At 46.6% G+C, this 142,531-nt stretch overlaps 1 protein-coding gene and 2 pseudogenes across 1 annotated transcript; all 3 read right to left on the minus strand.

Annotated features, from left to right (window-relative positions):
• Positions 1-37,865: 37,865 nt before the first annotated feature.
• Positions 37,866-39,958, minus strand: LOC120840923 (annotated as a pseudogene).
• A 2,844-nt stretch (positions 39,959-42,802) lies between these two features.
• On the minus strand, positions 42,803-44,623 carry LOC121834874 (annotated as a pseudogene).
• Positions 44,624-44,784: 161 nt separating this feature from the next.
• On the minus strand, positions 44,785-101,258 carry LOC121046796. The gene is made up of 2 exons (XM_042288775.1): positions 100,156-101,258; positions 44,785-44,851 (listed from the first exon to the last, which is right to left on the minus strand). The coding sequence occupies exons 1-2, from the start codon at positions 101,220-101,222 to the stop codon at positions 44,785-44,787; spliced, it is 1,134 nt and encodes a 377-aa protein (XP_042144709.1). The 5' UTR covers positions 101,223-101,258.
• Positions 101,259-142,531: the final 41,273 nt, after the last annotated feature.

Below are 142,531 nucleotides of genomic sequence, written 5' to 3' on the forward strand. Positions count from 1 at the left end.
CCGCGAACGACAGTTCTGAAATAGAGGTCCCACGCCCGTCGTCCGCTGCCATCGCCGTCCCTGCGAGTCCCACGAAACGCGAAACGACGCACGCACAGAATGCTTCCGGTTGTCTGTGGAACTTTTTTTTCAATCAACGTATTTGCAGCTTTTTAGAAGCCACAAAAAATGGGTTTCATATTTTTTTCTATTTTTAATATTGTGTGTGTGCCTTCAGTGACCCACGACTTTGATTAAATTTGGTGGTCGCATCGATACCTTAGAAAACGGCCCGTGACCGCGGAAAAGAGAGTGAGCGAGACTCGAACCGGCCAGTTCTTGATCGGCGGTCTTCGGGCGGAAAGAAACCGAATTTCGAGCCGCAAATTCTGTTCTGGGTAGTTGAGCTCTCATATGTCACGTACAACTAAAAACCTCGGCGAGCATAAATACCCTGTCAGTGTCCCTTTAAGTGTACGGAACTACGCCGTGGCGAGCCCGAAAACTTCTAGCGCTCATCCCAGCGCGCCACGGAGGGCAGTTTCTCCAGCAATAATTAAACAGCAAAATAAAGGGTAGCTTCTTTTTCGATTTTACCTACTATTGTTTTTAGTGCCGAAATTCCATACTAAATATACGTACTTTACGTCACGATTTCGTACTGTTCAGTCCTTGCCCCAGAGCGCGATCGCTGTCGGGGATGAGACCATTCCGACAGTCACATTGGCCACTGTACGATAGGAGCTTCTACTGTTCAGACCAGCGTTCCAACATGACTATCCGCACGTTGATCGATTGCACGTAATCCCTCAAGTGGTATTAAACTTTTTAATGTAAAGCGGAATGTCAACCTGCGACACCCCGCCCCCTCCGATCACAACCCGACCAGCGGCATCAATGCCCAACAGCTTACGATCTCATCTTCTTGTTACACCACTGATACGCGAACACACGGTCACATCGGCGATAATTCCAGTCTTCTGTTCACAACCCAACACTGTCATCACGATGTTGCAGCTATGTTGCTGACACGCACTAACACAAAACCACGTTGAACGCCGGTTGCACTCGGCATCGGAAAACAGAACCGAACTCAGGGGGGAAGGCACCCAGGCAGCCGGCAGCAAAACCTGCCTGTCTTGGACGCAGTTCCTGCGGTTTCCATAACGTCGAAAACGTCGACACAGTTCCGCGTGCTTTCACTACTGTAGTCTGTAGTGCTGCAGCCTGCAGTGGCTGTAGTTCCGTGCCGCGCGAGTCACGCAATCCGGAGACGGCCATCCCCCAGTGTACGTGGCGCTGCTGACACTGCTCCGGAACTTCGCTGTTTCTAGCGGCTTCGTTTGCTCGTTTGATAAAATTAGTGATAAAAATGTCAATGCAACCGAAATGTTCTGGACGTTTAAACTGGAAGACGGAATTACAGGGGGCCTTCGCTGCTGCTGAAGCTCAATCAACTCAACAGCTATTTATTAAACAACGTGCGCGACCTGGTCGAAAAACGAAACCGAAAGACGATGAGTCGGGAGGGCGAAAGCTTTCTCCCGTCTGCCTGGAGAAGGAGAAAAACATTTCGTTCCTCCCCTTTTCTCGTGTCCGCTTGGGGGCGCGTCGGTAGAAGGGAGGAAGGCGCGCCGTTGCTACTTTTTTCCTCCATTTTTTCTTAGAGTGTGGGTCCTATTGTTCAAGAAGGCGTGTGGCAATCGTTGCGCAGCGTGGGAGAAGTCCAGATCAGAGCTGGCCACCCTTCGATGGGTGAGCTGGCTGGGATAGCTGGCCTTGCTGTGACAACTGGGCAACGCTGGCACCACATGACGCGGGCGAGAGCACGCATTGAACCTGCAACGTGCACCCAGGCGCGAGAAAAACGGAGGAAATTAAGAACGCAGGAGGAACATAAGTTCCACGTATCATAGCAGAATTTTAGGCCACAAGGATCGCTGCCGCCATCTAGTGGTGTAACTAATGGCGTGCTCAAGATGACCGCCGCAACCGAAGCCTTAATTGGAATGCATCGCGTACATTCAAACAAAATAAAAATGTAAAGAAGAACAGATACTTTTCTTGTCCCGTGCTTTTTTTCTTTTTCTACGAGTAACACTAATTTATTTATAAAGCGGTGAAAGCTACACCTTTGCGGTTTGTGCAGGTGTGTTATGCGTCCAGGGGGATATAGTATATGGGGCTTATCATAAGGGTCAGTCGGATAATTCAGTAAAATTCGTTAACTTTTTTAATTAGTCAAAATAGACATAGGGTTACAATTAGAAACTTGCTGAGCGACATGCCAAACCACAAAATCAATCATTTTTAGATATACTTTCAGCCCATGGGAAGCGTAGCGGTACACCTTGGGAAGAAAGGCTGCTGTGCGCTCCCATTTTGAGCGATGCTGGCGCCGCGTAACGTTTCCGCCATGCTGGGGTGCGCTAGGGGCAGGTCGTTTGGGTGCGCGATGACAAGATGGCGGAGTCTGCTGTATCGCCAACGGCCAGCGTTAACGACACACTTACTGCTTCGGAACGCAGGAGGAGGTATCCACACAGAATTGTAGCATCAAACATTGACACCCCCCCCCCCCCCCCCCCAAAAAAAAAAGTTTTAATTTTTGCCAAGCGATTCATTATGGTGTCAGAAGACTAGCGAATCAATATTTTGCTATGGCGCACGTATATTTTTAATAAAGTACAAAAACGCAACTGCTCGAAACCGAAACCAGAACTTAACTGGGGGGAATAAGAAATAAACAGGAGGAGAAAGTTACCAAAATTACGTGGCTGCGCAACTTTTTTTTTTTTTTTTTTTTAGTCAACGTATTCCCAGCTTTTTGCGAGCCACAAAAATGGGTATCATATTTCTATCCATTTTTATCATTGAGTGTCTGCCTTCAATGACATATGACTTTGATTATCTTTCGTTGCTGTGCCTAAACCCTAGAAAACGGCGCGTGACCACAAAGAAGAGGGTGAGCGCGACTCAAACCGGCCGGTTCTCGATCGGCGCTTTTCGGGCGGAAAGAAAACGACCTTCGAGACTCAAATTGTATTCCGGGTAGCTGGGTTGTTTATACGTCATGTACAAATAAAAACCATGGCGAGCATAAATAACCTGACAGTGTCCCTTTAAGGGTTGGAGCTGAGGTTATGAAGATCGCAGCCTCTGTTCCAGCACGTCGGGGAAGCCAGAGCTGCCGCGAGCGCAGCCATCGTCGATGGCCATGCGGCTTCTGGCGCATTCTGATGAGCGCTTTGAGACGTTAGATATTTTTCAAATTTTTCGATTTGTTACTTGTTTAGATATTTTATTTAATTGTTTCTGCTCTTTCACGGTCGACGACAACACTGGTATGTTTTTTTTTTGTTGTTTTTTTTTTTCTGCGCTCAGTGGTGTATGCTTGAGCAAGAGACGCTTGGCAACATTGTACGACAAGCAGCGAACGTCCTGGCTGGAGAGTAGGTCCACCTCTCCTCGGCGTGCGGTTCGGGGTTAAGCCGGGATCCCACTTGCAAAGGTGTATAGGAACCACTCGTGCAGCAGGTACAAGGCTGGGGTTAGGATGGGAGACAGAACGAAGGAACGCCTTAGTGCGCCGGTGGAGTTTTCTGCACAAGTGGTGACTTTAGAGCACTGCTGTGCTTCTCACGCGCTTAAGGCCAAGCGGGGGCTTCTCTTTCCAGAACACCTCTGATTGGATATATATCGCTCCCTGTACACTATTAAGACAATTAGAAAACGCCCGACTGTTAAGGCGGTGTAGTAGTTAGCACACGCGCCCGGACAATGGGAGGCCCAGAGTTCAAATCCACTCCCCGCCGTTTATTTTGACTCTCGGTGGTTTCGTAAAACTTTGATTCATTCGATCAAATACAGTTCATTCTTCCGCATACTTTTGATTTGATATATACCGCTACATTTTATTTCACAAAGGGCAGGTCGTGCTGACTGAAGTAGAGAATTCGATTGTACAACTGATGATTTCCCACACCTATTTCTACGCACAGTTCAAGATGAGAAACGGCTACTCTCTCATATACTTTGAAGGTTTTCAAATTACTTCTTTTAATGATTGTTAAAAGAATGCAATTACTGTTTTTTTTCCTCATTTTAAGGGAGTGTTTTAAGGCCTGTAGATGCTTGTATATTTCTGCGTATATCTGCGCGCATATGTGCCATTATATGTGTTTGTAAATCTGTGCATATTTGTATATATTGTTAGGAAGGCGACGGCGGGGCAGTGGCGCGCATGACCACCACGCGCCCGGCCCCACGGGCCGGCTCGGCCTTCATAAAGCATTCTCTGTCATCAGCTGTAATGTCATCTATGCTGCCGACAGCATCATCCTTAAAATACGTACTCGTCATTTCCTCGCAATATTGTCCTCGTGGCACTGCCGGTAAAATAAAATAATATAAATAAAATAAATTTCACACCTCTACGCAGCTGGACGCCCTGGACTATGTACAAAGGCGCAAACCTCAATTTTCGGGAGTGTCGCTGGCGTTGTCGTTTTCATTGGCCACCTTTTGGATTGAACCATTGCAACCGTTTGGCCCAACGCGCTTCGATATTGGAAAGCAGTGCAAAAGACTTTACTCGCATGGGCTGCCATCGGTAAGTAACCAAAGAACGAAGACGAACAGGCAATCCACGTTTTACCAAATGTTTGAATTTCGTGAAAAACAGTTAGCCTGTTCAATGCACAGTCGGCACTAAGAAATAAAAAGAGAAAGGACGAGACAGATTCCTGCAGTCGCGTAAACTAGAGTGCAAACATAGCGGGGTTGGTGGATGCGGTCTTCGTAACGCGGCGCAGGTCGGTAGACAGCAGCTAATCATGTCGTATTACACCTGTTGCAAGGTCACGTGACCCCTCCAAAAGTCACCTCAAGGTCACGTGACCCCCAAGGTGACCCCCACGTGACACCCCAAGGTCACGTGACACCCCAAGGTCACGTGACCCCCAAGGTCACGTGACCCCCAGGTCACGCCTCCCCGAGGTCACGTGATCCCCCCCTCCCCGAGGTCACGTGACCCCCCGGAGCTTATTAAAGAATGAGGGGAGGAGGAGAAGAAGGAGGAGGGGATTACCCTCCCCTCAGTACCCTTCACTCCTCCTCCTCAAGAGCTGCGCTCCAGTTCGGCGTTACAGGGAGTTGTAAACGGCTCTTTTCATCTTCAACATACAAGGTATCGAAGTGTGACCAAAGCACTAGGCCTTTGGGAGTGCTTAATATTTTTTGGCATGAAGCCGATTTCTGACAAACTTGATTAAATGTGGAGCATTAGAGAAAACATAGACGCTTCTCTTTTCATCTAATGGGTGCGTGAACGAGTTTCTTGTGCTCGTCAGAGAACCACTAACTCCAAAATGCTTCCACATCGACCTGTTTGTGGTTGCTCCATCAGAAACAATGGCATCAACAGATGAACCCGCCTCTTCTAGCAAAATGACAGCTTTCATGACTAGTTGAGCCAGCACTGTGCCTTTTGTGGGTCTTTTACTCGCAAAGACGGCAACTGGTTGCGAATACTTATCCCCAAAAGAACGAAAATACAATCCCGTGGTCGGCTAGTTCGTCACTGGCTGGTTAGATGTCGCCAAAGTCTGTGAACCCGGTATAAGTCATTGTCTTCGAGTTAACGCGCATCTCTTTCCGCACCAGCATCTCCTCAAAGACTAACACACCATGTCGTCTGAATGTGTCTTTCGACAACATCTCCTTTTTGAAGGCCGCAAAAAACCTAGCATCAAACCCACATTTCACACGGACAGTTGATAAGTATTTTCGCACAGTGGTGACGTAAGGCAATGGCAGAATTTCGTTGTCCCTTAAAAATGCATAGGTGGAGGCGCTCCGAATGTTCAACAGCAGGCACAACAGTAGCCAGTTCTCGGTGTACCGCCGATTTTTCTTGCTCGAGGCCTTTGCTGCAGACACACACTCTTGCAATACGGTCAGCTGTGCAGCCGGAAGGTTCAGTTGGTTTAACTTCTCCTGTAGGGATTCATCTGAGATAGAACAAAACTTGTTCTGGGCTGTTTTCAGTGCTTGTTCCAGCCTTTTAACTCTCTTCACCAAGCGATTCTTGGCCCGTTTCGGCGCATATTGTGCTCGTCTGAAAGCGACTCTGACCTTCTGATCATTTGCAAGAGACGAAAGCCAGAAAGTGGTACGAGCTCCATTGGAGCTGTGCCCTCCTCTGGTGGATCCGCAAGGTATCCGCCAAGCCAGCACACTTCTGGCAAGAACCAGCGGCAGGAAGAACCTGCACGCACCTTTTGTGCCGCCACCGTCCGCAAGCATCAACAAAAGCACATTCTGGTTGTACTTGGGGATACATCTCTTTTTGTTGGCCCACCACCGAAAAGGTGGATCCCCTCCAACTTCCCAAGTAGGCTTTCGACATCCTCAATAGTTGAAACCTCACAGGTGAAACCCAACGCTTCACAAGAGACACGCTTCCTCATCAGAAAAATATTTGCTTTCATGTCCTCGTCAGTGTCAACGAGCTTCACTGTCACCATGTGGCTCATGTGAGTAGTGTCCACTGCGCGTTGGGGATCCTGAACACGACGCAATTCACTAAACACAACATTGCTTAGGTCATCGACTTGCAATCGGTGAAACCGCCACGCTGTGGCCGGAAGCAGAACACACTCCGGACTCTCGAACAGTTTGTTCAAGGTTGACAGCGCTGACACGGGTGCTAAGGCAGAGACATCCGGGGGAAAGTCAGATGTAGTTGCAGTACCGTCAGTTTCACCTGTGATCTCCATCACTGTAGATCGGTCGCTGCACACCTGACACGGGCGGTCCGGACTTTCGTCTTCTGTACATGGCTTCTTTGCCGGTGCGCTCCTGTTGTGCCTCTCAGCAGGCCTTTTTCGTCGCTTCGTTTCCTTGGTGAGGTAAGTTGCGCAGTCCGGAAACTTGGTGGGCACGGCGTCGTTCGACAACGACGCTTTCCGAGGCGTGCTGACCGAAACATTGCTGTTGTACACCGCCTCTCCTGTCTTACTCACGAAATGTGTCTCGAAGTGCCGTTCGCACAGGTAGTCCGAAGACTGGAGGACTCGATCTTTTCGTGGTATAGCGCTCCTCCACACTTTAAGTCGCTCTTCATCTTTTGGCGCACAAAACAACGAAAGTTTTTGGGAGCACCACAAAACACTTTCTTCCCATACTCTAGCTGACCGATGGCCAGAGATGCATTGCACAAAGCCACACGAAATAAGACAAGGCGTCAGCGAACAAACACAAAGTTGCGACAGCGAATGCAGAAACTGTGCCAGACACCAAAACGAAGCGAAGACACATGCATTCCGACCCCAGACGGACTTCCCGCGTATCACCGGTATGGCACGCGCAGAGCCGTATATTGGGAGAGTTTGGCCAGTGGGTGTGGCGACGAAGGCGCCGGAGAGGAGAAAAGGAAATGAAAGGGAGGAGAGCGCCGAAGGAGCGAGAGAGAAAGAAGGGAGCGGAGAGGAGACGACCGCCATATTTGAGCAACGCTGTCGGAGACTGGTCGGAGAAGAGCGCTGCTGAGACCACGCTTCGTCTGCTACGGGCCGACTTCTTTTTCGCCTGAATAAACATTTGCGGTCATACGCCGAAAAAAACTTCACTTATTAACTTTTTAACCTACCGAAGAATAACAAAATGTCATTTTCTTGCCAGAGCCAGCGATATAACAGGCAATATTCGAGATTTAGATGCCGATCCCACGCATTCTGCCGGGAGAATGATCGAAGATGGCGGCCCTCCCCGCTCAGCTGGGAGCAGCCGGGAGTTCACGCGCATGTGCTCATGCCTCTCGCTCTGCGCCGCGTGCTGACTGGCTCACTCGGGAGGAGGGCATTACGGCGGCGAGATCATAGACTGACCAAACTCTCCTCATATACGGCTCTGGGCACGCGCTACGTATGGCGCCCTCTTGTAGAAAAGGAGAGAACGTGAACAACTGTTTGATGCGGCCGATGCGCTACGCTTCGAGTCGTTCACACACCTCTCCCTCTTACACCGTGGTTTGGAGTTCAACAAAATCAATGATATATTCTTAAGTTCTCAGTGTTTCTACATACAACTAAAAGTCTCGCTGTTGCGCACTGCACTTTATTTATTTTTTTCAAGCTACGAACGTGGATCTTGACAAGCTGAGTCAGGGCGGCCGAAACGCACCCTTCGACGCAGAAATGTCCTAAATCCACCCGAAGCCGGACCTCCTTGGCCTTCGAGCCAAGGCGACGGCGGTACGCGAGGGCGTTGGCGAGGCGAGCCAGACGCAGGTGGCGTGTGACGTCAAATCTGACGTGCACCCACGTCAGAGAAAAGTGGAGGAGGCGAGGAGAGAAGTCGTGATCGTGAAAATTTTCACGACTCCTGCAAAAATTTTCACGACTCCGACAAATTGTAAAAATAGAAACGTCCGCTTCAATTTCCACGATTTGTCGGAGTCGTGCGTTTTGTAGTGTCCTCTTTGAACACCCCTTAAACCAGACGCGTGCGTCCCGCCAAACCACATGCAGCGCTAGCGGGCAGCGCTTCGCGTGTGCGTTTCCGAAGTGTCTGCTCAACGTAGCCAGACGCGCCTAAGAAACAAAAGCAAATTTTAAATAGAAACGCGCGTTAAATGATGGCTACATACAGTAATATTTAATTTTATTAATAGTAAGCAGGCATTTTTACTACAGCAATTGCCGTGAAGCTCAATTTCACTCATTTTCATTCTTTTTAGTGCTACGCCTCATGCACCTTTCGGTATGCCATCGGCATCACCATCTTCCGCGCCACTCGCTCCTACAAAGGTTGCATTGTTGCGGTTGTTGCTAACAGTAATAATTTTGTACCTTTGTCTTTCGGTGTCCTTGTATTCTTTACATTTCACCTGCCAGAGTGCAGGACGCTTTTGTGCTTCGCCAACTCCTCTCTGTTCCGCTGAGGGAGCGTCAGCCTATCACGCGGAGCAGGGAGGGGTCCCTGGACTTGTGCAAAAGGTACGGTAAGCTGATGGCCGAAGGGGAAAGGACGTAACTACCCATATTCGCCCTGCTCTCGAGCGTTGGCGGGGCCTAGGCCGCGGGCGTGCAAATTCCGTAAACTCCGCGCGCGCGGGTATGCCTGCGTGTATGTGTGTGTGTGTGTTTGTGTGTGTGTGTGCGTGCGTGCGCGCGTGTGTGCGTGCGCGCTCTCTGTTTTGTAATGTCACAGGTTTGTTACCCGTTTTTGTGTGTGCGTATCTTTCTGTTTTGAGTGTTTGTATTTATTTTCCTCTCTCGTATCCCTTTTCCAACTTGGCGGCGGGCTAGCAGGCGCACCTGGTAATAGTCTCCATCTTTCTGCCTAGCCTTGCACGCTGCCAAGTGGAATGAATGAATGAATGAATTTGGGGTTTTCTGGCGCAGTAGCAACTCTGGCCATAGTGCGCCAAACACATGGTGAGTAAATGTCACAAGACTCGGCGGCTAAATTATACATTGCTAAATTTCACTTTACTAAAATCTGCTAAAGGCGGTTTAAAATACCAATATTCTTTAAGAAGTTGAACACTTGTGTATGTGGGACAAGAGGCTCGTCTCCGAGCAAAAGTGCCAGGTGGAACGGAATATGCTCTCTAAAAAAGATTGGGAAGTAGGTGCAGCGTTCGTTATGAAATTGCGGACATACTAGAAGGATGTGGAGTACACTTAAAGTTTCAAAGCAGTAATCGCACACTGGAGGGTCTTCGCTTTTTAAGAGGTACCCGTGAGTTAGGCGTGTGTGTCCTATTCGCAGCCGGCACAGAATAACTTCGTAAAACCTTTCCCGATGTCTGGCACTGCGCCATTCGCTCAAAGTAGGCTTAATACTATGGAGCTTATTGCAACAGTCAGAGCTCCACTCCACTTGCCAGGAACGTTTTATTTTCTTTCGCAGAGTAGTTCTATAGTCAGTCGCTGGAATGGCATGGGTTTCAATGGACCTGTTTATACATGTACTTGCAGCTCGGTCAGCCTCCTCATTGCCGTGTATTCCTATATGACTGGGTACCCAGCAGAACTGAATATCAATATTTTGCTTGCGGGCCTTTATTATTTTACCACGGAGTAGAGAAATGAGGGGGTGGTTCCAGGATGTTGCTGAGTCAAGTGCAAGGAGGCAACTAAGCGAGTCTGAAAATACTATGGATTTTCTAAACTTTTGTTTAATTATTTGTTCGACAGCTAATATCAGCCCTAGAAGCTCAGCAGTGAAAACAGATGCCTCGGGGTTAATTCGTCTAACACGCTGGAATGAATGCCCCACCACAGCACATCCAACATAATCAATGCCCTTCGTCCCATCGGTGAAGAAACTCTTGCCGGTCTCGTAACGGCTTGCTATCTCGAAGAATTCCTGTTTTATAACACTGGAGTCGACAACTCTCTTGTTGTACTTTGTTAATGAGAGGTTGCATGTTACGGCTATATCATCCCAAGGAGCAAATCTCTGTGGAGCTTCCATAACAGGAGAGGATATATCAAAGCTGTACTTCTCTGCGGCATCCCTCACGCGGAGCGCAAAGGGACGTGTTACAGACGGCTTGTTTTGAAAGGTCTGTTCATAATTTACGCCGTTAGTCAAAGAAAAATTTGGATGTTGAGGGAGAGTCCGCAGTCTTAGATAGTACTGTGCGCTAAGGTAAAACCTCCGTTTATCAAGCGACCACTCATTTGACTCAGCATACAAGCTAAGCACTGGCGATGTTCGAAAGGCCCCGATTGCTAGTCGAATGCCCTGATTGTGAACCGGGTCCAACATCTTAAGCGTAGAGGGCTTAGCAGAACCGTAGACAATGCTGCCATAATCCAGCACAGAACGAACACATGCCCTATAAAGTCGTAAAAGGCAGAGACGGTCTGAACCCCAAGAACGGTGTGCCAGGACTTTAAGAATGTTTAATTTCCGCTGACATTTAATTCTTAGAGCCTTCACATGTGAGCCAAAGGTTAGCTTGCTGTCAAGTACTAAACCGAGGAACTTATGTTCTGACCTAACAGGAATGGGCGCACCTTTGATGGACAGCGATGGAACAGAAAATACTACCCGCCTTCGAGAAAAACAGACTGCCACGGTTTTCTCGGCGGAAAACCGAAAACCGTTCTGATCAGCCCACCTACTCATCTTGTTCACCGTCAGTTGAACTTGGCGCTCACAGATAGCTAAATTACACGAAGAAAAGCAAACTTGGATATCATCAACGTAAAGAGAATGGGAGACCATGGGCGGAATCACCTGAGACAGAGAATTCATTTTTATAATAAACAAAGTGACGCTCAAGACACAGCCCTGCGGTACGCCATTCTCCTGGGGGAAAGGGTCAGAGACCGTAGCCCCCAGGCGTACCTGAAAGCCACGATCCTGCAGAAAGTCGGAAATGCAGTTAAACATTCTCCATTTTATGCCCATCGAGATGAGGTCCTGAAGTATGCCGTAGCGCCAGGCGGTGTCGTAGGCCTTTTCAAGGTCAAAAAACACCGAAAGACAAAACTGCCTATTTACAAAAGCCTCCCGGACGGTCGTTTCGAGGCGCACCAGATGGTCAACAGTAGACCTGGAAGTGCGGAAACCACATTGGAAATTACTTATAAGTTTCTTACGTTCTAGCACGTAGACGAGTCTACTGTTGACCAGCCGTTCAAACGTCTTTCCCAGACAGCTAGTGAGGGCAATTGGCCTGTAGCTCGTGGCTTTGCTTCTGTCCTTTCCTTGTTTTAAAATGGGAACGACCACAGCCTGTTTCCAGGAGCTGGGAAATTTCCCTTTCGCCCAGATTATGTTAAAAAACTGAAGGAGAGTGACAAGAAATGTATCAGGTAGGTGGGAAAGCATAGTGGGGTGAATTGAATCAGGTCCAGGGGATGTGGGTTTTGCAGCAGCAAGGGCTCGACGAAGCTCGACAAGAGAAAAGGGACGGTTATATTCTTCAGTACAATCATTTGACATACGAATTGGAGTTCTCTCACATTTCGACTTAAACCGTAGAAACTCTGCAGTGTAATTTTCGGAACTGGAGACTTGTGCAAAGTGCTTACCCAGTGCATTGGCTTGTTCATATAACGATGAATAAGCTTCTCCATTCTCAGCTAAAAGCAAGGGGATTGAGAAAGAACGGTAGTCGCCCTCCATTCTTCCCACTCTGTCCCAGACAATCTTGGCTGGTGTGTAACTATTGATGGAGGATGCATACGAGCAAAAGGATCTCTTTTTGGCCTGTTTTCTGATATAGCGGGCTTTTGCCCGCAACTGTTTAAATGCCAGGAGGTTTCTGGAGGTCGGATACCTTCTAAACTTTCCCCAAGAACAGTTTTGTCGCTTTCGGGATTCTCTGCACTCATCATCCCACCATGGCTTCGGGCGTCTCGGCAGGTTGCCGGATGTCTGTGGGATGGACAAACGGGCTGCTTCAAGGATTGCTGTTGTTATTACTGCATTTCCATCGTCCACAGAGACCACTTGTGAAAGATCCAAGGAGGAAGGAAAGCTTGACTTAAAAAGCTCCCAATCTGCTAAAGAGATCTTCCAACGAGGAGGACAACAAGGAAGCCTAGGTAGAACTTCTAGCGGAGTAAGGTACACTGGGAAGTTGTCGCTCCCATAAGGGTTATCTAATACGTTCCAGGTAAAGTCGGTAAAAATCGCAGATGAACAAATAGTGAGGTCAAGACAAGAGAAAGAGCAGTTTTGAGAACTGAAATATGTTGGTGCTCCACTATTTAAAACACACACTTCTCTAAGAGACAAAAACCGTGCCACAACAGAACCCCGGGTATCAGTCCGATCACCACCCCAGAGCGGGTTATGTGCATTAAAATCACCCATTAAAATAAAAGGTTCAGGCAGTTGGTCAGCTAAGGCTTCAAGCTGGGAAAGTTCCAAGGATGATGAAGGAGGGATGTAAATGGAGCAGATGGTAATGAGGCGATCTCGTAGCAACCTTACTGCGACGGCCTCCAGAGAAGTGTTAAGGGAGACTTCGCAGGCAGGTAAACTACTGTCTACAATAATTGCAACTCCCCCAGAAGCGCCAGAGGTCGTCACGCGATCCCTCCTATATATCTGATACGATTTAAGAAAATTTATATTAGATGGCTTCAGATATGTTTCCTGCAGACAGAATACGGAAGGTTCATGTTTGTGTAACAAGAACCTCACATCGTCCAAATTACTAAAAAGACCTCTGCAGTTCCACTGCATAAAACTCATTATTTAAAAAAACAGTAGAGCAAATATTAAAAAGTTAAAAAACGCGAAAAGAGAAAAAAAAGACAAGAACATGCTGATCAAAAGGGATCATCAGGTCTTAAAATCGATCTTTATATGCGGGGCATTTTTCTTTTTCGTAGCTTCCTTCTGTTTCCCAGTGGGACCACTGGGAGCGCAAGAGGAAGACTCAGATCCCGAGAGGAGGGAGTCCTCGTCAGATCTGGGTCCACTCTCATCCATTGGCTCCTCTGTTGGGGAGGCAATGGCCTCAGGTTGACCTGCAGAGGTCGACTGCTTGGGGGGCTCCCCAGGCTTCCTCTGAGGAGTAGAGGTCCGGGATTGGAGGCCCCGGCCCCGAGGGACCGAAGTAGCAGGTGGGGCAGGGGAGGTCATACCCTGCCCCGAGGTGGATGCTGACGCAGCAGCATCCACCTTGCGGTTCGGAGGCGGTGCCATGGGCACCGCTCCCGAGGTGGACGCTGATGAGGAAGCATCCACCTTGCGGTTTGGAGGCAGTGCAACTGGCACTGCTCCCGAGGAAGGGGGACCTAACAGGAGACGCGAGTCGTCCGAAGACGTCTGCGTTCCCGTTGACACCATTGACCGTGCCGGACCCCTGTGCACGGCCTGGGCATAAGACCCTTTAGAGACAAACGCAAAGCGTTTCTTTGCATCAATGTAGCTTATTTTTTCTTTAATTTTTAGTGCAAGAATTTCTTTTTCTTGTTTCCAGACAGGGCAGGATCTGGAATAGGCAGGGTGGTGGCCTTCACAGTTTGAACACAGAGGTTCGCTCTCACATGCTTCAGCAATGTGCTCTTTACTAGAGCACTTGGCACACTTGTTGGTCCCCCGGCAGCTCCGCGACCCATGCCCGAACCGCTGACACTTAAAGCAGCGCAGCGGATTCGGCACATATGGGCGGACGCGGCACTGGAGGTAGCCGGCTCTAACAACTTCGGGAAGAGACGTCGATTCGAAAGTTAAAACAATCTGTTTTGTTTTCAATTCTACGCCGTCCCGACGCAGGGTGATCCGCCGTGCAGCCGTCACCCCCTGCGTGGCCAGCCCCTCAACAACTTCATTCTCCGGTGTATCAAGGAGGTCATCCTCAGAGATGACACCTTGAACAGTGTTAAGGGTGCGGTGTGCTGTGACAGTGACCCTATAGTCTGAGATGGAGTTTAGCGCTAAGAGGGCGTCACTTTGTCGCTTAGTATTAATCTGGATGAGGAGGTCACCAGATGACATTTTCTTGGCATGAAAGTCTTTTCCGACCACTCCCTCTATCACCTTCGCGACGAGGAATGGGGATAGTTTGGCAAGAGGTTTTTCGGTCTCTGAATGCATCACGAGGAATTTTGGAAATTTTTCAGGCGTAGATAGTGTTTTTTCAAGGAGTAGAGCTTCGGTGCGGCCTCTTTTCAGAGGCCGATCTAGAAAGTTTCGCTTGGAACCCATAATAATGGGAGGATCTTCGGTGCCCCGGGTGCGCCACCCACCACGGAGCCCAACACGGGGATAGGTAATGCGCCATAGCAAGAATGGCTTGGCTGACGACATTACACTATCAGCGCTGCCCAGGCACTATAACCCAGTGTGGTGCTAGACAGGGGGTCTGTCGCCACCCAAGGTTAGCCCTTGCCGCCAAAGAAGTTGAAATGGAAAAAAGGCGAGAGAAGAGGGAAGAGAAAGAAGAGAGGGGATAGTAGAAGAAATGGCGACTGACTGCATCATCCTGGTCGGGCCAAGCCAGGACACCCGTCTACGAGAAGCGGGGGCCAAAGTGGTGTGTTGCCTCACCCGGGGGGCCCCGAAGGGTCCAAACCTACCCCGGGTTCAGCTCAACCACCAGGATGCCCTTTTCCCCGGACACGGGCTCGCCACGCACAGCCAGACGTGGGTGGGTCTTAGCCACTTTTTACTCAAGGTCTGTGATGTTGCCAATGTGGCTAGGGTCCGTGGTGACGCTACTCACCAAGCACCTAGCACCTAAGGTGCAGGCGCCCCCTGCGGGGCTCGGGGTCCGTGGAGACGCCACTCTCCAAACACCTGCTTTCACAGGTGCCCCCTGCGGGGGCTGCCAAGTGGGTATCGCACTCTGTGCAAATAAAAATTATTATTATTATTATTATTATTATTATCGCCATTGTCGCGAGGTCCGTGGCGAAAACTACAGTCCTACAGCGGCAAAAACAGTGGAGAAAATTCCAACGCTCCTTGCAACTAAACACGGCCGTTCATTGGTTGTTTTCTACTGGACGCAGCGGGGGACGCGACGCCTGGACGCAAAATATCTGGCTCCTCCAGATACGTCGGAATGCGGCAAAAAACGCTGCGTTTCTTCCCGGCGCCGGAAGTTACGTCAAAGCGCAGGCGCAGACGCGGAGAAAAGCACGCCATGTGGGATAGCCTTTATGCGTTTGAGTTCTCTTTTTTTTTTCCCTTTCTCTTTTCGATTTGTCTGAAAAGCTATTTATTTGTGTAAATTTGAGTTGCGTTTGAGGTTTCGTTGTGGTCGTCCGTTTTTGTATCGTTTCCCATCTCTGCGTCTACAAGATGTCGATTGTCTTAAGCTTTCGCCGGCCATGCATGACTTTGCGCAAGGGACATTTAATTTCCTTGCTCGTAGAGACAAGCGATATACTTGTTGTGTTATTATTCAATGTCTGAACGCCATTAGTGGTTTAGGTGTATTCATCCTTTATGTAATTAAAACTGACTTGCGTTTGCTTTGATTTGAAGACACCGGACTGCCAATGAGAACAAAATAACAATTACTACATTTTTTTGGCAATGGCAACTTCGTGCTGAGCACCTACGAGACTTAAAGGGCAACTCCACTTCATTTTTGATTTTTAGAAAACTACGCAGCCCTCTTCAGTATCATATAGAAAACCACATGGTCAAATATTGCAATCTAATTCAGTCTATAGACCTCTTCTTTAACGGCGCCGCCATCTTGAGAATTGCGGCGCCGACGACGCCGTCTAGCGGCTTAAAAAAAGAAATACCGACTAGTTCTGGCAGCACAGCTATCTGGGTAGGCAACGGTGTGGGTATGGGGGGAACTTGGCTAGACGTGGCTATGGTGGGCTGCAATATTTTGGTTGGAGCTTGTCCGGTTTGTCCGGTTGAATCCAGCTGGCTACTCCCAGGCCATCACCTTGCCTCCTCGAGAGAACGAGGACGAAGACGGTGGGGTGCTTTGATTGAGTTTCCACAGCGAAGTATATATGAGCAGTTTAATGTATTCTATGCAGGTAAGCTCTCGACATTTGATAGCTCCATCTTGAGTGGTGGCATGTAAACGTTTTCATACCTTTCACATACCACGGGGCTTCCAGTGATAACCTAATTGGACCACCTGCACCGGGAATTAAAATCGGTCCTCTTGTCGTGCACGAAGTGGTCGTGAGCTTAAACGTGACGTTGATTCTGATACGAATCTCTCGCGATTCAAGCTCGCAATCGACTGACTTCATAAATAAGGATTTTTGGAGAAAATGCGAAGCATGATAACATTGCAGCCAAACTCGCGCTGCAGCTTCTTGTGCTCATGGCACACTTGCTGCTATTGTGCTTATGCTTTTTAATATTATTTATCCATCGACCACGCAGTGGTAGCCAGACAACCGTAGACTTTCGGAAATTGCAGCACGGTAAAAAGGAGCACTCGGAACTAACTCATGCACGACGTCTGTTTTTAAGCCTTTTCGCCCATACCCTTGGCGGTTGCATACTCTGTGTCAGCGGGCAATCCAAAAGTGCACCAGTTCGAGGGTACGTCAGTTACTGGCTGGTTTGATGTTATGCGAAAAAGGTCTATATATTGCCGCGCGCAGGGTCACGGACTTGTAGAAAGTTCTCGTTTATTCTTGCTGCGGACATAACTTCTATCGTTTGTCCCTGCTTTTGTTGTTCTAGAAAGTGCTTGTTCATTCTCGCCCCGAGCACGCTACGCTCGAACCTTCTCCGCCGAATCTTCGAGATAGTGACTCACTCTAGATAAGAGGCCGCCCGCGACCTTGTCGAGTCTGTCTCGCCCCAGCGCTCGATCCTGCGGTTTCGCCAACTTCGACGACCGCGACGCTCTGTTATTATCTTTTGTACTCTTTTATTTTTGGCACAAGTTCGCCACATTAAACGTTTATTTCTTCCTGTTTATCTATTGTTTTTTTTGGTCACCACCCTTGACAATATTCAATAAACTGGCCAGCAAACCTTCAAGTGAGCGAAGTAGCCAAAATCTGCCAAATCTAGCATGCGACGTGAAGCGCAATCATCAGCGCAGTCAATGCCACTGAGTTGGAGCAGCCATCATTGAGCAACTACGTCAGAGGCATGTCTACGTCATTCTCACGTTTTGTTCGTTTTTACTTCTCAGAGCGAAATTGAACAGTGACGTCATGAGTTTCCTCCCGGTGTTGGTTGAACGGCGTGCAGGCGATCACCGTAACGCGGATGCGCTAGTTTGCGCTGCCCTGCGCGCTTCTCGGAGCTCAAAGCTGGAAGCAGTCTGTTTCGCCTCGCCTCTGCTCTAGCTTGAGAAGGACGTTTTGCTTACGATACGAGCGGGGGCCGCATCACCGATGCCTAGCTGCGAGGAATGTCGAAAGATGCACAGGCTCACGATGTTGTGTCGCTGGCTGCTCGAATTACCAGTTGGCCAGCCCGGGAAGTGTCTTTCATAAGTTTCCACACGATGTTGTAGCGAACTACATTGGCGAAAATTGCGGAGCAGACGACACTTGCGCTTTGCTCCAGGTTCGCCCGCCGTCGCATAAAGAATCACGTGGCCTTTGACACTGTGACGACCCCCGTAAGGGAGGCACAGACGCGCTGTGGTGCGCTCACGCCGAGAAGAAGACGAGGCCAAAACGATATTGACAGTTTAATAATAATAGGAGTTGGTGCCGCCCGCAGATCACCGACCGTCGTGGTGTTCTGTAGGGGTGGTGTCCCGGCACGCAGTCCGTCACTGTGCTGGCGCCTGGGCCAGTTGGCTCCGGGGCTAACAGCATTCAGGAGCTTGGAGCGCTGACGCTAGCGAGGAAGCGCGAAATATATGTACGACGAAACCGTCCGATCCGACGTGCGAACTGCCGGAATGACCTTCAGGGGCGAGGGTTCTCGTAGCATCGGAGAGCGTCGAACACCCTCGCCTCCGACCGTCGTATTGCCAGATCGGACGTAGGATCGGAGGGTTTCGTCGTTCGTGTATTTCGCGCAGTAGCCTCGCGATTGAGGCGATCCGGGCTTCAGAGGGCTCGGAGGGTTCGGGGGCCTGGGGCGCTGACGCCAGCGGGTGGCCGTTGTGTTTCTCGGGTCCGGCTCACAGGGTTCTGGGACTTGGAGCGCTGGTGCTAGCGAATGGCCTTGCGGTTGAGGCGATCGGCCTTCTCAGGTTTCAGGGGCCTGGGGAGCTGACGCCAGCGGGTGGCCGTTGTGTTTCTCTGGTCCGGCTCACAGGGTTCTGGGACTTGGAGCGCTGGCGCTAGCGAATGGCCTTGCGGTTGAGGCGATCGGCCTTCTCAGGTTTCAGGGGCTTGGGGAGCTGACGCCAGCGGGTGGCCTTTGTGTTTCTCTGGTCCGGCTCACAGGGTTCTGGGACTTGGAGCGCTGGCGCTAGCGAATGGCCTTGCTGTTGAGGCGATCGGCCTTCTCAGGGTTCAGGGGCCTGGGGAGCTGACGCCAGCGGGTGGCCGTTGTACTCCTCTGGTGCGTTGTTTCCCGCGCTCCTTCCAGCGCGCTCAGTCCCTGGCACTTTGCTCGACGCGTCTTCCCGCTCGGACTCGGTTCCCTCGGGTCCATATTACATGAGCGAATGACGTTTTAGCGAACAGCGACATTTGAGCGAATCTACGTTTTAGCGAATAACGGCGGCGCGCGTTAACCCATCCGCCGCGCTGCGCTTATGCCGCTTTGCGGCGACAGTCTGCGGCGGCTCCTTACAAAAATGTGAACCCATTTGGCCCACCCGAAAACGCCGCTTAGCGGCGTCCGACCATTCGCTAAAGCATAGCCTTCTATATTGTTCGTGCCCGCGCAATCGCTCCGCCGGGGCCGTCCGCCTCCTCCCCTCGGCTCTCCGCGAGGGGCGCTCGCATCCTGGAATCGATAGAGTTCCTGTATAGCTAGTATATCGAGGAACTCTAGGAATCGGTTCTGTGGCGGCGGCGCATCTCCAGAAATCTTTTTGTTCAAGTGCACTTTCGCCAACGTTCGCCACAGCCCTTATTTTCAACAAAAACGGTACGCAGTATTTTTAGCGAGGATAATATGTATTTGTTGCTTCAATTTGTTGCATGAACGAATGACGGGCGGCAGTAATTGGGGCAGTGCATGTAAACAAACAACACTTTGATAAAAATTATAATAGAAAGGCCATAAATTTTGATTATCTTTTTTACTCTAATCATATCAAATCTGCCATAATTTAAAAAAAAAATTACCGATATTATTAGAGTGACATTTCTACTCGATTTTATTAAAACAGTAATTATACCCGAGTTGTACGAATTAGTACTTTGATAAAAATTTACGAAACAATAAGACACTACACCCAAACCATCCTACCTTAAAATAATTATAACTATATTAGGAGAAACAATTATTAACAACACAGAAAACACAAATAAAACTATATAACAAAAAATTATCTTTCCTCCTCTATATACCTATATCTATAAATAGTTACTATAGAAGAAATAAATATTGCTACAAACATAAAACTTATCCTGACTCAATCTGACAAAAAATACAATTTAATATTTAAAGATAATAAAGTTATTAATAAAAATTTAACTAAAAGAACCTTATATATATATATAATAAAGTTATTAATAAAAATTTAACTAAAAGAACCTTATATATATATATATATATATATATATATATAAGGTTCTTTTAGTTAAATTTTTATTAATAACTTTATTATCTTTAAATATTAAATTGTATTTTTTGTCAGATTGAGTCAGGATAAGTTTTATGTTTGTAGCAATATTTATATATATATATATATATAGGGTGATTCCACGTCAATTCATGCAATGATGGTCCGGGTCATATTTTAGATATTTTTGTTAAAAATATATGTGAAAGCCATGTTTTTGGGAGGAACATTCAGCTAGATATGAACGCCGTAACAATTTTTTTCGCTGAGATATAAAATAGAGAAGCTTAAGGCGTGGAAATTGAGAAGATTTCACAATGCTACTTTGCACAGTCGTCATTTCCTTATCGAACCTTTCACGGCACCAAAGGTTATACAACACATACATAAAAAATTAAAAATATCCATAAAATATTTCAATGCAAACAAAAATATCAAACATGGCACAAAAACGCGTTTTAGAGACATATTCACAATTTTTTTGCAAAAAAACCATCGTTCATAATACTTCACAAAACATATCAAAATGCGCGTATTTAAATATTCTTTACGAATATATAAATATAATATGCCCATCCTTAAACATATTTTTGTTATCAACGCGGAAATTCGGCTGATTTCTCAAAGTGTGGCAAGATTGGGCGTCGATATTTAAAAAACTCCATCTTTTATTTTCTTTAAACTCCCCTTGGCACTTTGCAGTGACTTGAACTAACCTGTGATGGCAAAAGATTGAGTAACATATGACCTCCAAGCGGGAAAAGCTACGACAAACCTTCACTCGGAGCGAGCCGACGTCTTCGTCATAGCGGCTTTGCCGCACAGCACCAAACGTTTTGAGCGTTAGTTATGGCATGTATTTTATATTATTAAAATTTTTTTTTCATAAGGGCTGAGTATTAGTGACGCGAAAATGGACTTTGAGGTGGAATACCATTAATTAGCTTACAATTCACAGGAACAAAACGGCCCCACTGTGCGAATTCGCTAACTATGCATAGATAAGCTTAAAACTCTCAGTTATGCGAGTAGCCATGTATACATCCGGCCTCTCGGCATATGATGACTTCCACAGATGAGAAGCCTGGATTCCTCTCACAGGTTTTATGGTGGTCCACTCTGCTTGCTTTACCGCACGAAACTCTCGAACCCGTTCCACAGACAGGTGGAACATGCAGACATTTGTTATTTTTTTACGTAGCACTTCCACAAAGTCTTTAGCGGTGGCAATCGTTGAGTTGAGCGAAGATCTCGCTCAACTCAACGCAAGCGAGGAACTTGGTGAGCGTTGGTTCTTCCACCTACTTCATCACAAGTGCTTTCTCCGTGTCCAGTGGCTGAAAAGATCCATCTTGCCGAAGAGTGCGGCTTCCGAGACAATTCGTGGAATTGGAAGCGATTCTTGAAATGCGCCGCCGCTCCGTCTGATACAAAAATTATTTCAAAAAAGACTGGGAAATGAACATTAACATACTCTTTTATGGCCTATGTGGCTAGAAGAGCGTGAGCTGTGTCATGTTTCGTGTACCATCGGTGACAACGGCAAAGCTTTGCGTGCCTTGCGTGGACGTAGCCACACTTGTGGAGAGAGACACTTGAGTTTTTTTTCAATGAAAACTCTGCACTTCCGTTGGAAAGAGTACTGTCCATTTTTCCGCAAAATCGAAGTGGAACATCACTGCCTTGGGTGGTAAGGCGGTTCTTGTGTCATGTATCAGGCTTCGTTCAAGGTCAAGGATGTAAGAATGCCTCATATACTTTTCGCTCTCCTATTGCCGCAGGAAGGCAGAAGTGTCCATAACCTTTTTGACGAGTTCGCCAGCGTCCCATAACGCGAAACAGATCTCTTGGTCTTCGTCGAGATGAAGCGACTGCAGCGGGATGCTCTGCGTTTTTGGGCACTTTTCGCAACGGCGCAGAAAGCAATCGTTCTGTGGAGCGCAGAAGAGGTAGATGCGCTTGAGGTCGTCTTCAGTAAATGTCTTCTTTGGGGCATTTGTTATTGCCGTTAAAAGCAACTGAAAATTGACGCAATATATGCATGCGCACACCTCGTGCTCGGGACTTTTTTTTTTTACCCATTTTGGTCGTAGGGAATAAAATTTGGAGATGCCTAGTTCGGGTTGGGGATGGTCCTTCCTAAACAGCTGGTAAGCTTCCTTAATAGAGCGGGTCATAAACCTTTTTACGACTTTGAACATGTCGTTGATCATGGCTTTGACGACGTCCTTTTTGTCGGGGCTTTGAACAGAGCATGCGAGGTCGTCGCGTGTGTAGTACTCAATTGCAACCCCCCCGTCTTCGGCATTCGCCTTTTTCCCCATGTAGGGATCAGGGGTTGCCCAAACACCACCTTTGCGCTTCAGTTTTCATGTTTGATCAATCATGTAGGCAGTCGCACCCGACACCAGACGCAATATTGTTTTCTTCAGGATGATTGATGGCAGAAGCACGTACAATCGCTTGCGTTCCTGGTGAGAACTACATGCCTTCAGCACTTCGCAAAACGCGTCAAACCACTCTGCGCAGTGCTCACAACTGTCTTCGAGTTCGAGAGTTTCGTGCGGTGAAGCAAGCAAAGTGGACCACCGTAAAACCTGTCAAAAGAATCCAGGAAACTCTCCAGGAAACTCATCTGTGAAAGTCAGCATATGCCGAGAGGCAAGATGTATACATGGCCATTCGCGCAACTGAGAGTTTTAAGCTTATGTATGATGCATAGGTAGCGAATTTGCAGAGTGGGGCCGTTTTATTCCTGTGAATTGTAAGCTAATTAATGGCATTCCAGCTCAAAGCTCCTTTTCACGTCACTAATACTCACCGCGTATAAAAAAAGAATTTTAATAATATAAAATACATGCCATAACTAACGCCCAAACGTTTGGTGCTGTGCGGCAAAGCCGCTATGACGAAGACGTCGGCTCGCTCCGAGTGAAGGTTTGTCGTAGCTTTTCCCGCTTGGAGGTCATATGTTACTCAATCTTTTGCCATCACAGGTTAGTTCAAGTCACTGCAAAGTGCCAAGGGGAGTTTAAAAAAAATAAAAGATGGAGTTTTTTAAATATCGACGCCCAATCTTGCCACATTTCGAGAAATCAGCCGAATTTCCGCGTTGATAACAAAAATATGTTTAAGGGTGGGCATATTATCTTTATATATTCGTAAAGAATATTTAAATACGCGCATTTTGATATGTTTTGTGAAGTATTATGAAAGATGGTTTATTTGCAAAAAAATTGTGAATATGTCTCTAAAACGCGTTTTTGTGCCATGTTTGATATTTTTGTTTGCATTGAAATATTTTATGGATATTTTTAATTTTTTATGTATGTGTTGTATAACCTTTGTAAAACCTATTAAAAAAGTTATGGTGCCGTGAAAGGTTCGATAAGGAAATGACGACTGTGCAAAGTAGCATTGTGAAATCTTCTCAATTTCCACGCCTCAAGCTTCTCCATTTTATTTCTCAGCGAAAAAAATTGTTACGGCGTTCATATCTAGCTGAATGTTCCTCCCAATAACATGGCTTTCATATATATTTTTAACAAAAATATCTAAATTATGACCCGGACCATCATTGCATGAACTGACGTGGAATCACCCTATATATATATATATATATATATATGTGTGTGTGTGTGTGTGTGTTATTTTAGTTGAATTTTTCATTACATACACATAAAATACAAAAATATAATGCTATTAAACAATAAATAATAACCTCATTAAAAATACTTAGTAAATTTTGTCTATAAATCTATAACGTATAATTTTAATTTACTCTGATTAAGTTATTTTAAATTCATTCCATCAAGCATTCTATTTTAAGAATCCAAATAATTAAAGGAATAATTAAAGGGAAAAATGCAAAAGGATTAAAAAGTGTTCCCGAGCTGAAATTAGCTTTGAAACTCATAAACTCAACCTTCCCCATGAATAACATAATTAAAAAATATAAAATATAAAAAGCTCTTAAATATAACAACACCAATTAAGGAAATAAAAATATTCTAAATTTTAATAATCTCTCTATTCAAAGAATTTCTCCAAAAATATTTATTGAAAGAGGTGCTACCATATTAATAATTCTAAACAAAAATCATCACAAAGAAAGAGGGGGAAAATCTTTATTCATTATTTTCAAAAGTAATATAACATAGTATTATTACATTATATTTTATTAATATTATTATAACTATAACAAATAATTATAACTATATTAGGAAAAACAATAAAACATAGAAAAAACAAACAATAAAACTATAAATTGTATTCCTTAACTTAATTATCAGTTTAACACTAAAGAAATCAATCAAGCTTATTCCTCATAGACAAAATTATAAGTTTATCCAAAAACTTCAAGCTATAATTCTGATCTAAAATCATAAAATTATAACCACATATAATTAAATATGAATAAAATTTCATTTCTATTAATATATATTTTCTTATATTTCTCCATACAAAAAAAATTGTTCTCATAACTCATTTTAATTTAGGACACTTAAAATGATTTAATTTCTTTAAAAAAACCTGATGCAAAAGTACCAAGGTACCATAAGTGAACAATTAAAATTTTTAACTTTTCAATTATTTTAATTTTTTTCTTACAGTTTAAAAACAGTATTTTGAAATACAATAATTAAATATAATTTTATACTTATTTTTCTTAACCATGCTAATTTTTATAAAAATTAAAATGGTAAAGAAAATTGTTTACTGCGTTTAAATTCATTCGCAGGTTGCGAATGAATTCAAACTCAATAAACAAGATTATTTGCCATGGCCTAGAAGGTACGGTTTTCCGTTCAATGTACAGTCTCTCTTGCATACATATTTTTGTAGCATCACTCTTTTGCTTACTTAAGCTCGGCGCGTTTATATACGCACAACGAAGAGCCCGTCAGTGCCGTAGGTAGCATACGGGTGCCAGTGAACAAGCTCTGCCTGGATGGATGGATGGATGAATACGGCTGAGCCCTTTGGATCGGGCGGTAGCTTACGCCACCTAGCCATTTTGTTTTACCATTTAAGCTTAGAATATTTAAATGTGAAATCTATATTCACTCCGCAGTGCAAAGAAAGTGAGGCTATGAAACCCCCTTGCCATCAGTGGATAAGAAAATACCTAGTTTTCTCTCGATTTCTGCCACCATTCACTTAATCTTTGCTTGGTAATCTCTACAGTCTTGAAATCCACTCTCCCTTCGCTGTCTCTAAAACCCAATGACTTTATTAAATCTATGTTGTCTTCGGTAGGCATAGGGTGAAGCCCTTTATAGTAGAGTATCAAGTGCTCAGCCGTCTCGTCCTCCTCTCCACAAGCAGTGCACACTGTATCAATTTCCTGGTACTTCACTCTGTATGTTCTGGTTCGCAGAACACCCGTTCTTGCCTCAAACAGCAATGAGCTTCCCCTAGAATTGTCATAAATGCTTTCTTTGGCAATAACTCTTTTGTTTAATCTATAGCTTTCCAGAGCCGTCTTTGTCTGCATTCCCTCTAGCCACCAATCTCTTTCTGTGGCCTTAACTTTCTTCTTAACTGAGACTTGCTCTTCCGTATCTTCGCTATAGCCCAAAAACTTTCCTCTTAATTTCCTAGTGCGCTGTCTCCACTTTGTGTCTACACTCCTCATGTATAAATAGCTGAAAACCTTTCGTGCCCATTGCTCCCCGTCCATTTGCCTCAACCTATCCTCAAATTCTACCTTGCTCACAGCTTCCCTGCTCTCAAATGATGCCCATCCCATGTCTCCTTGTACTCCCTGGTTTGGCGTTTTGCAATGTGCCCCCAAAGCCAGTCTACCTACTCCGCGCTGTTTTATTTCTAGTCTCGCATGCACTTCGGATTTCATGCATAGTACTGCGTTTCCAAAAGTCAAGCCAGGCACCATGACCCCTTTCCAAATCTCTCTCACCACCTCATACCTGTTGTAATTCCAAAGTGCTCTATTTTTCATTACAGCTGCGTTTCTGTTGCCCTTACCTATTATATACTTTTCATGGTCTCTGAGATATTCTGCACCATCGCATATCCATACTCCTAAATACTTGTATTTACTAGCTCTCTCAACTGTAATATTCTGTATCTTCAGCCTCTCAACTTCATCCTCGTTAAAAATCATGACTGCAGATTTTTCGCTACTGAATTCTAAACCTAATTCCTCTCCTTCCCTACCACAGATGCTCATTAATTCCTGCAACTCTGTCCTGTTGTTAGCTATTAGTACAATATCATCCGCATACATCAATCCCGGTAAGGATTGCTGAATTTTTTGGCCTAGCTTACTGTAAGAAAGGTTGAACCCAAGCCCACTCTTCTCTAGTCTATCCTCCAATCCTCTCAGATACAACATAAACAGCAAAGGCGATAACGGGCACCCCTGCCTAAGGCCTCGTCTTATTTCTATTTTCCCTGTCGCCTTTCCTTCCCATGTTATAATCACCTTGTTATCTTTGTAAATGTTCCTTAATAGTGCTGTTAGTCCTTCATCTAGGTTTAAGTGCCTGTTCTGGGAAGGCAGCGCCGCCTGGTGGCGACTGTGCGAACTGGGCGCGACGGTTTCGATTCAATTCGATTCAATTCATTTATTTACTCCCATTTTTACATATGGGTGACGGAGACAGGGAAAAAAGCTGCAAAATGTGCAGCTTGACAAAGCCCCTGCCCCCTATCGGCAGATCGGCAGACAGGAAACGTTAACAGAAACATTTTAAAGGCGAAAAAACAAAACAGGCAGTTCTATGCAGGAGAAAAAAGTTTAAAAGTTAGAAGTGAATATTGTGCGTATTGTTTTCTTATTTAGTGCATCAAGACAGACATGGTGGTCTCTTAAAAAGTTCAGTAATATTGGCAATGTATGCTGTAACATTTGAAGCCCATAATTTGTTCTAGGACGAGGTACTCTCAGGGACCCGGCGCTACGTACTCCGTATACCGTATTTTTAACACTTAGTCTAGAAAACCGCAGCAATGGGTGGTTAAAATACTTAAAGGATGCCGCGTATACTGTCACAAGCTTATATTTGTAATATTCTTGTATTTTTATTACTTTATGCTTACAGAAAAGTGGATCGGTGTGTGCGTAATACGACGCATTGGCTACGACTCGAATTGCTCTCTTCTGCAATAAAAAAAGTTGATTAAGGTTTGTACTGGTCGTGGTTGCCCACACCAGGTTACAGTAGGATATACGAGAATGGAACAATGCATTATAAATTAAGAGTTTAATACTAGATGGTAATGTATGGCGATGCTTATATAGAATTCCTACGATATTTGAAAGCTTAAGTGTAAGATTTTGAATATAGGAGTCCCATAACATATGTTCATGAAAAATTATGCCTAAAGTTTTAACAGTGCTTGCAAATTCAATTTCCGAAGAATTCAACATTAACTTTACATTAGGATTGCACACTCTACCTTTTGATTTAAAGATGACGGCTTTTGTTTTGGTTTCATTTATTTTTAGGGAGTTTGAGACAGTCCATGAACTAAGCTTTTGCAGACATGTGTTTGCATCGGCTATCATTATATCAATATTGTTCCCTGAAAAAAATGTACTAGTATCGTCGGCATACATGACAAATGAGGCGTTACTTGCAATAGCGACTACATCATTTATAAATAAATTAAAAAGCAGTGGCCCCAAGACACTACCTTGAGGTACCCCTGTTCGGACTGCTTTGAGCATAGAAGAAAAACCATTAGTTTCAACTGTTTGCATCCGACCGCTTAAGTAACTTTCAATTAAAACAAGAGAATGCTTTCGAATGCCATATAAATTTAATTTTTTAAATATAATTTTATGATTTATCCGGTCGAAAGCTTTTGAAAAATCGATAAATATCCCCAACGTTAAGAGTTTGTTTTCTATATTATTTAGAATAATTTTTTTTGCTGTAGAAGAGCTAGTTCAGTAGAGCGGCCTTTTCGAAAGCCATATTGAAAATCAGTAAATATAAAATTTTTTTCACAAAAATTGTTAAGTCTAGCGTGTATAATCTTCTCTAAGCCCTTAGAAAAAACGGGTAAGACTGAAATTGGTCTGTAATTGGACATGTCATTTCTATCTCCAGACTTATATAAAACATACACCTTCGCAATCTGCATACCCCTTGGAAAAACGCCAGTCGAGAGCGACAAATTAAAAATATGTGTGAGGTACGGCGTAATGATGTCAATCACATATTTTACCGGCTGTACCTGTATACCATTAAAATCAACACATTTACTGTTTTTGAGGTTTAAAAACACCGAACGTACTTCACACTCATCAGTAGGAAATAAGAAGCAGTTTTCTGCTATGCGTTAAGTTAAACAACGATCACCACTTTGTAACTGAACAGGGGAAAATAGATTCGTAAGATGGTCATTAAATTTATTTGCTAACTCTACTCCACTGAAAGTTCTACCATTTATTACAAGTTCTTTGATAGCGTTTGCTTTACCGTTACGATCTAGGATATTATTAACTTTTTTCCAGATAACGTCACTTCTATTTCCATTATAAAACATTTTATAGTAATATGCACTTTTCGCTTTTCTTAACATACTAGTTACTTCATTCCGACACTTTTAAACATTTTAAGCATATCCAGGTCTTTCGTCCGCACGAAACGCTCATAAAGCTTGTTTTTATTTGTTATCATTTTTAGTATATCTCTGGTAATCCACGGTTTTCTAGACTTTTTGTGTGGCGTTATTTTTCGAAGTTTAAAACATTCTTTATATAATAGACAAAATGTATTAATAAACCAATCATACGCTTCATCGGCCGAATCCATTGAGAGTATTCCGTCCCAGTTTTGAGATTCCACACGGTGTCTAAACATACCTAGCGTTTCCGCGTTAACAACCGGAGAAAAAAATGCACTATTATGACACGGTTTTTCTAAGTTTTCGAAATCAGAAAAAATATAAATTGGAAAATGATCACTGACATCAGAGCACACAACACCCGCGGTAATCCGGGTCAGAGGTATATTTGTAATAAATAAGTCAAGAACCGTTTCACTACGTGACGTCAATCGAGTAGGATGCGTGATCACGTTAGAAAAACCGTAAGATTGAAACAAAGAAGAAAACTCAACTTGACAAGCGGTAGCACAACTCATATCTATATTAAAATCACCACCCAAAATTAAACTGTAACCGTTTTCACCAACTAACTGAAATACTCTTTCGAGAAATCTCCAAAAATCAGATAAATCACCATTTGGAGGTCTATTCAATACTGCAAGTAGAGTGTTTCCGAGTTTCACACATAGGGATTCGTAATTTTTAGTCATAGAAGTAATGTCCGTCATGAGACTGCACTGAGTATCTTTTCTTACATACATGGCTATTCTGCCACCGCGCCTTGAGCAGCGATTTAAATAAAATGTCGAATAATTATCAAAGTTCAAAACATCTGATTCTTGCATAAACCACGTCTCGGTCAGCATTAGCACGTCAAAAGAAAATCCGAAGTCATTAAGAAGAATGCCAAGCTCATCGCCTTTATTACGTGCCGAACGTACGTTTAAATGAAAAACAGAAAATGGTTTTACTTTCTTGTTATCAAAAACCCTTCCCAAATCGGAAGGAAAGCAGACGTCTAAGTTGGTCATCTTCACAGAAACAAAACAAGAACACATAAACGCCTCAGCCTACCTTATCTACAGTCTGTCAAGGTCATCTCTGTCCTTTATCGGAATGGCACGCATGCCTGCAGACTTTCGAACAAAAACCTTTCCATTCCCGTACCACGCGAAAGCGTAGCTTTTTTCTTTAGCCATGTCTTTTGTGGCCCGAAGAAGTTCTCTGTTGAAACGAGTGAGGTTTTCTTGAATAAATATACGTGGGGTAACGTCCTTTAGAGTGCTTCTTTTCTTCAGCCATATGTCTTTGGTGTCTTGTCTAACAAAGTGAATTATAATTCCGGGAACGTGGTCTTTCCTTGCCGGCAACCTGTGTACAGTTACAACGTCGGAAACCTCTAGGTGAGGAACCTCTATTTTGTCAGCAACTTTATTTAGCTCGGTAATCAAGTCCTCATTTTCCGTCACCGGGATGCCGTGAATCTCTATATTCAAACGCCTGCTTCGGAATTCTAGGTCATTTACTTCTTTCTGGAGTTCACCGTTTACTACTCTGCTCATTTTTTCTCTTTCCTCCAAGTCTGTTACCCTTTTTCTCAGTTCTTTGATTTCAGCTTCTTGGTGTTTGATTTTCTTTTCGAACTCATCGAATTGCTTCGACAGAAACTGGACAGACAATTCCATACTGTCTACTTTTTCTCTAAGCAGAGGGAGACTGTCCAGCTTCTGGTTGATGGATGCAAGTAAAGATTTCACATCAAGTCCAGGTTCCTCATCCTCACTGTTATTAGCACGCTGTCCGGCGCCTCTACAAGGAGGACACCGCCATGTCGACTTTGCCGCTTCACTTTTCCCATTAAAGGATTTCTTTTTTATGCCGGCGCATTTCCCGAAATGGTACCTGCACGCGCACATGCTACATTCCACAGGCCCGCCATCCTCAAGGAACGGTACCTGACAGGATGAACAGGCGTCAGACATCGTTCACACAACACGAGGAAACACAACACAAGACGTTACTGCAGTCTCAGCGGCAGCGGCAGCAGTGACAGCATGGATTCGGTCAAGATGAAAGAATAAAGAAGTTTACCAACCTGCAATAGGCGTGTTGTTCGGTTAGCAGTGTTGACAAGACGCTGCCGCCGCTGCCAAATGACTAGCACGGAGAAAACCGCCGCTTATCTTGCCTCGACGCCCAAAAACTGCGCTTGCGCAGACAAAGTTCGCCACGGTTTCCAAAATGGCTGGCACTGTAGCGCAGGGTCAATGATGACGGGGCAGGAGATGGTCCTCGAAATCAGCAGCGTCGAAGAATGTAGACGACGGCGAAAAGCTGGCACAGGCCTCCGAATCGGCAACTGCAATAGGCGTGTTGTTCGGTTAGCAGTGTTGACAAGACGCTGCCGCCGCAGGCACAGAAAGTATATAGGAGGCTATGGCTAAAGTGTCTTTCGGTGAAACGTGGGCGTTCGCTAAAACGTCATTCGATCAAGTAAGTGCCTCCCCGGTTTTCTCGACCTGTCCCAACTTGTTCCCCATGACCGGTTTCTCCGCGCCCTCTCTACTCTTTCGTCTTGTCCCCCTCATCCTCTCCCCGGGCAGTGACTGTTTACGCGGTTTACGACCTCCGAAGCGGCCTCCCCGCGTCACGTGTCGTGTACCTCGCCCCCGCGAACGTCACAAAACCATGTGGTTCAATATGACGTGACATGACTCTGACGACGCGAGACCAATGTTGCCTAGCACAACCAAAATTTCGGTTTCGGTATCTGCTGGTGTTTAAATTAACGTTTTACGAATCCGGAAACGCAGAGCGTTTTAGTAGTGCTTTGGGAAGTGGAATCACACGGAAGCCTAATTTTTTTTGGAATTGAACGGAGTTGCCCTTCAAAGGAGGGAACAGCTCGGGCGTTTTCGCTCTCATTCTACTCGTGACAACGCAATGCCTTGCGGTGATGATTTTACCGGTTTTTACATCTATCACTTGTGCTCATCTCTTTTAGTGATGACTGTACCTTCCCAATCAGTTAGCGAGAACACGGAACCCCGTTGCACTGGGTGATATTAGAGCGCTCTGTCTGTCTATGCTGGAAAAAGCGATGGAGAAACTTCATCGTGACGTCGCCGGTGGGAGGAGCCTAATCTCAATCGGCGGCGAACTCAACTGGCAGGGAACTTCACCACGGCGCGTTGATGACGTCGACGGAGAGTGGCGATTGAGTTGAAACTTCATCGGGATTTGTCCCCAAAATATGTCCCTAGAGGGAAATGCGCAACGCCGCATCGAAGGGTCTTGTAAAAGCAACATTTTTAACTTATGAAAATGTAGAATGCGGTACCATTCAAATAAAATTACCGGTGTCAAGTCTAGCTCGCATCAATTATTTCTTTTTATATAATTGAAACAATTTAGATGATCGCAATGCGTGAGCTGCATCACGATCGTGATGAATCGTCATGGCCGACGGTGGGTGTCGCGCGTAAAGTGCTCGTGTGTCTGTACGAAGATTTGCCTCACTTTTGAAATTTTTGCTGTCAAGTCCGGCTTTTTCAAAGGTGGTCACGTCGTGATTGCCACTCGGCAGTCTGTTGGAGGACGTTGACCAAGTGTTCTCGCTGAACTCGAGGAGTAGGACAGAATCTTGGCCGATATGAGAAAGGTTCCTCGCAAAGACACGGAAGAAGGCCCATGATTTCGAGGGCGGACGCGCCTCGTCCGTCGCCACACGGCATCTCGGCTGCAGTGTCAGTAAGTGCATGGCATCTCAATGCGCGGTTTTAGCGTACCGTTGCCGTGCGCAGCAAAACTGCTACTGGGAGCTCGCGCTGTAACTTTAAAGCATGCTTTTCAGCGCGCTTAAAGCCTTACCAGCCGTACCGTGGCCACCGCAGAACACGGTAACGGTCTCCTAAAACTGGCTACTTGTAGTAAACAGACACCGTGTTGTTTCTGGTCTTATTGACTTTGCACGACTATGCTGCCTCGTGATGTTTCTTTGAAAGCTCAGATCGTAGCGCTCAAACTGACGAGTTAATTTCTCTAGAGCTGTGCATGAGGCACTCCGATACCTGAATTCTAAACTGTAGGCAATGGGCAATACATTAATGCACCACCAGAAAGGCTGCCAATTTGTTGTGCGTTAACTTGTGTTTGATTGGATGATGCAGGACTCATCTGCTGTGGCCAAAGGTGCTAGTGAGGACCCAGCACAGATGGCAGCTCCACCACCACCAAATGGTAGGTATAAAAACAAGTCTGGATTCATCTCCATAATACGTGGTTTGCGCCTGTGTCAGGACATGTATTATGCATGAGTGCCGTCGGTAGCCTCATGCTGGTCGCCATTGATGTTGTGGGGTTGCAGCTTTGCTACACTGTGATCATGGTGAACTGCACTGGCTCCAGTGGCCCAAAGTGACAGCTTTTGTGCCCATCTCAGCAATTGCACAAAAGTGTGAACATGACCTGCACTGTGCATAACTATGAGGAAGGTAGAAGATGCTGTCATTAACATATTGTGCCTGCTCGGTAGCTCCCAAGGTGGCTGTAGGTCCAACCGTGTTGATGTTTCTAGCAAGGTGACACCTCAGCAAGACTCACAAAAACTTAAGTGTACACATGGTGCAGAGATAATCCACGCATGGTTACTCGGGTTTTGTGTCGGACAAGACACAGATTTAATTAATGAGACTGTCAGTTAGTAAAAAGACTGTTCCTCCGGTCCTGTTTCCCAACAGCAACCTGCTTCCACCAAACATTCCCGGCAGCACCACATCTAGCCACCGCCCTGAAATTGAAAAGGGAATGACACTAAGACAAAACTGGCCCACCAATTCCAAAACCGGTGTCTGCTATTTATATAAAAAGTCCACTTCCAAAAATATTTGCTGCAAAGGGTTGTGGAAGCAGGACGCACCTGACTGGGCATTGCCTGTCGAATTCGGCAAAATTATTGGCATGCAGTTTTGTATACTTCTCTTAATTTTTTGCACTCAGCTATTCACATCCTCCACTTTTGGCTAGATATCACAATCTGTCACAGTTGAGAGTAAGTAGCAGATGGTTCTCGCCACCACACAGAGCAATATTTTCTGCGTACTGAACTGGACAAACACGGACAAACTTTGTCATCATCACTTGACGGTTTAAGCTTCTGCCTAGGCTTAGCCCAAATGCCTGCACTAGCACATATTTCCCCGCACGTCTCCGAGCAAGCGCGCCTATGTCCGAATGGTTCTCATGCTTGGTTCTCACACAAAGGGCCAAGGTTCGATTTCTGGCCGCGCATGCACCTTTTTGTTAATGTCCCGCACCTCCACCAAAATATCACGAATGACAGATGATCAGGTGATGAATGAACAGAAACTAAACGTTTAATTTGGCAAACTTATGCCGAAAACAAAAATACAAAGAGTAGCATCACACGCATCGAAGGTCGGCGGAGTAGCGAGATCGAGCGCAAGAGCGAGAGACTCTCTGTATCGCCACGCAGTGCCTCTCATGTACATGCGTGGACTTCTAGAACAATCGGCATAGAACGTTCGGTGCGTAGACCATTTTGACTTTGAAGAAGCAACGGAATTCTTGAATTAAACCAGAATCCAATATTTACAGAAATAACAAAAAGGTGCATAGGCGGCCAGGCATCATACCTCAGTCCTTTGTGTGCAAGCTAAGCACGATAACAATTCGGCCACGGGCAAGCTTGCTCGGAGACGTGCATGGCAATATGAGCACCCTCTGCCATTAACCACATCTGACATTTACCAAGTAGTGGTCACGAACACGGTGCCCTTGGAAGTACTCAAAATTCTATTCTTTTATACTGACATGACATTACCTGCAAACCATGCATGCGTGCTACTGAAACTGTGTCATGTCAGCTGTGCACCAGTCATCAGGTAGAGCTGCAGTGAAAAAAGATAAGCACAAGCGGCCAACGACCGGAGCTGCAAAATCGCGACACACGGTGGTGGCCGGCACAAAGCAGCCCATCCTAAAGCTTGCCTTTCGAGAGCTGTCTGATCCCTCAATCTTCTGGCAGCCACCCACACGTTCAGACATGGAACATGACTGGCACCTGCTTTCGGCGCGCTCGGGAACAATGGCACTGCCTGTCGCGATTTTGCTACTCCGGTCATCGGTCACTTGTGCTAATCTTTTTGAGCTGCAGCTGTACACTGCCACCCTGGATGATGAGGGCCTGAACTGCCCCCAGCTGCACTGTTTAGGACCTCTCGCCCACTCAGCAGGAGCAGCTGGTGGCATTGCACATGCTGCTGGGCACCCAACATTGCAGTATGAGTGCCCGAGTTGCAGAGAAGTGCAGTCAAGGTTTCAAAATTGGCTGGCAAGCATTGTTTAGAGAACCGTGGAAAGAAAACCTGTGTCATATGGCACTAATGAATTATTCCAGGCCGAGTTTATTCGTCCTTGCTTTATTCAGTTACATCCAGAGCAGCTTCTGCTCACAGTCTTTGTTGTTTGCTCAACGCAATGCGGAAGAGCTGGACTTCCACAGCACCAAAACATTGACGGGAACAACAGTGAACTTGTCATTGGAAATCAGTTATGACAGACAGTTATAGCACAAAGGAAAGTGAATGCAGGACTCTTCTGTTTTCGCTCCTTTTCATTTTCGGACCTTGTATTGTGTTTCGAAGTGAATGATTTCGAACTTCTCGCTTCCATTTTTTATGTGATTGACAGAGCAGGCCTGTCTGCTGCAAAGTAATTAGATCATGCTAGGTGCACTTTACTCAAGGCTGCTTGCTTCATAGGTTGTGTGTTGTACTGGAAGACCCACAGAGCGAGTGTGCTGGTCTGAGCAGTTCCTTGGTTAGGGAGGTGCCCGCATAAAGAAAATGTCTTTCAGGAGTCTCGCATTCTCGGTATTTCCAGCACTTCATGAGAGTTCTAAAAGAAGGTTAAAGCAGTGGTATGCCATAAACTACTGCTCGCCACAGACCTGGGATTCTCTTGTTCTGTGTAATTTCTGTAACATAGTCTTTAAAAATGCTTGTTTTTATAAACACTCACCCTTTTCGTGTACTTTGTTTGCAGACTGTGGAGGGACAAGCAGCTGCACATACCCAGCAGTCATCTTCACTGACCACACTCGTGCTGCCCCTCATGGGAGTGCAGAATTTCTATCCACAATAAAACATGCTCCCTAGGCACCATTTTGCGTCTATCTTGATTTCAGTATAGCATGGAAAAAAGATTTGCAGCACTACCTTGGTCATACCCGACAAAATTGTCATACATCGAATACAAATTTTGGGTCAGGAAATCTCGGTGCAATTGTTTATGTGCCGGGACTCGTATCTTGACTTCAGATGTCGATGTATATTTCATATACAGGCAACCAGAAATTTCGCAATGAACGGTGACACGGCGGTGCAAGTTCAATCGTCCACATACCAGCAACCACAGTTAATTCTCCTTTTCTTCCTCCATGCTTTGAACAATATACTGTTAGAGCCAGAATGCTTATGCAGTCAATGGGAAACAAGATGCCACCCATGAGGAGGCCCTCTTTTATTCTCTGTTGTAATGCCTCGAGGTTTCGCTTATGCGGTTCGCATTTTTGTCAGGTTACCCTGCCAAAAACATTGTGTTAAAAAGCTTTTTCAGAAACATCAACTTATACCAAAACACCAACAGCACACGCTTGGTGCGGTGTTTCTTCAGCCCAGGCACCACAGCAATAAAAAAAAAAGGTACTTGTCATGTCTATCTATTTCTGTCTGATATGAAACACCATTTTCTGAAATACCAAACTTGTCTGCCATAGGCTAGGGGTAAGTTGTTTTGATGCGTAAGCAATTGCTTCAGACCAAAATAAGTGCCTTTGCATCAAACTACTCTCGGGGTCTATAAAAGACCCTGAGAGAATTGAATGCCGCTTGAACTGCCTGTTAGGTAGACCACTCTGCAGCCAAAGGGACTTACCGTGTCTACTTGATTTGGCAAGTTACAAAGTATGACAAAACATTGCAAGCAGATACACACAAGTATATTTCGCAGATGTGACAAGGAACAAAGCTCGTAGCTTCAAGCTCAACAGCTGCCAGGCTTCAAGTTTGAGCAGGGAGACCCTGGTAGGCAGCTCATACTTGCAGAGGCGGCCACCTCTCAAATCTTCAGCACTGCGCAGCGTGTCCTCTGCTGCCAAGGCTTACACCGTCCTCGGGGTCGGACTCTTGGGGCTCAAGGGGGAGGCCCCAAAATAGAGCTATACAAACACGCATTGTGCAGAAAGTCAAATGATGTTGCTGTGCCTAGCACCTTTGCAACCACCGGAACCTGCTTTTCAGCATCCTATTCACTGCTCTACGACAGAATCTTAAGCAAATCTTTTTGTTAAGCTTGGCCTCAGGACAGCACAGCATCCATTGGGGTTGCGAGGAATTGGTGTGCAAAAATGGCTTCAGAGTTTTGTCGCTGTCACCTGCACACAACAGTGAGGCGGTATCTGACATGAATGTTTCATAACCTTTTAGTTGTCCAAAAGCACATCAAAACTAGATAGAAATTCTATATGCTAATGCAGCCTCTACTTGGAGCTAGTAGTTGCATAGTATCCCAAAAAGGCTGAAAATGTAATAATAAAAATGTAAAAAAAAGTGGAGGTATTCCACTTGTCTTGCACAATACCCAAAATTATGCCTTCAGAGCAAAGAGGTGTCAATTGAGTTTATAATCTCTTTATTTTCCTTTCTATACAAAGGTGGGAGATGGGGCATATATATCAAACGTCAAGCTGCGTGGCTTGCAGCTTGACGAGGCGCCCTATCCAGTGTGACAGAAAAGCAGCAGAAACGTTTCAGACAACATAAGCAAAGAAAAAAATACTGTACCAGTTTGAACCATCAATCGTAAAATGAAAACGTACACAACCTGCTGCAGCAGAATAATTTCCGGATGTTGAGGCTTGAGACATTTGGATGATACACATGCAATCACGAGTAAGCTTGAATCCGTGCGACTATCTCGCACGACATTCATCACGGTGAATGAGGCACCCGTTTTCTACCGAGAGCTCCCGTGCAAGCGCATTGAGAAAATGTTCTATTCAGAGAGAGAGAGAGAAGAACTTTACTGAAAATGCCTGCAGAATCGGTTAGGCTCCCTCCACGCAGGGAGGACGAACTTTCACCGCGACGCGGCTACTACGTCAGTCTCGTGCGTTCTGCTCCTCGAGGTCTTGCTTCCTCGCTACTTCCGCGGGTCCGAGAGGGCCGCCGCCCCCTTCCTGGGGATGCTGCTCCCCTTCTCCCCGGTTTCGCTCGGTCGCTGCCTTTCTAGAGCTGCCGAGACCTGCTGGACGGCCTTGAGTTGTGTCTCTTGATCGTAGCTCCTTGTTGCAGCCGCTAGCTGCGGCGGGATCGTCGTCTTCTCGCTGGCTTCTCGCGGATTTACTTTACAGTCCCAAAGAATGTGAGCCGCGGTAGCTCTCTCCTTCGCGCACAGTCTACACACGTCACTCGCGTACACACTCGGACAGACGTGCTTTGCTAGAACCGGGGTGAGCAGGGACCCAGTCTGTAATTGTCTGTATAACACTGCCTCCTTCCTGGTAAGCCCTGAATGAGGTGGCGGCATAGCCTGTCTGTTTAGTCTATACCACTTCACTATTTCGTTGAAGGAGGTCATCTTGTCCTTGGCACTGTACCGCGACCAACACTCCGAGTCGGCCGTGTTTGCAGCTGCGCGGTTGGTTAGTCCTCGCGCGGCCGCGTTGGCCGTCTCGTTGTGGTTCGCGTTCCCGCGTTCCGACACGTCACTGCCCATGTGGGCCGGAAACCACTTGATCGCCACAGCACTTTTGCGTCCGATGTCTGCGGCCTTGCGTAGTATGCGCGCGGCCTCACTACATACCCTACCCTTGGCGTAGTTCTTCACTGCCGTTCTAGAGTCGCACAACACTGTAGTGCACCCGGGGTCGGAGACGGCCAAGGCGATGGCCACCTCTTCCGCCCGGTGCGCTTCTCGAGTCCGGACGCTCGCCGCGGTCTTCGTTGCTCCCGTCGATGCCCCGACGACCACCGCCGCGTATGCGTCGCTGCTCCCTCGATACTCCGCCGCGTCCACGTAGACGGCCCCTTCTTCTCTGGCGTGGAGGTCCACGAGAGCCCTGGCCCTCGCCAACCTTCGCTCCTTGTTGTGCTCGGGGTTCACGTTCCTCGGGATCGGGCATACCCTGAGCTTTCTGTTGATGCTATCCGGTATAGGTACGCTGGTCTGCTGCTCGTCTTCCCTCGGTTCGAGGCCAAGGTCCCGCAAAATCTGTCTTCCGGTTCTCGTTTCAGTGAGACGCTCGAGTTGCGCCGTTCTCTGTGCCTCGGCTATTTCGTCCAGCGTGTTGTGGACTCCCAACGCCATGAAGTTTTCGGTGCTCGTGCTCCCGAGAAGACCGAGTGCCGCCTTATACGTCTTGCGTATGGTGGCGTCTATCTTGTTACGTTCACTTGGCCTCCAGTTGTGGAAGGCGGCCACGTACGTTATGTGGCTGACTGCGAAGGATTGAACGAGCCTGGTCAGGCTCTCCTCCTTCATCCCCGCTCTTCTGTTGGACACCCTCTTGATGAGTCTCATTGACGCGGCCGCTTTGCCCGCGAGCTTGTTCACCGTTTCACCGTTGACTCGGTTTCGCTCGATGAGCAGCCCGAGCACTCGAATCTTCTCGACCTCCGGTATTTCTTGTCGTCCCATGATCTCGGGACGCTCGTACTTGACTTCCACATTCTTTCTTTTCCTGCCCGCTCCTTTCGGTGGAATCACCAGCAGCTCTGACTTGGCCGGAGAACAAACGAGTCCAGACCCGTCCAGCTGCTCCTCGACGGCGTTGACCGCTTCTTGCAGCGTTGTCTCGATGTGTCCGTCGCTTCCTCCCGGTACCCATAGCGTAACGTCGTCGGCGTAGATGGTGTGTCGGACTCCTGCTACTCTTTCTAGCCGGTTGGCCACCCCGATCATCACGAGATTGAAGAGTAACGGGGAGATCACCGAGCCCTGTGGGGTTCCGACGCTGCCCAGCTTCTTCTCTTCGAGCTGCAGGTCTCCCACGCAGATTTTGGTGGTCCGTTCCGTCAGGAAGTCTTTGATGTACCCGTATGTCCTCCTGCCCATGTTTAACCTGGATACTTGGGCCAGGATAGCCGAGTGCCTCACTTTATCGAAGGCGCTCTGCAAGTCCAGCCCGAGTATGGCTCTGTTGTCCTTGGTGCCCGTCATATCGTCGATGATCTCGTTCTTTAGTAAGATCATGGCGTCTTGCGTCCCGAGCTTGTTCCAAAACCCGATGATGGAATTTGGGTAGAGCTCCGATTCTTCCAGATAACGCTGCCACCTGTTCATGAGAACGTGCTCGAGGACCTTTCCCACGCACGAAGTCAGCGAGATCGGCCTGAGGTTCTCTATGTTGGGCGGCCTGCCAGGCTTGGGGATGAGAATCGTCTTGGCTGCTTTCCATTGCTTGGGCAGCCTTCCTTCTTGCCAGCACTGGTTGTAGAAGTTCGTGAGCGTTTCGATGGCCGCTTCGTTGAGGTTTTTGAGCGCTCTGTTGGTCACTCGGTCAGAACCCGCGGCGGACCTGCCATTGAGATCCTGCAGGGCAACTCTGACTTCCCACGTCTCGATGGCTCGATCTACCGTCTCGTTCTCGCTGCCTTGGTAATCCGAGTGTCTCTCCGTGGGCGTGGTCGGTAGGTACTTGGCGTCCAAGCGCCACTTGACCTCGTCCTCCCCGCGTTCGCAGATTGCCCTGTGTAGGATCCTGGCCAGGTTGTTGTGTTGGTGGCCCTTGGTCTTGGTGTCGTCGAGGAGGTGCCGCAGCATGTTCCACGTCTTGCCCTTGTGTAACTGTCCGTCGGCTTCGTTGCAGGCCTCGTTCCATTGTTGGGTGCATAGCACCTTGCAGTGGGCCTCAATCTGCCTGTTGAGCTCGGCGATCTTCTTCCTTAGACGTCGGTTGGTTCGTTGCTTCTGCCACCTCGCCTTTATGGACTGCTTGGCTTCTATCAAGTGGGACAGCCAACTGTCCATCTTGTCTATCCGTTCGTCCGTCTCCAGCTCTTTGGTGGCTTCTTCTGTCGTCTCAACGACGTTAGCCGCCCATTGCTCGATGTCCGTAATGTCCCTATTGAAAATTCCATCAAGCTACGTAATTTGGGACACTGACTGCCAGTCAGCAGCCTTGGTGGAACGTGATAGACCATCAGACGTCATCTGATGGTCCATCGGATGACGTCTGACTGCCACTGCCAAGGGAATTTCATCAACAAGGGCAGCATTTATATAAGAGTAAAGCTATACGCACTCATAAATATCGCCAAATGCCTCAATAAAACAAAAAGTTCGAGAAAAAAAAAAGCAGCACCGCGCATCGAACCCGCGACCGCATGCGTACAAATCGGACACCCTAACCACCATGCTACGCCCCACCGTTAGAGAAACTCGATTTGACTAATCGTTTTATACAAAATGCTTTGGCTGCAAATGCAGTTAAGCCGTCAGCATGTTATGCAAAGCACTCGTACATCACTCGCCGTACTTCAGTTCTACTCACCTGCCATGTAGAGTACTTTCGCGTCGTAGAACGATCCTTTTGTTCGCGCATCACCGGCCCAGTAGACCTGGTACACCCTGTCGTCTTCAACTACACCGCTTAAGTCCCTTACATCGTCGGAACTCACAACAGGCTGGGTCTTGTCGAGTAGAAATTCTACTAAAACATAAGACATTGTAAAGCCCGGGCAGGATCGACAGGTTAAACCAAGCGGGCAAACAAACCGAGTCGAGAGCGATCGTTCATGAAAGCTCGGCGAAGCCTCTATGGGCGAAGCGAAGTCGGCGAAGTGCGAAGTGTCGTGTTCGGCGCTTCCGCGGCCTTCTGATCAAGGTTGTCGGTCGGTTGCGTGTCATATCTCTAACGTCAGCGATTTTATGGGCTCACGTCCCAAAATCGTTTTCTCGTGCATAGATTACTTTTCGTATTCATAGATTTGACGAAATAGTGGTATCCGAACGAACTTTACGTCCTTTGACCGTACGTCTGTCTGCACGTCAAAGCTTTCTGACGTACAGTCAGAGACAATCGATGTACAGTCAGAATCACCACCAAGACATCCTGATGGCATTTCGCGGCGGCCGACTGCCACCAGGAAACCACCAGAAAGCCGACAAGCGGGGTCTGACTGGAGTTTGACTGTCGGTCAGAGTAACTTGTTGGCCAATCAGACATGCTCGACGTACAGTCAGGCACAGTCAGCGGTCCACTAGAAAACATTGACTGCCAAGCAGGGTTACATTGATGGATTTTTCCTTCGGGGTCCAGTTGCACCGCGGGTTGTGCCGTTCGAAAGGCATCCCAGTCCGTAATGCGATGCTTCCTTATGCGGGTATTGCCTTGTCCTTTGAGCGGTACGACGACCTCCACGATGTAGTGATCACTGCCCAGCTCTTGGCCCGTGTTTCTCCATTCCGCTTCTCTCGATCCTCCGTCGGTTTTGACGAAGGTAAGATCCGGAGTGGTGTCTCTCGTAACCGATGTGCCGATCCTGGTGGGAAAGGCCGGATCCGTGATTAGGCTCAGTCCCACGTCGGTGGCATCTTGCATCAGCTCCCTCCCCTTGACCGTCGTTCTTTGGTAGCCCCAGTTTTGGTTTGGAGCGTTAAAGTCTCCGCACACTACGAGCGTATTGCTCCCCGCGACTCTGCTCGCCTTGTGGAATAGTGCCTTGAACTTCTGTTGTCCGTGAGACGGATTGCTGTAGACGTTCACCAGGAAAGTGATCTCCTTCCTCTTTCGGCCCGTGATTACTTCCACCGTGCAGTGTTCGATGGCGCTTCTGCCGATCAGTTCATGTTCCATGAAGGTGATCCCTTTCCTAACGAAGGTGCAGACCCCTCTGCCCTTGCCCTTGGACGTGTCCCTTGCGCTCGGCGGGCTATCGTGCGACCGGTAGCCCGGGAGTCTCGGCGTCTCTTCGCTGAGTGTTTCTTGAATCATTATGACGTCTGGTTTCCTCATCAGTTGCTGCAAGTGTTGCTCTAGCACCGCTCTCTTGCCGGTAAAGCCATTACAGTTCCAGTGCCAGACCAAAAGGTCTCTCACTGGCTGTGTGGTTGCTGCTGTACGTGCTCACTGGCTGTGTGGTTGCTGCTGTACGTCCATGATTGCTGCAGTTTGGCAATGATCTGTGCTTCCATACTTTGCATTTGTGCCTGTATGTGCGCCTGCAGCTGTGCTTGCATCTGCGTTATCATGTTCTGGATCGTGCTCTGTACGTTCGTTGCCATCTGCTGAACCGTTTACTCGAGCGCGGTGAGGCGTTCGTTGGTTACCTTGCTGGTCGCCTCAAGATGGTCGAGTCTGTCGTCCTGTTTTTCGATTCTCTCCGTTATCTTTCGCTCCTTGGCGCCCCCTATGGCTCTCCTCTTGGGAGCCGGTCCCGCCGCTTTCGTGGTTCTCGGGTCCACCTCGACCTCTGGTTCGTCCGCGGTCATGCCTTCTTGCTTCCTCTCTTGTGCGGGCTTCGACAGCTGCTGCTGCTGTTGCTGCTGTTTTGCGAATAATGTCGTTAGCTTCTCGTTGATTTCCTTGATGGTTGCGGCCTGTTCGGCGATTTTCCGCTTTAGCTTCTCGTTCTCGTCTCAGGGCTTTCACCACCCCGTTCTTTTCTTGGATCTTCTTCTCGGCGTTTTGCGCTGGTGTTTGTCTCTTCTCTGCCATGTTTACCTTGACTGCGTCGGCCCAGGCGGCTCTCTCCCTCGACTGCGACGGTCTGCGGCGGCTGGCGCTCCTGCCTCTCTTGCTGTGGTCCCTTTTGCGGCCGCTGTCGCGCTGCCTCAATTCCCCGCGGGGTCTCTCGACAGACGGCGCTCGCAGCGCAGGAAAGCTTTCCGGATACGGTTGTTGCTGCATGGCTTCCATCTTCCGTTCCCACTGCAGTTTCTTGACCACGTACGGTATCTTGTACTTGTTTCTGCATTCCCTCTCGCCCGTTGGATGCTGTCCCCCGCAGAGCCTGCACTTGGGCTTGCATTCGCGTTCGAGCCTCGCTGGGGTTCGCGACTCCGCAGCCGAAGCACACTCTGGTGTTGGGATCCGGGCATACGTCTCTTCTATGGCCGACCTTGCCGCATTGCTTGCACGCGTCAAAGTGCTTGCGGTAAAGCCCGCACCTGACTAATATCGAGGCATACTTAACGTAGTTCGGTACTTTCTGTCCTGCGAACAGTACTATCACCGTGGTTGTATTGCCGATTCTGTGCTCCTCCACCGCTAGGGGGTTGTACGGGTTCACGATGTTTTCGGCTATCTCCTCCGAGGTGTCATCTACGGCTATGCCTCGGATGACTCCCTTGACCGTGCCTTCCGGTGCCGTTCGGTAGGCGCTGACTTCGTATGTCCTGCCTCCTATGTTAAGGGCTTTGACCTTAGAGTACAGCGTGGCGCGCCTCTCGTCCGGGGTGCTGACCACGATGATGTTTTGCTGCGCGTTCGTGCAGATGATGTCTGCTTTGGCTTCTTCCTTCGTTACTCGAGCCGCCGTCATGACGACCGACATGATAACTGAAACCTCCGTTCTCCCTACGTTGAGACCGCCACGTGGTCTCATGACTATCTTGGTGTGTTCTTTCGGCATGTCTATCGGCATCCTCGCCGCTTTCGTTACCGAAGCTGCAACTCTCTTGGCAAAGCTAGCCCTCGTCTTGGGTCTAGACTGGCGATTAATGGCGGCGGACTCACCGTTTTCCTTGCCGGCCATAATCTGCTTGATGCGCTTGCCGCCGGTGGACCAGCCTTCGGCTTCTTCCTTCCGGTGTAATGTCCTCTCCGTGAACTTCGATGCACGTACGCCCACCGAAACTGCCGATGCTCAGCGTTGACGCCATGTTATCACCCATCGACGTGGCCACTTCCATTTCGGACGCCATCTTGGTCGTACTCGTCGCCGGGTTGGGCCCAACGGCCGGGCCCGTCGCTACCGGTGGCCGTACTTGTGGTAGGCCTACGTTAGGCTTACTGAAAAGTCCGCACCGCACCAGAGAAAGGTCCTCGTAAATCAAGAAAATCACGTACCGTTTGGTCAAAACTGGTACCGATCGATGCCCCGCACCTTCGCGCACACTTTGGTACCAGTTGTACCGGGGTAACTGTGAATTAACACGGCGCTAATTGGCATAAGAGCAGGATTCGATGAGAAGCCCGTCCACTTACTCGCACATCGTGGTCGTCCTCCTCTATTCAGGCTGTATTAGAACACAGCGTATTGAGCACCTATCGACAACACCGCTGAGTTCGCATCGCTGAACTTCTTGGTCGTCGTCTTTCCGTCTTCACTTGGCGCGCGAAGCCCACCCACCTTCAGCCCCGGGTTATCGATTATCGCCTCTATAGCATCCAAAGAATGCGACTCGCAGCACACTGACGCACGGTGACGACTTCGTCGCAGCAAAATGTGCCGCCAGCAACGCACAAGGAGAGCACTTGCTGTTCGGCGGTCACCATATGGGGCCCCTCGCGACGCCGCCAAAGCTTCCACGGCAAATGTCAGCACCAACGAGTGTCAGGCAGTATTCCCCGATTACGTCCCTGACGAACCTTGAACGGCGAACACATAAAAAAACGTAGCGATAGTCCGTGAAAGCTCGCTTTGGCCCGCCCCGTCCGCAAGCTTGAACGTCGGCATATTTATTGACTTTGGCAACTTTGGCTGCCCGACTACTACAAAGTTATCTCCATCGCCAAACTCAATCGTGACGACATTTTGACGTCACCCCGAACTTTATTATTTCACCAGCATAGCTCGAACTCCATCGGAATCCGTAGGGAAAAATTCAATCGCAACGTCACATCACGTGACCAAAAGGGCAGCCAATCAGCGACCGATTGAGTTAACTTCATCGTTGAGTTTGCGATCTAGCAGAGACAGACTGGTGTCCCGGCGCGCATCTGGGGTGATGTGGATGCGCTGCACTTGCGCAACGGGCAGTTAGGCCACTCCAATGCCGAGTGTTCGTCTGCTTCTTTTGAAGGGGTTGTGGTGACGTTAGAACGACGAGCTATGATTGGCTCTGATTGGAGGTACGTGGATAGACCTCAAAGCAAGCATGCCTCGCGGTCTACCCACTACCTTTCGATCCGAGTCAATCAGAGCTCTGCGTACTGACCTCACCCAAGCCCAGCAAAAGCAGCAGACGAACTGGCGTTCCGCATAGTGTGAAGGCCGTAACGCGTCTCCCACTGGTGTGCTTCGCGTCCTACTCCGCCCATGCATCAGAAGCAACAAATAGTGCCGCATTAAGCGGCGTTTCATGCTGTTGGATGTCGCGATCCTGGCAGTTGGTGCTCGAAGATCCCGAAAACATATTGGTGAACACCAAACTCGCAGTCGTCGCGGCGTCTCAACTCCTGGCTGCCCAAGTGTCCGTAAACTGCCGACCTAGAGGACGATCGGCAGCAGAACAGGCCCGTGCCGCGTCTACCTTCGCTGGTATGACACCTCCAGGACCCCGCCCGGTGAAAACGTGACACTACTGTGATGTCATCGGGCGGTGATTGAGAGTCCACTTTTTTTAACGCGCCAAATACACCAGTCGGAGATGCGTCCCTAATGCAGTAGAAAATCGAGTGAGGCGGCGTTCTTTACCCGACACTGTGAGCGCGAACATAAAATCGGCCCTTTTTTGCACTTTACTTCCAGACGGTCTTGCAGGGTACCCAAGTTTGCCTAATAGGTTAGCTCCCCACTTGAGCACTTCTGACATCATCAAAAACCGTAGTGCTCAATTTTTAACGTCCCCTAAGGAGAAGAACGTCTACACGTATGACGTTAGAATTATGATCAGCGAGTTTCTAATTAAAAGCACGCGTTAATATTTTAATAATTAAAAAGCTACAATTTTAAGGTAAATGTTTTACCTATTGCCACATTAGCCACCTATATTATGTCCTCCTGGACGTATAACTAACCTGACAAGATCATGTTAACGTTGCTTTCGTGGCTTTAAACAAAAATATTACAGTAAATCCTAAACAAAACATCCCGTGGAGGATGCTCAGTTCCACCAAAGAATGTACTCGACGTAAACTAGTTTGTGCAACACTGTTAAATGGGCACTTAAGTCATTTTTGAAAGTTCTTATAATGTTTAAAATGGCTTAGTCCCCAGAAATACCGAGTCCTATATTACAAAACAGCCTATTCATCTCAGGGCAATAGAAAAACATCTGGACTCTTTCTTTTCGCGGACTACATTGTGTGGACCAATGAAAGCCTTTCACTACGCGCGGATTCCGAATGAGTTTATAATAACTCGTTTCGAAGAGAGTCTGATAGGTACACATTCGGATAAGACTCCTCCTTTCTTCCGCGGGCGAAGTCATCACTCGCAACTCGCTGGCAAGCGTTCTTCGTCGACCACTTCACTCAGAAAAAAATTCTTCCCAAAAAGGGCTTGTCGCCATCTTTGAACACGCTCTTTAACGGGGAAATAAGCTACACACGGCTGTGGTTTTGGATTTGCTGGGATGCTTAGAGCGTCTAGATTGAGTTGTCACCACAAAAGGACGATCTCAGAATCGACTTCAGTGCCCTTTTAAGGTGCAACCCCACCCTTGGTTAGTGTGATTCTGAACCAATAGATGGCGGTGGGATCGCCTTCCAGGCCTGTACATCAATGCGAGAAATCGTGCATCGTGGCGCTTCGATACAGTAGGGCATATTTCTATGTTCTGAATTTGACATCCCTGGTCCCTGGCTTGTTCTTCTCTGCAAAAGCTTTCTTTGGAACGCGCACGGCTGCGCCAGTTCTCGTGCAAGGGGGCCAATTACCTACGCTCCGAGCTCACGTCTCAAGCAAATGTGGGCAGAACAAAACGCGAAAATCCTGAGCCAAATGGCGAGACACATGCATAACAAAACCACCGACGCCTTGAAAAATATAAAATTGCCCGTGCGCCGCTATTGGATATTTCAGAGGCCAATTACACATATTTCAATGTGATCTGATTTATATTGTCACGAATGAAAGGTGACGAGAGGACGAACTTTGAACTGAAAAATAAAGTTTTTATCGGCGAACTTGTGCCAAACAAAGTAAAGAAAGAGCGTCGAGGCCGGCAGCAGAAACCAGGCGGCGATTCGGCAGCGTAACAGAGAGCGAGAGCGAGACTGACTCGACAATGTCGCGGGCAGCTGCTTATCTACAGTGCGTCGCTATCTCGAAAGTTCGGCAAAGAAAGTTTGAGCGTCACGTGCACGGGGTGAGGATGAACTGGCTCTTTCGAGAACAAGAAATCAGGGCGAAAGTTAAGTCTGGTGCAAGAATGAACGCAAATCTTCTAGAAGTCCGTGACCGAGCGTTGCTTTCTCGGCTCTGTGGGCGGCAACAAGACGGGCCGGCCCTTTTGTCGTGCATGTATTTGGCTCTTCGTGGATCTCCAGGAAAACGTGATGACGTGATAGACATGGGTTTCCAAAATTCTAGCGTGAGAAATTAACTACCTAAAGTATCAAAACAAATTAACTATATTTTGGGCGGTCAGGTGTCTCATTTAGGTAGCTGGGCGTTTAGTTTGACCAAAACCACGAGGCTGGAAAACACAAAAAATGACACTCAGGTTTAGATGTTGAGTTTGGTAAACCCAAAGCAGGACTGGTGCGGGAGTCATAATAAAAAAAATGCCGAGGTTAATAATTCACTCACGGCAATAAATTATAATAATTAATTTTAATACGAATCCAGTGATAAATGCATGACTGGCCAGGCAAAGATTATGGGTCTGTGGATAGCGTTTGCACATAGATTAAGCAATGGACAGTCTGTCACAAAAAATTACAGGATTTTTTTTTATTGAAAGATTAAACTAGGCATCGCCAAACGCTCATTCTCCGCCCAAAGGTAGTGCTAGAGGTCACAACCAGATGTCAAAGTTTTAGCCCGATCCGATACCTTATTCAAAAGTTATAAGTGATTTTTTGAAAAGTTCAATGGGAAAATAACGGCCGACGTAGTTTTCGAATACATGGGGCTCTATGTCACCAGAAACCGAAAACGGGCAAAAACGGGCTTCATTTTCCCATTGAAATTTTCAGAAAATCACTTTAACTATTGAATAAGGTGTCCGTTCGGTATGAAACTTTTGAATCTGTTTGTGACCTGGCGCTACCCTTGGGCGGAGAATGAGCGTTAGGCGATGCGTAGTTTATTTTTGCTCTAAAAAAAAAAGAAAAAAAGCTCTGTAAATTTTTTTGTGGCATCCTGTACCAGTCTTAATTTGGTGATTTATGCGCGCAAGTAGTGGTGTGCATAAATAAAAAAGATGCAAACGGGTAGAGTATGATGTTGCATAAAGTGCAGTGTAAGCACGCACATGGTTCGCTGATTAAGGCTGAAACAGCGCTACATTTACGCTAGCGTTGAGCGTATCGAAAGTTAAGCGTGCATCAAAAGCTAAAGTTTGCACGCATATACTGCTCAGGTAGTAATGTTTGAATGTTCATAGTACTTTATTACCCTAAGATTTGGTGTAAGTTGTCTCCTGTTTGCTTGCAACAGAAAGAAGGAAACATTCTAACTCTGTGTTGATAGAAAAACCCCACCCGCTGACAAATACCAATCATCTCGGCGCCGATTATGAGTATTCACTGCATGCTAACGGTCGTGTGCTTAGAACGAGTTTTTCCCACGTGATTTTATACAATCGCAATTGTTTTTGACAAACAACGTTTACTCAGGCCAGCGGTCACATCTGAAGCTTATAAAATATTTTGTATTGATTGTGGCACCCGTGTCAAGTTGCATAGTTTTTTTTTTTCTTACAATCCGCGAAATAGATTGCTTCTGGGTTACCTTGGTCTCTAATGCATGTAGCACACAAAAAAGTACGAAATGAATAGTGGGAAACGAAAACAATAATGATAAACAAGCGTCCGTGTAATCACGCGAGAACTGAGGGCCTTGCACATATGCAGAAGGTAACTTTGTTTTACTAAATACATTACCAGTAGAGTATTTGATTTTATCGTGTGAGCGAAGCGGAACATAAAAGTGCGAGCATACTGCCCTGAACTACACTTCCAGTGAAAAAGCACACCATCCAAAGCATCGAGCTCGCTTTTATAGCTTTTGGTACGCTCAAACCTTTCCAGACAAAATTATAATCAATTCTATTATTTCAATTATTTTTATTAGGTGCGCCTATGTGTATGTTTTGTTGTTGTTGTCGTTGTTATTTTTTTTTGTCTCTTGCGTTCACGTGCCATTTTCTTAGTTATATAATATTTTCCAGTGGTCCGACAACTATAGTCTGTTTCATAAGTAAGAGCCGCATAATCAAAGATGTAGAAAAAAAAAGAACGCGAACACGCGAACACACATTAAAGTGCAATGTAACGGGGCATTCAGAATTATTCGTTAGTTTTTTAGAGAGCAGGAGTTTCGTAGGGCGACATTGTTACCCGTTGAAGATTATAAAAAGTGCTGTACAACTGTTAGCTCGGGGTCTTTAACGTGCATTACGCAGTATATGTGGTACACGATCGCACGACGGTAGGATGCAGATGGGCGACTGAACCTAGGGTCCCGGCTAAAGCCCCTTGGTAAAAGCGTTTTTTACAAGTACCGCCAACCTTTGTTGTGGAAACGCGCAAGACACGTGCCACGAGTGGGTGCTCCACGGCCATTCTCTTTCAAGGCCCAGTCATTTTAGTGCTGCGCCGCCATTTGCCTCCAAGGGCCGCTCGAGAGACGGGCCTCGTGCACTGGCACGTTTGAGGTTACATGAAAGACCTGCGCAAACGGCATCGAGGGGATTTAGTCCCTACAGGTTTTGCAGCGTGACCTCCGTGCCCTGAAAGGAGTTCGCGCTCGAGCATTTCTCCACGTGCTCTGCTCTGCGGTGCCACAACACACTCGGTCAACGATCCCCCACTGCACTTGGTTTAGCTAAAGCCCCTTCATGTTTCAAAAGTAGCGCAAGCTTCGTCGATGCACGAGGCACGTGCAACTTGCAGCTCTTGGGAAGATCACGGCGGCACAGCGCAGCACTGAGCTAGATTTCGGACGCCATGAATTTCCCAGAAGTGGCGCGCGGCACGTGCCTCTAGCATTTCCACAACAATGAATGGCGCCACTTTTCCCAGGATGGAGGGGCTTTAGGTTTAGCCTGTGAGGTAAACCAATTGAGCTACGCTTAGAATATAGGCGCTTGTCCTCCCGATATTGTTGTGGGCGCCGCCATCTTGTTGGTTAGTAACAAATCAAACGCAATGGCTGATCGTCATGATTCAAAAGTGCGACTTCCTCAGCATTCGGTGTCAGGTAGTTCACGTAATATTGCTTTGCTTTTTCTCGAACTGTTTAAATATTTGTGGAGGACGGAAAAGTGTTTCCTGTGATTTCAGATAAAGTTTCAGATAACTGACAACCGTCATTTTAAGCACCGAGATGTGCATGAAGCGTAGCTTATTTAGTGGCTCTAGTTTAGCCCTATAGCGGCGAGATGTTTTGGTGGCGCCCTTCTACGGTTCCCCCTTGTGACGTCATAACCTTGCAAACAAGTTCGATGCATGGTGTTTGTAAATAGCATGGTGGAAGCTTGAAATCATTGCGCTCTCAAAGGAACACTGCCAACACCGTCAAAATTAAAGTTCTTTCATTCCTTTTATTTCCGTCGATGATAGGTGGTCTATTAAAAGCTTTTCTGACGTCATAGTCACCTTTCGGCCAATCGTGGAAGGCCGACCACAGCGACGCTTTCGGTCGCTCACGTCGCCAATAGGCACAGAAAGAGAACGAACAGCTTAACTTCGCGCTCTTGGCGATGCTTCAGTGGCTTCATCAGCCCGTAGCGTTTGCTGCGCTCTGAACTAAGTATCTCACAAGCCAAACCAACAAAAATTACTTCACACGCCCTAATAAAAAAAAAATGCGGGTTTATTTTGACTAACTGGATATCTTTTTACGTGCAACCGAAATCTCAGATTGGCCTCCGTCGGATTGTGGGCACCTCGGCTGATATTTAAATACGACAAATATAGATTCATGGGCCAGTGCGTTAGCTCAGAGACACCGAGACGATTTAATGATTTGTGTTTTGTTTTATTATTATTGCTACTTAAGAGCCACTGAGGTGGTTTTTGAAACAAAATATAGTCGAACCATTCCGACAAGCATAGTTTGATTGCGAAAATGATTTTTGCAAGTGATAAAAACATTAAAATGTTTTCGCATACGTGGCGGAATCTAAAATGGCAGAATGCATTTCATGGCGCCCATTTCATTTGGATCGCGACCGGCATGTGAACCGACGCACAGTAGAACGCGCGAAAAGGAGCTGTGGTGCACCCGCAGTCTCGCGCTTGTAGTTCTTACATCTCTGGCTCTCTCACTGCGAGCATCCAGGCATCTGACACGCTGACATCTGGCGCTTTTTCTGTCTTTCCCGTGGCGTTCCAAGCGGCACACGACGGAAAATGCACATCAAGCTCTTCTTGAACACGTGTCGCCATCTGTATTTTATAATAAGAAAATACAATTTGCCGTAACTGAATGGGAAAAGTTTCAGGTCTTATAACATTATTGACGTGTAATATATCAATATGAAAGTTCTGGAAATTGTAATATCGAAGGATGCTTTATAATTTAATGTCTCGTTATTTCGATTAGTTGACGTGATTCCGTTTTTACAGCGCCATAAAAAAGTACAATTTTAAAATTTATTTTTGATTTTAAAATATAAATTATCTGTACAATTCGTTGCTTACTTTTTTACTTTATTACATTCAACCGAACGCTCACATAAAATATCGTGGACAATGGGACGTTATAACTCGAGAAATAAATTTTTCATTATTGGAGACTGTGGTCTATTAAAAGCTAAATAAATGACTAACCACTTAAAATAATCGTAATATCGAGACATTTAAGAATCGTTGAAAAACAGCTCTTTAATTTGACATTAACTTTATAAATGTAAGATACATAGAAAGAAAGTCATAAGCCGTCAAAAAAGCATGAAAACGTTATGCACGGTGGGGTTGCACCTTAAGGCTAGCGTAGCTTTTGCAGTGCTCAGTCCCTGTCAGGCTTTGAATGATATTGCTTCTGGCTTAGCTGACGAGCATATATTATTTGCTGGAGATTTAAATCTTCCTGAACTAAAATAGTGTGGTGATGGCACCATTGTACCAACCGGGGCTGTTTATGATGAATTCAATGATATTCAGACAGCTTATGGTTTCGAGCAATTTATTCAGATTCCAACTAGAGGCAAAATTGTATCGGACCTATTGTTGTGTAACAAAGATATTGTTCATGATGTAGCCGTCCTCCAAGGAATTAGCGATTACAAGATAGTCACTGCCAGTTTGACGTTCCCTCAGCTTTTCTGTGCCCAGGATACTGTCAGGAAAGGCTACATGTATGATAGAGGGAATTTTGAAGCTATAAAGAAAGGGCTGTCTGAATCTTCGGGGATTTCGAGCGTTTTGCTTTAGAAATGGTGTAGACGCTATAAGAAAATCTTTCAAAAATTGTTTGTTGAAATAAATAGAAAAATATGTTCCCGTTAAAATAATACGTGCAAAAGAAATGAATGAAAAGTCTTCGATGACAGTTGTGAAAAAGGTGATAAAAAAAAACGCTGATGTGGTTATCAAATTTATGAACTGGACCCATGCATATCGGCAGCCGCAGAACTCGAGAAACTCGACGTAACCTATAAGGAAGTTATTACCGCTGCAAAACCCGAGCATTAGGATCAACTGTCTGATGGCATGCGACTTCGTATCAAAGAATTCTGGAAATGCCTCAAAAAGGCGCCAATGGAGAATATGGTAATTCCAAAAATATTATATCTCGGGGAGTTAATTAAAGAATGTTCCAAGACGTCAAGTTGTTTTAATACAAAATTTCTGTCTAATCCTGCCTCTAACATAAAAAAAAAAATCAATGTCGCCCCATTTCGATGAAAAATGTTTGAATCGAATCGCTCTTTTCTCGTCAGTAAGGAGGGGATAAAGTGCGTAGATGAGTTTGATATAACAAAACTGTAGGCCTCATGATTTGTCGTCCAGAGTTTTAAAATTGTGCTAATTTCTTGCGTCTCGCAAGGTAGAAATTATTGTTTAGTAAATCCCTAGAACAAAGCGTGCTCCTGGGTCAGTGGAAGGTGGCGTGCGTAGCGCCAATCCATAAGCACGGATCAAAACACAAAGTGAAATATCATCGCCCCATCTCATTGAGCTGAATATGTTGCAAGATTTTAGAGCATATTATTTACACAAATGTTACGAGGCATTTTAATACAAATAGTTATTTCTCTTTTACCCAGCATGGTTTTAGAAAGGGCCTCTCATGTGCCACACAGCTCATAGATCTTTATTATGACTTGGTTTCAGCGGCTGAGGGCGGAGAAAAAACGCACGCCATCTTTCTTGATTTGAGCAAGGCTTTCGGTAAAGGGTTTCTCCCTTTGCTGCTACACAAACTGAGCTTCCTTAGCCTTGTTGGAAATGTATACTGTTGGATAGAAATTAACCTCTCTGGGAGAAATCAGTGTTCCGTCATAACTGGTGCCAGCTTAGAATTTTTTTAAGTGACTCCTGGATTGCCACAGGGGTCAGTGCTTGGGGCCTCCTTTGTTTCTCGCGTTTATTAATAATATATCATCGACCATTAACTCCTTCATAAAGCTGTTTGCGGACGATTGTGTTCTGTACAGTAGGGTTGACAGTGTTAGTGATTCGGCTGTTTTGCAGTTGGCTCTGGATAGAATATCGAATTGATGCAGGATTTTGGAGTTAGGCTAGAATGTAAATAAGTGTGTGCAAGTCATTTCTGAGAGGAAACGTAACCCTGTCCCATCATTAACAGGCATTAATGAAAGCAAATACACAGTAATACCTAACTATATTTCCAATCGTGTGTATCATTTCAGAAAGATGAGGGAAATTTTCTGTAGAACAGATTATAAGAAGTTTTCATTTTTTCACACACAATCGCTCAGGGGAACCTGTTACCGGGACGTTTTTTTTTTTATTAATGGCGACGTCATTTACCTCAGGAAACGGTCTCGATTTTTAATGTTGTCATTTACTTTTTAACGTTTATGTGTGCTCTTTCTTGACATCCGAGGCTCTATAATCAAGTGTTCAGAATGTTTAGTTTTTTTTGTTTTTTTTTCTTATTGAGCGTATTAATCCATGGACTGTACCTGCTATTAGCGGCGAGATGTTTCGGTGGCGCCCTCGTTCGGTTACCTTTCGTGACGTCATTGCCTTGTGAACAACAAGTGCAATGGTGTTTGTAATGGGCATGGTGGAAGCCTGAAATTATAGCGCTCTCAAAGCAACACTGCCAACACCGTCAAAATTGAAGTTCTTACATTCCTCTTATTTCCGTCGATGAGAAATCCTTTGCTGACGTCATTGTCAGCATTCGGCTAATCGTGGCAGGCAGGCTCTGGTGGCAGGCCGACCACAGCGACGCTTTCGATTACTCACGTCGCCAATAATGCCGAAATTTCGGCGCTGCAGGTTTTTGTGTGTGTGTGCGTGTGTGTGAATAAGAGAAAGCTAGTTGTGCGAGCGCATGCGTGTGATACGCAAGACGATGACGTGCTCTTAAAGCAGTGCGGGGCTGGAGCACCATAAAAGCTACGCTAGCCGTGACAATCTAACACAAAATTGTTTTTTAAAGAATTAATACTTCGGCTTATCGGTATTGATTATGGCGGATGTCGGAGTGTGAGTGCAAAGTGATAAATAGGCAATGAGTTTCCTACGCTTGCCTGTATTGTTTCCCTTGAAGCGCAATCAAGGCTAAAAATATAAGCGCGTGCATGGGGCCCCGAAAAGTGTTTCCATGGACTGCAAGAGCGCGCATGCTTGGCCGGGGCGCTGAAAACCTGGAGCTCGCTTTTGTAGCTTCTGCCACGCTCCCACTTCAGGCTGCGGCCACCCTAGCGGCTCCGCCGCCCAGCTGCCTGATTACGGGGCAAAGGTGGCCAACCTTCCCGCGTGGCGGCGCAGTCAAGCCGGCCTCGCGCACATCGCGCGCGCCGCATTGATAAGGCGGATCGGAGCCGGCACCATAGAGTAATATACACAAGGTAAAGAGCGGACACCGCCATAGGCCCCAGCGGCCCAGATAGACCAGTGACAGGTAGCGCTCCTAGGGGGCGGTATTAAGTAGAATCTGATTCCGTTTCCGGTCAAGTTAGTTTCGGTTTCGATTTGGGCGTTTTTGCTCCGGTTCTCCAATACCCTTCTCTCTCTCTTTCCTCCCCGCCTCGCTCATCTCTCGGGAGCACCTTGACTCCCGAAGCCGCTGTTTTTTTTTTTTTTTTTTTTAAATACTGACGCACTTTTGCTTTATTTTTTACGATAGAGTTTGTAAAAAATGTGTAAAAAATATTTCAACTTATTTCACAAAGCAGAAGTGTATGTTTCTTGTTCTTTTTCTATTGTAAAGCATTGAAGTTACACAATCGCCGCATTGAATCCTGGCTGGTGGAACATTTTGGGGTCAACAACAGTAAGTGGTTCGAACAGATTTTATTGGACCACATTCATGTATACATGATTTACTTTAGAAGCTCTGTATGTTTTATACGAAAGAGATCGATACTCACAAAAATAAATGAATATGAAGGACTTCGGCATATCGCACACTTCGTAATACATTCTTAGCAGAACCAAGTTAACAAAACCTTTCCACGGACAACATGCTGTATGATACATTCACTTTCACGCCGACTCGGGTACGGGAAGTAAGTGCAAAAATAAATAAGACATCGCTATCATTACCAGTCTTAAGGGTATAATAACAGTGCGAAGCACACGCCGGATGGTACAAATTCCCGATTTCCGGCAAATATAAAAAAAACACCAATTTGCATAGCCTCAAACTCACTGCGGGGGAGCCATTACCAAACAATGAGAACTCTATTCGAAATCTGACAAGATTCAACGTCCCTAAACATTCCCCGAAATTGTTCAGAAAAGAAATATGGCTTCAGAAAAAAGTGGCTGAAGAACTATGGACAGTGGATACAAAAGTGGATTCATTTTCTTTTTAAATATTTTTAGCCTCTATACACTATTTTCTATCGAAATTTTGTAGAACGTGGACAAATATTTTTGTTAGGGAGCCGTGATACACATTCGCTGGAAAAAGGGGAAACAAATATTTGGAGAGCAAGCTGCACCGCCCACTTAATAAGTACTTTTTGTTTTGGTTTGGCAACCACCTCTGTTAATACACTATTAACAGTTAAACCTGTCTCGTTCTTGCTAGCAACTGAAGAGTGCAACCGAACTTTCTCTAAATTCCAATTAAGCAATCAAACTTGTCAACACAAGCGTATTCTGCAAAACAATTTTAAAAACCCTTTGTGGTACTCCTCTGGGCAAAGGCTAAAACCACCCAGACCTCAAAGTGTGCTATACAAGGCAGCACACACTCCTCGGACATGTGTCACACTCTCTATTATTGGAAGAAAGTGATTTTCTAGTTGTTGAATGAAATGAAAGGTAGCTTGTGATGGTACTACTAAGTTCCCGAAGAATTTTCCAGGCACGTGGTATGCTTTAGGAACAAGACAGTGCTGGTGAGGCCTGGTCAAGTTATTAGACTCATCCGATAGCAGCTGTGAACAGCCACAGCTGTAAGTTGTCTGTTCAAGCAAAAGCTTGATCAAATAGCCTCAAATGTAATAAAAAAAAGTGGACGAGTCATCGATTATGTTAGACCTGATGTCTGATGCCAGCTCAGAAATATCCTCTAGTGGCGGGAAGTTATCAATTGGAAGACATTCCACAATGTCTGAAATTAAACTTTGATGGTGCGAAGATATTTGCAACTCCTTTAGGAGGTCAGCCTTGTCATCCTCTACGTCTTCATTGTCCGACAGTTTGAACAGTTTCTTTATCCGGAGGTGTTTTAATCCTGAGGTGAACTGATGCACATTTGGGTTTGTGTAGCAGCCCAGCATTTGTCGTATATAGCTCCAAAAACGTTCTCAAGTGTGTCTTGCTGCAGGCGTCGTGTAAGTAAGAACTTAAAGTCATGGCTGCTTGAAAGCTCATCCCAGAGCATGAGGACACTTTTTATAGTAACTTGCTACCCAATGATGGCTTATGGCTGCCTCCTACTTTGGAACTGCCATGCTGAAATCCATCCGAGTTACTGGTGGAGAAAATCAAGTATTTCAGATTCTCCCTTCAGAATGGCATGGCGCAACTTCTGTCCTGTGTTCTTGAATTTTTTAGCTATTTAGACAATCAAAAAGTATGCACATCCTATCACAGAAATAGGCTGTAGCCATGACTGCCTCAGGAAGATCCTTGGCATAAACAACGGATATGATTGCAAGAAAGAGTGAGGCACTCAGTACCTGTGGGGCACAATTTTCTTCCATGTTACAGAAAGGTTCTTGAAAAAATGTGTCTCTCAGTAAGTTTCGGAGCCAATTGCAAGCTCATCTTATGGATAGAACAATAAAGTTCAACAACAGAAGACCACTCAATGATCTCATTTCCAATGCAAAGTTTGTGTGCTTGGAGATTTCTCTTGGTTGTTTTGGGAAGGTGCGGAACATCAAAGACAAAGTAAACGTGTTCGTTGTCAACTTCAAAAAATGGCTTATCATCACACACACCAAGCTTACGTTTGAAGCTCCCTAATTTTTACTGTGAAGCCAACAGTCTTAAAGGGGTGATGGACTGATATTTGTATTTTGCTGAAATACCGCTTAGGACGAATCCCTGACGTTAATGATCTGTGAAATACCCGTTCGTTTTCACCACACGCAATTGAAGTCGCAGAAAAAAAAAATAAAGAAAAGCGAGCAGAGTTCACCCTCTCAACTCGCAGCCAGAACAAGTGGCTCCGTGATCTGGAGCCGATTATATGCCGCCGATGTTGATCATAGCCATGCGCTTGAGTTGGCATGGCACAGGACACGCGCTGAGTTCCAGACACAGTTATAGTTCGGCTGTTATCGTCATTGCAGCGATTGGACACAGGACACTACCCGAATGTTTCTCGAGCTATTGATTATCACGAGCCCAAATCGAGTGTCCACGTACGCCATGCTCGGGTCCAATCTATGAGCCGTACTCAAATATCGTCACTGGGTGGTACTGCTACCACCCAGCTACGTCATCAGGTTTTTCGAAGGAGAGATTGAATGAAAACACTCGGTTTTGTCCTCAAAATTACAGCGCAACAAAGGAGTTTCTTGGTCAGTGGCGGTGCGAGTATCCTTCAGTCCCACTAGTGCCACTAGTCCCACTAGCTCGTGTAAAGTGAAAAACATTCCAATTGACTATCATTGCACCTCCCCTTTAAGCTCCCGAATGAGAGAAATGAGGAGACTGCGTTAAACAGAAGACGTTGTTGAAGTGTGCACAACAGTGTATGCGGAGCTAAACGCACCTCCTGGAAATTTCAGACAGCATAACAACCAAGGCTCTATCTGCAATGCTAGAGGTTCGTTCAACACCGTCATCTGTGAACCCATGGAGAATGTCGTGTGCAGGGTCGTAAGTTACATTCTTTTTCTAAAACAATCTTATCGAAAATCAACATGCACACACATTCAAGTGCAGCCAGAAAGCCCGGCAGAAACAACAGCGCGAGAAGCTGGAACCGATCGGCTCCACGAATTCACGCCGAGCATGCGAGCACGCGGGCGGTCATGCGTCACCTTGATTGATGCAAAGTCGACCGAACATGACGCAGCAGAAAGCACAGATGGACGGCACGCACGGCACAGACGAACGACGCAGGGACGAGCAGAGGCGACGGCGTGCAGGCAGGCAGGCCATGGCAGGCGCCATTCATCACGTGGTTTTTGTGACGTAATCAATTTAAACTATTTAGTCGTTTTAAGTACTTTAAACAATTTTAAAGCATTGCCATTTAAAAAATAAATACTTTTCACAAAAAAAGTTTTAATTAATTTTAACCAAATTACAGAAAAGCGCCACGTAGCGGAGGGTATTAAACGCACTATCTGGGCCGCGAATCGGCTCCTGTGTCCTCTCTTTACGTTTACTATATTACTCTATGGCGGCACCCAGTCAGTCGCGGCCATGGTGTAAGATACACTCTTTCGATGAGTACACGGCGGGGCTGAACGTGCGGCGCGAGGAATCAGATAGTGTTCGTTTGACGGGCATCCGAAAGGCTGCGTTATTCAGCAGCCACCGTGACCGCGGCTGACAGTGTCGCCGGCGGCCAAACGACGGAACTGTGTGACAGCGAAAAAAATGAACTCGTTGCCATGACACCCCGGTACACCGTGGTCTTTCTGCACGAGCGACAACCTCGCTGGAGCTCTGCGCGTGTGAAGCATGAGGCGGCACGAGCCGTCTTTGCCGTGCCCACGGGCCGACGAGTCATCTGCCGGCGCCGCTTGAAACCATAGTGAGAGAAAGAGAGAGAGTGAAAAGCGAACTTTATCTGCACTGCGCGAGGAGCGCGCTGTCCTGACCTGAAGAGTATTATCTTACACCGTGGTCGCGGCATAGACTCAAGCGCCGCCGGTAACGATGTTAATATATTGATCGTCTCGTCCATGTCCAATTAAATGTAGTTTCTTGTTGTTGAAACCGCTTGCTCCGTGTTATTCCTCCGGGTCGGGTAAGCACAAGGCAAACCGACCAAAGGGAAACGGAGGATAATTCACCTTAATTAGCATGCATTCCGCGTGGATATGTTTGTGCCTATTTTCTGAATGCGCTATAACGGTAGTTACAACTCACACAATACAATTTTTCCCTGCACACATCTCTGAAAGCTCGAACACATCAAAATTACTGGCAGTTTTTTTTTAATTTTTTCATTTGGAAAGCATAAGGATATAAGCATCAAGCTTATATCTTCAAACATGGCGGTAGTAAGACTACGATGAAAGGTTATATTTGCTTCTACAGTCGACGAGAGCGTGACAAACACATGGCCGGGCTTATTGTGATCCCACTGCTTGCTTCAAGTACTGTTGTTGGTCGCTCTTACCGGCGCATAGTCTCATTAGCTGCGAAGCGAAAAGAAAAAACCCGGGAGTTCCCGCGTCCTGCGCCTCTTAAAGGGGGCAGTAGATGATGTTGCAACTTCTTACCTCCTCAGCTTCAATCATTAACTCAAAAGCTAAGCGTGAAATCAGGTGTCCGTGACGCATTTGGGCACGGGTGACATGACTCCAAGCGTCCACCCTGCCTTTTAAGCAGACCAGGAAACTTGTCACTCGCAGGTGGTGATAAGTATCGTCACGGAACTGATTGGCCACGGACGCGATTGTTGATTGTAAAGCGCATACGCCCGAGTGATGCAGTGTTCGTGTTCGATGCGTGAACTGCATATAGTCCACCGCCGTACTTCGCGTACCGCGGATGCATCGCAGTGAAAAGGCCGACAGCTTTTCAAGAAACCAAAGTACAAAATAGACGGTACACTTTTCAGATTTTTATACCGAAAAGCGAGCTTTCGGCGAGATTCGGCTGGGAGATCATACCACAGCAAACATGATGCGATTATATCGAACAACGTGTCAAACCCTTCCCTCCTGCTGACGAAATCTGGGGTTGAATTTCTAAAATCCGAGTTAAACCCACCTCTCTGACTTGCACTTGGCGTTTTTTACCTCCCCTAATCTCCCCTTTTCCTCCAGGGCACAGTCGGCTCCTCGCTGTGGAAATTTTACTCGTCTGTTGCTAGTTGAAAGATGGGGTTGTGTTGTCCCAGTGTTAATTGTTTCATTCTATCTTCATTTACCACTTGAACCAACACGCTCTTCTCCCAAGCAGAGCTTTTGACTTTCTTCTGACTCGCTAAACGATACGTAAGGAGTAAAATCCCAATCTAATATAATTTGCCCCAAGCCAAAAGTTCAAGACCGCTTTGTGCTGATAAATCTAGAGACGTTTTTTGTTTCCTGTCCTTCTCAGTCGCGCGGGTTCTGTATCTGGTAGGCGGGACGAGAGAATAATGTGTGGTGACAGAGCATCAAAGAAAAGGATGTCCACCGAATGCGGGTGCGCGGGGCTAAAAGACAACAAGCGCTTGACGGTGATATAAAGAATAGTCTTGGCCCGAGCTTTGTCGTGTTCGGTTCTTTTCCTTGCTTCGCCACTACACCGGTGACCCTCGAATTATGGCCACGAACACGCAAAAAACGGATTGTACGGGTGAGCCTCCCCATACCGTCAACCACTACGCTGTACGCCTCCCGCCAATCTGGCCACAGCACCCGGGAATCTGGTTTCTACAGGTAGAAGCCCGATTCGGCGTTTTAACGTCACGTCACAAACGACCCGTTTCGGCCACCTGGTAGCTGCCCTTCCCAACGAAGTAGCATTGGAAGTCTATGACATTCTTTCAAATCCGCCCACCGCTGCACCGTACGACACGCTGAAAGCGGCAATCCTAGAACGAACGACGGTTTCGGAACGTAAGCGCCTGCAGCAGCTGTTGCCAGCAGAAGAGCTTGGAGATCGGCGACCTTCACAGTTACTTCGTCACATGCAGGCCCTTCTTGGCGAGCGCGGAGCGACGTTTAATACAACATTACTAAAATAACTTTTTCTACAACGACTTCCTTCCACTGTCCAGATGCTGCTTACCACGGCAGCAGATTTAACCCTGCCCGCTCTGGCACTGCACGCCGACAAAATCATAGAGGTTGCGCCACCACAGGCATCTGTGCACAACTCGAACGCGCATCAGCTCTCTGAACCACAACAGCAGAGATTCGCCTCCTCTGAAGAAATGACGGTCCTTCGGGAGGAAGTCAAGAACCTGTCCACACTCGTCGCAAGCTCCCTTGCTCGTCATTCAGGGCCATCCCGTAACTCGTCCCGATCTGCTCGATCTCCTAGCCGATCATCACAATCGCGACGTTTTTCCCCTTCGAGGAGCCAGTCTCCCGACGTTCAACCTTGCTGGTACCATCGCAAATTTGGTTCCAGAGCAGAACGCTGCACGCAGCCTTGTGGATGGTCGGGAAACGAAACCAGAGAACACTAGCGGCGACGAGTGCTCCTCCAAAACCTTCTGACAGTCACCTGTTTTTCCTCAAAGACGGACTTTCAAATGTTCGGTTTCTCATCGATACAGGGGCCGAGGTCAGCATTGTTCCTTCGCAAACCGCTGACAAAGGCTCCCCTCCCATCGGTTACCTACGAGCAGTAAACGGTAGCAGCATCCCGGTATACAGGAGATCTCTTGCTGTCGAACTAGGCATTCGGCGAACATTTCGTTGGGTATTTCTCGTTGCACCAGTCAACCATGCCATCCTGGGTGCGGACTTCTTATCCCATTTCACACTTTTGGTTGACATGGCACACAAGAAACTCATTGATTCTACCACCGGACTCTCCGTAATGGGCAAGCCTACAACCATCTCCTCTTTTGCCTTCTCGATCAAATGCTACGTACCCAAGCCGTACACAGGTCTTATCAAAGAATTCCCGATTTTGACTGCCTCTCCTAACTGGACCAAACCTGCCACGCATGACGTTGTACACCGTATTGCCGCCCGCGGTTAACCTACTCATGCAGTTCCCCGGCGATTATCCCCTGAGAAACTTCGCATCGCCAGGCAAGAATTCGAACATATGTTGGAAATGGGAATCGTTAGGTTATCCTCAAACTGTTGGTCCTCGCCCCTCCACGTGGTTCCCAAGAAAACCGGCGACTGGAGGCCTTGCGGGGATTACCGTGCTTTAAATTTGGCCACGCTCCCTGACCGCTACTCATTGCCCAACATTCAAGACTTTACTGTTAACCTAAGAGGATCTACTATCTTTTCGAAAATAGACCTCCCGAAAGCATACCATCAAATTCCTGTAGCCACAGAAGACATCTCCAAGACCGCCATAACGACACCATTTGGCCTGTTTGAGTTCACTCGCATGCCATTTGGGTTAAGAAATGCCGCACAAAATTTTCAGAGATTTATCGACGTTGTAACACGGGGACTGACGTTTGTTTTCGCGTACGTCGACGATATTCTTGTCGCAAGCACATCACCAGAGGAGCATCTCTATCATCTCCGGCTTGTGTTCGAACGCCTTCGAGACTACAACCTCATCATAAACGTGGACAAGTGTGAGTTCGGAGTTCCTTCGTTAGATTTTTTAGGACAGATGGTGGACAAACAAGGCATTAGACCACTGACGACGAAAGTCAAGGCTATCTCTGAGTTTCCTCGCCCTGAATCCCTCCGCCAACTGCGTCGTTTTCTGGGGTTGGTAAACTTCTACCGCCATTTTATACCACATTGCGCGACCATCCTCCGAACTCTTGAAGCAATGCTCACGCAATCCAAGTCTCCAGCAGCTGCACTCTCTTGGAATCAAGAGGCCGACAACGCTTTCTCCGCTGCCAAGAATAGTTTAGCCCAAGCGACACTGTTGGAGCATCCCGAGCACGATGCTCTTACAAGCATCATGGTAGACGCTTCCGGAGTTGCCGTCGGCGCTGTGGTGCAGCAGTACCTTGGTGAAGCATGGAAACCGCTTGGTTTTTTCTCAAAGAAATTAACCAGCACCGAGCAACGGTACAGCCCTTTTGGGCGAGAGCTCTTAACTACCTACCTGGCTGTGAAACAGTTCCGATATTTTTTAGAAAGGCGCGAATTCATCATCTTCATGGACCACAAGCCGTTGACTCATGCTTTCCAAGCTGCCAGAAACAGCTACTCTTCAAGAAAGGTCAGGCACTTTGCTTTTTTGGCAGAATATTCCACGGACATACGACATGTCAAAGGCACGCAAAATATCCCCGCAGACACGCTTAGTCGCATTGCTTCAGTCAACGCCTCTGATTTGTCGTGGGAAACGTTCGCTAGACTGCAGCAACAGGACGAAGAGCTCAGGGACCTACGCCACTCCTCAACCTCCCAACAGCTCACGGACGTTCCACATTTTTCGTCAGACATCACCATTGTATGTGACACTTCCACAAGCAGGCAACGCCCCTTCGTCTCTGCCGAATTACGCCGACGAGTTTTCGACTCTCTTCATTCTCTCGCTCACCCTGGAATTCGAGCATCTCAAAAACTGATCACGGAACGATACGTCTGGCCGGGCATGAAAAGCTATGTCCAACAGTGGGCAAGAGCATGTTCGCCGTGCCAGCGAGCAAAAACACATCGGCACACTTTAACTCCACTTGTAAAGTTCCTGCCTCCCGACAGCCGTTTTGAAAAAGTTCACATTGATCTCGTCTGACCTCTACCACCCTGCAAAGGCTACCGATACCTCCTCACGATTGTTGACCGCTTCACTCGTTGGCCGGAAGCAACACCAATTCAGGATATCACAGCCGAGACTGTTGCATCAGCTTTCATCCAAACCTGGGTCGCGCGCTTCGGAACACCTATCGAGATCGTCCCAGACAGGGGACGACAGTTTGAATCGGCCCTTTTCAGATGCCTCTCTGAACTACTAGGAACCACACACATACGAACAACTGCCTATCATCCGCAAGTCAATGGACTTGTTGAGAGATTTCACCGTCAACTGAAAGCTTCCATCATGGCTCACCAAAATCCAACTTGTTGGTTGGAACTCCTTCCTATCATTCTTCTTGGTGTTCGTGCTGCTGTCAAAGAAGACCTAGCTTGTTGCCCAGCCCAAATCGTCTACGGCACTTCACTTCGTTTGCCGGCCGAGTTAGCAACGCCCTTGCACCCTACAGCAGCACCTCCCAAGATCGAGACATACGTCGAGAGACTACAAAACATCTTCAGAGAGATCAGGCCAATACCCACCCGGGCAAAAGCGACAACCAAACCATTTATCAGCAAAGACCTTCGTGAAACAACACATGTTTTTCTCAGGACATACGCGGTACGACGCTCTCTTCAGCCACCCTACACCGGACCACATCTGGTCCCGGCGAGAAATGAAAGAAAGTTTACCATCAAGATTAACGGACGAGAAGAAGTGGTTGCCATGGACCGCCTCAAACCGGCCTACCTTGACGCAATCCCAACATTGTGTTTAGAGGCCGAAAAACAGTGCTCATTGAGGCAGGCAGCTTCCGGCTAGTCATCGACTCTTCCTCCACGACTTCTACACAAAACGGTTCATTGGAGCGACTCCGTCTCTGGGGAGGGGAGTCCTGTGGTGACAGAGCATCAAAGAAAAGGATGTCCACCGAATGCGGGTGCGGGGGGCTAAAAGGCAACAAGCGCGTGACAGTGATATAAAGAATAGTCTTGGCCCGAGCTTCGCCACTACAAATGAAAATATTTTAACCTAGAATGTGCGAAAAAAAAAATAGGTGAGGCACAACAAAAATCTGTGACAATCACGCATTTTTCGTGAACACCTTCCAGCGGCGTGGAAAGATCACAACGATGTTTTACCGCATACCAGAAGTGACGGCATTCAAGATGGCTGCGCCCTTGTGGAAAAGGTGTATGGGCTACGCTTTTGTTGCCTCGAGCCCCTTGCTTGGCTGCGCGGATGCAAGTTTTATTTAATGACCATAGCAGTGTTTGGTTCCTACAAACTCTTTCCGCAGCAGCTTCTGGCGTGTCAAATTTCACCAGCAATTCGGTGCGTTTTTTTTTTTTTTTTACTTTTAACAATTTGCACTGTGACAGCGAAGCAAAAATATAGATTTTTTTTATTCCCGCAACGACGGGCCACAAATCAATAATTTGCGATACGCCAGTGACGCAGCATATTTCTCCTCGAGTGAAAAGCAAAAAAAAATTATTAAGTTCGATACCTTCCGGAAAATGATAACTAAGATGCGTCCGCGCGGGTCGCACTATCCCGAGAACGGCGATTGTCAATGAGCAATTTATTTTTCTTACACAAAGAGGACAATAAGTGGCAGACGCTCGAAGTGCCATGAGCGTCTGGACGGAGACCTCCCCTGCCTGCTCCGCGACTCAGTCGAGACGCGCGGGAGAGAACGGAGAGGTAGCGCAGCTTCCCTTCCGGACGCCAACTGCAGTTCGTGCTTTTGCCGCTGAGTGAAGAGGGCACAACCCTCTTTCAATGGAGTTCCTCGAAGGGTGTTCCTCGTGTCCTGGCTACGACGGCCCCTTTTACCACGCAGGTGTGTCTCGAGAGCGCCTCGGCCAAGTTCGAGCTCATTCCCGACGTGCGGGTGAGGCGTGCCATAGCCTACGGCATCAACTCTGCCGCAATGTACGAGAGCAACGATACCATCATCTGGAAAGTAAGTGCTCATACCAAATACAATACAGTTTAACAAAGGGGGGGGGGGGGGGGGGGCGTGACATTGTGAAGTGCATCTTATTTTCGCCACCAATGAGGTGGTAGCCTTGGAACACTAAAAAAAAAAGTTTTAACACGAGCCAGGCCCTCTGTTTCTAAAGCTAACCGTTGGCACAAAACGTTCCACCATAGCCTCCTCTATACGGAGAAAGCCTGGCACATCGACGACGGAGCCAGAGGGCGCGCGGCCACAGGAAAAAGGAGAGGAGGAGCGCGCCGAACGGGGACCAATTCGCGTCTCCAGCTCGACGCTCGCCCTTCCGCGGCGAAAAGGGGAAGCACTCTAGTGAGGGTCCCTCGATTCTCCTGCTCAGCGGACATGGCGGAGCTGCTCGCGATCATAGCTCGCGAAATGTTGTTTCCGAATGCAAACCACACTCTTCACAGTCCCAACGTATAGACCTTTTCATCCTCCTCCGCATGGGCGCTGCCATCTTGGGATCACGTGACGCTGCAGCCATTAGGTTGCTTCAACTTGCTCCTCCGCTCTCCCCTCCGCACCTTGGCGGATGCGTTCTATTCGTGTTTTTCGTTGCGTTTCACTGCGCTTTCTGGCCTTGCTTCGGAAACTGTAGTCCGATATGTCTACTCGACGACTAAAGCATCGCGAGAATTTAAAGGTTCTTATGTTAACTGTGGTTTGTTTAGTAATAGTAACGGAACATTCCCAGTAAGAAGCGCGTATAATTATATCCCACATTTAAGATCGGAAGGCGTCAAGAATAGTCAGCGCAAGGAGACTATCGTTATTTCCTGAAAGTATCGTTCTTTGTATTCATAACATATCGAAAACAGTTGCTTTTGATTATGTAAAAAAACTCGCGGAGGAGATGGACAACGAATGTTTAACTTGTATTTTATCTGACGCTAGAAGTAATGGTACGTCAACATCAGGCGGATTGTTTGTTCATAATATCACACCTACATGTTGATCAGGTTCTCAATCTTTTTTTGCGACATGAATATTCGGTTGGTCGGTTTACCTATGAAGTTTAAGAAATTGTATACCGTGCTCGCCTTCATTTCGACAGTCATTTAAGTGATTTATTGATTATATTTAGATAATCAGTGTCATCCACTCAATTTATTTTAACACAAAGGTTGGGACTTGCCGCGTAAGAAACTGCCACAGACACTTAACGGTAGCGAGTTTTAGAATAGCGTGCACAAAGAAATAACGCCGTTTCTATTTGCAAATCCAAAACGCGGTTTGGGTTCGGCGCATGCTCAATAACGACGACGCTTTTTTTTTCTTTTTTTTTTGCGTACGCGGTTTTAGTTTCAGTGCGTATCTAAAATCCGCAATATTTTACGCAAAAAAAAAGAGCCGTTTGCATAATAATTTTTTTTTAGTCCAGGATTGTCGATGGTGCATAGAGGTTTACTTTTAATGGCTGGCGACGCCAAAATTTAGAGAGCGAATCTGTTCAAAAAAATTAATATTTGTTCACACAGGTTCGTAAAGTGGTGCCTACCGCTAGAATTCAGCCAAATTATCCGAGGCATTTCTCTTCCTGAAACCTTTAATTTTATTTGGCCACTTTAACGGAAGACAAATGCCAGATTTAATTTGACGGGCCTGTCACTTATATCTTGAGTAAGCAAATGTTCATATAAAAATAATTTATTTTCTAGGGCCAATATCGCGAAATGCTGCTTATGAGTACTTTAGCAGGGTTGACAATTTAAGAAACTTTCTACTCAGCATGTCAAAGCACGCTCGAGTACTGAATTAAAAAAATAAATAGGCCGAGACGATGCTACTTCTTTATACCATTTATCTGCGTCACTACACGAAAGGTTTTATTCTGCGAAGTTCACTAAAGGTTGGGTGCCCACGAAACCGAACAGTGAGTAGTAAACTCGCGAGTTCATCTGCTCTGGCCGATTCAGCACATTGCTGATCAAGCTGTCGATATGCTTATTTATATTCACATGTTAGTCTCTTCATTATATTGTTTTGCTGGAAACTGGTGTCATCGGGTACGGCTGTATACGATGGTAATTTCCCCTGTACACCAGTCAGGCGTTTCGCAACCGACCATAATCAGCTACATCAAAATTTGTAAAATCAAAATACTCCAGAAGGAATAATGTGGAAATTCATGGTATCACTAAAAAAGACAACGAAAATCTTTTGGAAGTTATTCAACACTTATCTGGCAAACTGCAGCTGCCGTGTCCGGCACCTGAAAGCATAGAAGCGGTCCACAGATTGGGCCAAAAAGAGGGTAAAATAGCACCCATCATTGTTCGCTTCAAAGACAAGGCGGTTAGGGACCTCTGGCTCTCTAAAAGAAGAGTGCTTAAAAATGAACAGGTGTTCATTAATGAAAATCTAACGAAGTATCTAAGACAACTTTTGTGGAAAACTAGGCAGTATGCAAAAGAGAAGGAGTACAAGTTTGTATGGGTTAGTAATGGAAAAATTTTTGTCCGGGAAAAAGAAGGCTCGGCTGTGATTCGTGTAGAAAATGAACATGACTTGTCTAAATTACGTTAAAAATAGCGAATTCATATTCATCATTTTATGACTGGGACCTTAGTACCCAGAGCAGGTTGGCAGATATAGACGGTGGAAGGGTGGAACTTAACCTGTTGCACATAAATGTTAGAAGCATACAAAAGCACTGGGACCAATTAAATGTATATTTGCAAAATAGACTAGCAGGCTTGGATATATTAATTTTAACAGAAGTAAATATTGACTCAACAATGGTAAGTTCTTTCAATTTGACCGGGTTTCAATTGTTTTCGGAGTGCAGGGAAGGAAGAGGTGGTGGTATATTAGTCTTCATAAAAGGTTCCTGGATGTCCGATCAACTGGCAGTTTCTTGTAACCATGCGGAGGTTTTGGTACTTCGTGTGTTAAATCGGGAGTTATCTTTTGTAATCTGTGCAGTATATAGACCGCCCAGTGCACACATACCTTTCTTTCTCGATGAATTAACTGAAATCTTTAAACAATTCAATAACAACAAATACTTGGTTGTTGCTGGCGATCTGAACATAGATGTAATGAATGCTGCTAAGTACGGTGTATCTGATTATCTGAATTTACTAGCAGGTTTTGGATTAGAAAATATAATTACAGATTATATTAGGGAAGAATACTTGGGATCCCGCATAACAAAGTCGTGTATTGACCATATTATTGTTAGAGGGGGTGATCTTAAAATGCTTTCTGGTGTAATTAGACAAAAAGTTGCTGATCATTATTTTATAGCTCTGGCAATAATAGGGGTGAGTACTGAGGAAACCGATCGTGTAGTATACAGGCGCATTCTTGATAATAATAAGATTGACAAAATGATACGAGAATATAACTGGGCCTCCCTCCTTGACTTTGATCACATTACTGCTTACCAGATGCTTGCGAATAATTTGAGGTCGATATATGAAAAGTGTTGGAAAACTGTAAAAATAAGACAAAGAAATTCACAAAATACCTGGATAAATGACGAAATATTGACACTATGCCGTGAAAAGATAGGTTGTGGAACATTTGTAGAACAAGACCACATGATCCTATAATTAAAGGAGAGTTTAAAAAACTACGTAATAAGGTAACTGCCAAAATAAGACTGGCAAAAAAATATCATTATACATCTAAATTTCAACAATGCGAGGGAAATCCGAAGAAAACTTGGGATTGGATAAAGGAAATTACGGGAAGTAAAGGGAAACAAAATATAGATGAAACAATTAAAAAAGATTTTGGCAGTAACAATATCAGTTCTTTATGTAACCAATTTAACGATTCTTTTGTTAAAAGGATTGTGGATCTGAGAAAATTGCTGCAAAATCAAGAAGAAGAATCAAACAGCTACGAGAACAGTGTGCACTCAGCTTATTTGCCTCAGATGACAGAGGTAGATTTTAGATGCATAATAAACAACATGAAAGCGTCCAAACCTACGGGGAATGACTCCATTCGATTAAGGGACATTCAGAATAATTTTGAGGTATTAAAAGACGTTATAATAAAAATAGTAAACGAGTCACTCTCGTCAGGGAAAGTTCCTATTGAATTAAAAACGGCTGTTGTTAGACCATTATATAAAAATGTCAGTAAAAACGAAATTATGAATTATAGACCCATTTCAAAATTGCCAATCATAGCGCAAATTATGGAAAAATTTGTGTTTAACACAATGACATCGTATTGCGAGAAGTTCTGTTTAATAAACGAGTCTCAGTATGGATTCCGTAAAAATAGAAGCACTGAACTTTTGCTGGAAGATCTTTTAGATTATGTAAACTACAGTCTTGATAGGAATCAATTTGTTTTAGCCCTATTTTTAGATTTAACTAAAGCTTTCGAAACTATTGATCATGAGCGACTATTAATAAAACTAAGGGATATGGGTTTTAGAGGTCCTTTTAACGCGTTCTTGCGAGACTATATTACAGACAGATATCAGTTGGTCAAAATTGACAAGTTTAAAAGTAGATTAACATCACTTAACTCGGGAGTACCTCAGGGGTCGGTACTGGGACCCCTTTTATTTAATATTTATGTAAACCAAATTGGAACTCTACCGTGTGCATCCCGTCTGTATCAGAATGCAGACGGTACTGCCTTGATATTAGGGCACAGTGATGAACAAAGTGCATTGTCCATTTTTCAGAAAGATATTGAAATAATAATGAGCTGGTTTTCTATTAATCATATTTTTGTTAATCCCAGTAAGACAAAACTAATATGTTTTCGTAGTCCGTATAAACATTTACATCTTAGCACTCCGTTATTTCTCCATTCACAGAACTGCACACGGTGCAGCTGTGTAGCATTAGATTATGTTACAACAACTAAATATTTAGGATTACATCTCGACCAACATCTCCTATGGAATGAGCATGTAGAATATCTCATCAAAAGAATGCGTGTTGTCTCGGTTTATTTGTATAAGATGCGTAGTGTAGCGACATTGTCATTACGAAGGAGGGTGTATGGTGCACTGGGCGAGTCTATTCTCCGATATGGGATTTCTTTATATGGAGTGTGTTCTAATTATAGAAAAGAAAAACTTGACAAAATACTACATAAAATTGTAATTAATATTACCTATGGAACACCATACTCTGAGTTGGAAATTAATAGGAAAATGAATGTCTTAAATTTGTTATCCATAGAGAAACTACATTGTTATGTTATTTTAGTAAAGCACTATTATAAAAGCAACTTTAAAATCGTATTAGAAAAAGAACGAGCACTTAGGCGCAAAGAACGTTTTGTTATTCCTAAGATTTATACAAACTATGGAAAAAAAACACGGGCATATTACGTCCCATTTTATTTTAATAGGCTTCCAGACACCTATTATAACATGGAGTCGCTGAAACAAGTCAAATATGATTTAAAAGAGTGGTGTTTGAATTTTGAAATGTAATTTGGCTTTATTGCTTTAGCAGTCCACTCAGTTTTGTCTCTTTTCTTCTTGTCTGATTTTAATTCATTTATTTATGTATTTATTTTATGTGTGCCAGTAATGCACACAATAGGAGGATTTCAGTGTAGCAGCCCGCTGGACGCCAGGTCCCGCATACAAGCATACCAGTGCTTTTGCGGGCCTGCATATGTATTATGTTTATGATGTGAATAAAATTTCTTATTATTATTATTATTATTATTATTATCAAAGGAGTGGGTAAACAAAAAGCCCATAATTTAGGCTAAGATACATCTCGTAGTCCTCGAGGTGACTCAATACCATTGTTTCATTTGTTGTGTGCTACAAGGAAACTAATCGAATCACAAAATTAAGCAAAAACAACGTAAAACAGCATTACAGCCGCGTTCACATTGAAACCGAAACCAACCAAAGTGAAGCAACCTGATGGCGCCGAGTGTGTCAGCGCCCTCTATCCACCTGTGAGGCAACTCATAAAATGAAAAGGTCTATAGTGCTGCAGCCGGTATGGGATTGTACCTTACTGGAGAGTTGTAGTATTGCGCATAGAAGCAAACGCAAGCGGTGTGCGTTTGCGTTCGAGTTGCGTGCCCCACGTTTTGCGTGCGCCTCATCGCCATGCGCCATCCAAGACCGCAATTTCGGGCTCCGCGCACGCGCAGTGTGGAACGCGCAAACCTAGCGCAAACACACAGGGCTTGAGTTTGCTCGTATACGCGATATTAAAACTCACTATTGTTTCACCGGCTTCCAACGCCAACGAAACGTGCTGCACTGAGCAGACGCGCAAGAGGTAGGCGTTCCTTCGAACTGGAAAGGCTGAGATTGGCAAAAGGACGGCGAGCAAATACAGAAGTAAATAAATGTTATGAGAAAACTAGTAATTAAAAAAAAAAACATTTTTTTTTTTTACTTTTGGGCATTTGGTTTGGAAGTATATTGGCGGCGACTTTGGACGTTTTGCCGATTGTCAAAAGTCACGACTTTGATAGCACAATATACTTCAACCACAATTAATGTAATTTTACATAGATTTCTCACATTAGCTAGAATGTTTTCATTGATTTTAGACTATTTTTATTTCATTGGTAATTAAAATGCAGCAATTGGAACCAGTGATGATAATTAGCACAGTTTGCATTGTCATATTTCTTCGCGCGTTTAAAATTAGATTATAAGTAGGGTTCCGCGTTTTCGGTTTTTATTGTTTCAAAATTCGGCGTAGTTTTTTCGGTGTTTATTTTAAAATTAATTTTTCGGTGTTTTTTTTCGGTGTATATTTATTCCCGAAAAGGTTTACCGGTTCTTTTTCGGTGAATGTGAAAGAAATACCATCGGACACGGGATCAGATGACCCTTGTAGCTGTGGTAATTGTGATCACTCAAAGAATGACGGCACATATACGTGCGTGGTCTTCGCTACAACTTCCGTCAGGACACACTTCAAAATCGCGGAATTCGCGGGCACAACTTCTTCAGATTGCTTCTTTTTCCTTCCTATTCTGAGGACGTGACCATCTGAGGTTGATGAGCGTACAAGTCCAATGGAATGGCAAAAAAAAAAAATATATTGCATTTATCTTTTTAATTAGAGGGAAGTTTGAGAGACGGTGTTGAGAAAGGTCTTAATTGACGGCTTTCCTCGATGTCCTCTGAAGTGGAGGAAGCGAAAAACCTGACACTGGCCCACATCCGAACTTTTTTTTTTTTAGGACCGGGAACTTGATGCACTAAACCCGATCACAGAAAGGATGTCCCGCGAAGGGCAATCCAAGGCCTCTTTTGTTACCAGTTAAAGCTTGGAGGAGGGCAATCACGAAGACGTCACACAATGTCGAACCTTGTAAAGCCCTCTCCCTCCAACCCTCCTTCCCCCACCCACCTTGACGAGGCCCTAAAAACGGTTAAAGCCGAATTTTAGAAAACCGATTAGACGTACTTTTATCGGCTTTTATCGGTTTAAACCGAAAACGCCGAACTTTCAAGCTGACCTCTTTCGGTTAAAACCGAATTTCCGAAAATAGATTCGGCGTACTCTTATCGGTTTTTATCGGTTTATACCGAAAAGTCCGAACCCTAATGATAAGCAACAAATTATATTAGAGCTTGAAGAATTACTCATTCAAATATGTGAATTTTAATATTATGAATATTAATACAAACCGCGGCAATGTATGCCTCCAATTAACGCCAAGATCAAGAGAATACGCTATTTAACCAGAATAGTCTTTCCAGAAAGGTATAATTCTGTTTTCTTTTTAGCATATGAAAAACTCTGACATAGTTATCAAGATAGACAAACAGTCAAACACTGGATGTAATATGAAGTCCTACGCGTCACGCGGTGCTTTAAAAACACCCACATTTCAGCTGTCTGGGTCGGATTCCGTCTTTGAATTTTTTCTAGTGAGAACAGCGTTTATTAGTTTATTCGTTTGGTGGACATATTGTAAAAATTATAATTATTGTAGTTCTTGTGCTGGGATAATTGTCATTATTTTCCATGACAATTATCTGAACGAGAAAAAAGCAGCGAGAACGCACAGATATCAGCACTGATTTTTTCAACAACTACAAGCATCAGCCTGAATCGAACAGTATGTTAAAAATAAAGTTTCCGCAAACAACTTTTCCAAGTAAATAATTACGATGTGAGACACATCTTGAGTCATGTAAGAATCCGAAATTACGACCTATATCGAGAAATTGAATCCAAAATAGAGGTAAGTTTTGGTTTCGCTCCAGAATTAAAACGCGCATCCTTCCGTAAATAATGCGCTAAACACCGTTCTTGTATTCAGGTTAAAGAGGTGACCTGCGCTCATAAAACATTAGCTTCCTCGTATTACCAGAAATAATTTATGTCGCTCAGTGAAGCCAGCACACTACTCAGGCTCAACAGTGGCACGCATCTCAGACCCTCACTAAACCCGCCATCTTGGGAAATGAGTGGCGCCACCTATAGTTAGTTGGAGTTGCGAATATGGTAGCGCAGGCCAGAGAGGGCAGAGATAGCGTGCAAGCGCTTGGGTCATGAGCGGCCGCTCCCCGAACCACGCTTGTTTTCGTGTTTCCGTCACCGTCGTTTTCGTACTCCGGGAGCAACTCCTGTGGCGATTCCAAAGGGCGCGGGCAACTATGCACCATGCCGGTGGCGTCGGCAGAGTTGTCGGCGGCTCCACCCATTTGAGAGGTTGATTTCAATCAGAGACATTCTAAACTTTAGTAGCCTAGTTGCAAAAGTTTCATTATAATATATTAGTTTGGAATGCTTTTGCAAAATTACTCTAGAAGGCGGGTGAACACACGCTAAATGTTAAAAGGAAAACAGCTTTACTCAGTCATGCAAAGAGTGTAATTTCACATTTCGCCTCCCATCTGGGAGGCGTATTGCCGCGCGCCAAGCTGACCAAGTAGGCAGCGCTCTCGTGGCCTTGGTTATCGCGCTTGCCTTCCACGCAGAAAGCCAAGGTTCGATCCCTGGCCGCGGGTACGCATTTTTGCTGACTCTGTAATGCGATGTTCTCGTAAATTCGGGAAGCGTGTGGCTGGTTCGAGGTTAGTATGTTCTACGCGCCGAACTTTTTACGCCAATTATTCCAGAAGCCCAAGCGTGTACAAAAGGGGCTCCGCGTGGCATGACGCAGTCAGTCTTACAGCGCCGGATTCTGTTTCTTCACCGACATAGTCGCTCGCTTGCGACACCTGTTCTTTTCACCCTTTGTTTTGGCACAAGTTCGCCTTCATTAAACCTTTGGTTTCTTCACCCTTGACATTACTTAGTAAATCAAAGAGGAATAAGGTCATAAACGGGAAAGCGCGCTTATTTTGGCATTATTTTTTTTAATAACTACAAAATATTCTAGTCGGCTTTTCAAGAAATTCTTTTCTCTCAGTGCGCATATTTTATCTTGGTACTTTAATTTAAAGGATATGCAGTGCCGCTTTATAAAATAGTATTCTGTTACATCCAGTCTAGTGCTTTAACTTAAACAATATGCAGTGCCGCCATACAAAAGAGTATTCTGTTACATCCACCAACCTTTCAATTTTAATGCGAAAGCATTAACTGTCCCGTGGAGCGCAGCCGGCGTTGTCTGTAGCAGCGAAACGGTACCTAAATTCCCATTGGCTCCGACGCGTCATGTGGCCCCATAGCAACTGCGTCATCTTGCCTAAGGAGCCAGCCGAACGGCTGGCGGCGCGGCAGGAAAGAGGGGGGGGGGGGGGGGGACGCGGGTATGCGCTGGCCTGACGTAAGGACTAATGTTAGGGCTATCGCTAAGCTTTAAGGTCTAACGTCGTCAACCAGTACGCGCAGCTGTTTGACGTGGTACCCCGGATATCCGCTGGCCTGGCGTTAGGCCTAACGTTACGCTTCGAGGTCTAAAGCGCGAGACACATGCGCGAAAAATCCATCCGATCCGACGTCCGATCCGGCAGTACGACTGCCTGATCCGAAACATTTGGTCTCTTCAGACGTCGGATCGGCGATCCGACATGCGTCCAACGTGCCAGATAGTTTCGCACGGCGGACGGATTGTCGGATGCGTCCAGCCAATGATGACAGCCCAGCTAGCGCGAACGTCATGATGACGTACTGGGTCTGTCGGGACGAAAAAGAAAACGGGACGGGCGACGGGAAGCCGGACGCGAGGATCCCGCTGATCCATTCGAGAAAGATGGCCCCGGCAAAGAATGCACGCGCTAACGAGAACGAGCTTCTAACTTCGCTCGTGTGAGCTAAGCCGTCAATATGGGACCAGAGATCTGTGAACGTGGACCTCCGCTGGAGCGCTTGGACATCTTGGGCGGAGCCGAACGGATCGTCGTGTCGCATGCAAGGTCGGAAGCGTGTGTCTCAAACTGTCGCGTGCAGCGAGTCGGAGCGGCGTTCGGACTGTCGGATCGGACGTCGGATCGGACGATTCTGCCGTCCATGTGTCTCGCGCTTAAAGCGCGAAACACATGTACGACGAAACCGTCCGATCCGACGTGCGGACTGCCGGAATGACCTTGGGGGGAGAGGTTTTTCGTAGCATCGGAGAGCGTTGAAAACCCTCGCCTCCGACCGTCGTATTGCGCGGTCGGACGTCGGATCGGACGGTTTCGTCGTACATGTGTTTCGCGCTTAAAGGCCAGACCACACTAGCGTGAACGGCGCCGCCGGGCGGCACCGCCGTCCGGCGTCCGAACGCGAGGAGTCCACATTGACCTCCGTTTTGCGGGCATCACGTGACAGCACTGGCTCTCTCGCAATCGCTCGCGCACCCCCCGTCGGATTTCCCGCTCTTTCTTTCGTCTGCTCTTCGCTAGATTCTTCCGTTGCGGCTCTCATCTTTCTCATATATCAGCATCGAAACCGCACTCGCTGCCTGCATGTTGTTCCCCGCAGGGGGCACCTGTGAAAGCAGGTGTTTGGAGAGTGGCGTCTCCACGGACTCCGAGCCATGCGGGTTCGCCCGCCCACGTATGGCTGTGCGTGGCTTTTCCGTGTCCGGGGAAAAGGGCATCCTGGTGGTTGAGCCGAACCCGGGGTAGGTTTGGACTCTTCGGGGCCCCCCGGGTGAGGCAATACACCACTTCGGCCCCTGCTTCTCGTAGACGGGAGTCCTGGTAAGGCCCGACCAGGATGATTCAGTCTAGTCGCCACTTCTACTATCCCCTCTCTACTTTCACCCTTGTCTTCTCCTCCTTTTCACTCTTCTCATTTCTCTTCTTTCATTTTCAACTCTTTTTGCGGCAAGGGCTAACCTTGGGTGGCGACGGACACCTTGTCCAGAACCACTCTTGGTTATAGAGACTGGGCAGCACTAATAGAGTAATGTCTTCAGCCAAGCCATTCTTGTTATGGAGCGTTACCTATTCCCTTGTTGGGCTCGGTGGCGGGCGGTGCACCACAGTTTCCGAAAACCCTCCCCTTTTATATGGGTTCTAAACTTAAACCTTTTGATCGGCCCCCCAAAAGGGGCCGCACCGAAGCTCGTCACCCCCGAAACATCCATAGTACTCCAAAAATTTCCAAAATTCCTGGTCTTACACTCTGAAGAAGAAAAACCACTTGCCAAACTGTCCCCCTTCTTAGTCGCCAAGGTAGAGGAAGGAATCGTTGGTAAAGATTACTCTGCAAAAAAGATGCCATCCGGTGATCTTCTTGTTGAGATCAGCACCAAAAAGCAAAGTGATGCCCTTCTTTCTCTCAGCGCTGTGTCTGAATACAAAGTAAATGTTACTCCACACCGCAGACTTAATACAGTTCAAGGAGTTATCTCGGAGGACGACCTAATGGACTCGTCCGAGGAAGAACTCGTTGAAGGCCTTTCAGACGAAGGAGTTGTTGCCGCTCGACGCATCACCCTTCGTCGTGAAGGTGTAGAACGTAAAACGAGACACATTATACTGACCTTCGACACCACCACTCTCCCAGAGGCCATAAAGGCAGGCTACCTTCGGTGCCGTGTTCGCCCCTATGTGCCGAATCCCCAGCGGTGCTTTAAGTGCCAAAGGTTCGGCCATGGGTCACGGAGCTGCCGGGGAAGCGACACTTGCGCGAAGTGCTCCAGTAAGGAGCATGTTGCTGGCATTTGCGAGAGTGAACCGAAATGTGTCAACTGTGATGGCCGTCACCCAGCATACTCGCGCTCTTGTCCAAAATGGAAAGAAGAAAAAGAAATACTTACTTTGAAAACCACAGAAAACATCTCCTACCATGAGGCGAAAAAACGTTTCTCCTTCCTATCGAAAGGAGGGTATGCCGAGGTCGTGCGCAGGGGACCCGCACGACCCGTGATGGCATCGGCGGGAACACAGACCCCTCCAGGGGGGGTGTGTCTCCCGCCAGTGTCCCCTCTGAAACCCGCGGGTACAGTGCCAGCTGCACTGCACTCCAACCACACGGTGGACGCTGTTCCTTCAACGTCCACCCTGAAGCAGGGGGCGGCACCTCCCGCCGCCCCTACCTCCCAGCTTCCTCGAGGCCGGGGACAACCCCCGCGTCTCGACCCAGCAGAGACCTAGTGAGCCGTTAAGGCTACCAACCCCACCGGGTCTTCCTCCGGCTCCCCCTGAAGAGCCTATGGACGAGGGTGGACCCAAGTCCGGCGAGGAAAGTTTCCTCGCTGGATCTGACTCCTCTCTTTCTGCCACCAGTGACTCTGCTGGCCAGCAAAAAGAGGCTGTAAAAAAGAAAAATGCCCCGCGCTAAAAAATAGATTTTAAGCCATAGTCACCTCATTTTACTTTTTTACCAGTTTTTATATTCACTTTTGCACTGGCTAAGCATATAGGCATTATGCAGTGGAACTGTCACGGCCTTCTACGTAACATAGATGACATCAATTCATTTTTTGATGAGCTCCGTCCTGTTGCTATTTGCCTACAGGAGACGTACCTGACTGATTCGCACACGCAGGTTTTGCGTCATCAACAAGTTTTTAGGAAGGACCGCCATTCCTCAAACCCTTCGGGTGGTGTAGCAGTGGTGGTTCAAAGTGGAGTGGCATGTGCTGAAGTTCCTTTACAAACTTCACTCGAGGCAGTTGCAGTTCGCATCCTTCTTGACCGCCTTATCACTCTAGTATCACTCTACTTACCACCTAATGTTCCGCTGCATCTTCACGAACTTCAAGCACTCATCAAACAACTTCCCAAACCTTTTTTAATTCTTGGTGATTTTAATGCCCACCATCCTTTGTGGGGAAGCTCTCATCAAGACTCTCGAGGTGGAGTTATTGAAAGGCTTTTATTATCAACTGGAATCTGCCTGCTCAATAAGAAAGAACCAACATTTTTTAGTGCTGCCCACAACACTTTTACATCAAATTACCTATCACTATCCTCACCATCTTTACTTTCATGCTTTTCATGGAACGTTTTAAACAATCCTTTTGGAAGTGACCATCTACCCATAATTTTAGAGAGTGTTTTACCAGTTTCATCGATACCAACCCGCCTTCCACGATGGAAGTTGGAAAAGGCCGACTGGTCTATTTTTAGTCTAGAAGCTACACTTGATCCCTCCTTGTTTCTTTATATGAGTCCTGAGGATGCAACGCTTTACGTTACAGAATGCATTATAAATGCTGCTTCTGCTTCAATTCCACAGACCTCAGGAAATCTTCCCCGGAGGTGCAAGCCCTGGTGGAATGAGGAATGTACTTCCACTCGGAAAAGCCAGAACAAGGCGTGGGGAACTTTCCGTCGCTATCCAACTTTCCCTAATTTGATAGAGTTTAGGAAAAAAAGAGCACAAGCTCAGTGGACGCGAAGACGGGCCAAGTGGGCTTCATGGACAAAGTATGTTTCATCCTTAAATAGTTTTGTTACTGCTAAAGAAGTGTGGGATCGTCTCAAAAAAGTTCGTGGGCAGTACCATGCTTTCAGGATTCCACCTTTCCTTCAATCTCAGCATCTCTAACAGGACAAGCAGACTTCCTCGCACAACATTTTCAGCATGTCTGCAGCTCTTCCAATTACAGTACGGAGTTTTTAAAGTACCGGTCTACCGCTGAGAAGCAGAAAATCACTATGTCAGGCTTCAACTCTGCTGCATACAATAGACCGTTCACAATGTGTGAACTGGAAGTTGCTCTCAGCCTAAAAAAGCAATCTGCACCTGGGCCAGACAGAATTCACTACGAGATGCTTAAGCACCTGTCTCATGAATCTTTGTCCCACCTGTTGTCCTTTTTCAACTACCTATGGGAAGCTGCTGCTTTCCCACATTCTTGGAGAAGTGCCCATGTTATACCTTTGCTGAAACCTGGAAAAGATTCCTCTCTGGCTACCAGCTACCGCCCCATAGCACTTACAAGCTGCTTGGGGAAAACTTATGAAAGGCTTATAAATCGCCGCCTTATGTTCCTTTTGGAAGAGAAAAACTTTTTTGACACTAAGCAGTGTGGCTTTCGTGCTGGACGGTCCACCATGGACCATCTGGTCCGACTTGAGACCGTCATACGTGTGGCCTTTGTACACCGGCAGCATTGCGTGTCGGTGTTTTTTTTTATTTAAAGAAGGCATATGACACTACGTGGAGGCGTGGTATCCTTCGAGATCTATACAACTGTGGAGTGCGTGGCCGTATGCTTCGTTGCTTGCAGAATTTTTTAAGTGAGCGTACATTTCAAGTCCGATTAGGCTCGACTTTATCCAATGTCTTCTTGCAAGAAAATGGTGTCCCCCAAGGCGGAGTCTTAAGTGCAACCTTATTTGCAGTTAAGATAAACAGTCTGGCTCAAGTTTTACCGTCATCTGTTTCATACTCGCTCTACGTGGATGATGTGCAAATATATTTTTCGTCCTGCAACCTCTCCAGTTGTGAACGGCAATTGCAGCTCACAATAAACAGAATGACCAAGTGGGCAAATGAAAATGGTTTTAAGTTTCCCCCAGAGAAAACTGTGTGTGTGCCGTTTTCCCTGCGACGAGGTTTGACTTTGGACCCAATCTTACAATTGAATAACATAGAAATATCGGTGAAGCAGGAACATAAATGTTTAGGCATGGTCTTCGATAAAAAAGCTTACATTCAAGTCTCATTTAAAGGAAGTAAAGCAAAAGTGCTTGCGATCCTCAAACATTCTTAAGGTTCTGTCACATATATCTTGGGGGTCTGACAGACGATGCCTCCTACGTTTGTACAATGCTTTAGTTCGGTCACGTCTGAATTATGGAGCGATTGTTTATGGTTCGGCACGACCTTCCACTCTAAAGATGTTGGATCCGGTTCATCACCTCGAACTCCGGCTAGCAACTGGGGCATTTCGCACGTCACCCGTGTTGAGCTTGTATGTGGACACGCATCAAATGTCTCTGGAAAAACGCCGACAGTACTTGAGCCTGTGTTATTATTACAAAGTGCTTTCGGATCCGAAAACTCCTGCTTATAGTATTTTACAAATTCCTCAGTTTTGTAATTTGTTTGAAAACAAGCCAGCAATTGTGCGCCCCCTAGGCTTTCGAGTTCAAAGTATCTGTAGCTCTCTCAACCTCCCTGTCCCTTCCACAAGTGGTGTTAACTTGCTAAAATCTATAGAGAGAATTGCCCCTTGGAACGAGCTACCCGTATGTTGTGACTGGTCTTTCACCAAATACAGTAAGAAGACCGTTGCTCCACAGTTTCTTCAGAAAGAATTTCTATCTTTGCAAGAAAGGATATCTAGAGGTTGCAACGAGTACTATACCGACGGGTCGAAATCTTTAAGTCACGTTGGTTGTGCAGTTTATTCTAGTAACTTTGTACAGCTTGACTCAATGGCAAGCATCTTCACCGCAGAGCTCTATGGTATTTTATTAGCCATTGAACATATTCTGGACAACAATGTAATGAACGCAGTCATTTTTGTCGATTCGCAAAGTGTCTTATCTGCTATTTCTTCCAGAGTTCCTACAAAGAATATGCTTACACAACATGTTCGTTTTAAAGTAAACAGAGCTCTGCGCCGTGGAAGTAATATCAAATTTTGCTGGGTACCAAGTCACGTGGGAATTGCAGGGAATGAGAGTGCGGATCGCTTGGCTGCATCTGCCACAGATTCAATAGCATCTTTTGGCCTGCCCTATCAGGATTTTAAACCACTTTTAAAGAAATCTCTTTTAAAGACTTGGCAGCTAGAATGGGGCACTGAAACCAACAACAAACTTCACGTGATTAAACCAATGATAGGCATCTGGGAAAGTTCATTTCACAGAAACCGTCGTCTCGAGGTTATGCTTTGTCGCTTGAGAATCGGCCACTCACGTCTGACACATATGTACCTCCTCTGTGGCGAAGAAGTTGCACTTTGTGCCCATTGTGGGGAATTACTTACAATTTTACACATTCTATGGGAGTGTAGGTTTTATCATCAACTGCGCGTATCACGTTTTCCTGAACTTTTTAGAGACTATCTACCCTTTCATCCTATGTTTTTACTTGGTGACAGTGCTTTAGTACCACTTAGACGAGTTTTTAATGTTCTTAACAAAACTGGTTATCTACACAAGTTATAAAAATCTTCTCTAGTCTAGCATCTGTTTTGCTGAGTTTTAATAAACATTTTGTTTGGCGCATTATGGCCTCCGTTGCTGCTGCGCCATTAAAACCTTAATCTTACTTTGCCTACATGTTAGGTGTTCATGATAACCTGGTGATCAGCGTGAATGTGATTATCCTAGCTGCTCGTTGATCTTGCGACGTCGCCGCGCTCTGATGGGAAGGAGGCGCAAGTTTTGGGTCCGGCCGAGTTGGTTCTACCGAAACACCGAAGGACAGGTCAGTGCTTTGCTGCCCCGGCGGCGCGCCAGATGAGAAGGCTACTTTCGAAAGAGTCACCAAATCAACACGAGATCCATCACAACACAACCGACATGCAACAACAAGTGCCACGGGGAAACTCACTTGTAATTTCGAATTCGTCTCCTATAATTTCCCAGCGGTTGTTCTTAGCGTCATTATCTAGGTAGTCTGGCTCCGTCTTGTCAAATAAAAAGGGAAACAGTCGCACAGTTTCAAGGAACCGCTCCGTTGGGGAAGGCATCGGGGGATAATAGGGATAGCAGACGACACGAAACACGTCCTTCGGAACGTAAAAGACGCGCCGAGGACCGGCCTGAGCGTTGCCATGGCATCCCGACGTCACTATCTAGGCCACCTCCCATTGGCTCCTCTCTTCTGCGGCGAGCGGCGGCGAAATCTGAACCGCGCAAGGAGCGGTTAGCTCTGCGGCGCCGTATGTCGCGCCGCTGAAGCCGAAAACTGGTTCTGGTCGGCAGCCGGCAGCGCCGACCGTCGCGCCGCAGGCCTCCGCGACGCCAATGTGGACAACCGGTACCCGCAGCTAGGGCGATGATGATGATGAGAGGACACGTGATTTCAGCGCGCGCCGCGCCGAGCTTCACACTCCCGCCGCTGCCTCACCCAGCGGCGCAGCAGTCACCAGCGAGCAAGGGCGGTCTGCGCGGCGCACCGCTGCACTTCCTGTCGGCGCTGCGGCCACCTCTGCTCTAGAGTTCCTGTATAACCTATACAGGAACTCTACTCTGCTCCTCTCGGCGCCGAGAATGCTTTCGTATTCACAACAAAATCATGTGTCAAGCGCCTCTACAATTCAGCAGATGTTCTGTCAACCTCTCTCCTGAAAAAGAAGGGCTGCCGAAATTCCATAGCGAGCCAATGTCTTTTCTTAATTGATAAAAAAAATTATAGATCAAGCAACAAGATCTATTCTCAATCGTTGATGTTTTGCACGAACATAAACAACTTTTTTCACATATGTTTCAATACCTTGATCATCGTAATATTCTTACTCCCTTCCAGCACAATTTTAGAAGATCATTATCAACGAGTGCTGAGTTGATCACACCAGTTTATGAGATTTCAAAGTTGATAAATGTTAGGAGTCAGAGAGACCTCATTTTTCTTGACTTCTCAAAGCCGTTCGATCACATATCGCTTCCTAAACTTCTCCTTAAGCTTTCTGCTATCTTTAAAATGATAATTAGTTATGTGGGTGACCTCTTATCTGTCTAATAAAACTCAACATGTATATCTCGGTGAAAAGACTTCCTCCCTACTTCCAGTAACAGGGCGCTCAGTGCTGGGGCCTCTTCCATTCTTAATCTATATCAGTGGCATCGTTAAAGACATTTATGTTCAGGTTATATTATTCGCTGATGACTGCGTTATTTACTCCAACATAAAATCACCCCAAGATTAGCAATACTCAATTAAGCAATAGCGAAAATTAAGGAATGGTGACACAAATGGCAAAGGAGATAAACTACGAACAAACCGTTGCAATGTCGATAACCTGGAGAAATAATCCTTTCAAATCTAGCTATTCAATAAATGCAAACCCCATCAAATTTTTTGACCACTAAGACTACCTTGGAGAGACAATAACTTGTAATCTACTTTGGAACCAGCATCTAGATGACATAGCTGATAAAGCAAGGGTAGAAGTGTTAACGAACAAAAGGTTAGGACGCAAACAAGCTGGTGAAGGTTCAACATTTTAGAAAAACCCCAAGACTGGGGGGGGGGGGGGGGGGGGTAGAGGACAACACAACACGAAGTTTCAAACAGAGCTGAAATTTATTGGACCCTATAAAACCACGATCTTTTGTCCAATAAATTTAAGCTGTATTTGAGACTTTGTGTTGTGTTGTCCCCCCCCCCCCAGTCTCGGGGTTTTGTCTAAAATGCAACAGTGTATACGACACATCTTAAAATTCGCGGATTGCGAAACAAAGACCACTGTTTACTAATCACTGGTACGATCGACCTATCCTGGAATACGCTCACACAGTTTGGCAGCCCTACACAGCAGAGGGGATTCATTCGCTTGAACGTGTGGAAAAACAGGCTGGAAGATTTCTATCTTATAACTTTAGATATACTGTGTCTGCGTCAAATTTACTGGAACAAGCCAACATCCAACCATTGGAGGCTAAGCGAAGATAAACAGATTAGAAAATCTATCTTTTGTTATTAATGAAATTTTTTAATATCAATAGTGATAGATACATCCAATTTTCACAATTGGTCCGGCTAGACTAAATCATACGTGGACTATTAAACAATACAGAATTATGCACGATGTTTTCAAATATTCGCTTCCCCTCGGGGAATTAACGCATGGAATTCTTTGTCCAACGAAAGGATAACCCTTCCGTCACTTGATAGTTTTGTCGAGGTAGTCGCCTCATCCACGAGAAACTGCTCTTAAGCACATCACACCATGTCCATATTGAACCCCTGCTGTGGCTCACAGATGTGAGCAGCAGGATTCTTTAAATTAAAAGAAAAATTATGGTACCTTTTGCGGAATAAACAGCTTTCAAGGAAATCTAAAAATGCAACTTAATTTTCTTGTACGATATCCACTAAGTTACAGTCCTCGTGAACCTTCCGGTATCTTTTCAAGAAAAGCAGAAATTGACAATTTTAATGAATTAAACCCAAACGCTAACGGATTAGGCGTGGAGAAAAAAGCATTACAGCCGTGGAATAAAATTTATGCGGGTCTAAAAGTTAAATTACTGCCTATTGATATTTCATTACTGTCATTTAAAACATTCCCGGGGAACATGGCGATGTTTCTTGGTGTTTAGGGAAAATTCTCATTTTCGAGCTTCTACCGAAGCGTTCATCTCCAAGAAAGTTGGTGATGGACATCTGTAAATTAGTGGATGAGAAGCTGAAACAAAGAATAAGAGCCCCCAGATTGACACCCTCCTATTGGTGAGCTGGCTGTGCCTGCTGCGCGGGCTTAGCAGCCGACCAAACTTTCGCCGGTGACTCGGGGAACGCGACACGTGCACAAGGGACTAGTAAGAAGGAAAAAATTAACAGCGCAAAAGAAACGTTGGTGTCACGAGACATATCACAGTTTATCGTCAAACACGGATAGGTGTCGCCATCTGGTGATTGAATTTGGAAAATAGAGAAATAAAGTTCTACGTAAAGAGCGGACACTTCCACAGACCCCAGCGGCCCAATTCGGCGTCAGCGAGCGCACCCAGCAGCCAGAGTGTTGAAGGGATGGAGACCCACAGTAACCGCTGGCCAGATGAATGAATGGATTCAAGGCTAGTTCTGGCGGTATTTTTGGATCGGGCAGTAGTATGCGCCTTCTAGCTTAACGAGTCAATGTTATTGTAAAAAGCATGGTTTTTGTTTAAAATAGAATTGTTTTATAAGCATACCTTAATTGTACTGCAGAAGAAAAAGTCATTCAGCGCTATATATAATTCAAACTAACCGCACACCGAAAAGGATATATTCAAATTTGTGCTAGCTCCCTTGAAGGAACGACATCGGGGATTGAAATACAAAAGTATTTATTTTTGTAACTATGGCAAGCAAAACAAACATCAACTCTAAAGACAAGGAGTGGCGTATATGATTCATACATTACAAAAATAAGAATACACGTGCAAAATGTATGAATAACGCGTTAACAGTTGTACACTGGAAAAAAAAGTACTGCATTGCAGCGAGCCTTACAGCGACAAATGCAATATGATGGAGGGCATTTAACAAAATTACCGTCCAAGTTCCATGAAAGGCGCTTGCACATTTGACCATGGGCTGAAGGACGCTTGCGCATATATGACTGGCCCAGTGGCTTCTAACTTCAGTGACCGAATGCAAATGTCCGTCAACAAAGAAAATACAGTCACAATATTTCTTACCTTTTACCGTATACCATCACCGCAATGGAAGAATGACTAGAAACCCGCACCAGACAATAAGCCGCAGAACCAACTCAACACACACAATGAAACAAGTGAGACAGACCAAGCAGCCACCATGCCGAAGTATCCGCACTCCGTCGAGTCCACGACTCCGAAGCCAACCGTCGCGCCGCAGCCATAGCCACAGCCGTTGAAGTCGTTTTTGAAAGTTTTCAAAGTTCGCAATACTTTTAAAAGTTTACTCTATACAACAAAGTTTCTTATTAATATTATCTATCTGATAAACATTAAGAATAAGTGGCACTTTTGCGCCTACTAACGGCCAGTAGAGTCCCTAACTCCTGGGCGGCGAAACGGCTTGAGGGGCTACTTTTTACGTAGTACTATATTTCCCTATGCTTGGAGCTTCTTTAAGATGGCCGCCTTGAGGTAACAGCCTTGTAGAGGCCCTCTTTTGATTTTTGGACAGGTTTGGACTTTGCCAACGTTACTAGAACCACTCAGTCGGGAAACTGCCATAGACACATGCTCTGAAAAAGTGGCACCGATCCGCACTCGAGAACCGAGCAATTGGCGATCACAACTCCGCCATTTCTCCGGCACCGGCCACTCAAGGAACTGCACGTGACTTATATTTTGGCTTTAACCGGCCATTTTGGCGCCGAAACAGATACGGTGGATGGGGTTTCAGGGGCGCCACCCCCGTCTCCCAAGCGGACCCGCCGCGCAATTACTACCTGAAGTTAAGATGCGCCTAGGTCGGGACGCGCTTCCTGAAATCACCGCTAAGGCATGGTTGTATAAAGGCCCTATTAAGTGTGCTGCAAAACCTTCCCTATTGAAAATTCTCATTTGTATGAGAAATTTGTGTGTCCAATAAACACATATAGATCATACAAGATATATAAGAACATATAAGAACCGTATAAGAACCATATAAGAACTATATAAGAACTATATAAGATATATAAGAACATACAAGCACCATATAAGAAACTAGTGGGAAGTTTCTTATAAGTTTCTTATGGGGTTCTTATATATCTTATATAATTCTTATATACTTCTCATATAATTCTTATATGGTTCTTATGTGTCCTTATATGTTCTTATATATCTTGTATGATTCATATGTGTTTATTGGACACAAGAAATTTCTCATACAAATGATTTTTTTTGCTAGGGTTGCAAACTAAAGATCTTAGAAAACATCACGCGCACCTTCTTTTGTACTAAATTTCAATAAACGTTACTACGAGAATTGTTTTTTTCCGTTGCTTTTTACGCAGAAACATGCTTTCTAGGATCTAAGGGTGACCACAGTATAGACAAATGATAAAGAGTGGCGCTGTTGTTGAGTTTAGCTCGGTCTCGGTGGACGCCAGCGGCCCAGGTTTCAACGGCGAGTTTCCCAACTGAGGGTTCTAGTAACGTTGGACTTTGCGCTGAGACAGAGCTCATAGAACCAACGCACACGGAGGAAAAACTTTTTGTGTCTGTGCGTAAAGGCGGTTTATTTTGTGAGTTGTAAGCAAATTAAGATTCCAAAAGCGAGCGACACGTTTTAGCTCCGTGACGCATCGTGGTCAATTCATTCATTCGAGCGTGGAGCAAAGCAGCTGGCCGGACAGCAAGTCGTCTGCTTCTTGCGCAGCAGTTGCGGGGACCTCAGAACGACTCCGAGGTCTAATTGACTTGTATTGAAAGGATCGTGGGTTGACCTTAATGCTAGAAGCATCGAGGTCGATTCATTCATTCGAGCGTGGAGCAAAGCAGCTGGCCGGACAGCAAGTCGTCTGCTTCTTGCGCAGCAGTTGCGGGGACCTCAGAACGACTCCGAGGTCTAATTGACTTGTATTAAAAGGATCGTGGGTTGACCTTAATGCTAGAAGCATCGAGGTCGATTCATTCATTCGAGCGTGGAGCAAAGCAGCTGGCCGGACAGCAAGTCGTCTGCTTCTTGCGCAGCAGTTGCGGGGACCTCAGAACGACTCCGAGGTCTAATTGACTTGTATTGAAAGGATCGTGGGTTGACCTTAATGCTAGAAGCATCGAGGTCGATTCATTCATTCGAGCGTGGAGCAAAGCAGCTGGCCGGACAGCAAGTCGTCTGCTTCTTGCGCAGCAGTTGCGGGGACCTCAGAACGACTCCGAGGTCTAATTGACTTGTATTGAAAGGATCGTGGGTTGACCTTAATGCTAGAAGCATCGAGGTCGATTCATTCATTCGAGCGTGGAGCAAAGCAGCTGGCCGGACAGCAAGTCGTCTGCTTCTTGCGCAGCAGTTGCGGGGACCTCAGAACGACTCCGAGGTCTAATTGACTTGTATTGAAAGGATCGTGGGTTGACCTTAATGCTAGAAGCATCGAGGTCGATTCATTCATTCGAGCGTGGAGCAAAGCAGCTGGCCGGACAGCAAGTCGTCTGCTTCTTGCGCAGCAGTTGCGGGGACCTCAGAACGACTCCGAGGTCTAATTGACTTGTATTGAAAGGATCGTGGGTTGACCTTAATGCTAGAAGCATCGAGGTCGATTCATTCATTCGAGCGTGGAGCAAAGCAGCTGGCCGGACAGCAAGTCGTCTGCTTCTTGCGCAGCAGTTGCGGGGACCTCAGAACGACTCCAAGGTCTAATTGACTTGTATTGAAAGGATCGTGGGTTGACCTTAATGCTAGAAGCATCGAGGTCGATTCATTCATTCGAGCGTGGAGCAAAGCAGCTGGCCGGACAGCAAGTCGTCTGCTTCTTGCGCAGCAGTTGCGGGGACCTCAGAACGACTCCGAGGTCTAATTGACTTGTATTGAAAGGATCGTGGGTTGACCTTACTGCTAGAAGCATCGAGGTCGATTCATTCATTCGAGCGTGGAGCAAAGCAGCTGGCCGGACAGCAAGTCGTCTGCTTCTTGCGCAGCAGTTGCGGGGACCTCAGAACGACTCCAAGGTCTAATTGACTTGTATTGAAAGGATCGTGGGTTGACCTTAATGCTAGAAGCATCGAGGTCGATTCATTCATTCGAGCGTGGAGCAAAGCAGCTGGCCGGACAGCAAGTCGTCTGGTTCTTGCGCAGCAGTTGCGGGGACCTCAGAACGACTCCGAGGTCTAATTGACTTGTATTGAAAGGATCGTGGGTTGACCTTAATGCTAGAAGCATCGAGGTCGATTCATTCATTCGAGCGTGGAGCAAAGCAGCTGGCCGGACAGCAAGTCGTCTGCTTCTTGCGCAGCAGTTGCGGGGACCTCAGAACGACTCCGAGGTCTAATTGACTTGTATTGAAAGGATCGTGGGTTGACCTTAATGCTAGAAGCATCGAGGTCGATTCATTCATTCGAGCGTGGAGCAAAGCAGCTGGCCGGACAGCAAGTCGTCTGCTTCTTGCGCAGCAGTTGCGGGGACCTCAGAACGACTCCGAGGTCTAATTGACTTGTATTGAAAGGATCGTGGGTTGACCTTAATGCTAGAAGCATCGAGGTCGATTCATTCATTCGAGCGTGGAGCAAAGCAGCTGGCCGGACAGCAAGTCGTCTGCTTCTTGCGCAGCAGTTGCGGGGACCTCAGAACGACTCCGAGGTCTAATTGACTTGTATTGAAAGGATCGTGGGTTGACCTTAATGCTAGAAGCATCGAGGTCGATTCATTCATTCGAGCGTGGAGCAAAGCAGCTGGCCGGACAGCAAGTCGTCTGCTTCTTGCGCAGCAGTTGCGGGGACCTCAGAACGACTCCAAGGTCTAATTGACTTGTATTGAAAGGATCGTGGGTTGACCTTAATGCTAGAAGCATCGAGGTCGATTCATTCATTCGAGCGTGGAGCAAAGCAGCTGGCCGGACAGCAAGTCGTCTGGTTCTTGCGCAGCAGTTGCGGGGACCTCAGAACGACTCCGAGGTCTAATTGACTTGTATTGAAAGGATCGTGGGTTGACCTTAATGCTAGAAGCATCGAGGTCGATTCATTCATTCGAGCGTGGAGCAAAGCAGCTGGCCGGACAGCAAGTCGTCTGCTTCTTGCGCAGCAGTTGCGGGGACCTCAGAACGACTCCGAGGTCTAATTGACTTGTATTGAAAGGATCGTGGGTTGACCTTAATGCTAGAAGCATCGAGGTCGATTCATTCATTCGAGCGTGGAGCAAAGCAGCTGGCCGGACAGCAAGTCGTCTGCTTCTTGCGCAGCAGTTGCGGGGACCTCAGAACGACTCCGAGGTCTAATTGACTTGTATTGAAAGGATCGTGGGTTGACCTTAATGCTAGAAGCATCGAGGTCGATTCATTCATTCGAGCGTGGAGCAAAGCAGCTGGCCGGACAGCAAGTCGTCTGCTTCTTGCGCAGCAGTTGCGGGGACCTCAGAACGACTCCGAGGTCTAATTGACTTGTATTGAAAGGATCGTGGGTTGACCTTAATGCTAGAAGCATCGAGGTCGATTCATTCATTCGAGCGTGGAGCAAAGCAGCTGGCCGGACAGCAAGTCGTCTGCTTCTTGCGCAGCAGTTGCGGGGACCTCAGAACGACTCCAAGGTCTAATTGACTTGTATTGAAAGGATCGTGGGTTGACCTTAATGCTAGAAGCATCGAGGTCGATTCATTCATTCGAGCGTGGAGCAAAGCAGCTGGCCGGACAGCAAGTCGTCTGGTTCTTGCGCAGCAGTTGCGGGGACCTCAGAACGACTCCGAGGTCTAATTGACTTGTATTAAAAGGATCGTGGGTTGACCTTAATGCTAGAAGCATTGAGGTCGATTCATTCATTCGAGCGTGGAGCAAAGCAGCTGGCCGGACAGCAAGTCGTCTGCTTCTTGCGCAGCAGTTGCGGGGACCTCAGAACGACTCCGAGGTCTAATTGACTTGTATTGAAAGGATCGTGGGTTGACCTTAATGCTAGAAGCATCGAGGTCGATTCATTCATTCGAGCGTGGAGCAAAGCAGCTGGCCGGACAGCAAGTCGTCTGCTTCTTGCGCAGCAGTTGCGGGGACCTCAGAACGACTCCGAGGTCTAATTGACTTGTATTAAAAGGATCGTGGGTTGACCTTAATGCTAGAAGCATCGAGGTCGATTCATTCATTCGAGCGTGGAGCAAAGCAGCTGGCCGGACAGCAAGTCGTCTGCTTCTTGCGCAGCAGTTGCGGGGACCTCAGAACGACTCCGAGGTCTAATTGACTTGTATTAAAAGGATCGTGGGTTGACCTTAATGCTAGAAGCATCGAGGTCGATTCATTCATTCGAGCGTGGAGCAAAGCAGCTGGCCCGGACAGCAAGTCGTCTGCTTCTTGCGCAGCAGTTGCGGGGACCTCAGAACGACTCCGAGGTCTCATTGACTTGTATTGAAAGGATCGTGGGTTGACCTTAATGCTAGAAGCATCGAGGTCGATTCATTCATTCGAGCGTGGAGCAAAGCAGCTGGCCGGACAGCAAGTCGTCTGCTTCTTGCGCAGCAGTTGCGGGGACCTCAGAACGACTCCGAGGTCTAATTGACTTGTATTAAAAGGATCGTGGGTTGGCCTTAATGCTAGAAGCATCGAGGTCGATTCATTAATTCGAGCGTGGAGCAAAGCAGCTGGCCCGGACAGCAAGTCGTCTGCTTCTTGCGCAGCAGTTGCGGGGACCTCAGAACGACTCCGAGGTCTCATTGACTTGTATTGAAAGGATCGTGGGTTGACCTTAATGCTAGAAGCATCGAGGTCGATTCATTCATTCGAGCGTGGAGCAAAGCAGCTGGCCGGACAGCAAGTCGTCTGCTTCTTGCGCAGCAGTTGCGGGGACCTCAGAACGACTCCGAGGTCTAATTGACTTGTATTAAAAGGATCGTGGGTTGACCTTAATGCTAGAAGCATCGAGGTCGATTCATTCATTCGAGCGTGGAGCAAAGCAGCTGGCCGGACAGCAAGTCGTCTGCTTCTTGCGCAGCAGTTGCGGGGACCTCAGAACGACTCCGAGGTCTAATTGACTTGTATTAAAAGGATCGTGGGTTGACCTTAATGCTAGAAGCATCGAGGTCGATTCATTCATTCGAGCGTGGAGCAAAGCAGCTGGCCGGACAGCAAGTCGTCTGCTTCTTGCGCAGCAGTTGCGGGGACCTCAGAACGACTCCGAGGTCTAATTGACTTGTATTGAAAGGATCGTGGGTTGACCTGAATGCTAGAAGCATCGAGGTCGATTCATTCATTCGAGCGTGGAGCAAAGCAGCTGGCCGGACAGCAAGTCGTCTGCTTCTTGCGCAGCAGTTGCGGGGACCTCAGAACGACTCCGAGGTCTAATTGACTTGTATTGAAAGGATCGTGGGTTGACCTTAATGCTAGAAGCATCGAGGTCGATTCATTCATTCGAGCGTGGAGCAAAGCAGCTGGCCGGACAGCAAGTCGTCTGCTTCTTGCGCAGCAGTTGCGGGGACCTCAGAACGACTCCGAGGTCTAATTGACTTGTATTGGAAGGATCGTGGGTTGACCTTAATGCTAGAAGCATCGAGGTCGATTCATTCATTCGAGCGTGGAGCAAAGCAGCTGGCCGGACAGCAAGTCGTCTGCTTCTTGCGCAGCAGTTGCGGGGACCTCAGAACGACTCCGAGGTCTAATTGACTTGTATTGAAAGGATCGTGGGTTGACCTTAATGCTAGAAGCATCGAGGTCGATTCATTCATTCGAGCGTGGAGCAAAGCAGCTGGCCGGACAGCAAGTCGTCTGCTTCTTGCGCAGCAGTTGCGGGGACCTCAGAACGACTCCGAGGTCTAATTGACTTGTATTGAAAGGATCGTGGGTTGACCTGAATGCTAGAAGCATCGAGGTCGATTCATTCATTCGAGCGTGGAGCAAAGCAGCTGGCCGGACAGCAAGTCGTCTGCTTCTTGCGCAGCAGTTGCGGGGACCTCAGAACGACTCCGAGGTCTAATTGACTTGTATTGGAAGGATCGTGGGTTGACCTTAATGCTAGAAGCATCGAGGTCGATTCATTCATTCGAGCGTGGAGCAAAGCAGCTGGCCGGACAGCAAGTCGTCTGCTTCTTGCGCAGCAGTTGCGGGGACCTCAGAACGACTCCGAGGTCTAATTGACTTGTATTGAAAGGATCGTGGGTTGACCTTAATGCTAGAAGCATCGAGGTCGATTCATTCATTCGAGCGTGGAGCAAAGCAGCTGGCCGGACAGCAAGTCGTCTGCTTCTTGCGCAGCAGTTGCGGGGACCTCAGAACGACTCCGAGGTCTAATTGACTTGTATTGAAAGGATCGTGGGTTGACCTTAATGCTAGAAGCATCGAGGTCGATTCATTCATTCGAGCGTGGAGCAAAGCAGCTGGCCGGACAGCAAGTCGTCTGCTTCTTGCGCAGCAGTTGCGGGGACCTCAGAACGACTCCGAGGTCTAATTGACTTGTATTGAAAGGATCGTGGGTTGACCTTAATGCTAGAAGCATCGAGGTCGATTCATTCATTCGAGCGTGGAGCAAAGCAGCTGGCCGGACAGCAAGTCGTCTGCTTCTTGCGCAGCAGTTGCGGGGACCTCAGAACGACTCGGAGGTCTAATTGACTTGTATTGAAAGGATCGTGGGTTGACCTTAATGCTAGAAGCATCGAGGTCTACCGGCTATTTTTCGGTTTCAATCAGGCAATAAGAAATCGGCGTTCTGACATCATCTCAACGGATCTGAAGCAGACGAACTTGTGCTCCGCAGTGGCTGCGAGTTCGGCTCATGTCTGCTGCGCCTCTGACGGGTACGTACCGTCGCCATAGTTTCCTTGCATCGTCATAGATTCAGGCTCCGAAAGCTATCGTGCCAGCGTCGTCCACTACACAGCACCCGGCTGGCCCCGCCACGCTGAGAAAAGCACGACCAAATTGAGTCCCGCACGGTCTTGCGCACTCTGCTCTACTTTTTTCCCGCTCCGCTAAATTTTCCGCTAAATTTATCGCAAAACATTCCGCTAAATTTAGCGGGAAAATTTGCCGCTAAATGTAGCAAAAAATTTCCACGCTAAGTTTAGCGACTTTCCCCGCTATATTTAGCGGGCAAAGTTCCCCTCGAAAGTGTAGCGAAAATTTCCCGCAAAACTGGAAGGGAGCAGGAGAGGAGGAGGACACGGGAGGAGGGGGAGGAGCGGCCCCTCCTCTTCTTCAAGAGCTGCACTCTCATTCGGCATTACGCGGGGTTGTAAACGTCTTTATATTTTTTAGCACGTCTCAAACACTTTTGTTTTAACCTTTCTTCCCAAATAAAAAAATACTTTATGATAGAATAAAAAAGCTTCACGTGTATTGAACTTTATTTAGCTTCCAAAAAATAACTTCTGATGGCTGTCTCCAACCCTGCCAATCACAAAAGCGACCACGAAACGTGACAAATGTACCCCCAGCTTTTCGTTTTATGGCGTACTTCCCGAGGGAGAAATCCCGGGGATTTCTCCCCGGCGCGCGCATCACGGGACGAAAACACCAGGCAGCTTATTTCATAAATCAGAAGCCTGTACAAAAAACAATGATTGTTCAAATGTGTTCATGCAGGTATGAATTGGAGTAAACAGCTTTGGGTGATATAAGCGCTCGGAACAATGGCTTTCCGTTTCTTTATATAATTAGGGCTGTCTATTTGAAAGTCGTAATAAATTTTTCAGAAAATTATTTCACCTGTTCCCAGATTCTTTGATTCCTTAATGGTTGCATGCCACCTCCTCGGTTTTCTAGCGCCATAACCGCTGTCGTGGTTATAAACTCGTTAAAGGTTGTATGCGCCGCAAGCGGTTCAACTTCAGCGTCCCAGACGTCGGACGCACACTCTAGTGTAGGTCTTACGAGGGTTTTACAAGCCCAAAGTGTAACCGAAAGAGGTGATGTACATGTTTTCTACATACATTCCGGAGCTTTTGATTGCTTTTTTCTTTTATGTAATTCACGTGTTTATTCAATTTCAAATCGCTCGAAATAATAACACCTAAATACTCATAACCGGCAACCACAGTAAGCTTAATAGCGTCAAACTCATAATCCAAGCATAATATATTGTTCTTGGTTGTACAATGCATGTGTGGACATTTTGTTATGTTAATTGTCATGTAACTGTCACAACACTAGAATGAGTTACGAGATAAGGTACAGTCTAAATTCACCTGGTCATCTACTAAAGATAAAGGAGCGTAAATTATGCGATCATCCACATAAACCATTATTTTAACGGATCCGTTGCTGCTAATAAAAACAAAGTGTTTACATATACTCAAAACAGCAGAGGACCCAACAGAGCTCTGCGGAACTCCAGAGCGCACTCTTAGCATTTCTGAAAAATTGACGCTAACATCAACGAACAGCTGGCAATTTCTGAGATATACACTAATCTATCTTAAATCAATAAGGTTACACCGGAGTCAGTTTGTACTTTAATTAATTTACAGTGGGGTGCTCGATCGAAAGCTTTTGACAGATCAATAAAAACGGCATTTACTCGCAGACGATCCTTCAGATAACCGGAGATTTCATGATAACGTTCAATAAATCGGGTTGTTGTGGACAACCCTCTATGAAAACCGTGCTGATTGGGGCTTAGTGTATTGTTCACCTTCATGAAGTTGACTAGCTGCTTATTTAGAATATGCTGTAATGATTTACAAGATGTACCGGTCAAAGAAATAGGGCGATACTTTGCAATCTGTAATAGATCCTTCAGACAGCGCGGTGGGAACAGAACAACAGTTTATTTCCGTATGAGCGTTTATATACACTGCGCATGTTATGATAAGCGAACGCGGCTTGCGTTGGTGATAGGCGCTAACAGCGATAACAACAAATATACCTTGTCACTACATGACACTCCTTTCTCCTACGATTAGATGCACAAAACAATACAGAACGCTTGGTTAATCATTAATGCCATAGCGTACAACAGCATGTCGATTGCGTGTTGATCTTCGTGGTGGAGCCGGAGCTTGCGTTGCTGACTCCGTGCTCGCCTCCGGCCGCTGCGACGTTCCCGCTGTAGGTGGGAGCCTGAAGTGATAGTCCACCCTTGTGCTGGCATCCCCTTGAGGCGCCGTCCAGGCTCGTCTCAGCTGATTCCGGTGTCTGTGATGGCGCTCCCCGTTGTCCAGTTGGACCGTGTACGACACAAGGCCTCGCACTTCCACCACGGTAGCTGCTTTCCACCGGGGTCCTGGATTGAAACTCTTTGCGTAGACTGAGTCACCCACAGCAAAACACTTTGTTGGCGACGCCTGAACCTCAGGTTCACGCTGACGACCTGGGTGAAGTCTGTCCAAGGCTGTCCTCAGCCTCCGCCCCATCATCAATTCTGCCGGTGACTTTCCCGTGACAGAATGCTGCATTGTGTGTTGTTTAAACAAGAACCGCGCAATCTTGCACTGAGTTGTGCCTTCCTGTTGTTTCTTCAAAGCTTCCTTGACTTCTCTTACCATCCGTTCGGCCCTGCCATTACTGGCGGGATGATAAGGTGCTGCGAACACTGTACGAACACCGTTCAATTTGAAGAACGTTTGCAATTCAGCACCAATGAACGCTGTGCCATTATCAGAGACGATTACGTCTGGCACCCCGTGAGTCGCAAACATTTTCCTTAAGCTGGTGACGACAGCTGAAGATTTCATTGATGGCATGATTTCTACCTCTGCCCAGTTGCTGTACGCATCAACTACAATTAGAAACACTTCTCCCTTGACTGGCCCCGCGAAGTCTATGTGTAGACGACTCCATGGTTGATCTGGCTTGACCCAGAAATGCACTAGAGCCTTGGGGTCGCTTTGGCGGTTACTTTGACACGGCTGACAGTACCGCACAAATTCTTCAATCTGGCTGTCCATCTTTGGCCACCACATAAGCCCTCTTGCTGAAGCTTTCATGGCACTCATTCCCGGGTGGTTTGCATGCAGCAACTGAAGTACCCTCTCTCTTGCCACTTGCGGGATGACCACACGGTTTCCCCACAGTATGCAATCACGATGCAACGACAATTGGGACTTCCTTACCTCGTAAGGCGCGAACGTATTGTCCGGTTGCCTCGACGGCCAGCCACTGAGGATCCAATCCTTGACCTTGGATAAGATGCAGTCTTCCTTGGTCATCCTTGCGATGTCTGCCGCCTGGAGTGGAGCATACTCGACAGCTTCAAGCAGGAGCACGTCCCCCGGTGGCTGTGGCTCGTCTTCGTCTCCCACGATTGGCAGACGACTAAGCGCATCAGCGTTGGAGTTGTCTTGGCCCCGCCTGTACTGAATGCGATAATTATACGCCCCTAACAACAAAATCCAGCGAAGCATCCTGGACGACAGCACTTCTTGCACCCGCTTCTCTGTATTGAACAACCCCAACAGCGGCTTATGATCAGTTACTACGGTAAAGTCTCTTCCGGCCAGGTACTGGTGAAATCTTTTCACTCCAAAGACGACTGCTAAACCTTCTTTGTCAATCTGGGCATAGTTGCGTTCACTAGCACCGAGAGTTCGTGAGGCGTATGCTATAGGTTGCTCTTTCCCGTCATCAGCCCTATGCGCCAGCACGGCCCCTACCCCGACAGGCGACGCGTCGCAGCACAAAACCAACGGCCGCTTGGGGTCATAGGGAACAAGTACTGCATCCGAGCTAAGCAACTTCTTCAGCTTTTCAAACGCCCGCTGGTGCTCACCAGTCCATTTCCATTCTTGCTCGTGGTCCAAAAGCCGATGAAGGGGTTCCGCCACTTCTGTCTTCCCCTTGAGGAAACTGGCGTAGAAATTTAACAACCCCAAAAAAGCTTGAAGCTGCTTCCTGCTTGTCGGCGGTGGCGCTTGCTGAATGGCGTCCGTCTTGGTCTGGCTCGGGTGGATACCTGCGGCATCGATTCTATGTCCCAGGAATTCAATGCTTGCTTGACTGAATTCACACTTTTCTTTGTTTACTCTTAGCTGCGCTCTTTGCAGACGCGCCAGCACGGCTGCAAGCCTTTCCGAGTGTTCGTCTGCGTTGCTTCCCGATATCAAGATATCATCGAGATAAGCCTTCACCCCCGGAATCCCTGCCAATAACGTGTCGATGACTCGCTGAAACACCCACGGAGCCACCGAGATTCCAAACGGCAGCCGCCGGACCTTGCATAGCCCTTTAATCGTGTTGACGGTCAGCATTTCTGCTGATTCATCATCTAGGCTGAGCTGTTGATACGCCTGAGTTAAGTCGAGCTTGGTAAAAATTTTACTCGACCCCAAGGTCGCTAGCATTTCCGTGGTCGTGGGCAAAGGATACCCGCTGCTTTTAATAGCCTTGTTTACGGTACTACGGTAATCCCCACATAAACGCAAGGTTCCGTTTTTTTTCCTCACCACTACCAGCGGTGTCGCCCAGTTTGAGTACTCAACCGGCTCCCAGACGCCTTGTTGCACCAGGCGATCCACTTCCTTGGCCACGTCGTCCTTGAGGGCCAGCGGGACAGAACGACTCTTGAGAAACACCGGGCGGGCGTCCTCTTGAAGCTCTATGTGAACTGGCGGTCCGTTGAATCCAGGCAGGTCACTGCCGAAAACCTCAGCAAAACGTGATGTCACGTCCTCCACCTTGATCTGCTGAATTCCACTCAAACGGATGCCCAGCGACTCAAACCAGCTACGTCCGAGTAAACTGTTACCACGCTTCTTTATTACTAACAAAGGTAGCTCTGCTCTACAGCCTTTGAATTTCACTTCCACGTTTGCCCGATCCACCTCGGACAATGATTCATTCGACCAGGTTACAAGCTTTGTGCCGGCTTCTTGCAGCGGTATCTGGCCTCGATTCTTCTCGATCAACCGAAACGTCTCTTCGCAAGATGCTCCTGAATCGACTTCCATCGGAACTTTCTCTCCTTGAATGTGCACTTCTACCATGAACTTTTCAGCCTGTTCACGCACTTCGCATACAGAAAACAATGCGCTCATTTCATAGACGCCCTTGTTTTTTTCCTCCCGCTTGCGCAGGTCAGTTGGCTTCCGCGGCGTCCGATTCTCGTATTTTGAACGACAAGCTTTTGCCACGTGTCCAACCTTTTTGCACTTGAAACAAGCAGCCTTTCTAAAACGGCATACATGCGGAGCGTGCTTACCGTTGCAGCGGAAGCAGCTGACGTCGTCCGCCTTGGTGTCCAGTTTCATGCGTGTCGCTTGAACCAGACCCTCGCTTTCTTTGGTTCCGTCTTGAGCTTGCTTGCGTATATCGCGCTGCTGCTTCTCCGTTGCCTCTGCCGTCAGCGTCATGTCGTACGCCACCTCGAACGTCAGGTCGCGTTCTGCGAGCAGCCGCTGTTGAACCGCTTCATTCTTGATTCCGCATACGAACCGGTCCCTCATCATGACGTCCAGTGGAAGCTGTTTGTCACCGAAACCGCAGTCTTCAGCCAGCTTACGGAGTGCCGTAACATACTCCGACGCCGCCTCACCCTGAGCTTGGTTTCTTCGGTAGAATAAGAATCTTGCGTACAGCTCCGAAGGCCTTGGATGCATGTGCTTCCGCACCGCCCCCTTGATGTCGTCGTAGCTCGCCGCCGTGGGTCTTGCTGGCTTGACCAAGGTCACGATCAGCCCGTAAGTGTCCTCGCCGCAACAACTCAGCAGAACCGCTCGTTTTTGCTCGTCCGTGGTTATCTTGTTTGCAGCGCAGAACATCTCTAGCCGTTCGACGTATTCATCCCAGGACGCATTCGTGCCGAGACGATATTCGCCGATCCTGCCGACCGACATCTTGCCTTACTCGACCGGGACTCGCCCGTCCGTCGATTCGCCTCGTCGCCAATGTAATAGATCTTTCAGACAGCGCGGTGGGAACAGAACAACAGTTTATTTCCGCATGAGCGTTTATATACACTGCGCATGTTATGATAAGCGAACGCGGCTTGCGTTGGTGATAGGCGCTAACAGCGATAACAACAAATATACCTTGTCACTACATGACACAATCGAATTCCTTTCCCCGAATACTGTATGGGCACAACTGTTGCCATAAGCCACCCATCCGCTAAAATAGAATATTTAACTGACTGACCTAGAAGATACACGCGTTAAATGTTTCGCAACCTATCCGGCATATTATTTAAGAATTTAATTTGGTGTAGGATCAGGTTCAGACGATTTTCTATCATTGAAGGATAGAGATTGTTTCGGGATAAGATCATTTATATTTGCATTTGCGATTTCATCACTGGAGGTTCTGTTTAATTCACTTGTCTCAATACTAAACAGTGACTGAAAGTAATGACTGAATTCCGATACCATTTTTGCCTTGTCACTCACAACGTTATTGTCAATACGTCCGTTTTATAAGCCTTGAGGGGACAGATTAGGCCAAAACTTTTCTGGAGATGATGTGATGAATTTGGGCAATGACCTTGTGAAATACTTTTTTTAGCTGTCATTTTCCTTTATTTTGACACACTGTTCGCAGATAACAGGGGACTCACGCTTCCGCAGTTTCTTTAGTTTTCATTTTGCCTGCCGAATTTTCTGGTAATCCGTGGAGTTTTTCAGTCAATAACTGACTCGTTAGTAGCTCTCTAGAAATCATAATATTGCTTTGGTTCCCCTTCGTCCTCGTAAAAATATTAAACTCGCACTTTAAAAGAACCAGCTTATGATGAGCTCATCATTTACCCCAAATGACAAATGATGAGGCGAAAATAACTGAAGAAACTAAACCTTCAGAGTCAAGGATAGCGCTTTTACGCGGAACGATGGGCTTTCACCACACCGTCCACGCCGACGATCACCACCGACGCCATGCTTGCGGATAGAAGGAGCCGGCCGGCCCGCCACCGGCACGACCGGCCTGCAACGTGCGGAGATAAGTGCGCTTCCGCGCATCCCTGGGGAACGGGAAATTCACCCCCCGCGGAGGAAGGCAAGGAGAAAACGTAGTTCCTTGTTTGTGAAACGATAATTGCAGTATCGCGTATTCTAAACTAGAAATATTTTACGTCTTGTGAAATTATCATGCACAAAATATTTACATCAACTGAAAATTGTTTCTTTAGCGAAACTTTACAAAGACCGCCAAAATTTTCAAACATACGATAATTTCATTGGTCCCAGCAAGTACAGAAAAGAGTCCGCACGTATTTTATTCCTGCGTGATTGATAGGTGGTTCTGCCTTCTAAAACTGAAGATACTCATTCACTGACACTTCCTTAACGCCATAGCACCAAAAAGTAGCTTCTCTAAAAACCGCTTGAGTGCCCCTTTAATACTTCGTTTTCCTTTTTCCTTTTATCTACATCTAGTGATAAAAGCCATCCCCCATGTCCGGAACCGGAACGCGTATGCACTCGAAGTAATTGAGGCCCTAACCATCGAAGACAGTGGTCAAATGTGCGTTAGCACATTTGACCACTGTCTATCACAATCCACGCGAAAGAAAAACAATACTTGGAATGTGGCACGAGCCGCATAACACCCTAAAGGTGTATCCACACGACGGACCGGGCCGCGGACCGATAGATCACGTGATGCGCGGCCCGCGGGCCGCCCGGCTGCAATGAGCATCCACACGGCGGACCAAAAGAGCAGACGACAGAGTGAACGGGCCGGTCTAACCCTCGACCTCACAGCTCCGCCAAACGCGTGCAACGAGCTGCTTTGAGGCTATTTGTAAGGAGCCAAGATGGAGGTTGAACGAAAGAGACTTTTGGCCGCGGTGGCTTTGGCGTTGACTATTGAAGACGAGGAGGACTTAAGTGAACCGGAAAGGGCATGCATCTATTGTCCCACAGAGCGGGAAATCGCTCCACGAGCGCAATGAAGTAAAAAGTTGCATCGTTGCACCATGCCGCCATCGTCGCACAACAAAAGGTTTGTCGTCTTCGTCTTCAACAGTTGGCGCCAAAAGAACACGACTTTGGATTTGGATTCCAATCCAAACAAAAGTCAGCTTGTTGCCAGACTTAGCACTTCAATTATACTAAAAACGCCGCGGTCCGCCGCCAAGGTCCGGGCGAGAAAACTGGCTTGGCATTTCTCACAAGCGCGGGCCGCGGACCGCCGGCGGACCTCGAAAAGCGGTGACGTAAGATCACGTGATGCGCGGCCCGCGGACCAAAACAGCAATTTGGTCCGTCGTGTGGATACACCTTAATGGGTGCAGCCCGCGGACATGGGGGATGGCTTTTATCACTAGCTGTAGTGAAAAGGAAAAAGGAAGACGAAGTATTAAAGGAAGCAAGTTGATAGTCAGCGGTGCGTATGTCTTTTCCTCTCACGGTTTTTTTTTCTAATGTGATTGTTCAGCTGACCCCTATTCAAGTGTACACGGTTACTTCGATATTAGCTCATTAGTCTCATTTGTGCACTATCATAGACCTGGAAGAAATGTTCGAAATCACCGCAAGGTCCACGTTGACCCCACAAACTTTATGCCACCACCGGGCCGCATTCAAAACTATTTAAACCATCTAGATCTAGACTCATCATTTTCAAAAGATATTTGTGCCAATTTAAAAAGTGTTTGCGCCATGTATGTGGTTGATGTATATACGTAGTCACTACTGAGTATTTTGTTATTTTTTGTTTGCATTTCTTACCTTTCTCATTCTTTATTTGTTCGTATTCTTGTTTTGCTACTAACGAGCACAACAGTGCTTAGGCTTTGGCTGTTTCTGGACACAATAAATAAAAGTCATATTATTATTATCGAGTTAACAAAAGTGCGTACCAGCGTCCAGGCATCGAACCTTGTCTTTTTTCGTGGAGGGCAAGAACGATAACCGTCAGGCCACGAGGGCGCTGCCTCCTTCGTCAGCTGCGTGCTCTGCAATATGCCGTCATTGACTGATACTGTAAAATCACCGAAATGTTTACTAACGAACAATAGACCAAGCAAGGCGCGTGATGACTCAGTAATTCGCGTGGCTTTCGCAGATTGACGAAGACACCGATTAAATACTATTTCAACGAACACTTCGGAGAAATGGGTTCCCCGGCAGGCCACACAATCTTCCGACCAGCTCACGTTGGGTGGATTAAAGCCGCCTCCAGTTCTTATCTTACTCTGTTTATTGGCATTAACAAGCAAATACTTAAGGATGCCTTATCTAGGCCATCCGGTGAGAAACCGGGTTTTCTGCATACAGTGCCGAGAGTGAGCCATATTCCAAAAACGTTAATATACCAAACACTTTCAGATTTATTAATCGGATTCATGGAATGAATGCTGGGTTTTCCGTAATGACAATAGCGACTCCTCCTTCTCGGGAGCTTCTATCCTTTCTTATCAACTTGTAGTTGGGGGTATCACATATGTCTTAAATTTCATCATGCAACCATAATTCCGTTATCATTATAACGCTTAGGTCATAAAAAAATACAACCTCTAGTCAGTCAGTTTTATTTACGACACTTGTTGCATTTATACCAGCCTTCAACTTCTTTTAGCTCCTCTATAGGGTTACGTCACGCCGCGAAACTCGTATGCTGCTGGTTGGCCCGTCCTAACTTTACCTTGTCGTTCTCTTCGTAGTCCGAAATGTTGAGTTCCTGATTAATTCTTAGCTTATCGCCATGACGAAGAACCCTTTTCTCTCCTTTCCTCGTTGAAACGTCAGCTGTTCCAAAGAAGTTTTCTAATGGAGCGTACACGGAAAAAGAAGTCTTCTCCTATTGAGATGCAGGTGCATTTTATTTCCCTGCCGTTCTGAAGTATGAGCTGTTTTTCTCAATAATCCATAAGCTTTAAAATCACAATACGCTGAAATTGAGCGCTGGGTTTTCCTAGACGATGAACGCGAACCGTGCTAGTTGCGGTAATTAGTGGATTTTCCCAAAAACGCTTGATTTAGCACCATATCATCTAGGTTCGTCTGATGTTCATTACGGTTTTTATTTAACTTAAAGATCATTACATCATATCTACGTTTTCTGTTTCCTAGATGGACGATCTAATCTTCCAGAGTCCCGACGTAGTCTTGAAGTGCTCCAAACTTAGACTCTAATCGAGGTTCACTTGCAGTAACCCTGGTAGTCAAATTTCCTCTCTTCTAAATTATCCGTGCGTTTCAGGAGTGTTTCAACATTCGCGCTAATTTTGAGCAGAAGTTCATGGCCGATGGAACCTAAATTTGCCTCGATGTCGCCACAAACCAAAATTCTAAGGGCCTACACACAATCTTTCAAAAGACCCAGACAGTTGCTTGGGCTCGGCACAACGATCAGAAACTTAAGGCGAGTTCGAAATTATTTGCACAGTTTTCCAACTAACCTGGTAAAAAAGGACGGGTGCTTTAGCCATTTCTTATTTTTCGCAAACAGTGTGCCGAGCCCACTGTCGCAGATCCGAGTTGGGCACACCTTTAAAGGCAGCGCATGCAGAGCCGTAAACGACCACCACTTGGTGGATGGTGACTGTTGCAAAGCCGGCACGCGCTGCTGTCCCAAGTCCGCCAAGTCCGTTATCGTGTCGTAGGTGCTGCTTGCATCGATGATTGCACAGCGAGCATGTGTGACGCGACGATCCTCGGATAGCCTCTGCTCCGCGCAGATGAGCAGCATCGTGAGTTCCTGGTAAAAAAGGACGGGTGCTTTAGCCATTCCTCCCGTGAACCGCTTGTCGAGTCAACTATCGTTCATTTTGATTACAATCCAATGGAGCCAACCTAAGCAGCGCCAGACGCTCATGGTCCCAGTGCTCATTTTCTTTCTACGTTCGCTATGACCGATTGAACCGATCACGTACAGTGAATGGGACCCTGCGCTCCTTGCCTGATTGGCTTAGCCCGAACGCAGTGGCAAAGCGCTGTAATGCAAAAGCATGAACTGTCCCATGCAGCGGAGCCGGCGACGTCTGTAACCGTCTATTGCAGAAAAACGGCACCCACAAGCGGAATTTCCATTGGCTGCAACGCGTCAGATCAGATGCTTCGTCACGGAAGCCGGCCGGGCGCTCAAGGTCAAAGCGGACGCGCCTCTGAAATAAAACGCAAAGTAAAGCACAGCAACGGATATGCATCGTCACGGAAGCCGTGGAGCCGGAGGGGGCGCCGCGCCTGCGCTGTGGGGAAGCATGACGTCAAAGACGTGGTGCGCTGGTTCTAGAAAGGCGCTGCGCGTAGGGATGTTTTCGCATTCCTGCACGTAAGCAGTTTTAGGTGTCTTTAGCCTGCGCTTTAGTTTTGACGCGGCTCGATTGGCTCCATCGTCAACAGTTTGTTCTGTTCTCAGTGGCTTGTCGTGTTCGCGCTCCTGGCTTTGTGATTGGTCCTTGGGCGTTCTTATCGTCTAATGCTGCGATCTCATTGGCTGCAAGAGATAATGAGATGCCGGGGACTCGCCACGTGGTCAGTCCCGAATCTGACGCCACGTGACTTGAGGTAACATGACGTGGTTAGGTCACGTGAATGTCTCCGCTAAGTGTAGCGGGGAAATTGACACCACACAATTTGAGGTCTCGAGGCCTGGTCACCAAGCGTCAATTTTCTCTTTAAATTCAGCAAAAAAAAATTCACTTTACGTGGCAATAATTTTCCGATCCACTTTGAGGGAAAAATGGCATCACGCTTCTTGGTGGCTTTTTTTTTTTAATGAAATTCTGGAGATAAGTTACATTCTGGGTTTCAAAGTTATTAAAACAAAAACCAACTAGCGGCTTTATATATTGCTTTGCTTGTGATCTCTGTGAACTTCGGTGTGTGCCGGTTCAAGTGGACCTTAAATTGTTTTTCAGATCTGTTCGAGCTCGAAGAGGCATCCTACCCTTCCGCTGGGCGTGGCCTTGTTTGGGCTCCAATATGAAGACCGGCTCAGGATATGCGCCAATTGGCCGCGCATGTCGTACGCCGCTGGATATTGGCGTGCAGATTCTGTGTCTTTGTACATGAAGAACGTCATTAGGGATCCCGACTTCCTGAACAAGGCGACGACATGCTGACGAAGCGTGAAGAATCGCACAAACACGCAAAATAAAATTGCAATCAACCACACAAATTTGTTTGCGATTAACAACGGCAGCCGCGGTGCGTTCTGCAATGACGTGCGTGAGGAAATCGGAATTTAGTAGTCAATCTGCTTTCGAAAATCTGCCTTGGGAGCTTCAGTTTCAGCAGCATAGTTGTAATATAGTAAATGTGAAGGAATGTTAACCATGTTAAATAAACCTGACACTGGGGCAGAAATGAACATAAAAGTCGAAGGAACAGAAAAGGAAAGAACGACGTCTCCTTTCAGCAACCAGGTTTATTTAGTCCGCCTCCTTATTTAGCCTAGAGTCGCAGCCAACACAAAGGAGCAACCTCTAACAAGTTCAAACGCCAAACCCTCCAATCAGCTACCACCAACACAAAGGGACAACCTCTAAACAGTCCAAACGCCAAACCCTTCAATACATAAAGTAGTACTATGGACGGCCTTCATGCCCATCCACAAAAAAACTCTACGATATCCCTCAAAATTTAATAAATGGATCAGCAGCTATTCTATTCAAAGAAAGGTTCACAAAAAAAAATTCCCTTTCCACCGCAAAAAAACAAACAAAAAACATTATGCCAGCGTTGAAAAGATGACACGCACTGAACCTAAAACGGGGCGAAGGTGTACAGTGCAGACATCCCAATCAAGAATTTTTATCCCACTGTAACGAAGCCTGACTTCTGCAATTACCCCAGTCTCAGGTTTACTTTTCCCCAGTTTCAGGTCCTGCGCCAGTCTCAGGTTCATTCAACACGGTAAGCATAGTTGTAACCAACGTGCTCCTGAGATGTGTCAAAGGCGCTATCGCGCTGCCTCTCGTGACTGGGTGAGGGTCTGGCGCCCCTCGCTGTTCTCGTGCCGCTGGCGCCCTCCGTCTGCTTTGATGCCACCACCTGGAATAATCAGCGGCCGTGAACTAGAATGTTCACGTCGTCAGAGTAAGATTGAGCGAATAGAGTCTGGACACAAGTGCTGCGTCAGCGCTTGGCTGCGGCGCGTGTTCCATCAAAGCGTCAAACGACGTTGCTGCTCCGCCCGACTGGGATGACTCTCCACGGAGAAAACGCCGCATGCTCGCGGACCTTTACGATTCCCGGTAATGTCAAGGGCGATTCATCCGCTCGTCACTGAATGGGCGAATTTCGCTGCACAAACCTGAGTTTCAGGCAAACACGAGAGTGTTGATTCTTTTGGAGGTTCATTACAAAGACGCAATGAATGTCGTACGGCCGGCCCTTTTGATTTTCTGAAAAGGCGCTGTTTGTTTAAAATTAAGAATAAACTGAAATATGACCGTTTTCACTGCAGTAATGTTTAGAGGTGGGCTAGTCGGTGGTGCATTGTAAACATATAAATAGAACAACGCAAATGCACACAAGGACAAGTAGAAGGGACAGACACAGCGCTGACTCACGACGTATTTTCTTTTTCTTAAAACACATCAACATAAGAAGACAAAGATATAAAGAAAAGAATCCAAGATGTAGGACACCTTCACTGTCATGTGCCATCCGAAGACTTTCTAACAGAAAGTATACATTACACAGAGCATATGAAAAAGGAAAGTAGACAGCGGAGAAATATATACCTATACATATTGAAAAACAGCGCGATTACCACATAAACAAGAAGGAGGAACACACAGGACGAGGCGCTGACTATCAACTGTCTATTCAGAACACATACATAGAAATTCACGCGAGGTCGGGTTCTTTTTTTTCCTCTTCCAGTCATTCGCCATTAAGCACGCAACATATCAAATTAAAACACACGAGTACATTAAAACACACCAGCACAGGTATAAGTCATCGCGTCTTCCTCTTTTCTTCTTTCTTGGATCTTCAATCTTCAATGCTCAGGTCAACCCATGTCCAAAAAAATTACCTCACTGTCCACTAGGTTAGTGGATGGTTGGCTCACGCACCCGGGTTTTCGTTTTGCTATATGATAAGCTTCTATTAGCTCCCTCGGTAGCTGATCTTTGTGTTTAAACAGCACTTTTGTGTCACTAAATTTTGGCTCACATCCACAATCACGGCAGTGGACAGCTAAATGGGAGTACGCGTTACCTTTTAATGAACTGTGGTGTTCGCGTAGACAAATGTTGAGGCAACGACCCGTCTGACCTATATATGAGTGACCGCATGAGAAAGATATTTCATAAACGGTCCCCTGTGCACAGGACACGAACTTCACCCTACTGAAAAAACCTGTACAAATGTATACCGGCCTATACCGGTTCACACCGGAGTCCTGTATTCTCATATCGGTAACCGGTAGCTCTGTACCGGAGACCTGTAACCACGTACTGGCGAAGCCGATACGCCGTACCGGCTGCCCATACCATGTACAGGCGGCCGGTAAACGCGTACGGGAACAGCCGGTAGGCCACACCGGTAACCGGTAACCACGTACCGGCGAAGCCGATACGCCGTATCGGTTGCCCATATCATGTACAGGCGGCGAGTGAACACGTACAGGCGAAGCCGGTACGCCACACTGGTGGGCCGTAATAACGTACCGGTGGCCAGTAATCGATGCGCGGCTAACAGCAACCACGTATCGGAGCGACCGGTAACGCCTTACCGGCGCCGGCACTTAAACCGGCGGTCGGTAACCTTGTACAGGCTCTAGCGGTATACACAATAGACCGATCTCACTAAGCGTTGGGCGCATGCGTAAAGCCGCCATAACTTTAGTTCACAGGAGGCAGACGGCCGTGCACGCGAGGGCTCGTGCCTTCTCGTGCTCTGCACGCGAAGAGCTCCAGCGAGGTTGTCGCACGTGCCCAAAGACTAAAGTTCCCTCGCTGCATTGTGGCAGCGGTGGCGTAGTCAAACTGGCCGGTGAGATCGGTCTATTTAACGCGACCAGAAATTATCAGACCTCGACGGGAACGCGCTCACCGCGAAACTAAACTGTGATATTTTTTTCAATGAAGAATTTTAATCAGAAAATCACATATTAGGTCATTTCAGTTTAACAGTTTCAGCTATCAAACTCAACCATTTTATGACATGCATATTTAAAGTCATAAAATGAGAAAACCAAATCCATGGGAAGCGAGGCCGAGATAAACGAGAGTTTGCTTCATAGCTTTGAGCCCTGTACCGCGGTAGTTTCGGTTTCGGTTTATTGACGTCGGATTGGATTGGATTTCGTAGCTGCAAGCCAGAGTGGAGAAAAACAACCAACGACGGACAATGTTTTTCTTAACAATAAATAAACTTAACATGGTAAGTTTCTATGCTTTTAAATGTTCTAAAACTATTTTGAGTACTAATAGTATTAATATAAACTAAGGCAGATTATTTATTTAATCCAATCCAATCCTTACATACCAGCGCCGCTGGCTAGCCGGCCAGTGCCAGCCAGTGCAGTGAACCAAAGCCGCATTGACGTTAGGGCTATCTCGATCGGTGTGTATCGGTGTCGATATGTACTAAGCGTACGTGATTTATATTGATGGCGCGAAGGCAATAGTCAGCGTGGTGAACCGTATCAAGAAGTTCAAACCGGCGAGCGTTGGCGACTTCGACCCCGACGTGCCGAAAAGCGTCTACTGGGAGGCTGTTGGAGCGTGCGCCGGGGAATGGTAAGTTGTTGTCTACGCATCAGGGGCTCGAAGCGCAACGTATACTGCAAACCGTTAATAGGGAGTTTTCGTAGATCGTTTTCGCTGTCCCGCAACGCCCTCCGCAACTCGCTATATACCCGGAACTCTACAGTCAAGACTATCGGCGGGCAGGCACATCTTCGTTGCAGAGGGGGAAACGCGGTCTACGAACACTCCCTAATGTTCGCCAGCCCCCGACTTTTTGCAAATTCCACGCGTCCGAAAATTAGCGAAATTTAAGGACACGTGGAAAGCGGAAATTTCGTGGGCCCCCGTTCCGGCGTCCCCCGTTCCGGCGTCCCCCGTTCCGGCGTCTAAAATTCGCGAAATGTGGTGGGCACGAATATGTCCTTGCGCCCGATTCGGTCCTTGCGCCCGATTTGTGAAGAACTGGGCGGCAAGAGCAAAGGGTTTTACGTTGTTTAACTACAGGGCGCTCCAGACGGTAGCCACGACACTCAAAATAAATCGCAACAAATCGGCTTTGTAAGCTCGACAAATTTGCCACATAAGTTCGACTAGGTGGTGCATTTAATGTGTAAAAATATCGAAAAAAATAATTTTTGAAACAAGGGTTATAGCGCAGGCTGGCTGGTGAACGGTCATATTTATAAACCCCGATACAAGAAGGGAAAGGGAGACGAACACGACGACTTTGAGATGTAATTCAGTGTGCATGTTTTGTTTTACAGAGACACGAGCTGAGCTGGCTGCTGCTTTGAAAAAGAAGCACGTGGCCATCCCTATGGTATTGAACTCAAGGTTCGAGGTTTATGTGTGCCTTTAGGCTGTTTTTCTTACCTCATCTTCGACTCTGTTCAGAAGGAGGGGGTTCGTCTTTTGTTTCCCTTTTTCAAATCAGCAGCATACTTCACTTCCATTACCAGTGGGCAGTAATTGTGGGTAAAATTGAACGGTTAGGCTAAAGAATATCTTGCATTTTGTTCGCTTTATGAGTAATTGTGTCCATTCATTATGGCTGGTCAGGACTATTTGTACAGACACTTTTTTAAATTGCTTGCTATTCTGGTACACAGATCCGGTGGGTAGAACGCTCTATGAAAGTGGACCACAAGCCGCACTTTAACACACAAAGTGCCGCAGCTTGGCCACTTCTGGTCTCGACTGTGCTGTAGCTGCAGTTGTCCCTCTTCAATTTCAAGAGACACTCTCCTGCTCGTTTCTCGACCGCATTAAATCTGAATTCGACACTCTTCAGTCTTACGAGATGTGCTCACCTGCTCTAAGTCAAGTCAAAATCTCGCTGTACACGAAGTTACATCTCTTCTCCACTATCGCAAGACGTCCTCATTTGTTTGGCGTCCTGCTTGTGTTGCAGCCGAAGTTTCCTCTCTTTAATCTTTTCATCCGCTTCAATGGTCCTCTTGTTGCTTCTTGCCTCTCCAGCTTTCAACAAACATGTTTTATGTTGTTCCGAAGTACCCTAGGCACTTTGCTTTCACTGTGCCTCAGCACGCTTGCGTAATGTTCCTCTGGTGAGACCTGCTTTCGCATACCGACAACGAAAGATGATACTCAAGTCTGGTTCACAGAGCTCTCCTCAGATGTGGCTATGTGCGACTGCGACCAGATGCGGCGCACATTGCTATGGCAACAACGGCGTTGAGTCACTGGCACGTGCATCAACGCAGCTCTTGCCTGCAACCAGTAGCTCTTTCGCAAATGCTTACCCATGTATGCTCGTGGTGAAGCGGATACGATGCCCGGCTTAGACTTCAACGGTTGTGGGTTTGAGGCGCAGTGCCGGCGGCATGTTTTTCTTTTCTGAATTATAATGTGCCGGCACATGCTGTTTTCAAAAGCAGTTACAAATCCTCGGACCAACAGACGCCTAAAGTGCATATGCTTTGCTTATAGATGCTATCGTATTTAAAAGCACTGAATTGCAAGTACAAAGCAACTGAGAGTTTACGTTCCTCATAGAAAGTACACTGGGAGCAAAGTAGTATTATCATATTTTACTTTCTAACTTAGAAGTACCTTTTAACACAATATTTTATCATACTATTTCGTTTACCTACACAGTGTTTTCTGACAACAGGTATCGTCCTTTGCACACTAGAGTATGTAAAGGACGATATACCAATTATTTCCTGTACTGACAGTGAATACCGGATATCTTGTCAGGGGCGTCTGGAAGCATTTCTTCAGGGAGGGGGCAATCACAGGTATAGGGCTGAAACCTGCACCCAAAAAATAAAGGGGGGGAGCAATTTAGTGTGAACTATGTGTGTCCCAATTATGTGTTGGAGTTTATATTAAATAAATATTACAACACCTGGACCTTTTTCTTTTCCAGATTTTGATGTCGCCATCCCCTGCAGTGTGTGGCAAGTACAAGAAAAAAAAAAAGACAGAGGACAGGACGTCCGCTGTGTCGCTTGGGGAGCATGCCCGACTGGTTGAAAAGCTGAGGTCGGCAAAGCAGAGGGTGCTGAACCTGGAGCAGGAGCCCCAGATAGAGAGGACGCTATCAAGAAGCAGCTGCTGGCACTACTAGGTAAGCGTGGAGGCACTTTCAGTTGCTTACCTCACACACTACACATTATGTGCTCACACTTTATCTGAGGGATCAAAAGTAATTTTAATTTTTTTGTTTTTGGTCGCAAACAGAAGTAAGCATATACTACAGGGGTGCCTCAATGTATCAATGAGTTTAAGAGGTGTCTATAATTCTCTTTTCTTCTCTTAGGGTGCAAATGGAGCTTTGAGAGTTTGTTTCTTGTTGCTGATGGCGATGAGCCCGTTTTGCTCGGCAGCACTTTTGCTTTGATTGAAGAAATATTTTTCTGGTTCTGCAGTATGTCAAACAATTATGTCATACCAAGACACCATGGTCTGTGCGCATAGATGAGGCTTGAAGTGAAAGTTTGTTCTGTCAGTCAAAACATTTTAAATATGCGCTTTCTGATGAGCCTGGCCAGCACACATCCTTTCGTCATTGGGGAGACAGGAGTTCTTTTTGTTGAGGAGGAGGGAGTGAGGAAGCTGGTCGTAGGCATGACCACAGCACCAACAAGGCTGAACTTTAATCGGGCGGCAGATTGTGCCTAGCGACGCAACTGTGCAACTGGTTAAAAGGTGAGCAGACGATCTGCTACAGCATTGGATTTCGTCAGAAAGATTGAGCTTATATCTCGCAAACCGTTGGAAATGCTTGGCATGAATATTCATTAGCTATTCACCGGTATTTTTTTTGTAAACTAAACAACCTCTCTGCCGCCCACTGCCGGCGAACTTGAGCGCATTTCTTTTCTTCCTCTTTTTCTTCTTTGGTTTTGTTTCTCATCCTTTTGTTTTGTGTCCTGCTTGCGCTACTTTTCCAGTCCCGGTGTGTTACGTAAAAACAAATAAGCACACTGCCGGTAGTCTTCTGTGGCATGAAGTACTATGAAGCCCTCATGCCATCAACGAACCAGGAAAGTGCTGAAGTCCGAATAATCAAGCTTGTCTGAATTTTTGGCGTCCGAAAAGTCGGTTGACTCCTGAACTGTGTCTTGTTTCTAAAGAGTGTTTTATTATGTTGCAGTGGACAATGTCCCGTCTGGCGGTGTTGGGTCAGCTCCTCCAGCTTGCCCAGCAGTGGTTCCTGCAGCTGGCGCTCCTGCTTCAGTTCACGTAGTGCGAGCTGGTGTGGATCACGCTCGACCTGTACCGGCCGCTGATGCTGCTGTTCCAGCAGCGGATCTTGTAGCAGGCCCGCCGGAGGCATTTCCCGAGTGTGTGCCAGTGCTTGCAGAGGCTGATGACGAGGTAAGTTCAGAATTTCATGGAATATGCATTCCAGATATTGGGCGAGTGACTAAATTTTATTGTTTCCACAGCTCCTTGAATGAGGTTATTTATATGCTTCCTTAAATTGAACCATCGGGCTGCTTCAGAATGCTGTTGAATGTAAAGAGTAGGGCCGGGCACTGATAAGATATTTCTTTCCCAATTAATTGGCACTTTTCTGAAACGTTTTCTATCTAGTGTCCTTGTCTTATTTCGAGCTTTTTCATAAATCATGTACCAAGGAGCCCAATTAAAATTGTGTTATAATTGGTACCCTCCTTTCGCTTTCTCTCTTTACTCTGAACTCACTTAAACGGACACTTAACCCCCCAATAAAAGTTTTCATTTTTGGCCAGCCGATTTTTAATGGTGTCGAAAGACTACCAAATTAATATTTTGCAACAGTCACATATATTTTTATTAAAGCCAAAAAACGCAACTCCTCAGAACTGAAACTGAAACCCGTGCACGGAGGTCGGAGAAGTGGAGAGGAGAGAGTGAGTGGGCGGAAGTCACGTGGCTACACCCGACCGTGAGCTTTTTTGTTTTCCCCTCCGTGTTTTTTTTGTGTGCATAGCAGACGACATGCGTGGCTGGAACTGTTTGCTATGCGATTCTTTTGCAGTTATGTTTGTTCCACTCTCTGTTCTGTACTTCAAGATGAGGTGTTCTTTACATTGAGAAGTTGGAGACGAGTAGTGAGTGCCCGTGGTGAATTTCTGTGATTGGCTTTGAAAAGAATACCCCCAAGATGTTGCGTGAAGAGCTGCCTTGCATGTCCTGCGTCCGAAAAAAGTGGCATTGTGCGGCAGACGTCTGCACTAGTTTCCGAAAGATCAATTAGATCGGGACCAATGGCTGGCTGCATTTCCTGTAGAGCATTTCTATCTATTTCTAGGTTCACCTTTGACATGGTGTCTTGGTGGAAAAGGACAAACTGTTCTACGTGAGGGGAGCCCGGGGAGACTCCATGTTCGTTAAAGAGGCCACGAAGTGGATCTTCGGCAGGGAGAACCTGCGTGGGCGGAGTGTGACTGGGGTGCTATGCCGGCGCTTCAAGGGCGCTGTCGCCGAGAGGGCCCTGACTCCAGTCAAGTTGGCAGCAGTAAGTGCCCACTTCTCACAGATGTCTCATACTTGGTGAGTCACTCAAACCTTATGGCTTCTGAAGTTGCAATCTGCTACGACAAAATTAATGTGATAAAATATTCCAAGGCTTTCAGAACTTTCAGTGTTATAGGCTGTTGAAAGGTCACGGTTCGACTAGTTCGAGCTTTAGGAACGTGAAGCTCTGAGCGCAAAACCGAAATGAAGAAGCCCTATCTCCCTCTTTGTTTTTAATATATGAAGAAAAGTAAAGTGACCTTGTCACGGTCATCTAGGTGCCTTGGTGCTTTCTGATGTATTTTTTTTTTTTTTACAGTAACATGCTCCGCATTGCAAATATCTGCTAATCCCTGCAAGTTTTGGGGGAGGTCCATGATATCAGTGGCCTGCTTGCAGGACCTTCTGCTGAGGCATTTATTTTTTCTTTTGAACGAAAAGCTGGCACTAGCAAAGTTGTGAAAGTGAGTCTGTTTGTTCACTAGAACTGCTACAACCGAACTATGTTTGGCTCTGTCCTTTGAGTACTGCCCATTTTTTCTGAACCGCCTTCTCACCGTGGGTGTTCCTCCTTTCTAGTGCTCAGTTTTCTTACCAGGGAACTATCTCGTATGAATAGACCATTGAAGGGTCGTAACACGGATATTAGATTAGTTAAATGGTTCTTGATATCAAATCTGTGTTGTCAATTTATATACATGCCCAGAACAACAATTGCGGGTCAAAATCTTTCTTTCGCACTAAGACTGCCGGTCGAGAATTGTGTGTTCAGTGTTCATTTTACTTGTTCCCATGGTGACATTGTTGGGCATGAAATAAGTTATAGCATCCTCGATCATCCGCACCGGTGCGCACCGGGGCACTGAGGTGCGCCCCTTCATCTTCGATCAAGTGCACCGGTGCGCACCGGACGTCCTCGATCAACGAAGCGCACCCTCCCGGTGCGGCTTTTCGTTGCCCCAACGCGCACCAAGAAAATCGGCGGTGCGCCGGGGGGCAGTCCCATCAGGCATTGCGGCCAGGAGCGGGAGTCGAGAAGATGGCGGGAGTAGCAGACGCGCAGACTATCGAGATGGCGATCTTGCAAAAACGAACACGCCTCGCAGCTGCACTAGATAACTCCTCGGGTCTTCTGACGTCGAGACGACGAGCTTCTCACCATCGCCGCGGTTACTGGCGATTGGTGCGGTGGCAAGGAGCGCCCGAGAAGCACGAACTTCGTGGAAAGCGGCGCGAGGCGTTTCGATGACAGCGAGGTACGGCTATTATCTGGTGTTTCGTTTTCTTGAACCAATAATGATGGCCAACATATACATATGGAATTGTCACCCCCTTCGTGACCCCATCGACAGTCACGTCCACGATGTTTATTTCTGTGGGACCGTCAAATCCGCGAGTAAAACAATAGAAAAAATTGACAGCAGACGGGCACCGTGCGCTGACCTATGCAAGAAAAAACGAACAAAACGCGAAGTGACGCAAGGTGGAGCTCGCCGCGGTGCACCGGCGCGGCGCAGTTTGTCCTCGATGTTGCACCGACATCGCGCTGCACGACCGAGGAGCGCTGTGCACTGTGCTGGTTTCAGGGCGATCCTGGTGCGAGTTGATCGAAGATGCTATTAGAGGTTGTAGGCAATCAGAGGCCCATGTTCATAATTGAATATACATATTTAGATTTATAGAACATACTTTTACTTAAGTTAACAGGCAGGCGAGCTGGTTAAGGATAGACGTGGTTACCCGGGAACATGGGGAAAAAAAGGGACAGACAGACACAAAGCTCTGGAGCTTCGTGTCTTTCCGTTCCTTTTTGTCCCCTGCTCCAAGGTCTATAATTTTCATAAACACTGAAATGCAAGGAACACACTGTTGCAAGCAAACTTTAAGTGCATAGTTGTGGAAAGTCACACTAGGTCTTTTCGATTTGCTTGAACTGGCCGATCTAGTTCAAATAGTGTAAGAACTGACTCATTAGATTCAACCCGAAGTTGCATGGACGCTGAACTGGCCTGTTAGATTTATTCCAGTGCTGCACGAGCTCAGCCTCAGTTCCACAGAATCTTGCGCTGGCCGAAGTCAGTTCAGCGTTCATGCAGTAACAGATGGCAACTCTTCGGTCTTTCGGAAACCAATTACAGGGTCGTTTGTAACGCTGCAGCTTAAGTTCACGCAGCCGCAGCCCGACTTGCGCACTGCTTCTGCACTCCTCTGAACTCGGTCTGAACTGGTTCAAAACTTTCGGGCCGAATCATGCATGCCTGCTGTTTTAAGCAGACTGCGTAATCGTAAGAAGTTACTCTTGGGGTCTACATGGTATCACAAGATATTAGCAAAGCATAAATTGTAGCGGAAATTGCTTACTTATAATTGCAGGAAGTAAAATATTAAATTTTTCAGGGAACTGTAGATATACATGACTTATTGTTGTATTCTTTTCCCCTGCAGATGCCTTCAACGAGTACCTATGGAGGCATCCTCGAGAGGCCTCTCCAGGGAAGAGGACAGCTCGGGTGAATCTACTGCAGTATGCAAATTTGTTAATATCCTACTGCAGGATATTAACTAGAAGTTTGACTTCTAAGCTTGCTTAGAGGTTAAGCTTCTTGTTGGTGTTCTGCAGATGCCAATTTGCGTTCTCTAAATACACGTATAACCTGAAATGACCTGGCTCATGCTCATTCTTTGCATGACAAATGCATGCGAATTGTTAAACCTGCAAAGATCCATCCATCCGTTTGCAAACGTTGGACACCATGTTGATTCCTATTACTGCGTCAGAAGGGATAAACCTTTAAAGATATAGGTTTCTCTATCTGAACAGATGAACATGCATAAATATTGGTTCCTATATCTAAATGGGTCAACCTGTAAGGTACGGGTTCCTATATCTAAACGGGTCGACCCGTACAGGCACGGTTTCCCTTACCTAAACGGGTCAACCCGTACAGGTACGGGCCCCGTATCTGAACGGGTTCCTGTATCTGAATGGGTCAACCTGTACAGGTACGGGTTCCCAGTATCATACGGGAGACCCGTATCCCATAACACCGTATGAGATATACGGGTCATCCAGTATGAATTTTTATACGGGTTTTTTCAGTAGGGCATGCTATGCTTGACGTGACATCCAAACAGTTCTGGCTTACTTTTCCTGTCAGCACGCTTGTTAACCACGTTTATAATTCTGCTCAGTTTGTTACGCGCTGAAAAAATTACATTGACCCCATACCTCGAACCGACTCTCTTTAACCCGTGTGAAAGACGATGGATGTAAGGAATAACGACGGCATTCTTTTTGTCTATCTTGGCTTTTTCTTTTTCAAGTTTACTGGAATCAATCTTGATATACCGAGTCACTTAATCGCAGGCTGAAGTAATAATTGAGTCGGGAAAATTAGATTCTCTGAGTCTAGCGACCTGTACTGAGAAGCTTTCTTTCATCTTATGAAAACAGGTTTTTGTCAACGCTGACTGTAAGCAGGAATACGCAATACCGTTTTTTACGAGCTTTGAGTGTGCTGAACGATAGTCTAGTAGTTTCTTCGTGGATCTGGGGTGGTGCATCCAACATACATGATCTTCTTTCACGTTAACTAGGATGTCTAAAAACTGGATTTTGTGCTCCTTAGGAGTCTCTGAAGTGAAGCGGAGTCCTACCCTTCCTCCGCGAACGTCTTTAACACTTCACTCATTGTTCTACTAAAATTGTTTGTTTCTACGAAAACCAGGTAATCATCTACATATCTGACAACCTTTTTGGTGTTGTTCGCCAGCCTGTGCTCAAGGGCCCTATCAACTTTACCTAGAAAAATACTGCTCAGCATAGGGGCCACTCTTGAACCTATACCTACACCTGACTTTTGTACATAAACGTTCTCCTGCCAATCGATAAACGTGGATTTTAGATATATAGACAAAAGCTCTAGGAACCCTTCAACGGAGACTCCACTTTTGGTCCTAAACCTCGTTTCATCGTTGAGTTCAAAAATACATTCTTTTACGCTCTTCATGAGCTCATGACGGGGCATAGAGTAATATAACTCTTCCACATCTATGCTAAATGCGCTACATTTTTCTGGGTTGTTGTCTTTTAAGATTTTTATAACAGACATCGAGTTTGGAATGTTAAAAGGGTCATCAATCTGCAGTGAGTTGAGGTGGACTTGCAGATATCCTGAAACTGCCCTGAGCCAGGAATCTCGCTCCGACACTACTGTGCGGAATGGTATTTCTGGTTTATGCGTCTTTGCAGTAAAAAATACCCCTAACATAAGGTTTTTCTCTTTCTTGGCTTCAGCTAAGACCCTTTCCAGGTTTAAGCTACTTAGAAGCTGCAAGGCTTTAGCTTTAACCTTTTGTGGCTGTTCCTTGACCTGCCTAAAGTTCTTTTGTACAGCTGCGTTCCCGGTAATGTCACGGGCGATTCATCCGCTCGTCACTGAATGGGCGAATTTCGCTGCACAAACCTGAGTTTCAGGAAAGCACGAGAGTGTTGATTCTTTTGGAGGTCCATTACAAAGACGCAATGAATGTCGTACGGCCGGCCCTTTTGATTTTCTGAAAAGGCGCTGTTTGTTTGAAATTAAAAATAAACTGAAATATGACCGTTTTCACTGCAGTTATGTTTAGAGGTGGGCTAGTCGGTGGTGCATTGTAAACATATAAATAAAACAACGCAAATGCACACAAGGACAAGTAGAAGGGACACAGACACAGCGCTGACTCACGACGTATTTTCTTTTTCTTCTTAAAACACATCAACATAAGAAGACAAAGATATAAAGAAAAGAATCCAAGATGTAGGACACCTTCACTGTCATGTGCCATCCGAAGACTTTCTAACAGAAAGTATACATTACACAGAGCATATGAAAAAGGAAAGTAGGTAGCGGAGAAATATATACCTATACATATCGAAAAACAGCGCGAATACCACATGGACAAGAAGGAGGAACACACAGGACGAGGCGCTGACTGACTATCAACTGTCTATTCAGAACACATACATAGAAATTCACGCGAGGTCGGCTTCTTCTTTTTCCTCTTCCAGTCATTCGCCATTAAGCACGCAACGTATCAAATTAAAACACACGAGTACATTAAAACACACCAGCACAGGTATAAGTCATCGCGTCTTCCTCTTTTCTTCTTTCTTGGATCTTTAATCTTCAATTCTCAGGTCAACCCATGTCCAAAAAAGTTACCTCACTGTCCACTAGGTTAATGGATGGTTGGCTCACGCACCCGGGTTTTCGTTTTGCTATATGATAAGCTTCTACTAGCTCCTTCGGTAGCTGATCTTTGTGTTTAAACAGCACTTTTGTGTCACTAAATTTTGGCTCGCATCCACAATCACGGCAGTGGACAGCTAAATGGGAGTACGCGTTACCTTTTAATGAACTGTGGTGTTCGCGTAGACGAATGTTGAGGCAACGACCCGTCTGACCTATATATGAGTGACCGAATGAGAAAGGTATTTCATAAACGGTCCCCTGTGCACAGGACACGAACTTCATGCCATGCTTGACGCGACATTCAAACAGTTCTGGCTTACTTTTCCTGTCAGCACGCTTGTTAACCACGTTTATAATTCTGCTCAGTTTGTTACGTGCTGAAAAAATTATATTGACCCCATCCATACCTCGAACCGACTCCCTTTAACCCGTGTGAAAGACGATGGATGTAAGGAATAACGGCGACATTCTTTTTGTCTATCTTGGCTTTTTCTTTTTCAAGTTTACTGGAATCAATCTTGATATACCGAGTCACCTTATCGCAGGCTGAAGTAATAATTGAGTCGGGAAAATTAGATTCTCTGAGTCTAGCGACCTGAACTGAGAAGCTTTCTTTCATCTTATGAAAACAGGTTTTTGTCAACGCTGACTGTAAGCAGGAATACGCAATACCGTTTTTTACGAGCTATGAGTGTGCTGAACGATAGTCTAGTAGTTTCTTCGTGGATCTGGGGTGGTGCATCCAACATACATGATCTTCTTTCACGTTAACTAGGATGTCTAAAAACTGGATTTTGTGCTCCTTAGGAGTCTCTGAAGTGAAGCGGAGTCCTACCCTGCGAACGTCTTTAAAACTTCACTCATTGTTCTACTAAAATTGTTTTTTTCTACGAAAACCAGGTAATCATCTACATATCTGACAACCTTTTTGGTGTTGTTCGCCAGCCTGTGCTCAAGGGCCCTATCAACTTTACCTAGAAAAATACTGCTCAGCATAGGGCTTGAACCTATACATACACCTGACTTTTGTACATAAACATTGTCCTGCCAATCGATAAACGTGGATTTTAGATACATAGACAAAAGCTCTAGGAACCCTTCAACTGAGACTCCACTTTTGGTCCTAAACCTCGTTTCATCGTTGAGTTCAAAAATACATTCTTTTACGCTCTTCATGAGCTCATGATGGGGCATAGAGTAATATAACTCTTCAACATCTATGTAAATGCGCTACATTTTTCTGGGTTGTTGTCTTTTAAGAATTTTATAACAGACATCGCGTTTGGAATGTTAAAAGGGTCATCAATCTGCAGTGAGTTGAGGTGGACTTGCAGATATCCTGAAACTGCCCTGAGCCAGGAATCTCGCTCCGACACTACTGTGCGGAATGGTATTTCTGGTTTATGCGTCTTTGCAGTAAAAAATACCTCTAACATAAGGTTTTTCTCTTTCTTGGCTTGAGCTAAGACCCTTTCCAGGTTTAAGCTACTTAGAAGCTGCAAGGCTTTAGATTTAACCTTTTGTGGCTGTTCCTTGACCTGCCTAAAGTTCTTTTGTACAGCTGCGTTAGCCTTCTCATCAAAATTACCTTCCGGCAGAATAACAAAAAAGCCCTCTTTGTCGGACAACAGAATACGCAACCGATTACTTGTCAGATAACTGATAACAGGCTCTAAATTTCTGCTTCTAGGGGGCTTCCCTTCGTTTTTTGACAAAATCCCCACGCACTCCCCGATGCATCTGGGCCTTTGTTCCTCCGCGACCCGCCGTGACACAGACCGTGATAAAACCAGTTTATCTACCCGGTCCTACCCTGGCTCAAAGCAAAACTTCGGTCCTTTTTTTAAGAGATCTTGGTGGACCTCTGGAACCGACTGCTCTCCAAGGATCAATATCTTGCCTTCTTTACATGGCGTCTTCTTCTTGGGAGGTAGCGTGAGGCGGACTGTATGCCAAAGGAACTCCGTGGTCTGGACGGAGGTCTTAGTCCATTCTTGATACAGGCGGAAATCTCGAGGATGCCGTGCGTTGTTGGTAAATGCCACCCGAAGACAGTCTTTGAAGAAGCGAACTTGATGCCACCACTCGGATCTTAAAACTCGGCACATTCTCCTCGAATGACCCGGCGACGGAACCAACCAACCGGAGACAGCTTATAATTCTGGTGGGTACATAGACATTTTTGCGTACCACGATGCCGCCCTGGCCTTGCACACGTAAACGGCGATTAAAGCGGATAGCCATGAAGGGTCCGAAAGAAGGTGAGAAGAACATAGAAAAGAGCCCTTTGTAATAGAAATGAAGCTTACTAGAATGGAAAGTTGGGCGAGTTGGTATGAATTCATCTTGAAAAACAGCGCGAATACCACATGGACAAGAAGGAGGAACACACAGGACGAGGCGCTGACTATCAACTGTCTATTCAGAACACATACATAGAAATTCACGCGAGGTAGGCTTCTGCTTTTTCCTCTTCCAGTAATGACAAGTAATGGGGTGCGTATTCTGTTGTCCGACAAAGAGGGCTTTTTTGTTATTCTGCCGGAAGGTAATTTTGATGAGAAGGCTAACGCAGCTGTACAAAAGAACTTTAGGCAGGTCAAGGAACAGCCACAAAAGGTTAAAGGCCCGTTCACACTCTTGCAACCGAGTACGACCGAGAGAGACCAGACCGGTTTTTAAGCCTCTTGCGACCTCTTAGAACCGGATGCGCAGCAGCGGAGCTGGTCTTAAGAAGTCGCAAGAGGCTTAAAAACCGGTCTGGTCTCTCTCAGTCGTACTCGGTTGCAAGAGTGTGAACGGACCTTAAAGCTAAAGCCTTGCAGCGTCTAAGTAGCTTAAACCTGGAAAGGGTCTTAGCTGAAGCCAAGAAAGAGAAAAAGCTTATGTTAGAGGTATTTTTTACTGCAAAGACGCATAAACCAGAAATACCATTCCGCACAGTAGTGTCGGAGCGAGATTCCTGGCTCAGGGCAGTTTCAGGATATCTGCAAGTCCACCTCAACTCACTGCAGAATGATGACCCTTTTAACATTCCAAACTCGATGTCTGTTATAAAATTCTTAAAAGACAACAACCCAGAAAAATGTAGCGCATTTAGCATAGATGTTGAAGAGTTATATTACTCTATGCCCAGTCATGAGCTCATGAAGAGCGTAAAAGAATGTACTTTTGAACTCAACGATGAAACGAGGTTTAGGACCAAAAGTGGAGTCTCAGTTGAAGGGTTCCTAGAGCTTTTGTCTATATATATAAAATCCACGTTAATCGATTGGCAGGACAACGGTTATGTACAAACGTCAGGTGTATGTATAGGTTCAAGAGTGGCCCCTATGCTGAGCAGTATTTTTCTAGGTAAAGTTGATAGGGCCCTTGAGCACAGGCTGGCGAACAACACCAAAAAGGTTGTCAGATATGTAGATGATTACCGGGTTTTCGTAGAAAAAAACAATTTTAGTAGAACAACGAGTGAAGTGTTAAAGACGTTCGCGGAGGAAGGGTTAGGACTGCGCTTCACTTCAGAGACTCCTAGGGAGCACAAAATCCAGTTTTTAGACATCCTAGTTGACGTGAAAGAAGATCATGTATGTTGGATGCACCACCCCAGATCCACGAAGAAACTACTAGACTATCGTTCAGCACACTCAAAGCTCGTAAAAAACGGTATTGCGTATTCCTGCTTACAGTCAGCGTTGACAAAAACCTGTTTTCATAAGATGAAAGAAAGCTTCTCAGTACAGGTCGCTCGACTCAGAGAATCTAATTTCCCGACTCAATTATTACTTCAGCCTGCGATAAGGTGACTCAGTATATCAAGATTGATTCCAGTAAACTTGAAAAAGAAAAAGCCAAGATAGACAAAAAGAATGCCGTCGTTATTCCTTACATCCATCGTCTTTCACACGGGTTAAAGGGAGTCGGTTCGAGGTATGGGGTCAATGTAATTTTTTCAGTGCGTAACAGACTGAGCAGAATTATAAACGTGGTTAACAAGCGTGCTGACAGGAAAAGTAAGCCAGAACTGTTTGGATGTCGCGTCAAGCATGGCATGAAGTTCGTGTCCTGTGCACAGGGGACCGTTTATGAAATACCTTTCTCATGCGGTCACTCATATATAGGTCAGACGGGTCGTTGCCTCAACATTCGTCTACGCGAACACCACAGTTCATTAAAAGGTAACGCGTACTCCCATTTAGCTGTCCACTGCCGTGATTGTGGATGTGAGCCAAAATTTAGTGACACAAAAGTGCTGTTTAAACACAAAGATCAGCTACCGAGGGAGCTAGTAGAAGCTTATCATATAGCAAAACGAAAACCCGGGTGCGTGAGCCAACCATCCATTAACCTAGTGGACAGTGAGGTAATTTTTTTGGACATGGGTTGACCTGAGAATTGAAGATTGAAGATCCAAGAAAGAAGAAAAGAGGAAGACGCGATGACTTATACCTGTGCTGGTGTGTTTGAATGTACTCGTGTGTTTTAATTTGATATGTTGCGTGCTTAATGGCGAATGACTGGAAGAGGAAAGAGAAGAAGCCGACCTCGCGTGAATTTCTATGTATGTGTTCTGAATAGACAGTTGATAGTCAGCGCCTCGTCCTGTGTGTTCCTCCTTCTTGTCCATGTGGTATTCGCGCTGTTTTTCAAAATGAATTCATACCAACTCGCCCAACTTTCCATTCTAATACCTATACATAGTTCTACCTCAGGTATGAACAAAGCAGAAACTACAGCACAAGCCGTAATGCTTTGTGCGTAGCTGTCTCGCACGCGGCCTCATGGTGTGTGGGCACCGTTTTTAGGCTGCATGTACACGCTTGTAGCTATAAGATCGCTCCCACGGAAGCAGAACGGAAGTTTTAAATAAAGGTGCCAAACTCCGAACAAACTCGAACTCTTGACTGGATAACGTAACTCACTCTGAACTTACGCATTGATCGGGACCGTGTTGCCTAATGTCAAAGGCCTGTCTCGTTAACAAGCTGCCTGGAAAACTCCTAGAACACACGGTTTTCCGGCACCTCACGTGGCTTCTAAACCGAGCGACTGTTTTCCTCACTTGGATGGCGCATTGAGCAAACAGGTTTGAAGCCATCGGAAGTGAGCGGCTTGTCCCGGAAGTGACCGCTTGGCAGGCTTTGTAAACCTTCCGAGTGCTGGTTCGAAAAGCGTCGAGGGCGCTGGATTTTCGCTTGTTCCCTCAAGAGAGCCAGCTTGTTGCGCAGTAAGAGCGCATGCGGACCCGAGAAGTATGATGGGAAACCATTCAATGCCAACATTTTGAGATTCTAGTCGATTAAGTTGTCAATATGTCCCAAGTTCAAATGCCTCATTCTCGGGATTTCATCCAGAATGTGAGTATTAAAACCCAATCAAAGACACAAAAAACATGGTCCAAAAAATCGACTGAATGCACTAGGAAGCCCAGCGCACGCCCGACTTCCGGGACAAGCAGCGAACTTCCGGTGGCATCATTTGCGCCAGGCTCGGAGAGCAGCTAAGCACCATCCAGCCCTTTATAGTAGAGATCAGTGGTTTTCCCAACTCTGTTGGCGGGCTTTTGAGCAAGGAGGTGATCAGCCGATGCAATAGGAGCCCTCGTGCTGACCCTAGAAGAAGCGAAATGACTTGGCCAAATGGTACACTGTCTCTTTCTAGACAGTAGCCATGCGTTCGACACCCTGCCTCATACTATCATCATCCAGCGACTACAGTACTTCGGTATCTGTGGCCAAATCCTTATCTTTATAGAGTCGTTCCTCACTGGACGGAGCTTCACTGTCAAGGTCCCTTGTGCAACTAGCACTCCACGCCAAATTACCAAAGCAGTTCCCCACGGCAACATTCTCTGCCCCCTACTTTTCAACGTGGCGATGGCATTCCTTCCTAGCTGCCTTCCGGCCAGCCACGAAACCCTTTATGTCGGCATGGCAATATACGGTGACGACGTGGTGCGAGGGTCCCTCCGAAATTGCAGGAGCTATCTGAAATCGACTTCAAGCAGCCCTAGAAGCTACGGCTACGATGATTTTGAAACTCAGCCTCTCACTATCAGTTGAAAAAAACTGCGTCGCTCCTTTACCGAGCAGTAGGACAAGCACCCGAACGCGCACTGCGGCTAATGATTGCCGGAACTCCTGTTAAGAGAGTTTGTAGCCATCCCTATCGAGGGGTGGAGGTGGATGACCGCGTGACCTGAAAACGTCAGGTTCGGAGGACTTCGGAGCGATGTCGTGAGCTACTTCGAGTCATACGACATTTTGGAGGCCCTTCGTCGTAAGCGCCACAAGGTACACTGCTACATCTGTACAAAGGCATTCTAATGTCCAGGCTCTTGTACTCCCTGCCACTGCTAGGCACTGGAAGGGGCCAGACTCGGGACATTGACACTTTTCAGAGGAAGGCGCTGCGTTGCTGCCTCGGACTTCCACCATCTTCAGCAAGCACCCCGACCCTTGTTGCGGCAGAAGAATGGCCTCTATCGTTAAGACTTGAGGAGAGAGCAATGCGTCACATTGCTCGCATTAACAATGTTCCCGTGATGGACAATATTAATGCCCATCTGTTGGCCCGTACAAATTCTCACCTCGGACAGCTGGCATCCAAGTTTCAGCACGAGATCAGAGCAAAAGGGGAATATTTATATCCTCCTCCCCCACATTGAAAAAGAGCGCCCCTGTTGATGCAGGAAACACTACCACTTTTCGAACGCAAGGTGGATGTCCCCAAGCAAATTGCCCGATCGATCACGCTCGAACGCCTGGAAGAAGCTTACGGTGACTGGATCCACGTATACAAGGTCGCCTCTCTCAAGGCGGTCAAGAAAAGAGCAACTGTTCCTATTACTATTCCAGAAATAGACATCGAAGTGTCTGGCAGGCTTCACTTCCAGACAACATTGACTACTGTAGAACTTGTTCCTATCTGGGCACCGCTGGAGGCCATCAAAAACATCACCCCGCCAACCAAAGATGTGGTACCCACAGACTCTAGAGGTGCACTACAACAACTTTAACGTCTCGAGAGGGCCGACAAACTGTTAAATGGAGTAGCGTTAACAGCTGCAACAGTGGAAGAACTTGGCTGGAGTTTGGCTTTGCAGTGGATCCCATCCCTGTCGGAATTCCCGTCAACGAGAGAGCAGACGAGCTTGCTGCGCGGGCCCATAAGACGGTGGTACTACATTCTTTTATTTCGCTTTATTGAGGCACACCCCCCCCCCTAAAAAAAAGAAAAAAGAAAATCTTCCATTTGCTGAAGTCTTCTTTCCCCCCTTCCCCTCATACAGCATCTTGTCATGAATGTCGCCCCCCGCCCCCGCCCCCGAATCAAAATCCTGGCTACCGGCCTGCCTTCCGCCGTATTTGTTTCGGCGCCAAAATGGCCGATTAATTTTAAAATAGAACAATAGCAGTGGACCCTATCGAATGCGATACTCCCGAACCAATACAAGCAGCCGTGCAGTTCCCCGAGTGGCCGCTGCGGGAGAAATGACGGCGTTGCGATAGCCATTAGCTCGGTTAGAGTGTACTCGAAAGAACAAGTACTATTTTGGTACCTCCGCATGTGAAAAAAAACGGCTAATCCAAGCGACTTCGCTCGTAGCGCCCTCTCGGGCGCTAGGAGCAAAGCGGTTCGGATTAACCGCTTTTTATGAAAAACGGGTTTCGTTCTAACGCCAAGCCCGACCGGTACACTGGCGAAGGTCATAGAAACGATAGAACGGCGGACTATATTTTTTATACAATGTAAACGTCAGGCGTCACATACATAAAGTCACCGCGACGTGACCTGTCGTCACAACGCCATGCGACATCAGGACGACGCCTTGACTTCAACGTCGTCACCGACGTTGACAACGTGCGGTACACGACATCAAGACTGCGTTCTGACGTCATATTTCTTTGGCAACGGCGACGACAACGTCACGGGACGTCAAGATGACGGCGTCCTTGTCAATGCAACATCATAAGGACGCTTGGTGTCAGTTCGTTGACGTCGTTGTCGACATGACGCAACTCGATGTCACGAAGATGTCCCGACAGCTTCACGACGTCGACGTCATCGTCAACGGCGTTACACAACGTCACGACTTCATCGTGACATTGAAGTTCACGGCGACGTTAACGTGACGTCATAGCGATGTTTGACGTTGCGTGGGGCGTCGACGTCAACGTCGGCATCGACGACCACGTCCATGTCGTCCTCGATCTGGCGCGCGATGTCATGACCGCGTTACAACGGTGACGTGATGTCGCGTAACAAGGTCGTCCTCAACGCGAGGTCACGACCGCGTTACAGCGGCGACTTGATGTCGCCAAACGGCGTCGTCCTCGACGCGACGCGATGTCACGACGGCCTTACGACAGCATCTTTGCGTCGCGTAACGTCGTCGACGATGAAGTCGTGGCGTCGTCGTGTCGTGGTGCTTTGACGTTACCTCTGACGTCAAAATCATAAAAAATACACCATGACCTTGGCCTGTGTCGTTGCTTGATAGCAGCGAAAGTGGCGCTACGATCAAGGTGGCTTGGTTCCACCTGATCGCTTTCCACATTTTGAGGTGCAACCGAAAGCATGAGTGGAGCCTATAGCTTGCCCCACTCGTACCGTCTAGTACATTCTAGCTCGGTTGTCGAGTACGGATCAGTGCCACTTTTTCAGAGCAGGCTCTATGGCAGTGTCCCAACTGAGTTGTTTTATAGAATTCCCGATCAACTGCACCGGGGCACCGAGGTGCGCCCCGTCGTCTTCAATAAAGTGCGACGGTGCGCACCGGACGCCCTCGATCAAAGGAGTCTCCCGGTGCGGCTTTTCGTTGCCCCAAAGCGCACCAACAAAATAGAAGGTGTGCAGGGGTGCAGTCCCATAAGGCCTAGCGGCCAGGAGCGGGAATCGAGAGGGAGGGAATGACAGACGCACAGTCGATCGAGATAACGACCTTGCGAAGACGAAGACGCATCGCCGCGGCACTCGGTGAATTCCCCAGATTTTCTGACAGCGAGGACGACAAGCTTCTTACCATCGCCGCGATTACCGGTGATTGCTGCGATGGCACGGAGCGCCCGAAAGTTATGAACTTCGTGAAAAGCGTTTCGACGCCTTTGATTACAACGAAATATTATCTGGTGGTTCTCTTTCTTGAACCAACAATGATGGGCAAAATACACCCGTAGAATTGTCACCCGCTTCGTGACCCCGTCGTCAACCACGTCCACGATGCTGATTTGTGTAAGCCGCCAAATCCGCGAGCAAAACACCAGGATAAATTGAGAGCATATGGGCACCGCGCGCAAACGTAAGCAAGAAAACAAAAATCACGAGGTGACGTATGGTGGCGCTCGCCGCGGTGCACTGGAGTGTGGCTAGAACAGCTTAGCGCAGTCAAGAGGCGCAGTATGTCCTCGATATTGCACCGACTTCGCGCTGCACGATCGAGCACCGCTGTGCACTGTCCTGGTTTTAGGGCAATTCCTATACAGCTATACAAACCAGAACACAACAGATGCGTGTTGACCAAAGATGCTATTAGTAACGTTGCTTTAGGTCAAACATGGAAAGGCATATGCTCACAGTAAAGTTCCTTGGGATGCTTGTGTTTGTCTTAGAAGCAGCGTTAAATGCGTCAGTGTGCAATGTTCGTACCTCGTGAGGCCCTTAGAAGCAAATGGCGGTGCACCACTCGCTTGTGGCATGCGTTCGCACAAGAATGATTGTCGGTACTCGTGAAAAAACGTCGAGAGTGATTTTTATCCCGAGACTTTAGATCTCAGCCCTGGTTTGGCTTCGTTGACCTGTATCACCCGCTTAACATATCGGTCATTTTCTTGGCTACCTTGCGCTTCTAAGAGCATGTGCTGTGTCATATATCAGCAGCAGTCTATACGTCAAAAGTCCTTCTATATAATTCAGGCTTAAAGGGGTACTCCACCGTTTTTTTTCATTGTCTCCGATTTGCTTGAACTTTTGCTAAACTAACCAACAAACATTGCTAAAATAGTATCCCAAATAATAGGTCAAAATATTGTTTTTTCGCGAAGTTATTGAATTTACAGTTTTGGTCTTCACCATGTTTTTCAAACTGAAAGTCTCTAATGGCAACAACAACAAAGTGACGTCAGTGGAAGGCAGGGGTTAACTTTTTGGACGACAGAAGTTGTTTCCAACGGATTTGAAGCAGTTTCTTGGTGTCAAATGAGTGCTTTGGAAGCTCGCTCCCGTATCCGCGCTACAGGACGGAACAAATGATTGGCATATTCTATTTTTAGACTACTTGCTGGACTGGCAAGCCTGCCTGCCACTGACGTCACGGCACTGAAAAGTGCGCGAATATTTGAATATTGGTTTTTGCACCATTTTCGTTTGCCGATATCACAATACCTATTATGAATTTCGCGATGCTAAAGAGCATACCGGAAAGGCTAAAGGCCGGGGAGTCAGAAAATATAGTTAGTTGAGGTAGCTCAAAAAATCGGTGGAGTACCCCTTTAAGGCTTTAAGGCAGAACTCCATAGCGCAAATTATGAGACGAATTGCTTACGAACGCGCCAGACGGCACGCTCGCTTTCCACGCGTCGTAGCAGCCCCTATGCTGATGTCACGCGCAAAGCAAAAACCGCCTGGCACAATTCGTCAATAGACAGTTTTAGTGGATTGTACGCTAAAGCCTTGCGTACGCAATAAAATTGCGGGTCGGGAGTGCGCGTGCGCAGAACGCAATAGAAGAGCTAGCGTATTGCGTACGCACGCAACGCTGGGGATTTTGCGTGGCGGGCTAGCGGGCTCTGCGGGACGTTCTCGAAAGATCTCGGACCCAACGAGAGCGCCAGTTTCAAGATGGCGGTTACCTCGACTGGCGCAGCAAAGGCGACGTGGTGTTTTCGAAGATCTGTGTTACGTGAAATTGCGTGGTGTCCAGCTCGGCAATTCTTTCCGGGACCTACGGCGGTCGAATCAAATCGCCGTGGAGCTGAAGGAGTGCACAGTGAAAATGTTCGCCGCTTGGAATGTGCGTCAACGCTGCGATCTGCTCAACGCTAAGCCTATTCGCACAGTTCATCGCCGACGGACGAGCGACTCTAAAAGAAATCACCGAAGTTCTCGCTATGTACTGGACATCAGTAGGTCATGAATTTCATTCCGCGATAGCATTGATAAAAGGTGCCGTTTCAAAGGGAACATTGACGGAGGCTCCGTGATCGAATTTGGCTACGCACTCTTAAGCCTGGTTCAGACAGTTGCGTTTGACAATAGACAGTTTTAGTATAACGTGGCTGGCTCTTACGTACGCAATACGCATTAGTATAGCGTACGCTAAAAACGACCCGCTCGGACCGATTTTAGTTGTGCGTTACGTTTCCGAGTGAACACCTCGCATGCTCTTGGTTAAATTTGCCAGAGTCGCAGAATTCCGCGTGCTTATAGCACAACCATGCTCCTGACCATGAATATCGCAAATGAAAACGTGTCCAATCATTTTATTCAAAGTCAAACCAAGCCGCAGCTGCCTCGTCCAGCGCGCTTTTCTGCGGGGTACAGAGGCTACGAGTACGGGTGCGTAGCCAAATTCGATCATAGAGCCTCCGTCACTAGTCCCGTGGAAATGCCACCTTTCATCAATGCTATCGCGGAATGAAATCCATGACCTACTGAAGTCCAGTGCATAGCGAGAACTTCGGCGATTTCTTGAAGAGTCGTTCGTTCGTCGACGATGAACTGAGCGAATAGGGGGCAATTCTCCGGACGTCATATTTTAGGGTGCTGTTGAGAGCGCATGCTCAGAACGAGCTCACATTAATAGGCTGCTAAGACCGGCAATCTTGATGGTGCGGAATGCACGTTACAAAAGAACTGTGGAAGCTTGTCCTCCGCACGCGCTCAGCATTTGCGCACACGGCTATGGCCGCCAGTGAATACTCCCTATAGGCCTAGCGTAAAGCAGATCACAGCGTTGACGCACAATTCGAGCGGTGAGCACTTTCACTGTGCACTCTTTCAGCTGCACGGCGATCTGATTCGACCGCGGTACGTCCCGGAAAGAAGTGCCGCGCTGAACACCACGTTATTTTACCGTTCGCGTAACACAGAATGTAGAGAGCACCACGACGCCCTTGCTGCGCCAGTCAAGGTAACCGCCATCTTGAAACTGGCGCTCTCGTTGGGCCCGAGATCTCTCGAGAGCTTCCCGCAAGGCCCGCTAGCCCGCAACGCAACATCCCCAGCGTTGCGTGCGTACGCAATACGCTAGTCCTTCTACTGCGTTCTGAGCATGCGCACTCACGATCCGCAATTTCCTTGCGTACGCAAAGCTATAGCGTACGGTCCACTAAAACTGTCTACTAATAATAATATTATTTATTTTGGTTCAGGAGAACCGCGGTGCGCAGAAAGGCAAGTAGCCCATACCAGGAAGGCCTGCGGCGCCGCATCTAAGGACTGCGTTGCGGCAGCGAGAAACCAGGACATCCGTGCTACTTATATCGCGTGCTAAGATGATTCTTTGAATTGGATTGCACGCTTCACACGGAGCACAGATGTGCCGGTGACTCGCTTTCGGTTCTCGACGCAATGCAGTCAAACGCACTCAAACGCAAGCGTCTGAACCGGCCTTTACTCGTAGCCTCTGTACCCCGCAGAAAAGCGGGCTTGACGAGGCAGCTGCGGCTTAGTTTAATTTGAAATAAAATCATTGGACACGTTTTCATTTTCAATATTTCTTTCCAGGAGCATGGTTGCGCTATAAGCACGCGGAATTCTGCAGCTCTAGCAAATCTAACCAAGATCATGCGCGGTGTTCACTCGAAAACGTAACGCACAGCTAAATTCGGTCCGAGCTGGTCATTTTTAGCTTACGCTATACTATTGCGTATTGCGTACGTAAGAGCCAGCAACGCTATACTAAAACTGTCTAATTTTTCGCAGCATATTCGCCCCATAGAGTTCAGCCTTTACAAGTTCCGCCAACCATTGTGCAACCGTGCAAGCCACGTGCCACGAATCGAGCGGGTGGTCAGCCACCATTCGCTGCCAAGGGTGTATCAGACGAGACAAGACATGACCGCTCAGTGTGGCTCCAGCAGCAGGACTGACTTTTATTGGTTCACGTCACTATATATATAGCCGGTGCCTATGGTGTCCAGACTTACATACGGTACATCTTCCTTTCTTTAAAAAAAGAAACAAAAAAAAACAACAAAAAAACAATATAAACACTGAAAAGAAGTCATATATAAAAATGAACGAAGTTCATTTTATATCACACCTCCATCGTAGTTTCTGAGCCTTGCGTCACTAGGGCGAAGGCTAGATGTTTGGCCCACCTTTCGGAAGACCGAAAACGGAATCAGGTTTGCTTGCGAGCCGGTGTCCACCTTGAGCTCGACTTTTGTGCGAGGTCCAGTGCCTTGAACCACGGATGCGGTGATTATCCAGTCTTGGCGGGTGTCTGCTGAACAGACGCTTATATCCAGGATGTCGAAGTCGTCGGAGGAGTCGCTGCCAAGGTTGAGCGGGGCGACGTTTTGCTGTTCTTCGTTTCGAAGAGCTCGCAACGCGGCTGCAGACTGCTTCCTGCCCTGGTGAGTGGAATTTGTATCTTGTTCTTTACTTCGTTCTTGTTGCTGGTGAACGCAACAATTGCGCTGATCCTGCGAAGTGGCTTTCAAAGGGCAGAGGACGGCAAAGTGGTTCTTTCTTCCACACCTCAGGCATACCTTGCCATATGCAGGACACGATCGGGTCGCGTGCTTCAGATTGCACGCGTGCATTTTGACGATGATGTCGACTCGCGCAACTTCGTTTTTTCCATTGCATCCACGGTTGCGCTTTTCTGATTCCCTTCGCAGGTCCTGTTTTGATGCTGAGCCACTTCTGCTGCATTGCAGATCTGACCTGCCTTCTCTAGCGTTAAGTCGACTTCCCGTAGCAGTCTTGCACGAAGTTTCTTGTCAAGGATTCCATAGACAATCTGGTCTCTGATCATTGAGTCCATGACCGCTCCGAAATTGCAAGATTGAGCCTTAGTTTTCACGTCGCGCAGAAATTGCTCAAACGGCTCGCCTTCGGTTAATTGTCGCGTACGGAAGACATACCTTTCGAACGTCTCGTTCTTTCTTGGGATGCAGTATTGTTCAAATGTCTGCACCACTGCAGTGTGTCGTACGCTTCCCTTTCTTCGTCTTCAGCAAATTCAAAGGTGTTGTAGATCTCCACCGCTTCCTCTCCCGCGACGTGCAGAAACAGAGCTGCCTTTTCGTCATCGGGCTTCAGTGCGTATCCCGTGGCCTTCAGGTAAATGTCCAGCCTTTGCTTGAATCTGCGCCAATTCTCTTTGAGATTCCTAGTATGCCTCAATGCCCTTCTGTTTAGGGTGATGCCATCGTTTGTAGTACCCGATGCCGACAGCACGCGCTCGCAGGGAAAATACAAAGAAATCGCAGGAAACAAAATGTCGCCGTAACACAGTCAGCGCCACGAGCGCGTGCAGGGACACGCTCTTTCACGCGCTTCAGAACAAAATATAAAAATAAGCGTTCGAAACAAAATGGCCAGATGTCATCACCCCAAGCAAAGCGCACATGAAGGCACCCTAGAGATTCCCAGTGAAACGCAGCTCCGCTGGCGGCTTGAGGCTGTTCATCTTCCACGCAGAGCAAGAGCCTGTTACGCTGGAGTCTGGTCTGCGCGAACCCTCGGCGTTCGATGTCGGCTGCGCCATGTATCAGACGAGACAAGACATGACCGCTCAGTGTGGCTCCAGCAGCAGGACTGACTTTTATTGGTCCACGTCACTATATATATAGCCGGTGCCTATGGTGTCCAGACTTACACACGGTACAAAGGGCAACTCATTTTATCGTTCTGATAATATTTGCTTCCAAGGGCCTCCGAAAACACGGGCCTCGTGCAATGACGCATTTGACGCTAGTTGCAAAACAGACGCAGACACACCGAGGGGCTTTATATACAGCACTCCGATGTTTACAAATTCACAGCCCAGCGTGCGATCGCCACAGACCTGCAAGCGCAATTTCGGCGCTTCGAAAAGCAAGCAAATCACGCGCCGGACGCACGAACGCTGAAAATATCACCGGTCAGAAGCCAATTTTTGAAGTTATCGTTTTCTTTATCACCTATAATGTCGAAAGGATGTACGTTTCTTTCGCATTCATTGAGTGAACCAAGGAGCAAGTTTGTAATGATCCCTTGACAACCATCCAGCTGGTCATTCTATACTGAGCTGTTTGATTGTACGGGCAAGAGTACAGAAGTTCGGCCAAATCGGCGCCATACATAGCTTTCCGGTGACGTAAGTTGCGGCCATGCCGGTATTTTCTGTGACACGAGCGTTCGGTTCACTGTGTTACGGCGGCTAGAAGGGGGAAGTGTCGGAACCCCACAGCTTGCTCCGTGTGCGACGGCACTAGAAGTGCAGGAGAACCACCTCTGGAGACCAACCACGACGGTGACGGACTCCTCTCGTCGCTCGTCTGCAAGCTCGGCACGCTGAGAGCCCTCACCTGGCTCTCGAAACCGGTCTGCTAGAAGTCGGTAGCCCACGGCGGCCCCGTGACGACCACCGTCGCGAAAACCGCGGCTAGGGATTTTGACCCACTCCGCCATCCTATTATCATCATCATCCCACATGCATCCATTCAACAAGCCCTCATCACCCGCAACGTCAGCCCACACCCTCGCCTACAAGCTCTATTTCAACATCATCATACATCTTGCACATTATATCAGCCCATAATCACACTTGTAGACGCGGCACCGCGGGCCTCTACGGTAAGGGCTGTCGCTTTTTCGAGGTGCCGTGGATCTCCCGAGTTTTTATAGATTAGTATTTATTTATTTATTTACATACCCTCAAGGCCCTGGGGCCATTACAGAGAAGAGTGAGTGAAAAAAAAACAGTAATAGAAGACATGATAGGTCACGGGTCAATTTTGCAAAACTGATTAGTAACAGCACTTTTAAACACATCTAACGAGGGTAATAATATTAATGACGCCGGAAGGTGGTTCCACTCTGACGATGTCCTAGGAATGAAAGAATTGTGAGAGGCTGAGGTTTGAGAATGAGGAACATCGACTTTGTACTGATGATCAATCCGTGGAGAAACGTAAGGTGGGACGAGGAAGAGCTTCTCTTCAAGAATGGGGTTAGAATTGTATATTTTATAGAAAAGACATAGACGAGAACACTTACGGCGCAAAGGAAGCAGTGGCTAGGAGAGAAGAGATTTCATGGATGATACACTTGCTGTACGGTGATAATTACTAGGTATGAAACGAGCGCCGCGGTTCTGAACTGACTCGAGATGAAAAGTGAGCGTCGTCTGACCAGGATCCCAGATTGAAGCTGCATACTCTAATTTTGAGCGAACCAAAGATTTGAATAACATTAGTTTGAGAGAAACTGGCGCTAGAGAAAAGTTACGTTTTAGGTAGCCTAATATAGAATTGGCATTAGCAATGATGTGGTTAATCTGAATATGCCAGGAGAGGTTAGAAGCAACATGCACACCGAGGTATTTATATGAAGTCACTCATTCTAAAGAAACGTTATCAAGATGATAGATAAAAGGCGAAGTGTTATTTCATTTCATTTCATTTTATTACCTCAAAGGCACTCGACTTGCGAGCGCATTACATGAGGGGGGAAATTCATAATATACAATTAGAACTTCAAAACAGTATTTTCGCGTATATACTATTTACATCTTAAAATAATACGCACAAAAATGCACTGGGGAAAGCGTGCAGACAAAAGAGCAGGAAAAAGAACACATACATGATATAACATTGCAATTTCATATATCGCGACATAATTGAATGAGTGTAAACAAAACTTAACGCAAAAAAAGATCAAGATGAAAATACAAAAATATACAACAGCGTGCAAGGCAAACAAATATCAAGGTAGAAACCGCTTACTAACTGCTCATTCCAATGTACTGTTCACACTTTAATTTATATGCTGCTAGGTTAGTCTCCGATACCACTTCGTATGGCATATCGTTCCAGTCTCTAATGCACATGACAACAGGCGATGAGGAAAATAATAGTGTGCGTGATTTGGGCGGCTGAATCTTGAGTTGGTGATTCGTTCTGGGTGATATATAGGAGGGCGGTTTGCAGTAGGTTTGCCTAAAAGTTGATGCGCTAGTGAAAATAGTATGAAAAAAACATAGTCGTGACAGCCGTCGACGTTTCTCGAGCGAATGTAGACCAAGGTTGTTTTTTAGTGACGTGACGCTAGTAAATGATGAATAGTCAGAGGTAATAAATCGGGCTGCCTTATTCTGGACGGACTCCAGTCTATCAACAAGGTATGCCTGATGAGGACTCCAGACGGCGCTAGCGTATTCTAGTTTTGGAAGTATCAGCGAATTGTAGGCAAGCAATTTAGTGGACGGAGGTGCGAGAGATATATTTCTTTTCAAGAAGCCGAGGGTTTTATGAGCACTTGCTACTATGCAATCTACCTGATAAGGCCAGTTTAACGTTTCTGAAAAGTGGACACCAAGGTACTTGTAAACGGACACCCTGTCAATGTTGCGTCCTTGAAGGAAATACTGGGTAGACGATCTACTTGGCGATGTGAAAATGTTCATGTGTTTACTTTTTGAGACATTAATATTCATGAGCCAGTCGGTGCACCAAGTTCCGATCCTGTCAAGGTCATTTTGCAATATTAAATGATCGGATGTATCGGATATCTTTCTGTATATGACACAATCATCAGCGAAAAGCCTAATGGTGGACGTTAATGAAGAAGGAAGGTCATTTACATATATTAAACACTTTCATTGTTTTAATTTTTTAGTGTTAAGTGTCATGGACCACGGCTTGCACCAATCAAGAACAGCATTTAAGTCGTTTTAAAGAAGGAGAGAGTCAGAATCATTAGTAATCTTACGATAAATAACGCAGTCATCCGCGAACAAACTAAGCGATGATGAGACACTAAACGGCAAGTCATTGATGTATATGAGGAATAACAAAGGACCGAGAACGGAGCCTTGAGGGACGCCAGAAGTAACAGAAGACAGTGAAGAATTAGAGTTATTTACATGAAAAAACTAAGAACGATTTGTAAGGAAACACTCAATCCAAGTTAGTATCTCAGGGTCAGGGTTAAGTTTGCTAAGCTTGAAGAGTAGTAGTTGGTGAGAAACTTTATCAAATTCTTTGCAGAAATCAACAAAAATACAGTTAACCTGGGATCTATGCTCAAGTAATGAAAATAAATTGTTAGTAAAGACGAGAAGTTGTGTTTCACAAGAAAAACATTTACAAAAGCCATGCTGTGAGGACGAGAAAAAAGAGTTGGATTCGAGATATTTAACAAGATGTGAATAAATAATATGCTCTAACATTTTACAAAGAGTAACGTTTATGGAAATGGGTCTATTAGCGGCGAGATGCTTTGGTGGCGCCCTCCTATGGTTCCCCCTTGTGACGTCATTAGCTTGAGAACAACAAGTTCGATGGTGTTTGTAAATAGCATGGTGGAAGCCTGAAATCATTGCGCTCTCAAAGCAACACTGCCAACACCGTCGAAATTAAAGTTCTTTTATTCCTCTTATTTCCGTCGATGGTATACCCTTTCCGAGAGTTCGGATCGAGATCGCCTTTCACGGCATCCCGCCTTCGCACCGCCGCTCTCTTGATAATTTTTCGGGTGGCTCCCTGACCGTCGTTGTGCGCCCAGATCAACTGCTCGCAAACACAAGCCTGGGAAGTAGACATCCCTCGCCGACACCACAAGACGACCAACGGAACAGCGACTGCTCCCACGATCAGCCCCTGGGAGGACGGAGGGTATCCTCCGGCCTCCCATACTCATGCTCTCACCGGCGTCGCAATTTCGGGCTGCCGTCGCCATGGCTACGCCCCCAATTGTGATTGCGGAAAACGACACCAGTGCGAACACAACGGCAGCCGGTCATCTCGACAACTGTCAACAACCTGCGGAAGCAGGGACAAGTGGCAAGCTCGTGGACGGCAGCAAAGGAAATCATGACAACTCAACTTCCAACGACACTTCTGACTCTGACATGACTACATCAGGCCCAGAGGACCAGGATGACGAGGACTTCATTTCTGTGAAGACAGGACGCAAACGGAAGCGCAAGATCGAGAGCGCCAGTGATGAGGAAAGCAGAAAGAAGGCCATCGTTTCACTCGGTCTGACGGTCATCTTCGCACCGCAAGACCCGACGATACTTCTGAACAAGCTCAACGGCCTGAAGCTCACGGAGGCTCTAAATAGTCACGCCCCTACCGAAGTTGGTGAAATTCGCTGCAACAAGAGATTGAACATACTCGCGGTGGACACACGAAATCAAGAATCCACAGCGTCCTTGCTGCGAATCAGGAAGCTCGTCGGCATTGCAGTGCGGGCATACGAGCCTCGGAATCCGAACACTGCTGTGGGCATTATTCGGGACGTTGACGCAAGCATCTCGGAGAAAGTGTTGCTTCGGAACCTAAGCGCGAACATGACGAAAATCACGCAGGTGCGTCGTTTTGCTGACACGGAAACGGTTCGCGTCACTTTCACTTCTGCGACCCTACCGGAACACGTATTTCTGGGCAGAGTACGACATAAGGTCGAACTATACGTTGATCGACCAGCGCAGTGCAGGAAGTGTGGCAAGTTTGGACACGTCAAGGCAGTTTGCACTCGCCCCGAGGTGTGCACCAGATGCTCTGGCTCCCACGCGAGCGAAAGATGCGAAGCCGAAAGGGCCAAGTGCGTGAACTGCAAGGGCGCACATGAGGCAACCTCGAAAGACTGTGTGATCTGGCAACAAGAACGAGCCGTAAACAAGTACAAAACAATTAACAAAGTAGACTTCAAAACTGCTCGAGCTGCCGTCCGAAGCCGCGGCCAGCGCAACATCGAACACGACAACTTGATCGTTCTTCAGAACCGTTTCAGTGACCTTTATGATGAGACGCAGGACCTCCCCCCCGAGCAGAGCAACGCATCACAGAGTGAAACACGGAGTTCGCACCCTGCACGGCGTGCATCATCAAACCCTGAATCAGTCTCTCGGGAACAAGGTGCATCGAGAGAACAGCACGTGGAGCCTCCAAATAGCATTAGAGAGCAAGGCACATCCCAACATTCATCGCAGCGCACAGCACAGCGGAATTCATACAGTCATGCGCTCCGCACTGCCTCTGCTCAAGCACAATCACAGCCAACCAGCAACCGTAAAACCTCCCGAAGCGCGACCGGCAACGAACAGCCCAGCCTGATATCCTCACTGGGAACCCTTGCACGAACTGTAATGCCAGTGGTCACGGAACTTCTGAAGCCGTTTGACTCTCCTGTGGTGCGAGCGATTCTCCAAATAATCACACTGATTCAGCAATGGCTCTGCGATGGAGCTTGCTAGGCATCAAACTTCCACAAATGAGTTACCTACAGCACACGCAACGAGCACCACAGGTATCGTACTTCAAGAGCACGCTAGTGAACGACGTCTAGACTCTGTAGAAGAACTTTTTATGCATCAAATATACCGCGAATGCACTGTGCTCCACTGGAACGTGCGCGGCCTACGAAACAAACTGCCTGATATACGGGACTTTGTACAAAAGTATGAAACGCCCATTGCAATCTTTATCGAATCAAATGCATCTTCAACGCTCCGCATATCCGGATACGAGTGCCATCATTCCGTTCCTGATCGGGAAAAAAGTCGTATCACCGTGTGTGTGCGCACAGACATTTCAGTTGCAAGGAAAGAAGTCTCCCTTCACACTACAGCCGATTACGTGTGTCTCAAGCTTCAGTACAAAAAAATATCCTTCACAATCATCGCGATCTACATTCCGCCAAGAGTGCATTTCTCAGGCGAGGAAATTCAGGCCGTGCTGCAGGAAATTGATGGACCTTTTCTTCTTTGTGGCGATGTCAACGCACACAACCCGCTGTGGGGCGGAGATAAACTTGATGCGAGAGGAAGACTCCTAGAAGACATTTTCAGCTATTGGAACATGGGGGTCCTTAATGATGGAACATACACTTTTCTTCGGGGAGAGCTCAGGAGCGCCTTTGATATCACTGCGGTTTCTGAGGACTTCCGTCTTCCCGTCCGATGGATGACAGCTCTTGACACCAGGGGCAGCGACCACCTGCCTCTACTCGTCTCCCTCGACGGCTTTGGAGGAAGAAGGCACAACCGGACAATTCCATATACAGACTGGAGTCGTTTCGGAAACGAAACAGAGTCAGCATATAAAAATGGTGCAGGAGATACAGACATCACTGCCCGCATAACATCATCATTGACATCCAGCACGAAAATGGTGAAACTCCCCGCCAAATACCTTGC

The sequence above is a fragment of the Ixodes scapularis genome, unplaced genomic scaffold (assembly GCF_016920785.2).
Source record: "Ixodes scapularis isolate PalLabHiFi unplaced genomic scaffold, ASM1692078v2 PGA_scaffold10__122_contigs__length_95168666, whole genome shotgun sequence".
Taxonomy (NCBI): domain Eukaryota; kingdom Metazoa; phylum Arthropoda; class Arachnida; order Ixodida; family Ixodidae; genus Ixodes; species Ixodes scapularis.

Coding starts and splice junctions, on each gene's coding strand:
- LOC121046796 (XM_042288775.1), bottom strand. CDS start 101,222: ATGTCGGTCGGCAGGATCGGCGAATATCGTCTCGGCACGAATGCGTCC. Junction 44,852..100,155: donor TGTAGAGCAGAGCTACCTTT/GTTAGTAATAAA, acceptor GTTAATTCACAG/TTACCCCGGTACAACTGGTA.